The sequence below is a fragment of the Thalassophryne amazonica genome, chromosome 10 (assembly GCF_902500255.1).
Source record: "Thalassophryne amazonica chromosome 10, fThaAma1.1, whole genome shotgun sequence".
NCBI lineage: Eukaryota > Metazoa > Chordata > Actinopteri > Batrachoidiformes > Batrachoididae > Thalassophryne > Thalassophryne amazonica.
Genome location: NC_047112.1, coordinates 88233885 through 88378063, shown reverse-complemented (window position 1 = coordinate 88378063; position 144179 = coordinate 88233885).

Below are 144179 nucleotides of genomic sequence, written 5' to 3'. Positions count from 1 at the left end.
TTCCATCTTTCACCTCATGAGATATTCATACCAATGAACTCATAAACATTCATTATTTGTATACTGTTAACTCTACGAGTATACTGTGGAAAGGGCAGCTAAAAATCATGCCATCTTGCTTTTTGAATTTACATTACTCAGAATATTACAACAGCTGATTGTTGTTATGCACCACAACTGCTATTTATCTATATTAAAAAAGAAAACTTGCCATTTTTGAAATAAATCAATCTGCTCGTGATTGCACTGTTTTTTTTTTTTGGGCCGCACTAGAGTGCTGACAGCAGATGGCAGGCCTGCACCACGACAGACACAATTTGTCAATAAAGGTTCTGCCTTTTTTTTTTTTTTTTTTGGAAGAATGAATCCCTGAGAGGAGACCAACAGAGAGGAACTGATGACAGCATTCACAGGTGGAAGTGTGAACGGGTGAAGATGTTTGACGTCGTTGGCCTTGTCTGTTTGTTCCTCTGTATTACTTTGTCACAGCCCACTGTGGCCAAAGATTATCTAAACTGATAGGACCTCCTTCCTTCCCTCATCGTGTGAGTGTGTGTGTCCTCAGCTGTGTGCATGTGTGTGTTTGTTTAAAAGCTAATCTGAAACTGCTCTGTCATTAGTTGAGGCCCTGGCACAGAGGGAGCTTATTATTCATACTGTAACATTATTTACTATTGCACTCTGATCTTTCCATCTCTCCTCCTCCCTGCTCCCTTCTCAGGCCTTGGGGCATAAATCCAGCTCGCCTCCTACAGGCTCTCAAATCAGGTCCATTAAACGATTTTGGGTTGTTTTCTAAAATCCTAAATGAGCGTGCCAGGAGGCAGTCATGCACAGCTGGAGAAGGTTATGTACTAATCAGGTAAATATTTTCTCATTGAGAGCAAAATGCAGTACTGCCTCGTTTGTGTGTGTGTGTGGAAACTAGTTTTGTTCTGTAGCAAGAGTCTCAGTTGGGAGGAGACGGGGCCCTTGGAAAGAATTTAATCGATAGACTAGATCTAACAACAGGTGACACCAGAAGGAACAAAGTACAACCATTATATAGGCGAGTCCATTGCATTTGCAGTGAAAGCTATCCAGCACCAAATCATACGTTACCTCAAAGCACTACACACTGGCAAGGTCTAGGACCTACCAAACCTATGAACAAGGATATGGTAAGAAGAAACTCCCTCAGCGTTATGTGATTACACAATCCACCTGGTCTCAGTGCAGCGACCATCATGACAAAAAGCACAGTTATAGACTACATGGGAAATCTTGAGGGGTAAAATTCACTCTTCAGGGATTACATTTGGTCCCACTCCAAATAGAGTTAAATAATCTCTATTATAGTTTGAAATCAGCTCTATCGTCTTGTTAAATTAAGTTTTTCCACTGCAATAAGTCATTCACAGCATGATAGAGTTGATTTAACACTGTGATAGGTTATTTACATATTGTCCACTTTCCCACGATGCGGTTTCCCACCGCATCGTCACTTTGTGTGTAATTTGACCAAAAACTCATTGAAAATGCTGTGTTTTTTTCCCCTTGAAGTCGAGAAATTACATCATATGTCATATTTTACCCCTTTAGCGCCTGCCCTCAAATGAAACTGCGGTGCCCAATTAACAACTGTCTTCACCCGAAGCAGTTTCCTTAAACCTGAAGTTGGTCCCCAACCACCAGATTGTAGCTGCCTACATGAATGAATTGTGTCTGTAAATTGGATGTGTTAAATGCAGCAGACACATTTCAATGACAAGGTAGAAGACGTGTTGGGGGGGGGGGGGGGGGTTTGGCTGGACATTTTGGTTTTCTTTTCTTTGCTCTCCAGGTGGTATGCAAACTGATTTATTGTCTGTGGAGAAGGTGCTGGCAGAAGAGTCCTTCACCCTCATCAACGTGATATGCAGCACTTGTGGATGATGCTCACGTGCAACCTTAAAGACTTTCAGCTGAAGCAGATAATGAGATGGCGTTCTGCATTTAAGCCATGTGTGATTCAAGCAGAATTGCCGGGAACTCGACCTTGTGATCGTTTGTGAGACGCTGAGGACCGCGCCTGGGTTTGACACATCTTGCCTGTGAAGGAGGACGGGTGAGGGACACATGCTGTCAGCACACATCAGAGGTGATTTGATTGTCTGAATAATTGTTAACAGTAATTTGGTATTTTGTTACGCAGTATATGTGAATATTGATGAGAGTTGTGCAGCTTGCTTCTCATGGCCGTGGCGTGCGGACAGATGATCCTCCACCTGTTGTGAGAAGCTGCTCATTTACATAAAGCTTAAATTCAGACCTGAATGTGTTGCTGATAGTGTGTGCCTTTGAAGGATATTAGTTGTAGCTGTTGACTTACCTCACCTTTTCTACCTTTCACAGAGTCGGTTTGTCGTGTCCACCTGGGGGGTGTTTGGCGGTGAACGTGAGTCCAGACGCGCCGGGCTTCGATCCCTTTGGGCGCTGGAGAGCGCGCCATCCTTCACTCCGCCAGACAGACGCGCTTTATGTTTGTACACCGAGTATTGCACAAAAGGGGGAAAATAAATTTTGTTATTGGAACCGCTTTCTGGTTATTTTAGCGCTGGGTTCAGTCAGACGCAGGTCCGCTCCTCAACCTGCGTCGACACATAAGACGTGCTCAGAGACAGCAACACTCACACCTTACATTGTCTGACACAGATTAAAAACAAATTTGTTCTTCATGATTCACTGACACCATAACATGGTTCTGTGTGAATATGACATTTTATCAATTTTACCCAAACGTTCTTTGATTAACACAAAACCCTTCCATCATATTTTATACAAACTGTTAAACAGGGATGATTTTGAGTGTTACTTTTCAAAGTAATACAAAGTCAAAGGTTGTGTGACTAATAGAACAGTAATGTTTGACTTGTTATTGGTGTTTCCTTTCCTTCTTTTTCTTTCTTTTTTTAATGTATATTTATGATTAAAATGCTGATACCCAGAGTTGAATGCAAGGCTGTAAAACCGACCTTCCTGACCTCATTCCGTTCCAAGAATTTACGAGACGGTATGAAAGATATCTTTACATATGTCAGCTTATATCAGTAACACTGGAATGATTTTCATTGAATTATGTAAACATGTGCTTCAGCGCATCATTTTAAAACAAATCTTACACAGAAATCAACCACTTCGGATCTTTGAAATAATTTGATTTAGTGTAGCAGACCTCAGCCAGTTCCCAGAATTGTGAGTGAGAAACTATGAAAGATCACATCCATCATCAACTGCAGCAAAGCAGCTGATGAAGTCAAAAGTCAAGCCTTGGCCAGATCACAATAACGGGGCAGGATGCCACACCGCAGGATTGTGCAACAACGCAACTCTCAAAAAGCCATTTTCTAACCATATTTGTTCTGTGGCTTTCTAACATAGCATTTCACTTAATTGGGCAATGTCAACAAATTTAGAATTGTTTTGAAATTTCTCTTGTCTTTCCCACACACAGAATGTGACAGGATAAACAGCACAGACACCAAGCCATTAAATACCAGCACATGCCGCTGTAAAACTGTGGCACCATAAAGACGACCAACACGGTCTGAGATAAAACATCAGTGTGTTTACATCCAAAACAGTGAATAATCCCAGGAGGTATTTCAGTGCAAATATAAGCCACATGTGAGATCTGAGGGATTCAAAATTGCAAATACCTGTGGGAAAGGCACAGAAAACCGCATGAGGTCACACTTTGGTACTATGGTCGTTCTCTACACTGCTCACCCCATCATATAGCGTGCACATATGACAATGTGACAGCATGCACAAAATCCTCATGTCATGTCTTTGAAATCCAAACCTAAAACCACAGTGTCAGGTATGTTAGTCTTTCAGCACCTTTTCCAACACAAAGCAAATGTTGAGCCGTTTTTATGAGGCCAGAATGTACACCAACAATCCCTTTATTGTAAACCTGAATGGGACCAGATGTGACTGGTACATCATCACAGGTGCAGCATTAATAGACATGCATAACTCACATGTTATGAGTTAAAGCTACACTTACAATAGTGTTAAAACATGACCGCTTTTTATTTTTAACACTGCAAAGTACACAAATACTGTCTGGATAATTGCTGTTAATGACATTGTTTATAGGAAGAGCACAAAGGCTTCAGGATGGGTTTGAACCCACATCAACATTGGCACAACACCACCACAAACACTCAGTATGTGTCCACATCTCTTTTCTTACTTAAATAATGAACGAATGAAGTAAAATAACATTCATGGTTGTTTTCTTCTTCTGTTGTGTCCAGAAATGAAGAAATGTGTGAATCCTCCAGAGAAATGACTTCGCTTTGAAAAGAACGTCAACTTTAATTACGAGCCTTCTCTGATATTAGTACAGCCAAACTGTTTCTCCTACTCACTGTGCTGCTCATCTCCCAACAACCGTAATGCAGCAAAACCAGCCTCTCTTATACTCTCTTATACTCAGGGCGAGAACCCCGGCTGGTCTCCTACAGACACCACAGTCCTCCCCTCAAACCTTTTACTGCACCTATTTTTTTTCCCTTTACACTTGGTGCAGTATACTGGGTTTCTTATGAATTCAGTCTATCCGGAGGTTTTATTGTCCAGTTTACATGACCTCAAAGGGACACTGTCCGTGTCTCTGTGGCGTCAGGTTCCTTGTCAACCTGAAATTCATTTGTCTCCTGCAGTCCAACATCCAAATCAAAAACAAAACCAGAATCAGAAGCATCATCAGTACTTACATCACTTTCTGAGTTTACATTCTGTTTGTTTTCCAACAGTTGATTGACATGTTTCTTAGTACATGCCCCATTTACAAACACCAAATCAGTTGCTGGACCCAGAACTTGGGTAATCTCTCCATTCACCCATTTCTCTCCTCCCCTCTAGTTCCTAACAAGTATTGCTTGACCTGAATGCGTGAATGAATTTATTTATTCGGCACACACAATAACATCACAGACGATAGCAAAACTCAAACCCGTGTGGCTGAAAGGGTGAAGGCAGAACCAAAGCTTGTAAATACCCTCCCCTTATACCTACAGCGAATTCCCTGAGTCTTCTCTTACTTTTGGATTCTTTCTGTGTAATTCGATCTTGGACTGTTTCAGAGAAGTTTGACTTTACCAATGACAACCTTGTTTGAATCTGTTGTTTCAAAAACAGTTCAGCTGGGGCTTTCTCAGTTGTCACGTGTGGCATGTTTCTGTAGCCAAACAGAAGGCGTTTGCAACACAGTGTTGCAATGACTGACCACCAAGGGCTTTTCTTTTTGCCAAGGACTTCTTAAAATGTTGCACCAGCTGTTCAGCCAATCTATTCGAGGCTGGGTGGTATGTCTCAAATTCACTTGTACTGAATTGTGGCCTGTTATCAGTTACCACCTCTTTAGGTAACCCATAAGCAGCAAACAAATTTCTCAAAACTTCAGTAGTTTTGCACGAGGTAGTAGTCGACATAGGAATGATTTCTGGTCATCTTGCATATCCGTCAATCATCACCAGAAACATCTGACCCTTTGACTGCAAAATCCAGGAACACGCTTTCCCATGGACCTGAAGCCCATTTCCACGTATGCAGTGGTGCCTTAGGAACACTACGCTGATATTTGCAGATTTCACATTGATAAACTTTATCCAAATCATCATCCAGTGAAGGCCACCATAGTAAGCTTCTAGCCAGGGACTTAATCTTCACCATGCTGCAGTGGCTATCGTGTAGATCTGCCAGTAACCTATTTTTCAGAGTATCTGGAATGATTACTCTCCAGAGTAAAAACTCATTTTCCACCGTTGAAATCAAATTTGCATCTCTATGGCTGAATGTTTTCATCAGACACATGCTTTGGCCATCCTGACAAAACATACTCTTTTACCTTAGCCAGGGTAGGATCTTTTGTAGTTTTCACTGGCAATCTGCTGACCTGTTATTGGTAGATTGTCAAGACATGAAACTTGGAATACAATATTTGACCTTGGAAAATCACCATCAGTAATTGGCAAGCTGGACAATGCATCTGCATTTCTGTGCTGTTGTGATGGTTTGTACTTTATCTCATAAGAGTAAGCTGCTAATATCAATTACCATCTTTACATTCTAGCGGCTGCCAGTGGTGGTACCCCTGTCTTTGGACCTAAGATTTTCAACAACGGCTTGTGATCATCGTGAATTTACATCCAAACAAATAATCATTAAATTTCATTACTCCAAAAATTAGACCTAAATAGTTTTTCCTCTGCTTTAGTTAGCGTTCTCAAAGCAAAAGCAGTGGGCTTCTCACTTCTGTCCAACATTCGGTGAGAAATCACAGCACCCACCCCCACGGGTGATGTGTCACATGCCAGAATCAGTGACAGATCTGGATTGTAGTATACTAAGACACTATCTATTTGAAATAAGCTGTCTTTTAGCTTCCTCAAAAGCCCTGGCACACGACTCCGACCACCCCCATTTGGCATCTTTGTGTAGCAACACTGTCATTGGCGCCATCACTGCTGACAAATTCTGTATGAATTTTCCATAGTAACTTAAAGAAAGGAATGACCTTAATTCAGTTAGATTACTTGGGGTCTTGGCTTTTGAAATTGCCTCACATTTTCTTTCAAGGGGTGAATTTCCTCAGCATCAATCATGTGCCCCAAATATGATACACTGTGCTGAAAAATATTACATTTGTCAATGTTTGCTCGAAGATTGTGCACTTTCAACCTTTTTGGCACGTCTTCCAGATTTTTCATTTGTCGATCATGGTTTTTTCCTATAATCAAATGTTATCAAGATAACATATGACTCTGTCTAACCCTTGCAACACTTGATCCATTAGCTTCTGAAATATGGCTGGTGCACTGGCAACTCCATAAGGGAGTCTGTTTACCTTGTAGAGCCCCTTATGTGTATTTATGGTCAAGAACTGTTTCAAATCTTCATCCAACTCCACTTGCTGATGCGCTTGTGACAAGTGTAATTTTGTAAATCTGTCACTACTTGCCAGCTTTGTGAACAAATCCTGTGGTTTTGGGATGGGGTATTGATCTACCTCCAACCATGGATATGTAGATACTTTGTAATCCCCACAAATCCTGACAGAATTATTCACCTTGGGAATGTTAACAGTGGCTGAACCCCACTCACAGTAGCTTACTGTGGTTATAACCCCCTTTTCTTCCTTTTTGCTTAACTGAGCCTCCACAGCATCCTTCAAAGCATAGGGCACGGGTCAAGGTTTACAAAATAGCCCCAGGTGCAACCCGCAATTTGGCTTTGGTGCCTCTAATTTTTCCCCAGGTTTTGATTAAACATCTCAGAGTGCCTCCCCTCACAATTCCACAAACGGGGGAGGAAAATTGCACATCGACAAACTGTTTATTTTATACATAAATCCTGACGTATTAGAGTTGAACCTATACAGTGAACATCCCTAAACATTGAGTGACAATGTAGAAAAAGTGCTGCTGATCCTCTGACTTGCTTGTAATTATTCTGAAATTAATGCTGACCATCCACATGCGTCATGTGCTATCATCATGTTAACAACTCCTACACCTGGGCTGTTGTCAGAGCGCCGCTATGTTGGTTAGCGTTTGACAACCAGACATCGATAGAAATCATTGTGGGCATGATCCATGATTTTAAGAGAGTTTGAGGATAAATCTGCATTTTCCGTGCTGTTACATTTATTCAAACTCAGTCCCACATTTGTACAGCCACTATTTGTCAGAGGATCAGACTATTTACGTATATAACAGACGTGAATGAATTTGTTCATCCCAGTCCAGATAGAAAATAATACCATCAGTTTGTAAAACACATTATGTCTGCCACGACACAAGATACTAGCCTGATCCTTATTAATTTCATTCTGAAGTTAAAGATGGGAAATAATCAGGGGTGAAAGAGTTTCGCATGCTTGCAACATTTTAAAGATACTAATATTAAAGACTGATCTTAAACCGCCTGCAGCACCGCTTTCACAGAGTGCTTCGCTGTGAAAATTTCAAATAATATAAATAAAATGAAACAGCCACGCCAGCCAGGGAGAAAGTAAGATTATTCAATAATTTCTGGATCAAGCTGAAAGAAATCTGAAAACACGACAGGGTGCTGGAGTGTTCAGTATATCATAGAGAAATTAATCTCATTCGTGTATATTCTTATGTTAGTAGAATAATGTCAAAGCGACTATCATGTGACCCACCAAATTGAGAGAAAAAACATTTCCATTCAATGAATTTTCTCTTACAGAATATCTCAGGATGAAAAACCTGATGTGAAAAAAAAAACCTGAGGCTAATTAAAAAGGGATAAATTGAGACTTATGAAAGTGAGACTTCTAATTGAATCGCTAAGGAAATGGTGAGATATTTATCACGACAAAGCATTCAGGCAGTAAAACTGAAGTCAATACTTTACAGAATACAGCTCGACACAAAAAATAAATAATTTTCTAACCTTTTTTCAGAAATTTTTGTAATTTCCCCACATCATTATATAAAATACGAGGTCTATTAGAAAAGAAACTGACCTTTTTATTTTTTCAAAAACTATATGGATTTGAATCACGTGTGAATGCGTCAGACAAGCTTGGACCCTCGTGCGCATGCATGAGTTTTTTCACACCTGTCGGTTGCGTCATTCGCCTGTGGGCAGGCTTTGAGTGAGCACTGGTCCACCCCCCTCGTCGGAATTCCTTTGTCTGACTTCTTCCTGAGAGACTGGCGCTTTGCTTGATCAAAATTTTTTCTGAAACTCTAAGGCACATCTAAGTGGACACCATTCGAGAAATTCAGACGGTTTTCGGTGAAAATTTTAATGGCTGATGAGAGATTATGGAGTGTTACTGTCTCTTTAAGGACTGCCCACGGAGCCGGACGGTGCACCGTGCCCCGAGCCGCCGTTGTCAGCCTGTTTCAAGCTGAAAACTTCCAAATTTAAGCCTCTGTTGACCCAGGACGTCGTGAGAGAACAGAGACATTTCAGAAGAGCTCGGGATCAGCAGTTTATCCGGACATTCCACTGTTAAAGGAGATTTTGTAATGAAAGACGTGCGGACGGATTCGTGCGTCGGCACCCAGCCGCTCATCGCGCGGCGCCACAGCAAAACACCTCCGTGTTGGAAGCATTACAGGACAAGTTTGAACATGCCCAGCTGTTAATTTCTCGGATACTCACTCGACTGAAAGCCATTGAAAACCGCCTGAATCTTATGAATGGTTATCAACACGGAGGTGTTTTGCTGTGGCGCCATCAGCCGTTAAAATTTTCACCGAAAACCATCTGAATTTCTTGAATGGTGTCCACTTGGATGTGTCTCACAGTTTCTGAAAAAATTTTGATAAAGCAAAGCGCCACTCTCTCAGGAAGAAGTCAGACAAAGGAATTCCGACGAGGGGGGTGGACCAGTGCTCCGTCAAAGCCTGCCCACAGGCGAATGACACAACCGACAGGCGTGAAAAAACTCACGCATGTGCACGAGGGTTCAAGCTTGTCTGACGTAATCGCACGTGATTCAAATCCATATAGTTTTTTTTTTTAAATAAAAAGGTCGGTTTCTTTTCTAATAGACCTCGTATAATACACACTTTTATGAAAGCTCGTGCTACAATTTATTATTTATATTATTATTTATTTTTTATTTATTTAACCTTTATTTAACCGGCTGACAATCCTTTGTAAGCTTATTGCTGCACCAAAACGCTGCAAAAAACAGCATTTTCAGATCACTTTAACCCAAGATTAAATCAGTGCATCATAGATTTCTATGTAATCTAATGCCCGATGATGCGGAATAACGCTAAGCAAGATGGAGGCTGCTGGCAACATCTCACAAGCTGCATCTGCCATCTAGTGGATTAAATAGAAATCGATGGTGGGCACAGTTTGGCTAATTATCTAACAGCTAATTAGCGGGGCTAACTTTTTGTAAGCAGATTAGCTTTTGAGTTAACTTTGAATTAACAGAGCAATTGGCATCCATTAAATTGGTTGTGTCTCAGTTCAGAGGCTGCACTCTTCTTCGGCTGCAAAGCTCCTTGTAAAGTTGCCCATATATGCAACCTTCATTCCCAATTTCACAAAAAACAAACAATTTAAACAAACATTATTTAAAGCCTGATGTATGCTTGCTTCTGCAACTCTGTAACTTTGTGTCATGCAATGACATTGACGTGCGTGACAATTTTGAAGTTCTCCAAGCTTTGATTTCTACAATAATCAACCTCCAAATCAAAGGTAAGGTGTACAGTTTCATCTTTTTCCGACCCCGTGTAAAATTGGTCATATTTGCGAACTTTTCTGCCAAATGTATTTGATCCATTATCGAAATGTAATCAGCTTGTTTACTGCAAAAACTTTTAAAATATGAGATGAAAGAGTGAAACCAGAAAAGTGTCAAATCACAGCCCTTTGTGGTGTCTGATTTAGCCAGTGCATGTCAGGCTGGGGTCAGTGTCTGAGCACGGTTTGAAAAAATAAATAGTTGGGATTTTAATCATGGAAATGACTCCGGTCCCACTTTCCTCGAACTGGCGAGCGTCAACGCTGAACTTTAATTTTGTACCTCTGTTACCGGACATGTCTAAACTGCTCTGTCTGGTATATGCGAGGGGTTTTTAATGGAAATGGATTGTGGGTGGACAGGATATTTTGTCCGATGTGTGGGAAAATCCGTTGTACAAAATCCATTATGTTCGGTGTTTATTACATGGAAAACCATACAAAAACATTGGGACTTTTGCCTTTGTCCAGTGACTGCAACTATCCGGTTTATACGATGACGGTTTAGGCGAGTTTTACTTTACGTGGGACTGAACAATAAATTTACCTTCCTCGCAAAGCTTTGAAGATGAAGTCACTTGCAACCCACACAGCTGACTTTATGTTCCCAAACTTTTCTTCTGTTCAGATCTGAAGGGAATCCGTACATTTTGAACCCCTTGTGCCTATTTGTGCATCCACATGCACAGCAACTTGGCATTTTCAGGGAATAAATAAATAAATAAGCTGGATTTACATGCAGATAGCTTCACAGCGAATGCTATTTAGGCCCCAAGATGGCACCATAATTCACGTGACCGTTTTTTTTTTCGGCTTGTCATGTGGCTACTCTCTGTATAAAGGGACTCTAGGAGGAAGTATTTTGCGGCTTTGCTCACTGAAAATAAGCAAAGAAACTAGACCCGGTTTTAATGCAAATGTTCTTGAATGAAGACTGGGCAATTCAAGTCATTATAATAATAATAATGATACTACTACTACTACTACTAATAATAATAATAATATTACTAGTAAGAGTTATCAGCAACATGTACAAGATTCGTGCGCGGGAGTTGTTATGGATAATGCTACATTTGTACTGCTGTGATGCATTAGACGTCCCCATCAAAATATGCCCCGAAGTGCACCCGGCCAAATCTCACACGTGTGCATGCGTGTGCACGGAGAGTTTACATTTCCTTGCTCACATAAGTGAAATTTAGTGTTTGCTTAGGATAGGAAGGACTTTTACTTCACTTCATGATCAATGGAGGACTCAGGAAGATGACTTTGGCAGCATTCAGAGTTATTTGGCAGTCCTGAAAGCTTCACGCGATCTTGCAGCAAGACGTGACAAATATGGCAGAGGGACAAATTGAGCATGACACTGCTCCTCAGCGCTCACATGGCTGTGTGCACACGAGCCAAGAAAATACTTTATGTATGATGGGTCAATCCAGTTCACCTGCTTGCTTGTGAGTTATGGTGATTTAACCAAAGTTATCCACTCACGTGATTATTTTGTTTGGTCCAATGACTCTAAAATATGCTTGGTCAGGCAGCCATGTCAACATCTGATTGGTGTTAAAGTTACCCTAGCTGAGCAGACGAAAGCACAAATTCACACGGTTTCTACCACGCTTTTGGTTATATCAGGTTACCTGTCCAACAGGATAGAAATCAACTCAGGGTCAGTGTTAACCAGCTCCCAAATTGGAGGTTCCTCAATTTATCAAAAGCTGTGCTGGTGTTGATCCATGTTTCACCCTATGACAAACTGATTCCTATTTGTCCTGATGGACTTCTTCAGATGAAACTTTTATTCACTTTTTTTTTAGTGTTTGTTGGAGTCTGTGTTCTTCTTGGAGTTGCTAGTGTGGTGGTGTTGGCTAAATCCATTTTCTTATCTGTACGACACTAATCCAATAAGGGAAACCGACACATCACAAGTAATCTAAAGGAGATGGAAACCAGAGTAAATTCACTAATTATATTAAAATCATTTTTTTCCAGTTCAGGGGGGCTGGTGCATATGTATTTTTATTTGTTTATTAATAGTTCTAATTCATTTAATGTTTTCTGCACTATGAATAACATGTATGTTGAATGGAAACTGTTTAATTTCAGTTTTTGTTTATGTACATCTTAGGTCTTGTCTGAGCTTGGTATGCTAAACTTTTTGTGAATATCCGTGTTTACACTACAACATACAAGCTTTTTGTGTCTGTTTTCTGGGATTTAGAGCCAAAAAGCCAAACTAAATATAAATTTCTAAAGTTAGGGGTGGTACCGTGGTTTCATGGTGAGCACTGCTGCCTCACAGCAAGAAGGGTGATCTTCTGTTGTTGGTAATGTAGAATGGCAAATACATCTGGTTTTAGGTGAAACTCTCACTTTTCCCATGAGCATTATGGTCATCAAGAGCATCCAGGCATGGTAGTGTGATCTGATTCTGCAAAGACAGTTTTCCTTGTGGTCTTAACTGTATATGGAGGAGGCATTTGAATGTAAAAAAGACATGATATGATGAGGTTCACATGGCATTGGTGGGTGGTCTTGTGTTCTGCTGCCAGTGGATGCTGGCTGCCATGGCTTTCTTGGTTGTTCCATGACTGCCCTCCTTTTAACACTAGGTCCCATTAGGTGCTCCTTTAGAGCCACTTACAAATGTCTGGAGGCTAATGCTGTGAGAGTGTCTCAGAAGAAGCCTTTGTAGTGATATGGCCTGCATTAGAAGCCCCCCCCATGATGGCAGTACCAACAGTAATGACTGAAACTGTGAAGCATCCCTGGTTGGCAGCTGGGGTGTCCAGCTGCCTTGGCTCTATGTATTCACCTTTAATATGCTGTGAGATATGAATAAAATAAAAACTTTATCAATGTTCCAAAATACTGTACTTCTGTGTGTCTCCTTCGGCTTTGTGGTATAAAACCTGGCTCCATATTGTAAAAAAAAATTATGTATTCTAACTGTGCCGCATATATAAGGAACACACACACACATATACACATATATATATACACACATATATATATATACACACATATATATATATACATATATATATACATATATATACATATATATATATGTTGGGAAAGTGTAAGTACACGGACCCACAACAGGGGGCGCAAATGAACGGACAATGGAATAGGTCAAATAACAACACTTTACTGTTGCGAACGTGCACAACAAATACAACGGATTACAATAATGGACAAAATTCAATTTACAAAGGTGTCGTGTGGGCAGGCTCGAAGATAGGAGACGCTTCTCCGAAGTAGAACCGGAACCACACGGTTTCCTCCACCACAGGACCCCGGGAATACTGGAGCCGCCAAGTCCCGAACTCCCAGGTGGCCACTGCCTCCGCGTGTCGGACCTGGTACTGCTGGCGAGGAACAAAGAACAGTTAAATAAGGGCGCGTTTGCACCCAGCAGTCCACTTTGAGGGGGATGTCTCTGGTAGATAACCACACCTCCTGCCCTGGCCGATACGCAGGGGCCGGGGTCCGCCGACGGTCTGCATGGGCCTTTGACCTCATCCGGGCCCTCAGCAAGGCAGAACGGGCGGCACGCCACACCCGACGGCACTTCCGTAGGTGGGCCTGGACTGAGGGCACACCGACCTCTCCCTCAACCACTGGAAACAAAGGAGGTTGGTACCCCAGACATACCTCGAAAGGGGAGAGGCCGGTGGCTGACGACACCTGGCTGTTATGGGCATACTCGATCCAGGCCAGATGGGTACTCCAGGCCGCCGGGTGCGCGGCTGTCACGCAACGCAGGGCCTGCTCCATCTCCTGATTGGCCCGTTCTGCTTGCCCGTTGGTCTGGGGATGGTACCCGGATGAGAGACTCACCGTGGCCCCCAGTTCCCTGCAGAAGCTCCTCCAGACGTGCGAGGAGAACTGGGGACCGCGATCGGAGACGATGTCTGTTGGGATCCCATGCAGCCGGACGACGTGGTGAACCAGGAGGTTCGCTGTCTCCTGGGCCGTCGGGAGCTTCGGGAGGGCCACGAAGTGGGCCGCCTTGGAGAATCGGTCCACTATCGTGAGGATGGTGGTGTTGCCCTGGGACGGCGGGAGGCCCGTGACAAAATCCAGGCCGATGTGGGACCAGGGGCGATGGGGCACGGGCAGCGGCTGGAGCAGACCCGAAGCCCTGCGATGGTCAGCCTTGCCCCTGGCGCAGGTGGTGCAGGCCTGGATATAATCCCGGACGTCGGCCTCTAGGGACGCCCACCAGAAGCGCTGCCGGACAACTGCCACGGTTCTTCGCACCCCTGGATGACAGGAGAGCTTAGAGCCGTGACAGAAGTCCAGGACTGCAGCCCTAGCTTCTGGTGGGACGTAGAGTCTGTTCTTCGGCCCAGTTCCGGGGTCCGGGCTTCGTGCCAGGGCCTCCCGGACGGTTCTCTCTACGTCCCAGGTGAGGGTGGCCACGATAGTGGACTCCGGGATGATGGGTTCCGGTGGATCCGACAACTCCGTTTTGACTTCATCTTCATGTACCCGGGACAAGGCATCCGATCTCTGGTTCTTGGTCCCGGGACGGTAGGTGATCCGGAAGTCAAAACGGCCGAAGAACAGTGACCAGCGGGCTTGCCTGGGATTCAGCCGCTTGGCGGTCCTGATATACTCCAGGTTCCGGTGGTCAGTGAAAACCGTGAATGGCACGGACGTTCCCTCCAACAGATGTCTCCACTCTTCAAGAGCCTCTTTCACCGCAAGGAGTTCTCGATTGCCGACGTCATAATTCCGTTCGGCCGGGGTCAACCTGCGGGAAAAATAGGCACACGGGTGAAGGACCTTATCGGTCTTCCCGCTCTGGGAAAGTCCGAGGCGTCCACTTCAACCACTAACTGGCGACTAGGATTGGGCTGCACCAGAACGGGTGCAGACGAGAAGCGCAGTTTCAACTCCTTGAACGCGGCATCGCAACGATCCGACCAGGTGAAGGGGACTTTTGGTGAGGTCAGGGCTGTCAGGGGGCTAACTACCTGACTGTAGCCCTTAATGAACCTCCTGTAGAAATTAGCAAAGCCGAGGAACTGTTGCAGCTTCCTACGGCTAGTGGGTTGGTACGGCTATATATATATACACTCAACAAAAATATAAACGCAACACTTTTGGTTTTGCTCCCATTTTGTATGAGATGAACTCAAAGATCTAAAACTTTTTCCACATACACAATATCACCATTTCTCTCAAATATTGTTCACAAACCAGTCTAAATCTGTGATAGTGAGCACTTCTCCGTTGCTGAGATAATCCATCCCACCTCACAGGTGTGCCATATCAAGATGCTGATTAGACACCATGATTAGTGCACAGGTGTGCCTTAGACTGCCCACAATAAAAGGCCACTCTGAAAGGTGCAGTTTTATCACACAGCACAATGCCACAGATGTCGCAAGATTTGAGGGAACATGCAGTTGGCATGCTGACAGCAGGAATGTCAACCAGAGCTGTTGCTCGTGTATTGAATGTTCATGTCTCTACCATAAGCCGTCTCCAAAGTCGTTTCAGAGAATTTGGCAGTACATCCAACCAGCCTCACAACCGCAGACCACGTGTAACCACACCAGCCCAGGACCTCCACATCCAGCATGTTTACCTCCAAGATCGTCTGAGACCAGCCACTCGGACAGCTGCTGAAACAATCGGTTTGCATAACCAAAGAATTTCTGCACAAACTGTCAGAAACCGTCTCAGGGAAGCTCATCTGCATGCTCGTCGTCCTCATCGGGGTCTCGACCTGACTCCAGTTCGTCGTCGTAACCGACTTGAGTGGGCAAATGCTCACATTCGCTGGCGTTTGGCACGTTGGAGAGGTGTTCTCTTCACGGATGATGCGAAGGAGATGTGTTGCACTGCATGAGGCAAATGGTGGTCACACCAGATACTGACTGGTATCCCCCCCCAATAATGTGGCATTGTGCTGTGTGATAAAACTGCACCTTTCAGAGTGGCCTTTTATTGTGGGCAGTCTAAGGCACACCTGTGCACTAATCATGGTGTCTAATCAGCATCTTGATATGGCACACCTGTGAGGTGGGATGGATTATCTCAGCAACGGAGAAGTGCTCACTATCACAGATTTAGACTGGTTTGTGAACAATATTTGAGTGAAATGGTGATATTGTGTATGTGGAAAAAGTTTTAGATCTTTGAGTTCATCTCATACAAAATGGGAGCAAAACCAAAAGTGTTGCGTTTATATTTTTGTTGAGTATACATATATATATATATATATATATATATATATATATATATTTATATATATATATATATATATATATATATATATATATATATATATATATATATATATATATATATATATATATATATATATAAGTGTTCCTTATATAAGGAACACTTTTTGATCAGAGTATAGCATCAAGTTCATTCAACTTCTGGGATATTGATCTGATTGGTTAAGTAGCAGAGGGGAATTGTTAATTAGTTTCAGCTGCTTTGATGCTAAGAAATTAACAACTGGTGCACCAGAGGAGCAACGAGACGACATGCAAGAAATGAATGTTGGAGGCCACTGACATATTTTCCCTCATCTATTCTGACAGATTTTTTCACTAGTTTTGTGTAACACCTGTATTGTATAAAAGAAGTAGTCTTTACCTGAAATATTGATGCCACTGATCCTGGGGTTAGTATCATAAATATCAGTATGTGGACACAGGTTCTCTGGTTCACTTCTTTCACTTTTTGTAGATTTGTAGTAATACGCTATAAAGAGCAGTAAGGCCTCCAGCCGACTCAATACACAAGACACCTGTTTATGAGAACAAGAACAATTTCATTTATATTAGAAAACTGTTTTTTTCTTTGTGTATATTTTCTTTATCCATAAAAATGAAACACAACCAACCTTAGAATTAAAAATAAATAAAAATATAATTTTGAACATTTATCTTCCGGAATATTTTGGTTACCAGTATTCACTACTCCTTCGAAGTTGAGTTCCTTTACTTCGAAAAGCACTTTTAACTTATTCAGCTTCCTTCACAATAGCTTTTTTAAGTCAAAAAAAAAAAAAAACCCTCAGAAAAAAGTGCAAATAAAAACAAATATCCGCAGTAATTCCATGTGATTTTGCCTCCTACTGCCCTGTTAACAGCATTGACACGCACACATCAGCATTCAGGTAGTAGTCCTATGTGACAAAAAAGATTAATCCAGGTTTTAAGTATATTTCTTATTGTTACATGGGAAACAAGGTACCAGTAGATTCAGTAGATTCTCACAAATCCAACAAGACCAAGCATTCATGATATGTACACTCTTAAGGCTATGAAATTGGGCTATTAGTAAAAAAAAAAGTAGAAAAGGGGGTGTTCACAATAATAGTAGTGTGACATTCAGTCAGTGAGTTCGTCAATTTTGTCGAACAAACAGGTGTGAATCAGGTGTCCCAAGGATGAAGCCAGCACCTGTTGAACATGCTTTTCTCTTTGAAAGCCTGAGGAAAATGGGACGTTCAAGACATTGTTCAGAAGAACAGCGTAGTTTGATTAAAACGTTGAGGGGAAAACTTATACACAGGTGCAAAAAATTATAGGCTGTTCATCTACAATGATCTCCAATGCTTTAACATTGACAGAAAACCAGAGATGCATGGAAGAAAACGGAAAACAACCATCAAAATGGATAGAAGAATAACCAGAATGGCAAAGACTCACCCATTGATCAGCTCCAGGATGATCAAAGACAGTCTGGAGTTACCTGTAAGTGCTGTGACAGTTAGAAGATGCCTGTGTGAAGCTAATTTATTTGCAAGAATCCCCCTCAAAGTCCCTCTGTTAAATAAAAGACATGTGCAGAAGAGGTTACAATTTGCCAAAGAACACATCAACTGGCCTAAAGAGAAATGGAGGAATATTTTGTGGACTGATGAGAGTAAAATTGTTCTTTTTGGGTCCAAGGGCCGCAGACAGTTTGTGAGACGATCCCCAAACTCTGAATTCAAGCCACAGTTCACAGTGAAGACAGTGAAACATGGTGGTGCAAGCATCATGATATGGGCATGTTTCTCCTACTATGGTGTTGGGCCTATATATCGCATACCAGGTATCATGGATCAGTTTGGATATGTCAAAATACTTGAAGAGGTCATGTTGCCTTATGCTGAAGAGGACATGCCCTTGAAATGGGTGTTTCAACAAGACACACTAGTAAATGAGCAAAATCTTGGTTCCAAACCAACAAAATTAATGCCTCGGAGATGTGAAGAAATCATGAAAAACTGTGGTTATACAACTAAATACTAGTTTAGTGATTCACAGGATTGCTAAAAAAGCAGTTTGAACATAATAGTTTTGAGTTTGTAGCATCAACAGCAGATGCTACTATTATTGTGAACACCCCCTTTTCTACTTTTTCTACTAATAGCCCAATTTCATAGCCTTAAGAGTGTGCATATCATGAATGCATGGTCTTGTTGGATTTGTGAGAATCTACTGAATCTACTGGTACCTTGTTTCCCATGTAACAATAAGAAATATACTCAAAACCTGGATTAATCTTTTTAGTCACATAGCACTACTATTATTCTGAACGCTACTGTAGGTTCACTCGTCATATCTTGGGGCACTATCATTATGTCTGTCACTATTCTGTAATTTGCATGTGTCATCTTGGCTCTCTTGCAGCTCACTCTGAAGCATGTTCAAGAAACCTGCTTTGCTGCTACCTGCAATAAGCCTTAGGGCCCCTTCACACATAATACGAAAGATGCAGAAACCAGAAGAAAATCCGTGAACCAAATACAAAATGGGGAACCACAAAACATTCCACCTCCTGTCATGAGGGATGCATGGTTGCACAGGCATGCATGACACACTGGTGATGGTTTCGTGCACAGTGCGAGCAGCTGGAATGTGTTGCACCACATTGCACCACTAATGTGGCAAAAAAAAGAAGAAGAAAAAAACAGCTGAAACATGTTGCATCACATTGCGCCGCTGATGTGGAAAAACAAAAAAATACATGCCACCCGCAGGGATTCGAACCTGCAATTTACAAAGGCTCTGATTAACAGAAGGAAACTTTGCCACTGCGCTACCATCGCTGTCCTATAATAGTAGCGTAAAATGCCTAAAATCAACAAAGAGATAAACGTATTTTTTAAAAAAGACAAAATTAGACGATGTCGATGAAGAGGAAGTCTTTAATTTTCGCCGTAATAACTGACAAAACTGTGTTTTTATGGTGTATTTTTGTCTGTGTTGTAATGTAACACCTTGCGTGCATGGTCACGTCCAGTTGTCAATCAGTCGACGGTCAGCTGACATGCGCTAGTGTCCACTGCAAAGTGATCACACAAGAATGAGTTCATGCCCTTGTCACTCTTATTTGTTTGATTTAATTTCCACTCTTTTTGTCTGTCATGTAAACTGCAATTTACATGGTGGAAATGAAATCAGCCGGTGGGGGGCTTCACACCATGCCGTGCACTCAGACGCTGGCCAGTCCTCATGAGTGCATGAGTGCCCACACAAACATGTACACTGCATGTTCTCCAGCTGAGGTGCAGGACACAGGGGTCAGCTGGTTCAGCAGTGGACTCCGGGACCTTTAGCCACAGCTGACAATGTTGGATTCATGGTGTGTGTGTGTGTGTGTGTGTGTGTGTGTGTCTGTGTGTGTGTGTGTGTTGGTGGTGGGTGGGGGAACGACACACTCCACAAGCCATTTGCATTGGGGGGTGGACGACAATGACACATGCCGCATGCCATTTGTGTGTTTGTGGTGTTGGCATGCCTGTTGCTAGGTTACACCACTTTCGTGTGACAGACACTTTTCACAGACAGGTCGAATGTGATCTCTTGTTCTCTGCTATTGTACCAGGTACGCGAATAGCCCCACCTTTCCTAAGTGTGCAGCAAGCGGTGTTAGATGTCCGTGTGTGACACCTGGAATTTGGCCGACACCTGCTGAGAGGGAGATTGAACGAGCATATGCAGGGTATTTGCTGTCTTTAGGCCATTTGCGTGAGTGAATGTTGTACAGGTATACGAGGCGTTTGAGGCGGCTCAGATTTTTCACAAATGGTATGCAATTCCTCCTTCGTGCACTAGTAGGCTTCAATTGTCTTATGTGTGAAGGGGCCCTTAAGTTCTTCTAGGTACCTGTGAGATATGGCATTCCCTGTCTTCTCCTGACAGATATCTTTGATGATCCTCACTGTCCAAACTGGGGTAGGGTCTTTGGGATTTGGTAAGGCACCTAATGCAATAGGGTCAACTATGGAGACAGACCTATCAGATGCATCCTCTCTAAGGGCTCCACCCTCTGGCTGTCCACACTGATTGGGGATTCTGACTATCTTGGAAAGCTTACCATTTACTCTAAATACTTTAGTTATTTCTTCATTTGTGCAAGTGTCTTCAATACCTGTTGCATACGTTAAGCTCTGACCATTAACATCAAAACAATTGCAAACCTCCATGTTTAACTTGCAACTCAATGACTAAGAACGTGTGCACTGTAGGATGGACGATCATATGCCTACTAATACGAGCCTCGCGCACTCGCTCTATAGTAGACAGAGGCACAAACCGGAAATGGGACAAAAAAAATTTCCACAGTTGTGAAAAGCCACAAACTGTTGTTGTTAAAAGTCGTAAAACGCCACAAACCAACGGTAGAGGAATATACACATTATAAAGAAGAGCAGATGCCACATTGGTTGCTGTAGAGCAAGAAATGCGCCCGCCATCTTGGACCAGTCATTGTAGTGATTCTATCACAAGGCTGAAGGTAGACAAACATAGATATTATAAAGAGGAATATATGCCGCATTAGTTGCTGAGGTGCAAGAAATGCGGCCGCCATCTTGTAGCGGTCGTCCTAGTGATTCTATCACAGGGCACAGTGAAGGTTTGATTTTTTTAAATCTTATTTTCTTTTTTAATCTTTCTAACATAATATGTGTGAAATACCAAATGTTCCAATACTTTTGGAGGGCAGTGTATCCTCAGCTTATGATGAGTGCAAAATGAGTGTGATATTATTACTGTTTTGTTTAAGAAAATTTAATTTTCACTGTTGCTGCACTTTGTGTGAAATCATAGTCATATCTTATTTCATATTGATATGACAATATTGCAGTATGATAATTTGGCCATATTGGAGGCAAAAAAGAAAAATGCTTATAAACGTTTTTTTTTTTTTGGGGGGGGGGGGGGTGGCGCTCCCCCAGAAGCTGAATGGCAAAATAAAATAAAATAAAATAAAAGGTGGGGGTCTGAAATCCTTGGACCCATTGTCAGACCCTATGCCAGTGCAGTGGGTCCTGGGTTCCTCTTGGTGCACCTCAATGACCAGCTTCATGTGGCGAGAGCATGCAGGCAGTTCTTGGAGGATGAAGGAATTGATACCATTGACAGACCCATACACTCGCCTTACCTAAATCCAATAGAACACCTCTGGGACATTACGTTTCTGTCCATGCGACACTGCCAAGTTGCACCTCAGACTTTCCAGGAGCTGACTAATGCACTGGCCCTGATCTGGGAGGAGATCCCCCCAGGACAGCATCCATCTTCTCATTAGAAGCATGCCATGATGTTGTCAAGCATACATACAAGCACGTGAGGGTCATACAAACTACAGCGTACCATTTTAACCTGCTGCAATGAAATTTTGGCAATATGGACAAGCCTGCCATATAATTTTCCCCTTTGATAACATTTCCTATGATAACAGTGCCTTTGAATTCAGCCCCCTGTGGGTTGACAGTTTTCATTTACATCAATTTCAGTTTCTTTATATAGTGCCAAATCACAACAAAGCTGCCTCAAGGCACTTCACACAACCAAGGTCTATCCTTACCAACCCATCAACCGATGTGGCATCCTTTCCTTCGTAACACAGTACCCAGTCCATATTAGGAAAAGTATCCAGCATATTGAGGTCTGATGTGTTTTCAAAGTGTTTCTTTCATTTTTTTTTGACCAGTCCATGTTTTTGAGCACTCATGTTGGTGTGCTGTTGTCCTGTAGAGGGCAGCAGGCACACACCCGTGCCTCCTCTGTGACACACAGTACCACCAGCCACCTCTCAGTATATTGACTGAATATTTATGATTGAAAAAATTAGTCACACGGGGACATATGTGGACTGTCTGAGGTTGACCTAATTGTGAGTAATGAATGTATTTGGACCAAATCATGTGTAATCTGTTTGTGTGTCTCGTCACCTGGTCCAGAGAGCGAGTTGTGTTCATTTGCCCAACCTTGTAAGTGCGCAGCGACTTGTAGTCACATTTTCCATAATTACTCTGAACACAAACATGACTTCACCTGACTCAGCTGGGCTGGCTGCTCACTTCTGTGTGTCTTTAGTGGTGTTACAAAACCCTGTTTTGAAAAACAGTCACAAGTGGATTTTTGAAAATTATTTTAATATAAGTACTTTGAAATAAAATTTACAGTTATTAGAATGATGAAGATTTAGGATTTCAAACAGGAAGACAATGAAATCTTGGATGTCATCTCAGTGATGAAAGTAAGGTACAAATACACCACTCAAACCTTTTTGTAGCGAATCAAGACAAGAGGAACTGCTGCACACTGTTCATATGCAAAGGCTAAAAGCCACCAAAAGGGCATTTTGTGTGTGTGTGTGTGTGTGTGTGTGTGTGTGTGTGTGTGTGTGTGTGTGTGTGTGTGTGTGTGTGTGGAGGGAGGGGTGTTGTGTGGGCCGCCAGAAGAGGAGGTACTGCTGGCCCACCACCAGAGGGCGCCCTGCCTGAAGTGCGGGCTTCAGGCACGAGAGGGCGCTGCCGCCACGGACACAGCCGGGGGTGACAGCTGTCACTCATTATCTCTTGACAGCTGTCACCCATCTACACTACATCATCTCACTCCATAAAAACCGGACGTCATCTCCACCTCGTTGCCGAGATATCATCTACCTGTGAAGGTAATATTCTCTGCTGTATCTAAAACTGTCATAGTCTGAACTCTTTTTGCAGCCGCTTTCCTGTGGTGTGCCTTATCTGCTGGATTGGCGTTTGGTGTGAACAGCGACGGCTTTGCTTCACACCCAAACCAGATAAGTGGTTTAACAGGAGCTGCAAGAGTGTGTGATTAGAGGTGGAGGTGACTTTCCACCTTCTGACTGTTTTTGTTACTGGGTGTGCACACACCCACATCTCACTGTTTGTGCTCCTCGCCAGCAGTACCAGATCCGACAGTCGGGGACAGTGATCACCTGGGAATTCGGGACTTGGCGGCTCCAGTATTCACCAGGTTCTGTGGCGGTGGAAATCGTGTGGTCCCGGCTCTTCTCAGGACAGACGTCTTCTATCCTCGAGCCTGCTCACACGTCACCTTGGTGTATTGACTGCTATCAGATTCTGTGATTGTCTGTATAATCGTTGTGCACATTCACAACATTAAATTGTTACCTTTTGGCTCATCTATTGACTGTTCATTTGCGCCCCCTGTTGTGGGTCCGTGTCACTACACTTTCCCCAACAGGGGGACTCCCTCATGAAATTCTGAAACTACATGCTGTCAGGATTTGGTTTTTGTCTGGTTTTATTTTCATGGTTTTGTTGTATTATGTTGCTTTCTGTGCGTGTATTCTCTTGTTGAGTTCTTTCTGCTTGGGTTTTTCTGTCTCTGCCTCTCTTGTCTGTCCCCTTTGACTCTTGGTGGTGGGCATCTCTTCCTCTCTGGCCACTCCTCCATTCTAGTGCGTTCCACGCACACTTGCTTCCACTTTGCACCTCATCACCTGGGTGTATAACTAGCTCTCCAGTTTCCCTAGTCCTTCGCAAGATTGATGTGCATAGTGCCTTCTGGCTCTGTTTTTGGATTCTCAACCTGCCTGCCTCTTGTGTGTTTTGACCACATACTCGGTTCCTCAACCACGCCTTACCTGATGCTCCTAGTACTGTTGCTCATTTTGGACTGCCTACCTGTGTACCGGATCCCATTTACTATTTCAGTAAACAGTTTTTACCTACAGAGCTTCAAGTCTGAGACCTGCATTTGCGTCCTGCCACACCCGTCAACCAGACCTGATACATGCTCTGAGGTACATTCTACTGCACTCTAGCTGTCAAATTCCATCTGTTTTGGTAACAACACAGTTAGAAATTTTAACCAAAAGTGATAAATATGAAACATTATTTGATTATTATTAGCTATATTATAATAGCCAAGTGCTTTCTGTGTATGCATGAGTATGTATGTATGGCTTCGATCAAGGAGAAACTGGGGAGAGCTGATATTTGCTGTTTGGTATGCTTATATATTTTGGGTCAAGGATGAATGCTGCAAAAACAAAGCTGATAGGACTAATATTTTTGTAGAAATAAGGGATATTAGCTAACAACATTGGTGGCTGTGCAGCAATGCACCATGGGAGTTTGGGGTTTTAAATGTTGTTATTGTGGTTTATGTTCGTTTAACAGTGTTGTTAGTGTTATTGATTTATTGTTTTTGTAGTTCAGTTGGTTTAGTCAGTTTAGTTAAATGTCACGTTGCCGTGACCATAAGTGGGAAGTGTAGTGGGTTTAATGTCTTCTGCCACTGTCTCTGTTTGTGGGTGTGTAAAAATAAAAGCACCTCCTTAGGACAGAATGCAGAAAAGACAAAAAGCTCTGGCTCAGTTTTCACTCTTCCATGCAGCTTGCCACAATATATTAAAAGCGAAGTGATGTCTATGTATGTGGATGTGTGCGCGTGTATAACTTTGATCACAGACAAACTGGGGAGAGCTGACATTTGCTGTTTGGTATGCTTATGCATTTTGGGTCAAGGATGAATGCTGCGAAAACGAAAAGTTGATAGGACTAATACTTTTGTAGAAACTAATATTAGCTAACAACACTGAGCAATAGATGTTGATAATCACATTCTGCAGTCACTGCCCTCATTCCAGCAGGGGGCAGTAAATTATCTATATATTAAAAGCAAATTGGCGCCTGTGTATGTGAAGGCGTAATTTTAGTAAGCTCAATAATTGTAAATACATGGATGACACAAGAAAGTGGAAACATTTATTTCTATTGTGGTCCATTTAAAAATCAAATGACAAAATAGAAGTAATGATGATGATAATAGTGTGTATATGATAACAAGACCCTAAACAATTTATAAATACATTAAGATGATAAATTAACATTAAAAATTACGTAATTAACAGAAAATAAAAGGGTTGAGTTTTTCCTCAAAGCTGTTGAGGTCTAAGGTTCTAAAAACATTTTGGACTCACACACCATTCCAATTCATTATAGAAACTTGTCAGCTGACCTATTTTATAAAAACCCGTGGATCCCCAGCAACATGCTAGTAACATTGTAAGTCCCTTTAGTTGTTCCCTTGTTTTTTTTTTTTTTCAGGCGGGGTCTTCACAGAAGATCCGAGGTGGATCTGCACATTGTTTTAGCACAGATTCATCCACCTCCATCCTCCTGCATTTTGGCTCTGATGGACATTCTTCTGATGGACAGGCTGGCAACAGCTCAGCTATTTGCAGAAGCGGCAGTTCCTTTCCGATCATCGCCGCTATAGTGGAGTGCTAACCTGCAGCTCTTGCATGTGCCCCCCCCACCCACAGTCATGTCATGAATCTCTCATAAGGTGTCACAGTGAGTGCATTCAGAGGGTCACACCACACCAGCCATAGCTCTGGGAGCATACTGGGAGGAGCCATGTCGCCTTACTAACTTTGAAAATTCAAAATCTAGGTGCAATGTTGTCTGGGCCGCTGAAGAGGAGGTACTGCTGGCCCACCACCACCAGATGGCGCCCTGCTTGAAGTGCAGGCTTCAAGCACGAGAGGGCGTCATAGCAACCGGGAGTGACAGCTGTCACTCGTCATCAGCACCAGCTGTCACTCATCCACATCACCACCACCATAAAGGCCGGACTGCAACTCCATCTCCCCGCCGAGAAATCAGCTACCTTGGAGGTAATTCTCTGCTGTACTGAAAACTGTGTCATAGTCTGAACTCTTTTTGCAGCCGCTTTCCTGTGGTGTGCCTTATCTGCTGGATTGGCGTTTGGTGTGATCAGGGACGGCTTCGCTTCACACCCCAACCAGATAAGTGGTTAGACAGGAGCTGCACGAGTGTGTGATTGGAGGTGCTCCCTCCCAAAAGAACACAGACTGTGGGATTACTGAGTGTGCGTACTCACACTCACCTGTGCTGTTTTGTTCTCTGCCAGCAGTGCCAGGTCTGACAGCTGGAGACGGTGGCCACCTGGGGACTCAGGACTTGGCGGCTCCGGTGTTCTTCAGATCCGTTGGCGGTGAGGGCCGTGTGGGATCCGGCTCGGTTCTGGACGGGCGTCTCCTATCCTCGAGCCTGCCTACACGTCACCCAACGTGTAATTGACTGTAGTTCCAAACTTGTTATTGTCTGTATTCCGTTGTGCACTATTTACAACATTAAATTGTTACTGTTTGGCTTATCCATTGCCTGTTCATTTACGCCCCCTGTTGTGGGTCCGTGTTCCTACACTTTCCCAACAGGATTTCTCGGCCAGCATCATGGATCCTGAGGGGCGTCAACCATCGCTTGAACAGCCAATGGAAGAGCGAGGTGCACAAGCGCCAGCAGGAGGCGTGTTAGGTGAGCTGCAGCACATCTTAACCACTTTTACTGCTCGGTTGGACTTAGTTACCGAGCAGAGCATTGTTCTCAGTCAAAGGATGGAGGCTCTCACCACCCAGGTGGAAGCGCATGCCCAGAGCGCTGCTGCAGCACCTCCTCCTGCTGACTGAATGCCAGAAACAGACATTCCACTGGTCGTTCAACGAACCCCCCCACCTTCCCCTGAAGCATACATAAGCCCTCCGGAGCCGTACAGAGGCTGTGTTGATACGTGCGCGGACTTCTTGACGCAGTGCTCGCTCGTCTTTTCACAGCGTCCCGTCATGTATGCGTCAGATGCTAGCCGGGTGGCTTACATTATAAATTTGCTTCGAGGAGAGGCATGCACCTGGGCTACGGCGCTCTGGGAGCAGAATTCACAGCTCCTAACGACATACGCTGGGTTTGTGAGGGAGTTCAGACAGGTGTTCAACCACTCTCATAGAGGCGAGACCGCTTCAAGCGTGCTGCTGTCAATAAGACAGGGGTGTCGGAGCGCAGCAAAGTATGCAGTCGACTTCCGCAACGCGGGCCGGCTGGAATGCTGTTGCGCTCCGTGCTGCCTTTGTAAACGGACTGTCCCTGGTCCTTAAGGAGCACCTGGTGGTGAAGGACGAGCCGCGGGATTTAGACGGGCTTATCGACCTGGTTATACGGTTAGACAACCGATTAACAGAACACCAATGGGAGCGAGACGAAGGGCGTGGTCAGGCACAAGCCGTCCCTCTTCCTCCCGGGTCCGAAAGGGAGCCGACTTCCCCACGCTCCACAGCCAGGGCATTCCACGTGACGACAGCTCCCCCTGCTGACGTTGCTATGGAAACGAGCAGGGCCAAAAAATGATCAGATCAGAGGCTGATCCGTGGGGAGTGTTTTCTCTGCAGCTCAACCTACCACACACAGAAAAAATGCCTCAAACGGTCAATACAGCAGCACTCGTCCTTAGAGACTGGGCTAAGGGTGGGTCACAATACCCACGCGGGGAGACCCCGAAAATCTGCACGCATCCCAGTCACGATCCTGAGTGGGGATCTAACCCTTCACGCCCCAGCACTGGTGGACACGGGGTCGGAGGGGAATCTGCTGGACAGCAGATGGGCAAAGGAGGTTGGGCTCCCTCTAGTGGCCTTACAGTCACCATTGTCGGTGCGGGCACTAGATGGCACCCTTCTTCCACTAATCACACACCAGACACAGCCAGTGACATTGGTTGCGTCTGGAAATCACAGGGAGGAGACTGTTTTATGTAACACCTTCTACCTCCCAAGTGATTTTGGGTTTTCCATGGGTGTTAAAACACAATCCCTGGATTGATTGGCCGTCTGGGGTTGTGGTTCAGTGGAGCGAAACCTGCCATCGGGAGTGTTTTGGATCCTCGGTTCCACCCGGTGTGACAGCTAAGGAGGAGGTCTTAGTCCCTCCAATCTGGCGGTGGTGCCAGCCAAGTACCATGGCCTTGCTGACATCTTCAGCAAGGATCTGGGGCTCACGCTGCCCCCGCACCGTCCGTACGATTGTGCCATTGATTTGATACCGGGCGCTGAGTACCCGTCCAGCAGGCTGTACAACCTCTCACGTCCGGAACGCGAATCAATGGAGACCTACATCTGGGACTCGTTAGCTGCCGGGTTGATCCGGAACTCCACCTCCCCGATGGGTGCTGGTTTTTTTTTTTGTGGGCAAGAAGGACAGCGGACTCCGTCCATGCATTGATTACAGAGGGCTGAACGAGATCACGGTTCGCAACCGATACCCGTTACCTCTGTTGGATTCAGTGTTCACACCCTTGCATGGAACCCAAATTTTCACAAAATTGGATCTTAGGAATGCTTATCACCTGGTTCGGATCCGGGAGGGAGACGAGTGGAAGACGGCATTTAACACCCCGTTAGGTCACTTTGAGTACCTGGTCATGACGTTCGGCCTCACCAATGCGCCCGCGACGTTCCAAGCGTTAGTTAATGATGTCTTGCGGGACTTCCTACATCGGTTTGTCTTCGTATATCTGGACGATATACTCATCTTTTCTCCGGATCCTGAGACCCATGTCAAGCATGTACGTCAGGTCCTGCAGCGGTTGTTGGAGAACCGGCTGTTTGTGAAGGGCGAGAAGTGCGAGTTCCACCGCACTTCTTTGTCCTTCCTGGGGTTCATAATCTCCAACTCCGTCGCCCCTGATCCGGCCAAGGTTGCGGCGGTGAGAGATTGACCCCAACCAACAAACCGTAGGAAACTGCAACAGTTCCTCGGTTTTGCAAATTTCTACCAGAGGTTCATCAAGGGCTACAGTCAGGTAGTTAGCCCCCTGACAGCCCTGACCTCCACAAAAGTCCCCTTCACCTGGTCGGATCGGTGCGAAGCCGCGTTTAGGGAGTTGAAACGCCGGTTCTCGACTGCACCAGTTCTGGTGCAGCTTGATCCCAATTGCCAGTTTATAGTTGAAGTGGATGCCTCTGACTCAGGGATAGGAGCCGTGCTATCCCAGAGCGGGGAGTCCGACAAGGTTCTCCATCCATGTGCCTACCCCGGCTGAAAGGAACTATGACGTCGGCAATCAGGAACTTCTTGCGGTGAAGGAGGCTCTTGAGGAGTGGAGACACCTGTTGGAGGGAGCATCGGTACCATTTACGGTTTTCACGGACCATCGGAACCTGGAGTACATTCGGACCGCCAGGCGTCTGAACTCCAGGCAAGCCTGCTGGTCACTGTTCTTCGGGCGTTTTGACTTTCGGATCACCTACCGCCCCGGGACGAAGAACCAACGATCTGACGCCCTGTCCTGGGTGCACGAAGAGGAGGTCAAGACCGAGCTGTCAGACCCGACGGAAACCATCATCCCCGAGTCCACTGTCGTGGCCACCCTCACCTGGGACGTGGAGCAGACCGTCCGGGAGGCCCTGACACGGAGCCCGGACCCGGGGACAGGTCCGAAGGACAAGTTGTATGTCCCACCAGAGGCCAGGGCTGCGGTCCTAGACTTCTGTCACGGTTCCAAGCTCTCCTGTCATCCAGGGGTGCGAAGGACCGTGGCAGTGGTCCGGCAGTGCTTCTGGTGGGCGTCTATGGAAGCAGACGTCCGGGAGTATGTCCAGGCCTGCACCACCTGTGCCAGGGGCAAAGCTGACCACCACAAGGCCCAAGGCCTCCTCCAGCCTCTGCCCATGCCTCATCGCCCCTGGTCTCACATCAGCCTGGACTTTGTCACGGGCCTCCCGCCGTCCCAGGGCATGACTACCATCCTCACGATAGTGGACCGGTTCTCCAAGGCAGCCCACTTTGTGGCCCTCCCGAAGCTCCCGACGGCCCAGGAGACTGCAGACCTCCTGGTCTGCCACGTCGTGCGTCTGCATGGGATTCCATCGGATATTGTCTCAGACCGTGGTTCTCAGTCTCAGGTCTGGAGGAGTTTCTGCAGGGAACTGGGGGCCACCGTGAGTCTCTCGTTCGGGTACCATCCTCAGACGAACAGACAGGCAGAGCGGGCGAACCAGGAATTGGAGCAGGCCCTCCGCTGTGTGACCTCCGCGCACCTGACGGCCTGGAGTGACCATCTGGCCTGGATCGAGTACGCTCATAATAGCCAAGTATCGTCTGCTACCGGCCTCTCCCCGTTTGAGGTGTGTTTGGGGTACCAGCCCCCATTGTTCTCGCTAGTGGAGGGAGAGGTCGGGGTGCCCTCGGTCCAGGCCCATCTGAGGAGGTGCCGTCGGGTGTGGCGTACCGCCCGCTCTGCCCTGCTCAAAGCCCGGACGAGAGCCAAGAACCATGCAGACCGCCGGCGTGCCCCGGCCCCTGCGTATCAGCCTGGGCAGGAGGTTTGGCTTTCCACGAAAGACATTCCCCTGCAAGTGGAATCCCAGAAGTTAAAGGACAGATACATTGGACCTTTCACCATACTCAAAATCCTCAGTCCAGGAGCAGTGAAGCTGAAGCTGCCAGCTTCACTGTGGATACATCCGGTTTTCCATGTGTCACGTATCAAACCTCACCACGTTTCACCCCTCTGTACCCCTGGACCGGCGCCGCCTCCTGCCCGGATCATCGACGGGGAGCCGGCTTGGACCGTGCGCCGGCTCCTGGACATCCGTCAGAAGGGCCGGGGTTTCCAGTATTTGGTGGACTGGGAGGGGTATGGACCTGAAGAACGCTCCTGGGTGAAGAGGAGCTTCATCCTGGACCCGGCCCTCCTGGCCGACTTCTACCGGCGGCACCCGGACAAGCCTGGTCGGGCACCAGGAGGCGCCCGTTGGGGGGGGGGGGTCCTGTTGTGTGGGTCGCTGAAGAGGAGGTACTGCTGGCCCACCACCACCAGATGGCATCCTGCTTGAAGTGCGGGCTTCAAGCACGAGAGGGCGTCATAGCAACCGGGAGTGACAGCTGTCACTCGTCATCAGCACCAGCTGTCACTCATCCACATCACCACCACCATAAAGGCCGGACTGCAACTCCACCTCCCCGCCGAGAAATCAGCTACCTTGGAGGTAAATCTCTGCTGTACTGAAAACTGTGTCATAGTCTGAACTCTTTTTGCAGCCGCTTTCTTGGGGTGTGCCTTATCTGCTGGTTTGGCATTTGGTGTGATCAGCGACGGCTTTGCTTCACACCCCAACCAGATAAGTGGTTAGACAGGAGCTGCACGAGTGTGTGATTGGAGGTGGAGGTGCTCCCTCCCAAAAGACCACAGAATGTGGGATTACTGAGTGAGTACTCACACTTACCTGTGCTGTTTTGTTCTCTGCCAGCAGTGCCAGGTCTGACAGCTGGAGACGGTGGCCACCTGGGGACTCAGGACTTGGCCGCTCCGGTGTTCTTCAGATCTGTTGGCGGTGAGGGCCATGTGGGATCCGGCTCGGTTCTGGACGGGCGTCTCCTATCCTCGAGCCTGCCCAAACGTCACCCAACGTGTAATTGACTGTAGTTCCAAACTTGTTATTGTCTGTATTCTGTTGTGCACTATTTACAACATTAAATTGTTACTGTTTGGCTTATCCATTGCCCGTTCATTTACGCCCCCCGTTGTGGGTCTGTGTTCCTACACTTTCACAACATGCAATGCTAGCGATGGCCTGCAAGGAAAGAACGCTACCCAGTGAACATTGTGCGAAATCAAGCGATTTCCATTGCAATTGCCATTCTCAGGCTGTCATAGCCCATTGAGATTGTACCCTTACTGATTTGTGGGGACCAGGGGGATATGTCATCTCCTGATGCCTCTTGTTTAAATTTGCAAGCTATTTTTGATGTAACTACTTTTTCCTGCATTTGCTAGTGTTGTCTTAAATTGTAAGCATTGTGGCCTCCGTCGGTCACTGTAGTTTTGTGATAGTATGATGTAATACTGTGTATCCCTGTGCACAGACTATGTGTATGCTATGAACCTATCTATATGAGGCTATCTGAACATTGTATTTTTTCAATATTAAAAAAGTTCTGCGCTGGAACAGCTTATTGTTGGTCTATGATACAACTGTTTTTAAATTTTTTTCCCACACGACACCAACGCACCAGTATAATTTTTAGACCAACACACCCAAGGGTGCACAAATACTCTGTATTTACCTGATGTGGGTACTGGGTGTGAAATGACAACTGTGTTGGTTGTACAATGCCAGTTCCATTTGTGTTGCACTGTCCCGCTTTGTGCTGAGTGAAGATACGGCCCTTTGTGTCTTTGGGAATGAGGGAGGTTTACTTTACTGTAATGTGTCATTGCCAGAATGTGAGGTTGGAAGTCTGGTCACTGGATAGGAGCCATTACAACTGTATCGAGTGGTGGAGTGTATGCTTATGTACATGAAAGAAAGTTATTCATAGTTTTGGAAAATTAGCAAAGTCTACATTTGCAAAACAAATCTTTGGTTTGTAGATATCAAATCTAGGATCATGTGTTGGTGCCACACTGCAATGCATCCACAGCAAAGCAGGGACTGTCCTGGACCCTGGATGGCAACCGGCATCCATCCAAAAGCACCAGTAACCATCTATCCACTGCAGCCAGGTGAAACGTGTGTTGTCTTGGCCTTTTTCAGCTGCTGGGATCCTCAACACTGTATATATGCTGAAAGAAAATGATGAACACCAGGAAATATGAAGTATTTTGACACATTGCGTTGCCTTTCCAATTGGTCAACTGAAAAAACAGAAAAGTGTCGTCTGTGATGGTGATGGAGCGCTGGAAAACAGCTGTGACACCTATGTCTTGTAATTTCAATTACACAACACAATGAGAGAGAGAGATGAGAGAGAGAGAGAGATGAGAGAGATGAGAAACACACTTGTGTCCATAAATCTGACTTTTGCAAAGGGAGGGCGACTGATCATATATTAGCCTGTTACAGAGTGATGCTGACTTGATGGTGAAATCAGACAGGACTGGAAAGAACCCACGTCGTCTCTCTCTCTCTGTCACACACACACACTTTACATCTGGTGTTGGTTACTGCAGTGCACATATGAATTTCAAAAGCAGAGGGGGTCAAGCCATCAGTCATGCCCGTCTTTCTCTCTCACTCACTTTCTCCACGGCCACAAGGCAGATTATAAGGAAAACATGTTGTTTGTGTTTAATCTGACAGTGAAGGCAGTAAAGGTTGTTTTCCAGTCCAGAGACAGGGAACAGTAGTTTTACCTGCTTGTAAGCAGGACACGTTTCTAAGCGTTTCAGCGAGGCTCTGCTGTGATGGAGAGGAGAACCTTTAGGTAATCAGAGTAAACTGGATTTTTGCCTTCAGAGTAAAACGTACGATCGAGTTACGTGTGATTTGTAAGGGGCCAGTGTAAGTACAGCACTCTGTTCAACATACACATGTATTCTTCAGTTGTGCAGATCTAACATTTTTTTCAGTGAGCCACATCTAAGATCACATGAGCACATACGCGAGTGCACGTACAGATCTTGAACTGACTGTAGACTTTCAATATGAAATTCATAACTGCATATGGATGCTCATTCCAGAACTGTCCAACAGGTGGCAGAATTTTATCAATCCATTTTCTGAACATGCTTACGTCAGTTAAGGATGAGTGTGTGTGTGTGTGTGGTGGTAGGGGTGTCCCCATTTATAGTTTCCAATTCACCTAACCTGCCTGTCTCTGGAAGTGGGAGGAGGTCTTAAGTATTTTAAGTACAAGTATTATTAGATAAGTATTATAGAGAGATATGTATACATAGTAATAGTGCTACTATTAGTAATACCAAAAACAGTGCACAACACACACACGCATATATATATATATATATATATATATATATATATATATATATATACACACACACACACATACATATATATATATATATATACACACACACATACATACATATATATATGTATATATATATATATGTATATATGTTTCTTACAGTTCGGTCACAGACGTTGACTCCAGTTTCCTCCCATTCGTTCCTCATTTGTTTTGTTGTGCATTTTCAATTTTTGAGACATATTGCTTTAAGTTTTGTGTCTTGACGCTTTGATGTCTTCCTTGGTCTACCAGTATGTTTGCCTTTAACAACCTTCCCATGTTGTTTGTATTTGGTCCAGAGTTTAGACACAGCTGACTGTGAACAACCAACATCTTTTGCAACATTGCGTGATGATTTACCCTCTTTTAAGAGTTTGATAATCCTCTCCTTTGTTTCAATTGACATCTCTCGTGTTGGAGCCATGATTCATGTCAGTCCACTTGGTGCAACAGCTCTCCAAGGTGTGATCACTCCTTTTTAGATGCAGACTAACGAGCAGACCTGATTTGATGCAGGTGTTAGTTTTGGGGATGAAAATTTACAGGGTGATTCCATAATTTATTCCTCAGAATTGAGTGAGTCCATATTTTTTTCCTCTGCTTGGTCTAAAAAAGTAACCGTTACTGACTGCCACAATCTTTTTTTCTTGATTTCTTATAGTGTTTCTTAAAGCCAGAAAGTTGCCATTTGAAATGACTAGTTTTGTGTCATGTCAGTGATCTGCTTTTTTTTTCTACAAAATTAAACAACTGAATGAACATCCTCCGAGGCCGGTGATTCCATAATTATTGCCAGGGGTTGTATGTCTGTGACCGAACTGTAAGAAACCTCCTAAAGGAAATGGGATTTACATACAGAAAAGCTAAACAAAAGCCATCATTAACACCTAAACAGAAAAAAACAAGGTTACAATGGGCTAAGGAAAAGCAATCGTGGACTGTGGATGACTAGATGAAAGTCATATTCAGTGATGAATCTCGAATCTGCATTGGTTAAGGAGATCATGCTGGAACTTTTGTTTGGTGCCGTTCCAATGAGATTTATAAAAATGACTGCCTGAAGAGAACATGTAAATTTCCACAGTCATTGATGATATGGGGCTGCATGTCAGGTAAAGGCACTGGGGAGATGGCTGTCATTACATCATCAATAAATGCACAAGTTTACGTTGATATTTTGGACACTTTTCTTATCCCATCAATTGAAAGGATGTTTGGGGATGATGAAATCATTTTTCAAGATGATAATGCATCTTGCCATGGAGAAAAACTGTGAAAACATTCCTTGCAAAAAGACACATAGGGTCAATGTCATGGCCTGCAAATAGTCCGGATCTTAATCCAATTGAAAATTTTTGGTGGAAGTTGAAGAAAATGGTCCATGACAAGGCTCCAACCTGCAAAGCTGATCTGGCAACAGCAATCAGAGAAAGTTGGAGCCAGATGGATGAAGAGTACCGTTTGTCACTCATTAAGTCCATGCCTCAGAGACTGCAAGCTGTTATAAAAGCCAGAGGTGGTGCAACAAAATACTAGTGATGTGTTGGAGCGTTCTTTTGTTTTTCATGATTCCATAATTTTTTCCCTCAGAATTGAGTGAGTCCATATTTTTTTCCCCTTTGCTTGGTCTAAAAAAGTAACTGTTACTGACTGCCACAATTATTTTTCCTGATTTCTTATAGTGTTTCTTAAAGCCAGAAAGTTGCCATTTGAAATGACTTTAGTTTTGTGTCATGTCTGTAATCTGCTTTTTTTCTACAAAATTAAACCACTGAATGAACATCCTCCGAGGCCGGTGATTCTATAATTTTTGCCAGGGGTTGTTTGTGTGTGTGTGTATATATATATATATATATATATATATATATATATATATATATATATATATACACACACATACACAAACACACTCATCATGGGCATGAATGTCATTGTAATTTTGGGTTTTTAATAATGTCCTTGAACTGTTCCTTTGTGCACAAGTTTGAATTTATTTCAGATCTTCTCTAATTCACACAGGGACAAAATTATATTGACAGGCTCAAATATATTTCTATACATTGACTTAATTCTTTTAATAAGTGGTATTGAAGGTTCTGCAATGTCTTTTCAATTTCAGTTTATTTTCATGTATATACCAGCAAATCACAACAACGTAGCCTCAAGACGCTTCACACAAGTAAGAGCAAGCACACAGGTGACAGAGGTAAGGAAAAACTCCCTCTGATTTGAGGAAGAAACCTCAAGCAGACCAGACTCAAACGGGTGACCCTCTGCTTGGGCCATGCTACCAACACACTAGACGATACAAATATATAGGAAATTTTGGGAGTCCATGGTGGTGCACAGGAAAAGAGGCCTGCAGAAGAAGACACCCGCTCCCATCTCTGGGAGAGAGAGAGAGAGAGAGAGAGAGAGAAACAGAATCAGGCAGCAGAAAGACAACAAATATAGTATCATTTGTCAGCATTAAGCAACAAGAAAAACAGAAGAAATACTAAGGTGATCGCCGGCCACTAGCCCTAAGCTTCACTAAAAGACTTTAGATAAAGTTGAGGCCGCAGCCCGCTCTCTTTACGAATAAAATTAATTTAAAAGGGTATATAGTAACATAGTCATAGCCAGTATGCTAGCCATACGAAAGGGAAAATAAGTGCATCTTAAGTCTGGACTTGAAAGTCTCTACAGAATCTGACTGTTTTATTGATGCAGGGAGATCATTCTACAAAGCAGATGCACGATAAGAGAAAGATCTGTGACCCACAGACTTTTTATTCACCCTAGGGACACAAAGTAGTCCTGGACCCTGAGAATGCAGAGCCCAGGCGGGTACGTAGGGTTTAATTAGGTCAGCTCGGTGCGAGTACGTGAATAATTTTATAGGTTAGTAACAGAACCTTAAAATATGATCTCACAGGGACAGGAAGCCAGTGAAGAGATGCCAAAATGGGTGTAATGTGGTCAAACTTTCTGCTTCCTTTCAAGCCAAGCATGAAGTCAAAATAATTGCCTGTAGACCTGCAAAACAGGATTGTCTACAGGCACAAATCTGGGGAAGGGTACAAAAACATTTCTGCTGCTTTGACGGTCCCAGTGAGCAGAGTGGCCTCCATCATCCATAAAGAGAAGAAGTTTGGATTCACCAGGACTCTTCCTAGAGCTGACCGCCCGTCTAAACTAAGCAATCGGGGAGAAGGACCTTAGTCAGGAAGATGACCAAGAACCTGAAAGTCACTCTGTCAGAATATATTCCTTTGTGTAGAGAGGAGAACCTTCCAGAAGGACAACCATCTCTGCAGCATTCCACCAATCAGGCCTGCATGGTAGAGTGGCCAGACGGAAGCCACTTCTTAGTAAAAGGCACATGGCAGCCAACCTGGAGTTTGCCAAAAGGCAGCTGAAGGACTCTCAGCCCATGAGAAACAAAATTCTCAGGTCTGATGAGACAAAGATTGAACTCTTTGGTGTGAATAACAGGCGTCATAATTGGAGGACACCAGGTACCATCCTTACAGTGAAGCATGGTGGTGGCAGCATCATGCTGTGGGGATGTTTTTCAGCGGTAGGAACTGGGAGACTAGTCAGGATTGAGGGAAAGATGAATGCAGCAATGTACAGAGACATCCTGGATGAAAACCTGCTCCAGAACGCTCTTGACGTCAGACTGGGGTGACGGTTCATCTTTCAGCAGGACAATGACCCTGAGCACACATCCAAGATATCAAAAGAGTGGCTACAGGACAACTCTGTGAATGTCCTTGAGGGGCCCAGCCAGCCAGAATTTGATTGAACATCTCTGGAGAGACCTGAAAATGGCTGTACACCGACGCTCCACATCCAACCTGATGGAGCTTGAGAGGTGCTGCAAAGAGGAATGAGCAAAACTGCCCAAAGATAGGTGCACCAAGCTTATGGCATCATATTCAATAAGACCTGAGGCTGTAATTGCTGCCAAAAGTGCATCAACAAAGTATTGAGCAAAGGGTGTGAATACTTATGTCAATGTGATTTCTTACATTTTTTTTTTTTTTAAAGAAAAGTTTGAACAAATTTGCAAGAATTAAAAAGAAAAATCATGTCATTATGGGCTTTTGTGAGAAGAATTTTGAGAGGGAAAAAAATAATTTACTCCATTTGGAATAAGGCTGTAACAAAAAAGGTGTTAAAAGTGAAGCGCTGTGAATACTTTCTGGATGCACAGTATGGATTAAAAGATATAGACAAACGGATTATTTAATTGCAAAGTCACCTGTATTTAAACACATAGGAAATTCTTTAAGCTTCCATGAGAGCCAGAGTTTTCTGTTTTAATATAAAGGCTATGCAAAATGTTTCAGTGTAGTAAAGTATTGTCTGTGTGGTTAATGTTGAAAATTGACCGTACATGTCACTTTTTCTTTTCTCTTTTTGCTGCGCCAGAGATCAGCTGACAAGGAACACATTTAATAAATGACAAGAGGATAGGAAAAAAAAAAGACAGACGATTTATTGTTTGTGAGGAAATCAGACATTTTATTGAAATCAGCGGTCCGACAAACATATCTAGATGAGTTTGTGCAAATGCCCACCCCCACTTCAAGCAAAATTTCATGCAGAACGATCAGACGTGTGAATACGGTATTACAAGATTCTTCCAAAGTCAAAGTCAAAGTGTACTTTATGTTGTGTGGGCCGCTGAAGAGGAGGTACTGCTGGCCCACCACCACCTGATGGCGCCCTGCTTGAAGTGCGGGCTTCAAGCACGAGAGGGCGTCATAGCAACCGGGAGTGACAGCTGTTACTCGTCATCAGCATCAGCTGTCACTCATCCACATCATCACCACCACCTTAAAGGCCGGACTGCAACTCCACCTCCCCGCTGAGAAATCAACTACCAATCAGGTAATTTTCTCTGCTGAACAAAAACCTTGTGTAATAGTCTGAACTTCTGTTGCAGCCGTTTTCCTGTGGTGATTGCCTTATCTGTGGGATTGCCGTTTGGTGTGATCAGCGACGGCTTCGCTTCACACCCAAACCAGATAAGTGGTTAGACAGGAGCTGCACGAGTGTGTGATTGGAGGTGGAGGTGCTCCCTCCTTACTGAATACAGACTGTGGGATTACTGAGTGTGTGGCCTCACACTCATCAGGACTGTCTCTGTTCTCTGCCAGCAGTACCGGGTCTGACTGCTGAAGACAGCGGCCACCTGGGGCGCAGGGCTTGGCGGCTCCGGTGTTCTTCAGCTCTGTTGGCAGTGGAAGCTGTGTGGGATCCGGCTCTTCTCTCGCCAGGCGTCTTCTATCATCGAGCCTGCCCACACGTCACATGGTGTATGATTGACAGTCACTATATTGTTATTGTCTGTACGTCGTTGTGCGATTCACAACATTAAATTGTTACTTTTGGCTTATCCATTGTCCGTTCATTTACACCCCCTGTTGTGGGTCCGTGTCACGACACTTTCACAACACTTTATTGTCAAAAATCTATGTAACAGGGTTAGCACAGAAGACTGAAATTGCATTTGACCAGTCTCCAATGTGCAGTTAAACTAAACATATTGATAAGACATTGACAATAAACACATACACACACAATGTGCAGTAAAAACTAACATACTGATACATGAATTTACATTTCTCTCTCTGACACATTTCACTCACAACCACACATACACACACACACACACACACGTGCAGTAAAAAAGACTAACATACTGATATAGACATGTACAATAAATACACACACACACACACACACACACACACACACACACACACACACACACACACACACACACACACACACACACACACACACACACACACACACACACACACACACACACACACACACACACACACCCCAGCAGAAATACAATCAGTGGACATACAGGTTATGTGCAGTAGTGTACATGCAGTATGTAAGGTGCAAAGAGTAAAGTACAAGTGACATGGTGAAATGAAGTGTTCATGGAATGTTCTTCAGTGTCTTTGAAATGTTCATGTAGTTTTCTTCAGTGTGTTGATGAGTCTGATGGCTTGTGGAAAGAAGCTGTTTCCCAGTCTGCTTGTGCGGCACCGCATGCTGCGGTAGCGCTTCCCTGATGGTAGTAGGGAGAACAGTTTGTGTGCTGGGTGAGTGGGGTCTTTGATGATGTTCGTTGCTCTCTTGGAACAGTGCGAAGTGTACAGGTCCTGAATGGCTGGTAGGGATGATCTGATGATCTTTTCTGCAGTCCTCACCACCCTCTGTAGTGCCTTCTTGTCTGCAGCTAAACAGCTGCCGTGCCAGACAGAGAGGCTGCTGGTCGGGATGCTCTCAATGGCACCCCTGTAGAAGGTGGTGAGTGCAGATTTGGGGAGGTCAGCTATTCTCATCCTCCGCAGAAAGTGGAGTCATGTCTGTGCTTTTTTGACCAGGGAGGTGGTGTTTGTGGTCCATGTGAGGTCATCTGTGATGTGCACTCCAAGGAACTTTGTGCTTTTCACAGACTCCACAGCACTGCCATTGATGATGAGTGGGATGTGTGTTGGTTGTTCTTTCCTGAAGTCCACAGTTATTTATTTTGTTTTGTTGATGTTGAGTAGCAGGTTGTTCCTCTCACACAAGTTGATGAGTTGGTGTACCTCCTGTCTGTATGCTGAGTCGTTGTCTCTAATGAGGCCCACCACTGTTGTGTCATCGGCGAATTTGATGATGTGATTCGCTGCAAATCTGCCGCAGCAATCATGGGTCATCAGTGTGAACAGCAGAGGAGATAGCACACATCAGACATGAAGATGGGAATTGTATTTAAATTTTTACAGTTTCAGGTAAGACCTATATAGAAATGCTTTGACCCCAAAACTGTTGTTTTTACAATGTTTGGGGGGGGGGGGGAGAGTCTTAATTAGAGGGGTCCAATTCCTCTCCCTCTTGTACGAGGTCTATTAGAAAATTATCTGACCTTATTAAAAAAAAAAAACATATGGATTTGAATCACGTGTGCTTGCGTGAGCCAACCTTGAACCTTCATGCGCAATTTTTTTTCACGCTTGTCGGTTGCGTCATTCGCCTGTGAGCAGGCTTTGAGTGAGGGGTGGTCCACCCCCCTCTGACAAGCTGGGACATGCCTTTCAGTACTTACCAGTCGAGTGAGTATCAGAGAAATTGTGGAGAGGTGGACATGTCCCAGCTTGTCCTTCTGGCACTCCAAAACGGAGGTGTTCTTTGTCTCGCTTGCCGTCGTGACGCGCGAAACATCCGCTCCTTTCCATGACAAAAACTCCTCGTAACAGTAGAATGTGCCATTCATTTCCAAACTGGACGCTGTGTTTTATCTGGGACGTCGTCTGGACTAGCACAGGAATTGTGAAAAGACGTGGACATCAGCACTTTTCGGCAAATTGAGACAGACGTGCGGCACCACCGCGACACGCAAAGCAACGCCGTGATGAAGCGTCACAGAACATGTTCTGGCATGTCCAGGCACATCCACAATTTCTTGGATAATCACTCGACTGAAAAACCACCGACAGCTGTCTGAACGCCATCTCAAAGCCATCCTGTGAGACCAAAACGGAGGTGGTTTTGTGTCGGTCCAGCAGCGAATCCATCATGACGCGCGAAGCGTCCGCTCGGCTTTCCATGACAAAATCTCTTGATAAAAGTGAAATCTGCAGGAAAATCGGTGATGTCCAGCTCTTGTGATAACCAGAGAAAGTGCACATGATGGTCACGGATCCACAGAGCGATCCGTTTAGAAATGAAATGGTCGTTCAGCCTGTCGATGGCAGCTGGAGTGCGGCGCGTCCCACAGCTGCTGTGGGCCGTCCTTAAAGCGACAGTAACATCCCTTAATGTCTTTGAAGCCCATAAAATTTTCACCAAAAACCACCTGAATTTCTCGAATGGTGTCCACATTGATGTGCCTCACAGTTTCTAAAAAAAATTTGATCAAGCAAAGCAGCAGTCTCTCAGCCATTTCCCTGACAATGAAAATCCGCCGAGGGGGTGGACCACTCCTCACTCAAAGCCTGCTCACAGGTGAATGACGCAACCGACAGGCGTGAAAAAAATCACGCATGCGCATGAAGGTTCAAGGTTGGCTCACGCAAGCACACGTGATTCAAATCCATGTGTTTTTTTTTTTTTTTTAAATAAGGTCGGATACTTTTCTAATAGACCTCGTAATTTGAATGATGCTGTAGAAATTTTCTAAATGCCTGTGAAGGAAATACTGTGATTGTCCCTGTGAGCATTCTCTAATACACTCAAAAAATGGCTCTTTGGATGAACTCAATTCAATTATGTGCAGGATTTCCATCTAATAAATATATGTAGCCCCAACTCAAATAAAACACATCCATACAAGATAATGTAATTTAATTTAGTTGGAACTATATATAATTATTAGATGGAATCCAATCAGTTGTTTTTTTTTGAGTGTATCACACAAACAAATGACTCATTGGATGAACTCAATTCAATTATGGGCAGGATTTCCATCTAATAAATATATGTAGACCCAACTCAAATAAAACACATTCATGCAAGATAATGTCATTTAATTTAATTGGAACTATATATTATTATTAGATGGAATCCAATCAGTTGTGCGTGTGTGTGTGTGTGTGTGTGTGTTTTTTTTTTTTAGTGTATCACACAAACAAATGACTCATTGGATGAACTCAATTCAATTATGGGCAGGATTTCCTTATAATAAATAAAGTTTTCTGAGTATATTGTATTCAATTTTTCCTTTTTTTCCTTTTTTTTCCCCTAGGCCAAAGTTGTTTAGATGCAAAGAAAGTGACTGTGTATGAAACAAGTCCAGCAATGGCCTGGAGATTATTAAGCTATCATTAAATCTGCCTACATAGCATTTACAGAATCTCCTGTCCATGTCACAGCACCATTTATTTGAGGTTTAAACGTGGATCAGGCCACGTACAGTCATCAAAACAGGTCCATCCCTTGATACCACATTCTTGTGCATCCTATTGACGGAGAGAAAACATGGATGCATGACATCCTTATTATTCAAATATCAGCAAATAGGAGACAACATAAGGAAATGGCTATTTTAAGTCTTGTGCAAAAGACCTTTACTGTTTTTACCAATGTGTGTTTGTGTACTAAATGAGCATCTGTTTGTGTGGGATTGTTCCATAGGTGTGTCTGTGCTTCCAATAGCCCTCAGATTCCCTCCTGTGCGACGTCATGTCACTTCCCTCCTTTGTTTCCCTGCTCAAGAGGAACTTTCTAAAAATGTCTTTTTGTTTAAAGGTTGCAAAGCAGCGCTCATTCTTCCTTTGCTTGGCTGCAAAATGGTTATGAGCAGCTTATTTGTGATATATATTTGGGGACCATAACAAAAACTGCTTGAAATGCAGATGAGGATGCTGGAGGGTGTGTATTGTCCTCACTCTTTTGTACATACACACTCAAAAAATGGCTCATTGGATGAACTCAATTCAATTATGTGCAGGATTTCCATCTAATGAATATATCAGTGGCGGCTGGTGAAAAAAAATCTTGGTGGGGCTGCTGTGCCAATACATTTCCCTGCCTGGTCCAGTACAGGCATTCAAATGAACAGACGGAAAATTACTACAATTCCACAGTAATCATTTCATGTCCTCAAAATCAGCAGTTTCACAGATAAAGTTAACCATTTACAGCTAGATTAGGCCTCATTTATACTTTGGAAAGGAACAGTATCAAATCAATACAACACTCAAGTTCTTGAGCAAGGAACATTTCACCATTTGACACCAATTACACACTTGGTACACCAAACTGTACTGCACTGCCATTATCTTCAGCCAAACAGATCCTGGGTTTCACAATGACACCCCCTTAACAGAATAGAAAATATCACAAAATTTAGACTCTTTCAAAATATGGAAAAATTCCTCTATTGACAAAAGAACATTATGTACATACTACAATGTTCACACCACCTTCCAAAAAAGAGAGGGAGAGAGAGAAAATGACGGTAAAATTAAGGTAACTAGAAGCACTCAGAGAGTGCAAACCTCTGACAAGGCCATAGGGTCACTGACCCTAAAGAGATTCCCTCCTTGGCACAGTGATCTATTCAACAATTCAGTGTTACAACCAAACTAGGATACATACACTTTTCTTTCCTGTATATTTGACATCCTTGACCATGAAAACATACCACTAGAACTTGGAATTACTTTTATGTCTTTATTAGTTGAAAAGTTATTGTATAAAAACGATTTTTCGGTAATGGCGGTTTTCTTCTGGATCTAGCTCCATAACATTTGAAGCTACATCAAATCTGATGACACCTTACTGAATCAGTACAGATTCAGCTACAATTTGGTGTTAGTTGTGCATCTCTAGCTTCATTTGTCACCTCACACTGACACATTTTCTATTTTCCCTATATTTTTGCATATTCTGGATCACCAGATCCAGAATCCGGATCCGATCATCACCAAACTTTGTTGTTTGATAGAACATTTGACTATGTTACACCTTAATTTTTTTCAAGCCTTTCTGCCTTGTTTTTGTGGAGTTAGAAACTAGAATGTCAAAATTCCCCCTGTCCTGCAATGGTGAAGAATCCTTTAAAAAATTCCTAGATCCGGATCGTGATCCGGATCACCACTAAAATTTAATCAGTTATTCCTCTTGTCATTTACAACCACTCCACAAAATTTCATCAAAATCCATTCAAAACTTTGTGAGTTATCCTGCTGACAAACAGACAAACTCGACCGAAAACATAACCTCCTTGGCGGAGGTAATACTTTGCATGAACATTACTGAGTGGGATGGAGTCAAAATAAAGAAGATAGAATAAGTTAAATTAAATAACTTGGCTAACTAATAACAAAAACCTTTAAATTAAATTGGTTAAAATTAACTAAGTGTAGAGGACAAAGCAAATTAAGTATACAAAACCACTTAATTAAATGCTTTGCTAAACTTGAGTTAGTCTGACTATAAGTGTCTCGTATGTACTCAGTAGTGGCTGAGTTAGAATTTCTTTAAAAAAACATGCAAATTGCTATTTTAGGTTGTCTTTTTTTTTTTTTTTTTTAAAGCTGAGCAAATCATTCGTTTTAGAATGTGGAATACTCCAAAGAATATTTCTCTTCTGTGGGCTGATCCTCATTGCATGTAAACTGAAATCAAGGTGAAACTACTCCAATATTTTATGACCAAAATGCCACCATGGCTGCAGCTTTGAACACTTACAAACAGCCCTGGTCTCCCCTATTACCGTTATAACTAGTCCACTGTACCAATAGAGATCACAGCTTTGACCCCTAAAACAAATAAACAAACATCACTCATTCGTTTTATCTTAAATTTTCATCCTCATTTCCACACCAGGAGTAAATCTTAACAGCTCGTGAGCTCACCTGAGCTGAAGTGGGATCCAAAGGCAAACCACAGAGACATAATGACCAGGAGGAGCAGAATCGTAAAGTCCAAAAGTTCTTCAACTTACTCCAGAAAAACACACGGAGACAAAAAAAATAAATATAACCCAAATGTCGGAGGGGTTTCTGTTTCCGCCAGAAACAGCAGCACTTTGATAAATCCACGGGCAACCCAAGCCATTAAATTTGATTGAATTTGATGCTGATTGGCCTAATATTTATTATTTTCCTTAGCAACAATTGGTCATTTCACTGCACTTCAAGGGGCTGTTGAGTGAGCGCCCAAGAAGAGAAATAATACATTCTGTGCTTCTGTCGGTGGAAATGCACTGTTGAATGAGAGTCAGTTGGTGGAAATGTTGTTTTAATAATTCAGATTACATGTAGGCACATACTATTAAGTAAAACTGACACTGATAATACTTAAAAAAAAAAAAAAAAAAAATATATATATATATATATATATATATATATATATATATATATATATATATATATATATATATATATATATATATATATAATTTTCCCCTCCAAGTATGGGATGGGGGCGCCCCCTATGGGCCAGCCACCACTGAAATATATGTAGTCCCAACTAAATTAAATTACATGATCTTGCATGGATGTTTTATTTGAGTTGGGGCTACATACATTTATTAGATGGAATCCAGTCCAATGAGTCAGTTGTTTGAGTGTATCACTCAAACAACTGACTCAATGGATGAATTCAATTCAATTTCTGACTGTACACAGTTTGTTTCACAACTCATGCTGGACACGGTAGCTTTTGGAAGGCAGAGTTCTGCATAGATCCTCACACATTTAAAGCGAGAGCAAACTCAAGATCATAATGTACCTCCCATACTGGTGGACTGCTCTCTGTGCAGAGTAACCTCTGCTCCCGGCCACCACAGGGCTGGAACCTAAAACGTCTCAGGAGGCTCTTCAGGAACAGGCAGTTAGATTCTGACAGATATGATGTAATACTCTCGCTGTATTACTGAGGTGATGTGTTGCAGCAAGACCACAATATCATAATGTTGAGGGATGTCACATTATAGCGGTTCATTAGTGTGTTATGATGTTTGACCCAAATGTGACATCTTCAAACCATAATCAAAAATATCACAGATACCTTCACCATAAAATTTACTTCTGCTTTTTTTCTTCAAAGGACCTAGTAACCTTTGTTTCAAAGTCTCCTCATGCTTCAACTTTGCATCAGTACAGTCATATTGCTTAGGATGGATGACAGCCGACTTCCCAAGCAGATCTTCAACTTCCTGCTGAGTGAAGGAAAATGGTCCAGAGGGGGCTGAAGAAACACTGCAAGGACCTCCTGAAGCACAACTGCAAGAGTTGCTCCATTGACTGGAAGACCTGGGAAGAACAAGCAAGGGGCCAAGCCAGCTGGTGAGCAGTGATCCACACAAGAGTCAAAGTATTTGAAAAAATGTGGACGGACAACAGAGAGAGCAAAGAGGAAGGAGAGAGAGTAAGATCCTGACTGGCAGAAGTTTTCCTGCAGCAGCCACATGCAGTGTCTGTCAGAAGCAGTGCGCGCATCAAGACTGGGCCTCTTCAGTCATCTGTGCATCCACCATCCTGTCCAGGAATCGAGCAAGAGACAATCTTCCTCTCTACTGAGGGATTGCCACAAATAGGACGCACAAGATTACAACACACCTAATGTTATATATTTTTGGTTAGCTGTTCATAAAACCCCAATGTGGTTTGATTACAGATTTGATTTAGATAGAAAAGAGTGTTTTTGGAGAAGTAGATGGTAGACATACTAAAATTATTAATTTCTTCTGATTAGGATAAATTGACTTAATGTTTTTTTAATTTTAGGCATATTTAAACATTGTAGGACATCATGTCACTGATTCCTGTATACTCATGTTTGTTGATTTGTTCATTTGGAAGAATTACTTTTTTGGGGGGGAGGGGTGAACAGGGCAGCCATCTTTAGAGTTACACTGTAAACTTAAGATTGCAATACAATAATCCTAGCAAACTACTTGGTAATCCTTGACATGTGGGTTTAATGTTAATATGGTAATATATCTAGCTATGTGCACGTTTTCACTTTAAATCAACCCTGCAGCCTTCATAGAAGTTACACTATCAATTTCTCTACCTTTTTCTTATTTTTTCTTCACTTGTTAAATTAACACAATAAACACTATTACTGAACACAATTTAACAGTCTTGAGAATAAAACTAAAACCAAGGAATACAAATAACACCAGTACAACAAAATTACACCAGCTAGCAAAGCCAGAAGTGTATTTATTTACTGTTAGCTGAACTAGCTAACATGCAGCTGAACAGCAAAATGATGCTTATAATTGGACAACATCAAAACCTGAGATATAGATATGCAGAAAATATACAGAAATTGCAATGTGTACCTCCTCCCCAGATGAGCGGCGTTTTCACAACCCTGAGTTTATAACCGCTAGTGGGTAGTTTCTGCCAAGTGCAGATAAAATTGCTTATCATTATGCTAACTGCGTGTTCCTGTCACGGTGCCGTGATGCAGATCACAGCTGTCCCAGATCCGTGCCAGATATGGGCTGTAAACAGTTGGTCTTTTGCAGATCCGGTTCAGATCTGTCCATGCCAGATCTGGGCCAGGGTGCAAAAATTGTCTGGACTGGATCCGTTTTCAGGATTGGTACCGGATGTTGGACTACATCCGGCCCAGATCCATTTGCTTTCTGGAGAAAGTGTAAGCAGCGATAAACAGAGTTGTAGTATTTTAATGGCTGAAGGGAAGCACATGTGCTCTTCTCTTTAGTGAAGGCTTTTGTTCAGGTAAATATGTCACTTCCAGACGATGAACACTTCCAAAGATTTTGTTGCTGGTGCATTACAACAATAAGAGTCTATTCAGAGTCTGAGCAGTAGGATGTACGGGGCGAGAAAACTGATAAGCTAATTTCAGGAGATGAGCCAAACCCTGATAATGGCACGGCAACCATGCAGAGAAGAGGGGAGGGATGATCAAAACAGACGGCCTGGTTTTTGTGTGTCACTGTGTGTGTGTGTGTGTGTGTGTGTGTGTGTGTGTGTGTGTGTGTGTGTGTGTTATGAGCATCAAGTGTAATGTTATGGAATATTGTATCACAAGTTTTCATTTTGCATTCTAATCATTAGTTGCTGGAAATCTTCTGTCCTCTTTCCGCTTTTCTCTCTCCCTTTCTCGTGGCATTTCCATACACCCAACAGGAGATCCTGTCTTGGATCACATCAGGAAATTCTATCTCCACCGAGCGGCATCCCACTCAGCTTCCTAAAGGCCATCATAGACCTTTGGTCTATTTACAGGACTGTGAGAGCATGTGCGCGTTCCGGTATCACAGCTCTGAAATAGCTCTCTCCAAGAGTGCACCAGGAGCCAGGAAGGCACCACACAGTACTCTCACATGCATATCGACCACAACACCCACAGACAGAAAGGTATCACGTACAGCACAGAATGAGATTACCATATGAGCAGTTGTCAGGGATGAAAGGAAGAGAAGGAACCTGAAAGTCAAATGAGGGAGGAACTTAAAGAGGGTGTTGTTTTTAAGTTTTTCAATTAGACAAGCAGAAGTTCCAGGCTTGATCTGAAGGGAATCTTTAATGGTTTGAAAAGAGCAAAGTTGAGAGAGAACAGTTTTCCTCTTAGTGTATGCTTGTGCATGGATCTTGTTTGGATGTCATACACTGAAAAAAGAACCAACTTAATTGAATTGTCTCAGTTGGTAACACCTAAATGCATTAAGTTCTTTGACATTAAGTTAATAAATTGGGCAGTGCGGTCTCATTTGAGGGCAGGTGTGTTATTTCTACCCTGAGTTCTTGCTGTAATACTGCCCCTTACAAAGTACAAACTTGAACTATTCTGCACTTTTAAATATAACCAAAGTCACAGCAAAAATGATCAGGCCTGGGCCCTGCAAGTACTTCTCTTACAGACAAGATCTGCTCTTACAGAACCAAGAACAATGGATACAAGCAGTTTTTATAAGATTACATATGCGTGACAGAGGTGGACCTTATTTTGCAAAATCCTTCTCTTATTGGCCCCCCGTGGACATTCGAGGGAGGTCCATCCCCCTGCCCCAGGCCCGTGCAATAACGGGAGACATATGATTTATAATTGTAACCTAACTCTCTTTATCCTAAGTGGTATAAACTGGTCAAATCCGGTTGTAAATGCATGTACCAAGAAAGAACAAAGGAAAGTGAGAATAAGAAAGAAAACTAAAAGTATAATGCTAAATAAAATAACTACCTTAATGCCAAAACAAGTACTGAAAACAAATAAAGAAAACCATAATTGAACACAGAAATATATCTAACAGGCGCTAAAGGGGTAAAATATGAAGCATATGATGTAATTTCTCTACTTCCGGGGACAGAAACACTGCATTTTCAATGAGATTTTTGGCAAATTATACACAAAGAAAGTGAAAAGAAAAAGTGATAATGGAGGTACTCTGGTTAGCTGTGTAGGCTAACACTTACTGACAACGTCTCCCATTTTCCTTGTCTGTACTTTTTGCGACTGCTTTGGTGATTGCAGCCGAAAACAAAACAGTACACCATTTTCTCGTGTGAAGTTATGCTGTGTATATATTGCGCAATGGGAGCAGCTGCCTCCACAAGTGGTCAAATCATGCAATATCACGCGGGGTTCAAACAAGACTGCGCTGTTCTATGAAAGTAACACGTGATAATCTAAACAGAAGAGAACAGAAATACTGGAGACTTATGGTCTGCGCAGCAAACCATATTGTCTCAAACATTTGTTATAAAATGCTCAGATAGGACAACTAGTCAACTTAACCAGGTCAAGTCCATAGACTGTATATATACTGAACAAACCCTGCATTACGTCATTGATAGGATTTTTATAGAGACCCGAAACAGCTGATATGAAGCTCACATCTAGGCGATGCCATGTTGGCAGCAGTGGCAGCGTTGACTCTAGCTAACTCATGACGAACACATAAGTGGATTAAAGAAGAACAGCGTGGGTTACTCAGGGGTGTGATGTACTGTGCACTTTAGATCATGTGCCAAAGATCATCAAGATGGCCCAAAGTTGATGCTATAATGTTCTTGGCATTTGTAGAAAATGCTGAAGCTCTAAAAGAAAGCCCTGAGGAGTCCCAATCAAATCAAATTCATTTCATTTGTAGAAAATACTGAAGCTCTAAAAGAAAGCCCTGAGGAGTCCCAGTCAAATCAAATTCATTTCTTGATTAAGACTTTTGCTTAACTGAAGTCAGTTACTTGAGATCCCCACTTGGAAGCTTCTCACTAGGCAGGTCAGTTTTATTTCCTGGCAAACTGCTGTTTTATTATCCAGTCCAAACTAAACACATTTCAAAAGCACAAGCTTACGCGTGCGCACACACACGCACACACTCTCCTTGTTTGTTCCCTTGGCTGTGGATCACAAGAAATCACTGCTGCAATACTAAAACAAAACAGTTTTTGGGGAAAAGCATCCTGTGGGGGAATCAACCTCAGCCTATCAATCCACAACGGCATGTTAACACTGTGCCTGGACTCACATGAACAAACTCACACAAAAGAACCTACAGCATTACCACACAAAGGCACACAAAGCTCACAACTGACTACCACACCACCATACGCTCATAAATACACAAAGCCTCTGGACTTTGATCATTCTAGGCCAACAAAAGCCTTAATAACAGCAGTATGCTGTCTTTAACAACATTTTAGCAGTTATAGGGTTTGCCAGGTTCTGCTTGTGACTGTGTTGCTTAACTATTGAACACAACCATCACAGTCTTTCAGCAAGTAGCTGAAGAAGGAAGAAAAACAGAAACTACATCTTTCCATCTATTCCTGGTCAGAAAGATTGGCAGAGAAGAGAATGTTGCATGCTGAAGAACAGAATTTAAAATGTGCTTACAAAAAATGCAAATTTGTTTTTTTTTGTATGATCAGAATATTTACTGTAGTTTTCCAGTTAATAAATCACAGTTTATTTACTAGTTTGAGAGGTCCTGTGACTTATATTCTGAAGCCACTTATATATGAAAAAATACTGCATTATTATCTATGGCCACAACATGGTACCATCTACATGTGTGATGCAGCGAAGACACGCACATCCAAGACACGCAAAAGGTGTACTGGATCAAGAAAAGTTGAAAAACTGCCCTTTGTCCCGAAACGTTACGTTTTGTTAAATAAAGCTTTTTTGTATGGGAGTGCTGTGGTTGTGCAGATCATTCGGTTTCTATTTTTGGTACCATCTACATGTGTGACAAGATGCTCCTGTATACCAAATGAGGTACTGTGATTCACACTTCAGAGCAGAAGGTGGCAGTAATGAACTATTGAGCTGGATGCCACGACTGTAAAACAAGAAGATCTGAATGAGATCGTTCTGTATCTGAGGGCCCAGTCACACCAGGAAAAAACAGGGGTTGGAGAGTAACCAAATTAGCATGACAGTGTGCATTCACTTTGCTATCATGTCCAAAACCAGGAATCCCAGGAAACCAGGAAGACTCTAATCAGGTCAGCAGCCACCCTGCAGTTAGCTGCAGAGTCATATGGTGATAAAACAGCCATAAGACAGAGTCTGACAGCAAGTCACCTGCTATGGGTGTGTGAGTGAACAGGCTAAGTTGACAATTACATGCAGTCTGTATGAAATAATGCAGAGACTCACCCATCTTCAACCGCTTACCTGGGATTGGGTCGTGGGTTCAACAGCTCCAGCAGGGGACCCCAAACTTCCCTTTCCTGGGCCACATTAAACACCTCTGACTGGGGGATCCCAAGACGTTCCCAAGCCAGTGTGGAGATATAATCTCTCCACTTAGTTCTGGGTCTTCCCCAGGGTCTCCTCCCAGCTGGATGTGCCTGGAACACTTCCCTAGAAAGGTATCCAGGGGGCATCCTTACCAGATACCCGAACCACCTAAGCTGGCTCCTTTCAATGTGAAGGAGTAGTGGCTGTACTCAGAGCTCCTCACGAATGGCCGAGCTTCTCACCTTATCTCTAAGGGAGACACCAGCCACCCTCCTGAGGAAACCCATTTTGCCCACTTGTACATGTGATGTAGTTCTTTCGGTCATGACCCAACCCACCCCACAGAGTAGGAATGAAGACTGACCACCTTTTGACTCCGCTTCCTTTTTGTCACAACTGTACGGTAGGGCGAATGCAATACCACCCCTGCTGTGCTGATTCTCCGGCCAATCTCACGCGCCATTGTCCCCTCACTAATGACCAAGGTCCCGAGGTACTTGAACTCATTCACTTGGGGAAAGACCCCATTCTGTTGTGAAAGTGACGTGACACGGACCCACAACAGGGGGCGTTAATGAACGGACAATGGATAAGCCAAAAAGTAACAATTTAATGTTGTGAATCGCACAACAACGTACAGACAATAACAATATGGTGGACTGTCAATCATACACCAGGTGACGTGTGGGCAGGCTCGATGATAGAAGACGCCTGGCGAGAGAAGAGCTGGATCCCCACACAGCTTCCACCACCAATGGAGCTGAAGAACACCGGAGCCGCCAAGCCCTGCGCCCCAGGTGGCCGCTGTCTTCAGCAGTCAGACCCGGTACTGCTGGCAGAGAACAGAGACAGTCCAGATGAGTGTGAGTTCGCACACTCAGTAATCCCACAGTCTGTATTAAGTAAAGGAGGGAAAACCTCCACCTCCAATCACACACACTCGTGCAGCTCCTGGTCAACCACTTATCTGAGTTGGGGTGTGAGGCGAAGCCGTCGCTGTCACACCAAACGCCAATCCTCCAGATAAGGCAACACTCCAGGAAAACAGCTGCAATAGAAGTTCAAGTTATTACACACACAGTGTTAGTCAGCAGAGAAATTACCTGAATGGTAGTTGATTTCTCGGTGAGGAGGTGGAGTTGCAGTCCGGTCTTTGTAGTGGTGGTGATGGGTGACAGCTTGTGTTGATTGATGACAGCTGTCACCTCCAGCAAAGCCGAAGCCCTCTCGTGCTTGAAGCCCGCACTTCAAGCAGGGCGCCATCTTGTGGTGGTGGGCCAGCAGTACCTCCTCTTCAGCGGCCCACACAACAGGACCCCCCCCCTCAACCAGGCTTGTCCGGGTGCCGCCGGTAGAAGTCGGCCAGGAGGGCCGGGTCCAGGATGAAGCTCCTCTTAACCCAGGAGCGTTCTTTGGGTCCATACCCCTCCCAGTCCACCAAATACTGGAACCCCCGGCCCTTCCGACGGACGTCCAGGAGCCGGCGCACGGTCCAAGCTGGCTCCCCGTCGATGATCCGGGCAGGAGGCGGCGCCGGTCCGGGGGTACAGAGCGGTGACACGTGGTGATGTTTGATGTGGGACACATGGAAAACCGGGTGGATCCGCAGTGAAGCTGGCAGCTTCAGCTTCACTGCGGCTGGACTGAGGACCTTGAGGATAGGGAAAGGTCCAATGTATCTGTCCTTCAACTTTTGGGATTCCACTTGCAGGGGAATGTCCTTTGTAGAAAGCCAAACCTCCTGCCCAGGCTGGTACGCAGGGGCCGGGGCAGGCCGGCGGTCTGCATGGTTCTTGGCCCTTGTCCGGGCTTTGAGCAGGGCAGAGCGGGCGGTACGCCACACCCGACGGCACCTTCTCAGATGGGCCTGGACCGAGGGCACCCCGACCTCTCCCTCCACTAGCGGGAACAATGGGGGCTGGTACCCCAAACACACTTCAAATGGGGAGAGGCCGGTGGCAGACGAGACTTGGCTGTTATGAGCGTACTCGATCCAGGCCAGATGGTCACTCCAGGCCGTCGGGTGCGCGGAGGTCACGCAACGGAGGGCCTGCTCCAGTTCCTGGTTTGTCCGCTCTGCCTGCCCGTTCGTCTGGGGGTGGTACCCAGACGAGAGACTGACGGTGGCCCCCAGTTCCCTACAGAAACTCAACCAGACCTGGGAGGAGAACTGAGGACCACGATCCGAGACAATGTCTGATGGAATCCCATGCAGACGCATGACGTGGTGGACCAGGAGGTCTGCAGTCTCCTGGGCCGTTGGGAGCTTCGGGAGGGCCACGAAGTGGGCCGCCTTGGAAAACCGGTCCACTATCGTTAGGATGGTGGTGTTTCCCTGGGACGGCAGGAGGCCCGTGACAAAGTCCAGGCCGATATGAGACCAGGGGCGACGAGGCACTGGCAGAGGCTGGAGGAGGCCTTGGGCCTTGTGATGGTCAGCTTTGCCCCTGGCGCAGGTGGTGCAGGCCTGGACATACTCCCGGACGTCGGCTTCCATAGACGCCCACCAGAAGCGCTGCCGGACCACTGCCACGGTTCTTCGCACCCCTGGGTGACAGGAGAGCTTGGAACCGTGACAGAAGTCAAGGACCGCAGCCCTGGCCTCTGGTGGGACGTACAGTTTGTTCTTCGGACCGGTCCCCGGGTCCGGGCTCCCGGTCAGGGCCTCCCGGACGGTCTTCTCCACGTCCCAGGTAAGGGCGGCCACGACAGTGGACTCGGGGATGATGGTGTCAGGGGGGTCTGACAGCTCGGTCTTGACCTCCTCTTCGTGCACCCGGGACAGGGCATCAGATCGTTGGTTCTTTGTCCCGGGGCGGTAGGTGATCCGGAAGTCAAAACGCCCGAAGAACAGCGACCAGCGGGCTTGCCTGGGGTTCAGACGCTTCGCGGTCCGGATGTACTCCAGGTTCCGATGGTCCGTGAAAACTGTAAATGGTACCGATGCTCCCTCCAACAGGTGTCTCCACTCTTCAAGAGCCTCCTTCACCGCAAGAAGTTCCCGATTGCCGACATCATAGTTCCGTTCAGCTGGGGTCAACCTGCGGGAAAAGTAGGCACATGGATGGAGAACCTTGTCGGACTCCCCGCTCTGGGATAGCATGGCTCCTATCCCTAAGTCAGAGGCATCCACTTCAACAACAAACTGGCGCTTGGGATCGGGCTGCACCAGAACTGGTGCAGTTGAGAACCGGCGTTTCAACTCCCTAAACGCGGCATCGCACCGATCCGACCAGGTGAAGGGGACTTTTGTGGAGGTCAGGGCTGTCAGGGGGCTAACTACCTGACTGTAGCCCTTGATGAACCTCCGGTAGAAATGTGCAAAACCGAGGAACTGTTGTAGTTTCCTACGGTTCGTTGGTTGGGGCCAATCTCTCACCGCCGCAACCTTGGCCGGATCAGGGGCGACGGAGTTGGAGGAGATTATGAACCCCAAGAAGGACAAAGAAGTGCGGTGGAACTCACACTTCTCGCCCTTCACAAACAGCCGGTTCTCCAACAACCGCTGTAGGACCTGACGTACATGCTTAACATGGGTCTCAGGATCCGGAGAAAAAATGAGTATATCGTCTAGATATACGAAGACAAACCGATGCAGGAAGTCCCGCAAGATGTCATTAACCAATGCTTGGAACGTCGCGGGCGGATTGGTGAGGCCGAACGACATGACCAGGTACTCAAAGTGACCTAACGGGGTGTTAAATGCCGTCTTCCACTCGTCTCCCTCCCGGATCCGAACCAGGTGATAAGCATTCCTAAGATCCAATTTCGTGAAAATTTGGGCTCCATGCAGGGGCGTGAACACTGAATCCAACAGAGGTAACGGGTATCGGTTTCGAACCGTGATCTCGTTCAGCCCTCTGTAATCAATGCATGGACGGAGTCCGCCGTCCTTCTTGCCCACAAAAAAGAAACCAGCACCCATCGGGGAGGTGGAGTTCTGGATCAACCCGGCAGCTAACAAGTCCCGGATGTAGGTCTCCATTGATTCGCGTTCCGGACGTGAGAGGTTGTACAGCCTGCTGGATGGGTACTCAGCACCCGGTATCAAATCAATGGCACAATTGTACGGACGGTGCGGGGGCAGCGTGAGTGCCAGATCCTTGCTGAAGACGTCAGCAAGGTCGTGGTACTCGGCTGGCACCGCCGCCAGATTGGGGGGGACTAAAACCTCCTCCTTAGCTGTCACACCGGGTGGAACCGAGGATCCTAAACACTCCCGGTGGCAGGTTTTGCTCCACTGAACCACAACCCCAGACGGCCAATCAATCCGGGGATTATGTTTTAACACCCATGGAAAACCCAAAATCACTCGGGAGGTAGAAGGTGTTACATAAAACACAATCTCCTCCCTGTGATTCCCAGACACCACCAATGTCACTGGCTGAGTCTGGTGTGTGATTAGTGGAAGAAGGGTGCCATCTAGTGCCCGCACCGACAATGGTGACGGTAAGGCCACTAGAGGGAGCCCAACCTCCTTTGCCCATCTGCTATCCAGCAGATTTCCCTCCGACCCCGTGTCCACCAGTGCTGGGGCGTGAAGGGTTAAATCCTCACTCAGGATCGTGACTGGGATTCGTGCAGATTTACGGGGTCTCCCCGCGTGGGTATTGTGACCCACCCTTAGCCCAGTCTCTAAGGACGAGTGCTGCTGTTTTGATCGTTTGGGGCATTCTCTCTGTGTGTGCTCAGTAGAGCTGCAGAGAAAACACTCTCCACGGATCAGCCTCCTTTGTCTCTGATCTGATCGTTTTTTGGCCCTGCTCGTTTCCATAGCAACGTCAGCAGGGGCAGCTGTTGTCACGTGGAGAGCCCTGGCAGTGGAGCGTGGGGAAGTCGGCTCCCTTTCAGACCTGGGAGGAAGAGGGACGGCTTGTGCCTGACCACGCCCTTCGTCTCGCTCCCGTCGGTGTTCTGTTAATCGGTTGTCTAACCGTATAACCAGGTCGATAAGCCCATCTAAATCCCGCGGCTCGTCCTTCGCCACCAGGTGCTCCTTGAGGACCAGAGACAGTCCGTTTACAAAGGCGGTGCGGAGCGCAACAGCATTCCAGCCGGCTCGCGCTGCCGCGATGCGGAAGTCGACTGCATACTTTGCTGCGCTCCGACGCCCCTGTCTTATCGACAGCAGCACACTTGAAGCGGTCTCGCCTCTATGAGGGTGGTCGAACACCTGTCGGAACTCCCTCACAAACTCAGTATAAACCGTTAGGAGCCGTGAATTCTGCTCCCAAAGCGCCGTAGCCCAGGCGCGTGCCTCTCCTCGAAGCAAGTTTATAACATAAGCCACCCGGCTGGCGTCTGACGCGTACATGACGGGACGCTGTGAAAAGACGAGCGAGCACTGCATCATGAAGTCCGCGCACGTCTCCACACAGCCTCCGTACGGCTCCGGAGGGCTTATGTATGCTTCAGGGGAAGGTGGGTGGGGGGGGGGGGGGGTTGTTGAACGACCAGCGGAATGTCTGTTTCTGGCACACGGTCAGCAGGAGTAGGTGCTGCAGCAGCGCCCTGAGCATGCGCTTCCACCTGGGCGGTGAGAGCCTCTATCCTGCGATTGAGAACACTGCTCTGCTCGGTAACTAAGTCCAACCGAGCGGAAAAGGCGGTTAAGATGTGCTGCAGCTCACCCAACACGCCTCCTGCCTGTGCACCTCGCTCTCCCATTGGCTGTTCAAGCGATGGTTGATGCCCCTCGGGATCCATGACGCTGGCCGAGAAATCCTGTTGTGAAAGTGACGTGACACGGACCCACAACAGGGGGCGTTAATAAACGGACAATGGATAAGCCAAAAAGTAACAATTTAATGTTGTGAATCGCACAACAACGTACAGACAATAACAATATGGTGGACTGTCAATCATACACCAGGTGATGATTTCTCGGCGAGGAGGTGGAGTTGCAGTCCGGTCTTTGTAGTGGTGGTGATGGGTGACAGCTTGTGTTGATTGATGACAGCTGTCACCTCCAGCAAAGCCGACGCCCTCTCATGCTTGAAGCCTGCACTTCAAGCAGGGCGCCATCTTGTGGTGGTGGGCCAGCAGTACCTCCTCTTCAGCGGCCCACACAACACATTCCCTACCTGGAGTAAGCAATCCATTGGTTTCCATGGCCTCAGATTTAGAGGTGATGATCCTCATCCCAGCCGTTTCACACTCAGCTGTGAACCGATCCAGTGAGTGTTGGAAATCACATGCCGATGAAGTCAACAGGAACACTTCATCTGCAAAAAGCAGTGATGAGACCCTGAGCCCACCAAACTGGAAACCCTTCTCCCCCTGACCAAGCCTCAATATCCTGTCCATGAATATTACAAACAGGATTGGTGACAAGGTGCAGCCCTAGCGGAGGCCAACACCCACCGGAAACAAGTTGTGTATGTGAGAACTTACTTGGCAATAAATTCTGATTCTGAGGGGAGGTGATGGTCTAGTGGTTAAGCGCTGAGATTGGGGCCAGAAGATCCTCGGTTCAAATCCCAGCCTCACCAGAAAGTCACTAAGGGCCCTTGGGCAAGGTCCTTAATCCCCTAGTTGCTCCCGGTGTGTAGTGGGTACCTTGTATGGCAGCACCCTCACATTGGGGTGAATGTGAGGCATTATTGTACAGTACTGTACTTTGTCTGTACTTTGAGCTTCTGATGTGCTATATAAATGCAGTTCATTTACCATTCTGATTCTTAGATATGCGTTATGCCCTAACATTGTGCCATCTGGCCGGTTGGTTTGGAGTTCTTACTAACTTATAAAGCACTGCTCCTCAGGATATGCATGTCATGGAAGCATCCAGGCCACTTTACAACACAGTTTATGATGATGAGGTCAGTCACCTACAAATTGTATGTTTATGCTTTGCCTTCCCTTTCTGTTGATGTGCTCCCACTGTCTCCCGTGGTGTGTGCATACAGTATCTCAGCAAGTATTTATTGGTTACGCTGTCCAAGCATTAACTGATAAAGAAACTCTCTCTGTTTTTCAAGGAGGGCGGCTGGAGCTGGAAACATGCCTATCAGGATTTATCCCCAGTCACTTTCCTTGTGACTAAACTGTTGGCTACAGAGTTTTCCAGCTGTATGGTCTGTAGTTTCCCAATATACATTCACAGTGTATCTGCAAGTCCTTTCTTACATGAGTGTACACACACACACACACACACACACACACACACACACACACACACACACACACACACACACACACACACACACACACACACACACACACACACACACACACACACACACACACACAGAGAGAGAGAGAGTAGCTGCCAATATTATGCACCATTCAAGACTTTACATTAAGGAGAACAGTTTTAGGCTACTATCTCACTGAACTACGGTAGCTTGCAAATGCCATCCGTGACGACATTCGCACAGTTCGCCATGAGTTTCATAGCTGTTCACTGTCCCCTCACCTTTTTGGTTTTGAACAAACCAAAAATTTCACACGATAAACCCCCTCTCCAAATCGTCAGGCGGGCACTTCGTACCCCTCACCACATTCTCTGCGACTCAGATCGTGTGCAACATGTGAGACAACTAGTGAGGGGTTAACACACACTTTCCCTTTTATATGATCGGAGAGGAACTGCGCATCTGGAAGCGACTGAACACTCCAGCAGTCTCCAGTCACCCTGCTCTGTAGGCAGCCGACACCCACCCAACATGTGTGAGTGAGCTGGACGCGTCCTGTCAGGACATGGATGACCTGCACAAAGCAGATTTATTGTTAGTTAATTAATTTATTATTCTGAGGACAGAAGTAGGTTTAAGTTTAATGCTCGTGGTCACCGGACATCTCTCGTACATGGCATGCTGGACTGACAATGTCACCATTCTGGCTTCATTTATTTTATTTTTATTGGAGGGCTTCCAAAAGATCATGATGCCCATGCATCCAGTCCTGCTTTTTTTGGGGGGGAAACAAATGGAAATTAAGCTTAATGCTCCTGGTCGCATACACGCACCATACACACACACTGGGCTGCATGCAAGAGCTGCACAAATGGATTCATTGTGTTTATTTATTTATTTTTCTGAGGAAAGATGTACAACTTAAGTTTAACCCTCTGGGGCCAACACCGTCGTATATGACGGCTAAGACCAAGCTTTACTAAATTCTAAATAACTTTTTAATGATATGAGATAGAAACTTACTTTTTTGCTGAAAAGTTAACTCCGGGGACTTTTGAGCCAGCCATTGCCCATCTTTGTACTCCTCATAGAAGCTGTGTGATGACGTGCGCAATGTGAGTGTCAAGTCGGAATTGGTTCACCGTCACATGGTTTTCCAAATTCCAATTGTAGGGTAGATTTGCCTCACGTGAGTGAACTGTCCAAAAAACGCCCTCAGACCCCAGAGGGTTAATGCTCCTGATTGGGGCACACTCACCGTGGACAGCCTGCTGGACATCACCTATGTGTTGAATGGGGACTACGGCAGCACTCCACCTTTGTTTTTTTTTATTATTTATTTATTTTTTTATTAGAGGGCTTTCAGAGGATCACATAGCTTGTGCATGCATGGAGCAGCACCTCGATCAGATCGTGGAGGACAATCACCAGCTGGGACAATAATATTGACATGTAGCACCTCCTGGACATTATTCTGCAAGTCTGTGCATGCCTTTCTACACATTTGTGTTTTTAAATTATTTATTTTATTATTATTTTCAGTGCTTTTTCCTGCCTAAACTCAGGGGAATTTTCACAGCCTCTTTCACATAACAATGTAATAGTCCACATCCATCATGAGCACTGTGTGTGCAAACGTGTCGTTATTTCAGTCACGCCAGTGACGCTGAACATCTGTTAGAGTGCCGTGCAGCATTTGTGTGAAAATCGTTGCACCTGTGAAAGACGCGCCAGTGCTGCTCAACTTTTGCGTGTGCGCTGTGTTCATGTCAGTGGCTTTAGCACGGTATGTATGCAGATTGTTCGAGATTTGTGGTTGTAATTTTTGCCGCCACTCCAGAGAGCATTCAGCGGCCAGTCAGCCGCTATGTGTGCACGTCGGGAGGACCAATTTAGTGACATTGCAAATGAGAAAGTTATCACTGTTTCGCCTGTTTTTGTATTATATTGCATCTCCGCCTCTTCGCCACCAGCCGTGTGTCAGTGAGATACTACCCTTATTTCCCAGTTCCCTGCTATAAATTTTTTATCTGTTGTATTTTTTAGAGATGACATAACTTGCAGGTTTGTGATAATAGATGTCTGATTTAAGAGTCTTTAGGGCTTCCAAAAAGTGAATGTTATGTCAGTAAATATACCACCATTATGAATACAAGAGCCTAACACATTATTCTGAATCATTTGTAGCGCAATGCAACCACCACATGTTGGTCATGTGGCCTCAAGAATGGATCCATAGATTCTACAAGATGAGAATTAATCAGTTTTTGATATTTAACGACAGCTGCATTCCTCAATCCTGACACTCAAAGACCCTCAGTATTGCACATGCATGCTCCTTGTTTCATCCACAACCAATGAATTTACACGGGTCTTTAGCTTCAGTTTAAATGTTTCAACAGAGTCCACAGAGCGTAGGTCCAAAGGCAATGCATTCCACATTTTAGGTGCCACCACCTCGAAAGCACAGTCTCCCCTGGTCTTCAGTCTTGTCCTAGGCACAACCAATAGGCCCAGGTCCGAAGACCTCAGAGACCTACTTGTCACATATGGATGTAATAGCTTGGTGATATAAGATGGCATTTGACCATGCAGAGCTCTAAAAGTCAGTACTAGAATTTTAAATTGGAGTCTGAAATGGATGGGGAGCCAGTGCAAGGAGGAGAGGATCGGGGTTATATGTGACCTCTTTGATGACCTCGTCAGCAGCCTCACAGCCGCATTCTGAACAGTTTGTAAGCGGTCCAAAGAGGACTTGCTAAGGCTAAAAAATAGAGAGTTACAGTAATCCAAACGTGATGACACAAATGCATGAATGATCATCTCCATCTCCGCCCGAGACACAATGCTGCGCAGACGGGCAATATTGCGCAAATGGAAAAAACAAGACTGTGCCAGGCGGGTAACATACGCGTCAAAATTGAGGGAGTGATCGAACGTAACACCCAAGTTCCTCACTGCTGAGCGAACAAAAGGGGCCAGAGAAACAAGATTCCCAACCACAGTGGGAAGAAACTTGTCAGGGGCACAAACAAGGACCTCAGTCTTTGCTATATTTAAGGACAAATAGTTGGCCGCCATCCAGTCACCAATAACCTCAACACAGTTCTGAAGAGCAGCTTAGCATGGCAGAGGAGGACATAAATTTACCAGCAGCAACAGCGAAAGTCCTGTGTGAAAGATAAGACAAAAACCAGTCCAGTGATTAAACCAGTTTAATCACTAGAAACCCTCTTACTCCCTTAACCCTCGCGAGTCGGTCACCTAAATATCAATGCACCAATTTCAGGCCCACATGAAGGGAAGGACAGATAATCTGACTGGCTTTATTCACATTACAACCAAACCGCATCCATAAGTAGTTTGCACAGTGGGACAAAGTCACCATCAAGTCACCCATGAAACAGCAAGTCCCAAGTCAAGTCTCAAGTCATAATGACCACCAATTGTTTGCAAACTGACTTGAGACAGGAGGACTTGGGACTTGCAGATTGATGACTTGATAATGACTTGACAGTGACTTTGTCCCACCTCTGGTAATTTGTTTTATTCTTTGCACTGAACTCAATATTATACATATGTATTAATGCAAATAACTTATTACAAGAGTGAAGTAGGTTGAGTGGCAGTGGTGAAGAAGTCAAAGTTAATGCTGTCTGTCCAAATGGTCTTGCCATACTCAGTGTACACGAGCTAGCTACAAACTATTCATTCCCAAGAACTTTATTAATTTCATTACATTTTTGAATCAACTTTATGATATAGTATCTAAAAATTATGACTTTATACCTAAAGATTATGACTTTATATCTAAAAATTATGATATTATTCAGCCTCTTTATTTTTTCAAGTGGTAGAAAGGAGCATCATACATAACCCTTTAAACAGCAGGAGAAGAAAAGAAAAGACTATTTAATTAATTTGCCTGATTAAAACCAGTTGCCTCTGTGTCTTTTCTCCTCATTAAAGATAATAGAACATCCATGTTTTGTGTTGCGGTGGCAGGCAGTAAAAGTTGAAAATATTTCACTTGTGACAACAAGTCTTGTCATGTGCTGCTGATATAAATGGCATGCCACCAATACCTGGTTTTAATCCATACAAATTCAATGAAAATTTTAGGATTCTATAGTCCAGGAGCGACATTAACAATCAAGCAACTGAGCGGAGTCATTTATGAGCCCGGGCATATATTTTTGTACACCATTTCTAATTATAAACAGAAAAAAGTTTCCTACTATGAATTTGTCAATCTATTTGTCCTGCATTTGTTCATAGAATTTTGCAAGGATTAGCCAATCTGTGTGGCAAGTATAACCCAAACTTGAAACCCTGGAATGATTTGAGATTTTAGACACTATAGCTTCAGGTAGTATTGTAATTTGCCAACTCTAATCATCATATTTTACTGTTTGGCAAGAACCATAGCCAATAGACCTAGAAAAGCCAGATTTACAGCTGATGCTCTGGGCATCAAGAGTGATTCTTGATGCCCAGAGTGAGGATGTAAAGGATGATGGACAAATATATTACAGAGTGAAATAAATATGAACAACCCTAAAACAATCATTTATGTAGAAGTATTCCAATATAAAGTGAATGGGGTCATAAATAACCCCACTCGATCATATTAGTCGCTAAAATAGCATGGTCGCTTGAGGGTTAACCGGTGAGTTCATTGACTGGACTCAACCTATATGGATGGTCATAGAAGACCAATACAAATGGTCATTTATCTAAATGATCTAGAGAATCCATTCATTAATATTTTTCCATTTAAGCAGAACATTTTTTGTGTGTTCAAATGAACCTATACACCAAACTGACAACAAATCAAAATTAGAGACATACTCGTCTACAACCCAACAAGGGTCAAGTATGGGTAGACACCACATACACAGACAATGACGTCTGGACTTAAGTACGTCACAAAAAATTCTTATGTCTGACCGCAACATTGCAGTGTGAAACCAAACTAACCAGTACAAACATATACAAACATGAATCATGGTTCAGACCTTGTTCTGGACTTTAATCTGTCAAAACGCCCTAAGAGACTAAATATAAACTCTTTGCACCCTGCCTCTTACTTTGGGATTAATCTCCACTTAATGATGGTTTCTCTGGAAAGACTAAAGTCACCCATAAAACAACTGTATTGTATTTAGCAGATGGTAAAGCATGAAGCAGGAGTGTTGAGTAAAGACAGTTTTGTTTATTAGAGCTCTTAGTGTTTGTTCGTTTGTTTGTATGTGGTTGTTTTTATGGGAATGTGTATTTTTAAGATCAGTTCTGCCTGTGGTTTGCATATTTCACATTTTATTGTAATTGGTTCCTGCAGTGTGTGACTTGAGCTGATCTGGTCCTGGTCTTGACTTGGTCTCATCCTGTTGTGGTCTTGGGCTTGACTCAACTTTTCAAAATCTTGGTCTTGTCTCTGTCTCAATACACTATGGTCTTGGTCATGATTTGGTCTCAATTTTGGTGGTCTTGACTATACTGGTGTTTTGGAAATCCAAAAATATAATGAATAATTATAAATATGAAGTAAACATGTGAATGTAGCTGTTAAAGCAGCTGACATCTGTAACACATATGGAGCAAATCACACAACCACATGTTACTTCACGCTTTACCATTTAAAACACTGAAAAATGCAGGATGAACTGTTCAGTAGAGACAGTATGAAATTATTAAGAGTACCAACAAGGTGTACTTGTTTTTATGATTATACTGTTACTTCTGTCTTGTCAATGTAATAATCTCAAACCATAATAATCTCAAAACATCCATCCATCCATTTTCTATATTCGCTTACTCCAGTCCTATACCAGCAGCCATAGGGTGTGAGGCGGGGTACACCCTGGACAGGACGCCAGTCTGTCGCAGCCCCACATACAGACAAACAAACACATTCACTCCCACTGACAATTTACTTTCCAATCCACCCTACCTGCATGCAGTGATGATGGTAACGTGTTACTTGTAACGTTACTCTAATCTGACCACTTTTTTTCAGTAACAAGTAATCTAACGTGTTGTAAGACCCTTTGGCTGCTCCCTTGTTTTGCACTTGGGGTCGCCACAGCAAATCCAAAGTGGATCTGCATGTTGAACTGGCACAAGTTTTACGCTGGATGCCCTTCCTGACGCAACTTCACATTACACGGAGACTATACTACTTATAATAATAATAACAATAATGATAATAATTAATTTCAACAACTAAAATGTTTAGAAAGAATTCAAACGTTAGAAAAAAGTTAGAAAGAATTTAAGTTACATTTATAAACAATGTTGGTTAGAAATGGTACGTTTTACCATTACAGTTTTGTCAACAGGTAAATATGAAGTCAAAAAAGATGTCTTTATTTCATTTTATGTTTTATAAAAGAAGTATTTATGTACACTGAAGTCAAGAAAGGGTGAGTATTGGCAAAACGGGCTATTTTCATGTTGAACAGGTGGGGCTGTTGTTCTCAGCTGCTGAAAGTAACTAATAAAGTAACTAGTAATCTAACTTAGTTACTTTTAAAATTGAGTAATCAGTAAAGTAACTAAGTTACTTTTTGAAGGAGTAGTCAGTAATCGGTTGACTTTTTCAAGGTAACTGTGGCAACACTGCCTGCCTGTCTTTGGATGTGGGAGGAAGCTGGAGCACCCGGAGGGAACCCACGCAAACACGGAGAGAACATGCAAACTCCACAGGTGGGAACTGATCCCATTACCTTTTTGCTGTGAGGCAACAGTGCTAACCGCTAAACCTCCGTACCGCCCAAATGAAAGATTCTTATGATATACAATTATCTGCTACACAAACTGTTCATGGGTGAATTCCATATGACCAGAGCTCACTCATGGATCTGGTAACCACAGTGGCAATGCAAAGAAAAAAAATCAGGAACTATGAATTGTTGGATCCTGGACTAGTAGCAGTTAATCTTATCAGGGATAGTTTTGCATTGCAAAAACATACACATCGTGATGTCCAATTCAGCAACTAGGCACAAGGAAAACAGTTGCATTGATGCTGAAAATCTGTGTATGCATACATATTTTTGCACACAGAAAGTGACTCAGGAACCAAGAAAAGGCATTGATTTTTGAAACTCTTCCCTAATACTGTACAGGGAAAGTGAAAAACTGAAAACAGGCTTCAAAAAAAGGGATAGAAATAGAAACTTAATAGGTTGTGTTTATGTGTCCAAACTGAGCAGAAATGCAGGTGTGCTGGCTCATTGAAGTACAACAACCTGGAAATCAAATAATAAAATATTAAATATAAATTACCTCAAGCTTGAAATATGTCTTCCTTAACTGAAGATCTACAGTTGTGTTCCGACGCTTATATACACTCATCATGGGCATGAATATCATGGCAATTTTGTGGTTTTACTGATGCCGTTGAACTGTTCTTTCACCACAAACAAACAACAAACAAACAAAATTGCCCTGATTGTGAAGCGGTGTTCATGTGTGATTAACACATCTTTGGCTAACAGAACACCCTCACAGCTGTCACAGTGCTAAACCCTGAGAATGCTGCCTCCAAGGGGAATACTGAGCCCAGGATGTGTGTACTAACCAGGACAGGAAGACCAAAGAACAACATGTGAACATCTTGATTCCATCTGCAATAAATATTTTATCACCCTGAGGCCTTGAACCACCTGGCCAACTATGACCTATCAGACTGCAAAGCAGGTAACAGTAGTGGTAAGGGATTTGTAAGGTTAGACCCAGTGGTGGGCACAGCGAACCAAAAAGATTCGATAGCCGCTAAGCCGCTAACTTGAAAAGTTAACTTTTATAACACTAAACCAATAAACCATTGAAAAATTTAGCAGAAGTTACAGCTAACCTGTCTTTTAACTGAGTCTCATCTCAATCACTGGTAGGTTGGCTTATTTATTTGTAAAAACCAACACACAATTACTGTAATGTGTGAGTTGGTTTTTACAAATAAATGTGTATTTGTTAGTCATTTTTTTCCTTTGTAAAACTGAAAATTCTGTTTGTGAAGTGTGATTCAACACAACGAATAGCAGCCAACGATCGCACGTTGGTCACTAATCACACTCCCATCCAGTAGATGGCAGTGTTCTATGCATTTTTATGAGGGGGGGAGTGATTGAGAGTAGACTCATTTCCCATAATGCATTTTGGCACGTGTGTCTGTTAATGCTCAAATCTTCGGAATTAGGGCATTAATTTAAAAGACATTTTCACTTTATAAAAATGTCAGAGTTGCTGTTAATGTCGAAAAACTGTCCGGAATTAGTTTTGTTTAATATGTATATATGTCACAGACATAAACAAGCAAAGCTCTTCAGTATCTCACCATGTCACTGAGGTCCTTCAGACTGTTTTTTTGAGCAAATGCTTCAGGGGAGCATTGGCATGGCTAAAACCTTCCAGAACCCCACCTTTTTAAGCATTTTTCTTTTTTCACCTTTCAGCTTCTGGGGAGCTCCACCCCACAGACCCCCCTAATTACAGCCCTCTTAACCCCCTGCCACTTTAAGCATTTTTTTAAATGTAGATGTAAATTAATATTCAAAGTTTTCAGCTAGTTGACAGTAGGGCTGTACAATATGGCCAAATTATTGTATCTCAATATTGTCATATCAGTAAGATATACGATATGACTATGATTTCACACAAAGTGCAGCAACAGTGAAAATTAAGCATCCTTGAACAAAACAGCAATAATACCACACTCATTTTGCACTCATCATAAGGTTAGGGTATACCCTCCAAAACTATTGGAACACTTGGTATTTCACACGTTTTAATTTGTTTATGCCATTTCAAATACAATACAAGGTCTGTGAGAAAAGTATCTGACCTTTTTATTTTATGCAAAAAATATATGGATTTGATTCATATGTTTTTACGTCAGCCAAGCTTGAACCTTCGTGCGCATGCGTGAGTTTTTTCACGCCTGTCGGTTGCATCATTCGCCTGTGGGCAGGCTTTGAGTGAGCACTGGTCCACCCCTCTCGTCGTTTTTTTCATTGCGAGGAAATGGCGAATGATTTGGGCTTTGTTCCATCAGAATTTTTTCAGAAACTGTTAGAGACAGGCAGCTGGAAACCATTCGGGAAAATTCATTTGGCTTTCGGTGAAAATTTTATGGGCTTGACAGAGATTAAGGAGTGTTACTACCGCTTTAAGGACGGCCCACAATGGCGCACGGAGCGCCGCGCTCTGAGCCGTGATTGACAGGCAGAAACGACCATTTCATTTCTAAACAAATGGCTGTATGGATCCGGGACCATCGTGTGCAATTTCTCTGGTTATCACAAGAGCTGGACATCAGCCATTTTCCGGCAGATTTCACTTTTAACAAGAGATTTTGTCATGTAAAGCCGCGCGGAGGCTTTGCGCGTCACGACGGATTCGCTGATGGAGCGAGACAAAGAACGCCTCCGTTTTGGAGTGTCAAAGGACAAGTTGGGACATGACTATCTCGGCTTTCAGTGGCTTACCAGTCGAGTGAGTATAAGAGAAATTGTGGAGAGCTGGGCACCCTCCGATATGATATGAATATTAAAATCACCACAGACCAAAAATTTGTCATATTTTGGGATAAAATCTGCCACAAACTCAGAAAACTCCTGAATAAAATCCTTATTAAATTTTGGTGGACGGTAAACAACAGCACAGAGCACAGGACAGTCAAACTCCATCACAAACAACTGAAGTTCAAAAGTGGAGTAGGCATTAGAAGATAAAAATCGGCATTTAAAACTGTCTTTAAAAACCGTGGCCACACCCCCGCCATGACCTGATGCTCGCGGGGAGCTGAAAAACGAGCAGCCGGGGGGGAGGAGCTCAGAAAAGGCGCTATTTTCACCTGGTTTCAGCCAGGTCTCTGTTAACAGGAGAAAGTCCAGAGCACGACTGGAGAAAAAGTCATTCAAAATGAAAGTCTTACTTGTGAGTGACCTTGTGTTGACGAGCGCCACACGGACTGAGCGCACGTCAGTCTGCTGAGAGACATGACTGAGCGGGCGCAGGTTCTCCTGCACGCAGCCACGACTGCAGCTCTTCACAGGATGGCGACGCGGAAGTGGAGACCCGGCACCCCGGACAACCGGCCGGAGCCACCGATAGCAAAAAGTCAGGGAATGCCGCACGTCGTAGCCTTCATATGGTGTGAAGAATCCGGCCATGAATTGTCGTGGAGCATGTTTGCAGGAAGCAGCCAGGCACACTCTGAGCCGAACATGGACTCCGCCTCTCTTCCCGCGTCCTCTGCGGCACAGATGCCGAGGCAACATGCCAAGCGGCCGGCGTAGAAAGTCTGGTACGGATGCTAAGACAGGCGGCGGGGGCAGCCACATCCCTGGCCGTCTGCCCGAGCCAGAAACAGCGAGATTCTCCAGCGAAGCCCGAACGCTGATAAGAGTCTGGCGCTCATACACCAAGAGCGGTGACACATTCCATGCAACAAAATGCAAAAACAATAAAAACGACAACAAAAGAAGCAAGTGCCGACAGCAGGCCACATACAACGGCGCCATCTTGCAAACCATGGATCTTAAAGATGTTAGTAAGCATTACCTCTGCGGTTTCCTTGGCTGAAGGTAACTTGGGCAGGGGAATGAAATGAGCCATTTTGGATAATCTATCAACTACAGACAGAATCAGTGTTTCCTCGAGAGGGCAGAAGACCAGTTACAAAATCCATTGAAATGTGTGACCATGGATGTGTAGGAACAGGCAGTGGCATTAACAGTCCAGCAGGAGGGCGATTGGGCGTCTTATGCATAGCACAGGTTTGACAAGCATTAACATATTCAGTTACATCTTTCACCAATCCCGGCCACCAAAGTATATGTTTAAGTACAGACTGAGTCTTTTTAATACCCGGATGACAAGCAAAGCAGCTGTCGTGTCCCCACTTGATTACCTCCCCCCTGAGTGCGGCAGGAACAAAAAGCCTATTAGCGGACAGCCGGAAGGCACCGGAACACCATCAGCTGCGGACTCTTGATTCGATTTCCCATGTGAGAGCGGAAACAAAACAGGATGCAGGCAGGATTGGTTCAGGATCGGCTGAGGCGCTGATGGGTTCCCCCTGATGAGACAAGGCATCTGGTTTCCCGTTCTTAGTCCCTGGCCGGTATGACAACATGAAGTTGCATCTGCTGAAGAAAATTGCCCACCTAGCTTCTTGAGCGTTAAAGCGTTTGGCAGATCGCAAATACTTTAAATTTTTGTGGTCGGTATAAACCAGAAAAGGTGTTTGTGCCCCCTCCAGCCAGTGGAGCCACTCCTCCAAGGCTACTTTTACCGCCAACAGCTCACAGTCCCTGATGCTGTAATTTCGCTCTGCGGGTGTCAACTTTTTGGACAAATAGGCACACGGATGCAGCCTATTGTCTTTGGCACTTCGTTGTGACAGTACCACACCGACACCAATGTCGTAAGCATCTACCTCAACCACGACCTGTCGGGCGGGGTCAGGGAAGAGCAGCACGGGGGCCGCAGTAAAGTGATTCTTTAAGACCCTGAAAGCTTCTTCACACTCTGGCGTCCAGGAAAACGACTGGAGGGATGATGTGGCATCATGAAGTGGAGCTGCAATGGAACTGAAATTATGAATGAACTTGCGGTAAAAATTGGCAAAACCCAGGAATTTCTGGACCTCCTTAAGGAAAGATGGAACAGGCCAATTACGTATCGCAGCCACCTTGGCAGGATCCATTTTAATTTCACCTTCTGAAATCACAAACCCCAAGAAAGAAACAGTAGATTGGTGAAATTCACACTTTTCAGCTTTAACAAACAGGCTGTGGCTTAACAGAGTCTGAAGTACGGTGCGAACATGTTTAATATGAGAATCTAGATCAGGTGAGAAAAACAAATTATCATCAAAATAGACAAAAACAAACTTATTCAAGTAGTTCCACTGTTGGGTATTTTCTCCTCCAAACATTCTTAAAACCTTTGATAAGACAAACAGAGTCAAGAAACACCAGTGAGACAGAAAGTCAAATTAATCACGCGCGGAGTGCAGCCAGGCTGTACACCAAGGCTACACTAAAGTCTGGCCTGTTCTCCCGCTCTTTTTATTAGAGAGGCCCTCATTACATCATAAAACTTGTCCTAAGGGGGGGGGGACAACGCGAGACATAAACACATACGTCAATAAGTGCAGCTGTAAGGAAAAACAGTTCCTTTCTTTTACTCTTATCGTCGGAGGTCAGCACATCTCGTTCGTCTGTTGCAGTTATCATCTGTTGTGCATCTGCCTGGAGTGTCCTGGTCTTCACGCTAAGCATCACATCACAACAGTCAAAACAACCTTCAGGTCTATTACTCCCAGTTCATGACTGACCCCGTCATGCTTCACTCCCAGTCGTTAGCGGCTACAAAAACAAGTTGTATAATAATAATAAGTACATCCAGCTCTTCATTCCCAGTTCAGATTGACCCCAGCATGCTAAAACAAGGTTGAATAACACGTACATTCTCAGGGTTAGTGCAAACAGCACAACACCGTTCTCATGAGAAAGAAGACAAAGGTCCAAATGTTTAACAGTGATAACATATATATATATGTATAAAATCCTTAACATTTCCCACCTGTTTATCACCTGTTAAACATATAGTAGTAGTTATCACCTAACTTAGCACTTCTTTCTTGAGATTTTCACTAAGAGGTTCATCATGGTACGTAAAGCATCTATTTCAGTGTTTTGAGCTGCTACTATTTTTTCAGTTACATTCATGAACAGACCCAATCGATAATTCAGTGTTTGAATCATAAATGAAAAAAATTTTTTTTCCCACTCCTATCCAGGGGAACAATGAATGTGCTATTTTATCTCCTACAGACCACAATTTTTGGTCCTTTGGTACATCCGAGCCCCACATGTGATCATGTGGTAACACATCTGGGTATATCGATCTCCTCCGTCTCGTGCTGCCGTTCTTCTCTGTGGAGGTCCTTGGCACTACCACATATGTATGGTCAGTCACCTGGGTAGGTGCACACACACCACCCCAATTTGGTGGGAGACTCATGTACAGTCTGGAACCACAAAGCCAATAGATGTCATCATACACCGGAGTACCATTTACAGGTGGTAGCAAAAACTTACTAACATAAGCACATGATTCATCCGTTCCCCATGGACAGGAGCCTGTATAATTACATCCCCGTCCAATGTGATGAAGATAAGTACCATCCACATATTATGTTTTGGTTAGGCTTAAATTATTTGATAAAACATACGTTTGGGTACACAGACGTTTCTTAATTTTACCTACAGTTTTATTCCCTGTCCCGTAAAAGCAAATTGGGAATGGCCGTTGTGATGACAATTTAACATGATGATATTTTTGCGTTTCCCTTCAGTCTAGTCAATGGAGCAGCACTTGGGCACGCTTGTACGTCCTCTGTTGAAATCCCTATCATATAAGTGGTTGCACTGAGGCAAGTGGTGTTACATCTTATCAGATTTGCTGAGAACTGCTGCCCCCGAAATACAGTTTGATTATGCATCCGTATGATAAGACATTCTGTCACCCTAGCAGGGTACGGTTTAGCCGTCAGAGCTGGGTGTGTTGAGGATATAGGCATTTGCGAATAAACATAACAATTAGTAACGTAATTCCATAGCCAATAAATGAACATATCTGTACCACATATTAGTATGGTATATATGAGGGTGTCCATCTGTCTCATTCACATTATGAATAAACCTCTTCTGACGTTGCTTGCGTTGTTCTCTGGCTCGGTCCACAGTGAGCTGCAATTCTTGGGTCAACCACCAGGCTAGGAATCCGAGGAGCACGAAACACACTAAGATCACAACGCAACCGGCTGCCCTACCAACAGTCCGGCAGCGGCGGCGCTGAGCACGCCGCTCCGGGGTCTGCTGTAGTTCAGTCATGATTGCTAGGATACAGTGTTGTTAACCACCTCACCTAATAGTGCAAGGATCTCCCTGCTTCACTGGCATTGAGACAATCTATTGCTAATTAAATAGACTCCCTTTGTAGCCAGACTTCCCCTTACACTGTGGAGGCAGCCAACACACGCTGTATCTTACAGTGATGTATCCACGTTGATCTCTCCGCTATCTTTACTGCAGTTGGTGTTGTTAACAGCACTTGGTATGGACCTTCCCAACGAGGACTGGACCAGTTCTTCCTCTTAATCACTCTGATGAACACCCAGTCTCCTGGCTAGACTACTGGAAGGCCGTCCTGTGGAAGATCAAAATTATTCGGCAGTAAATGTGTTTAAGTTATCTCTTTCTGTGTTAATGTCTTTTTCATAAAATTTGCTAATGTTTGTTCCTCATCTGCTGTTTTAGTATCCATGTCAAAATTGGTAGACGATATGGTCGTCCATAAAGTATCTCAAATGGTGTTAACCCTGATGGTGTTGGTGTTATTCTCATATACAATTTTACTAGGTCCAAACATTCAATCCAGGTTCGTTTTGTCTCTTCTATACATTTCCTTAATCTTATTTTTATTGTGCCCTTTGTCCTTTCCACTAATCCTGCACTGTGTGGATGATAAGCACAATGATTTTTGAGATTGACCTGTAGCGCTTCTCCTACGTATTGCATTATTGTATTAACAAAATGCGCTCCATTATCTGAATAAACTGTTTCTGGTATTCCAAATCGTGGAATGATGTCTTTGCACAATGCCTTAGCCACTGTAAGTGCATCTGCATGTTTTGTAGGGAACAATTCTACCCATTTTGAGAAGGCATCAATTATGACTAAACAAAATTCCTTCCCTTCATGTTTACTCAGCTGTATATAATCCATATGAATCACTTGAAAGGGATATTGTGGTGTTGGAAATTTGCCTCTTTGGGGTCTCAAATTGCCTTGTGAGTTGTGTTTTGCACATATCATGCATGCTCTACAATGCTGTTTTGCATATGCATCGAACCCATAAAGACAAAAAATAGATTGCAATTGCGATATCATACCCCCTGATGAGACATGCGTCACGCCATGGCTCATAATAGCTGCCCATTTAAACATATTTTTTGGCAATATGGGTTTCTTTTGTGGTCATACGTACAAATCATTTGCATACGTAGCCCCTTTAGTTATCCACATCTGTTTTTCTCTTTCAGTTGCCTGCTGTTGCTTGTCAGCAAGCAGTGTATGACCTAAATGCAAATCCGGAGGGGTGTCATATAGGAGAAAAACAGAAAGAGCTGTTGCTGCCTTTGCGGTTTTGTCAGCAAAGTCATTTCCTTGTGAAACACTGTCAGAGCCTTTGGTGTGAGCCGCACATTTGCATATAGCAATTTGTTGAGGCAATTTCACAGCCTTCAGTAGTGCAGTTAGGAGAGTGGCATGAGTCACTGGCTTTCCAGATGATGTCACCATTCCACGCTCTTCCCACAGTTTTGCAAACACATGCACTGTGCTGAAAGCGTACTGGCTGTCTGTATAAATTGTTACAGCCGTACCTTTAAACAGATAGCAAGCTGCAGTTAAAGCAACTAATTCAGCTGCTTGTGCTGAAAATGACGATGGCAATGAAGCAGAATCCAATACTTCTGAATTTGTGACAACAGCATATCCAGATTGTGTTTGTCCATAAGCGTTTTTAGTGGAAGAACCATCCACATACACAATTGTACTGTTTGGGATGGGTGTGTCCTGGAGGTCTGGGCGTGCTTTCGTACAGACCATAGCTACATCAAGACAATTGTGCGGCTCACCATCCTCAGGTAAAGGTATCAATGTGGATGGATTCAATGTTGTACAGCGCTCTACCGTAAGATGTGGTTGTGATAATAGCAAGGACATACACGAAAGATGTCTTGCTGGGGACAAAAGACTCATGTTTGTCTGCAACAGAAGTGCAGAGACTGCATGTGGAACTTTCAATGTCAGCTGATGGAATAGAACAACATTACTGCTACTTTGAACAGCCATAGAGGCTGCAACAACAGCCTGTACACATGGTGGTAGAGCACTTGCTACTGCATCCAATTTAGATGAGTAGTAGGCAACTGACCTCAATTTTGAGCCATACACTTGAACCAAACCACTAGTCATGAACTTATTCTTACAATCAACTGTTTGAATGAATGGTTTACTATAATCTGGTAGTGCCAAAACTGTGGATGACACTAATGTTTGTTTTACTTTTACAAAGGCTTCCTCAGCATCTTTGTTCCATTCCAACACAGTTGACATTGAAATATCATCCTTGTACATCAAATCAGAAAGTGGACTAGTCAACTCTGCATAGCAGGGAATCCATGCCCTGCAGTAATTTGTCAATCCAAGAAATGACATCATCTGCTTTTGGTCTGTGGTTTTGGAGCGTGCAAAATTGCTTCCGTCCTGTCAGACAGGATCGTGCGCCCAGTGGCTGATAATTCATGTCCTAAATATTTTACTTTACCCCTACACAACTGAACTTTGTTTTTACTCACTTTGTGGCCATTATCAAATAAGAAACATAATAATGCTACTGTGTCAGTTATGCAGTTTTCTCGTGTGTCAGAGGCAATCAAGATGTCATCAACATACACTAATAGTTGGCTATCTGCCGGCGGAACGAAATTGGCTAAACATGCTGACATGACTTGAGAATAAATAGTTGGACTCTCTGCGTAACCCTGCGGTAATCTGGTGAATGTATATCGTTGTCCTTTAAAGGTAAAAGCAAACCAGAATTGACTATCTGGGTGTACTGGCACAGAGAAAAATGCATTACTTATGTCAATTACTGAGAAACTATTAGAATTTTGTCTCAGCGAATTTAACAAGGTGTGTGGATCTGGAACACATGGTGCTCTTTTAATCACATCAGCATTTACTGCCTGCAGATCTTGAATCATTCTCCACCCCACTGAGGGCGGAGCCTTTTTCACAGGAAATATGGGTGTGTTACATGGTGAATCTGGACATGGCACTATTACTCCTGCTGTTAATAAATTCTCTATTACTGGCCTGATTCCTTCAATTGCATCAGGTTTCAATGGATACTGTCTTACACATGGTCTGTATTCTGTTTTTGGTCTTATAACTACAGGTTGTGCATTTTTTATCAGTCCTACGTCTGAAGGACCTGTTGTCCACAATTCTGATGGTACAGAAGAGAGAAGATCATCCTCTTCAGGACTCAACTGAAACACTCAGGATTGTGAAGTGGACACATCAATGTGTGTTCCAGCTGTCAGCACCAATGGGACATTAACTGGCACTTTATACAATTTAGTTGATGGACTGAACTCCGTTCGTGGTCCAACTCTGCTCCAATCAGTGGCTGACAAAGCTGTTATGACTGTCAGTCCCAATTCTTGCCATTCTGTCAAATATGGCTTACAAAGTGACACATGCAAAGGCATACCTGTGAATCTCAATTTTAAAATGTCTTCAGTGGCACCTGTCACTGTTATGACAGCTGTTGAGTTGCCATCATGAATCAAATCGGTCATTGTCAGCTTCACAGGTGAAACGTTTTTCAATTTGTTTTCATAGTCACCATCCGGACCTGGAGGATCTTTATGCCACATTGTGACATGCAGGTCAGGTGGTGACATCTTTTGTTCAGGATTTTTTAGTAGGGCTGTCGCTTGCATCCTGCAGCATCTTCTTCTGAAATGTCAAATGTATAGTAATAGTGGAATGTGGGGTCATCGCTTTCTTCTCTTACCATGTTAACGCCTCCTGTGCGTTCAACAACTAATTTCCCTTGTTCCACAATTATGGACAAGCCCAATGCAGTCAATCCGTCTCGTCCTAAAAGGTTAACTGGACATTGTGGCATGTTCAACACTGACATAGTACATGTCAGGCCAAATGGATCTGTCAACGTTATGGGTTTAGTGATAGGGACGTCTGATGTTTGTCCATTTGCAGAGCGAACCCTAAAGATTTCGTTGCTTAATTGATGGACAGGTATGTTGTCATTACATGTGGTTCTACATGCTCCTGTATCACAAAGGAATGTCACTGGTCGTCCATTTACCAACAAAGTCACTTCTGGTTTTGGTACCGGATTTCCCAGTAAGGCACACAGATCCATATCACAATCAGACTGCCTATCTGATGTGGAATCATGGATTATGGATTCTAGTCATTGTGGATACTGTGGCTGCGGAGGATTATTCCGTTGTGGAATTCCTCCTGCTGCTCCCTCAGTAGGTGGATTCGGACAATTTCTATACATATGTCCCTCTCTTCCACAGTTCCAACAAATCAGGGGACCACGTGGTGGCCCTCCCTGTCTGTGCTGCTGTTGTGGTTGCCATGGTCCTTGACGTTGTGGCTGTCCACCTTCTCTATTTTGCCATGGCTTTTGGGGGCGTTTGCACTTCTTCTGCTGTCTTAAGTTACCCTGTTGGTAACATATTTCATCATCTCCGTGTGCTACATACACTCCTTTGTTGCTGTTCCCTGTCTTTTTCTGCTTTAAGACTCCTTCTGCATGACAGCAGTGTGTATGTGTTTCTTCCAATGTGCCTGTAGGCAATCCAATCCAATGTTTCTGTATCCAAGCTTTTATATCCTTATTGGAATGTTGGATCAGAGCGTTTTTCAATTGTTGTTCATACACTGGTGTTCCTGGCAATATGCCACTATGGACCCTAAATACACTCTCAAATCTGCATCTAAACTCTGTCCATGGTTCTCCTTCTTTCTGTGTTGTCCTGGTAATTTCAGTGTAATTTATTTTTGGTCCTAACACACCTTTTGCTCGTGTAATCATAGCTTCCACTCTTGTTTTCAAGACTGGATCATCATGTGGCAACGGTACGCCATCCTGGTCTGCAGGATTCCAGTCTCCGCATATCTGACTCCATTTAGGGCCACATGCTTTCATCCACACCTGTTGGACTTCAGGTCCATTAAGGTGGTAAGAATTTCTAATGTTTTCTATATCCTGCATAAATCCCTCAATATCGACATGTGGCGATGGTATCATGTCGACTGCTGCTTTGATATCATCAGCATTCCATGTTCGATATACGAGCATGGTTGATCGATGTCCTGCTGTTCCTGCACGAGGATTTGGTACTTCTATCATAGGATAGGCACCTCCCTGGTCACTGTGTTCCACCATGGGAGGGGCTGTGGGCACTTTCGCTTGACTGCGTGTTTGTGGTTTTTCTGGTTTTTCTGGTTTTTCACTTTTTACCTTAGGTTTTACTGCCAAATCATACTGTGGTGGCGGTACATCGTCATCCTCTGGTAGAGGAGGATATAAAGGTGTTGTTGTCACCGACGATCCAGCCGGCGGTGGTTGTTGAGGCTGTTCTGGTTCTCTGTGCTGAATTATCACATCTTCTTCTGCCTTACCTACAGCTTTCTTTTTCCTTGCTTTCTCTAATCGTCGCTTCTCTGCTCCCTTCCGTCTGTTCTCTGCTTCCTCCTCCCAAAATGCCACTAAATCTGCCCCTACTTTCTGCATCTTTTTCTCATCACCTTTATGTTGCTGTTCTAACTCCTTCTTTAGCTTCTGTATACTGATCAGGTTTAGTCGTCCGTCAAAGTCATGTTTATTTATCCAGGTCTCCAATTTCTTTGTTGCTTTTGGATTTTTTGCTTCCATAAATTTCCAGTCGTCAGTTGATAAATTTTCCTTCTTTTTAGACGTCTTACCCCCCATTTTTATTATCCCTTGTTATAATTTGGACTTCAGACGGGGGCACACCTAGGGTGTTCTAAATCTGAAGTTTTCACACTTTCTTTGGACGTGACAATTAATTTGCCGTCGTGTGGTTGATTCCTTTCACCTCCCCGTAGGAAGCGGAATCACTTGCCTTCGCATCCACACACGGTTGTCACTAACGTTGTCCAAAGTATTACACTTTCACACAGTTATTTACACTTACACAAAACACTATTTACACATAGAAACACTTTTAATAATCGTACGCGTATTCTTATGCCAGGGGAGCTCGCCCTCCCGTGAAATTTAACTAATGTCCTGCATTAGGGGACTCCGCCGTCCCTGCCAGATTTAACTGCTTTTTTACAGTGCACGTATTTCTACCCGGGATTTCCTTTACGTATTAAAACAGAGGAGTCCGTACCCTCCTCGCGGATTTTAACTGCTTTGCATTAACAGACGATTCCACGCCATCGCTTACGGTGTTTAACTGTTTATGTGATCACACTTTTATCCCCTACCGGTACGCGTATATAAACAGAGGAGTCCGCACCCTCCTTACAGAGTTTAACTGTGTTTCATTAACAGACGATTCTGTATCATCGCTTGCGGAATTTAACTGTTTATGTGATCTGATCACCACTCACTCAGTACTGTTTACAAAGAAATTTTACTCACTGACTCGACTTCCTGTCTGTCTTCTTCGGGAAAATCTCGTCAACCAGACGATGCCAACGGTGGTCGACAATTGCAGACACGATCAATCGATCGGACCTTGGCCAAGGATTTACGTCTGGACTTGGCGACCCCCGCCGGACACCTCCGGTATTGTTGAGATCCCGGACGAGCCCCCAGTCCAATGTTGGGTATTTCTCCTCCAAACATTCTTAAAACCTTTGATAAGACAAAACAGAGTCAAGAAACACCAGTGAGACAGAAAGTCAAATTAATCACGCGCGGAGTGCAGCCAGGCTGTACACCAAGGCTACACTAAAGTCTGGCCTGTTCTCCCGCTCTTTTTATTAGAGAGGCCCTCATTACATCATAAAACTTGTCCTAAAGGGGGGGGGGACAACGCGAGACAAGTTTCTTCCCGTAACATAAACACATACGTCAATAAGTGCAGCTGTAAGGAAAAACAGTTCCTTTCTTTTACTCTTATCGTCGGAGGTCAGCACATCTCGTTCGTCTGTTGCAGTTATCTGTTGTGCATCTGCCTGGAGTGTCCTGGTCTTCACGCTAAGCATCACATCACAACAGTCAAAACAACCTTCAGGTCTATTACTCCCAGTTCATGACTGACCCCGTCATGCTTCACTCCCAGTCGTTAGCGGCTACAAAAACAAGTTGTATAATAATAATAAGTACATCCAGCTCTTCATTCCCAGTTCAGATTGACCCCAGCATGCTAAAACAAGGTTGAATAACACGTACATTCTCAGGGTTAGTGCAAACAGCACAACACCGTTCTCATGAGAAAGAAGACAAAGGTCCAAATGTTTAACAGTGATAACATATATATATATATATAAAATCCTTAACATCCACAACACATCGTTAACCAAGTTTTGGAACACAGCTGGAGCATTTGTGAGACCAAACGGCATCACTAAATATTCATAATGTCCCGAGGGTGTATTGAATGCCGTTTTCCACTCGTCTCCTTCTCTGATCTGAACAAGATGATAAGCATTACGGAGATCTAATTTTGTAAACACCTTGGCTCCTTCCAATAAATCAAAAGCCGAAGAGACGAACGGCAGTAGATAACGGTTTTTAATGGTAACTTCATTAAGCCCCTGGTAATCAATGCATGGGCGGAGCGATTTATCTTTCTTCTCGACAAAGAAAAACCCCACCCCTGCGGGTGATGAGGAGTGACAGATTAGCCCGGCTGCTAAGGACTCCTGAATGTACTCGTTCATCGCGTGGCGTTCAGGTGACGACAGAGAAAATAGTTTTCACCGGGGTGGGCTTGCCCCAGGAAGGAGCTCGATGACGCAATCATACTCATGATGAGGAGGTAGTGATTTGGCCCTGCTTTTGCTAAAAACTGTAGCCAAATCATTATAGCAAGCAGGAACCCCAGTGAGACCTGGGTTAGTAACAGGCGGGAAGAGAACTGATTTTGAAAGGCAGGAGTTATCACAAGCTGGACCCCATGATTCAATTTCCCCCTTTGCCCAATTAAAATGAGGACAGTGCTGCTGTAACCAGGGGTGCCCCAGAATAAGTGGATGTGTCATCTTGTCAAATACATGAAAACTGATCATTTTGGAGTGATTCTTTGTCACAATCAAAGACACAGACTGAGTGCGGTGAGTGACACTTCCCAATTCATGGCCATCCACAGCAAGTACCACCAGAGGGCGCGACAGCTCAACTAATTTCAGGTGCAGGGACCTGGCGAGAGAGGACTGAATTAAATTTGTGTCAGAACCAGAATCAATGAAAGCTGACAAGGAAACAGAGGAATGCTCAGAGGAGAGTCTCACAGGAATAACATTTTGTGCTGTGGATGGAGAAATAGAATTTAGACTCACCCGTATGTCCGACTTTGGCCGCCAGGTGGCACCCTGGCTAGGCAGTGACTAATCATGTGTCCTGAATGACCACAGTAAAAAAGTCTGTTGTCACCACGACGCTGCTTTTCGGCGGAGGAGAAGTGAATGCGATCCAGCTGCACGGGCTCCTCCATGCTGCAACACAGAGAATCAGCGTTGACATTACTGGAGGAGGTGCGGAGAGGAGGAGAAGCAGAGCAGCTGGCTGGGAGCCGGACGGCATGCCGCGGAAGGTCTTGCAGATGCCGGTCGGTCCGGATGGCAAGAGCGATGAGCTGATCCAGGTTGTCGGGCAGATTCACAGACACCAGCCGATCCTGAATCTATTCAGCCAGGTCCTGGAGAAAGACGTCTTGAAGAGCTGCGAGATTCCAGTCACTCTTAGCAGCCAGAATGCCGAAGTCTATTGCGTAATCAGAGACACGATGTCCACCCTGCCTCAGCCTCATGAGGGATCGAGCTGCTTCACGGCCCGGAGGCGTGTGCTGGAAAACCAGTTGCAGAGCAGCGGTGAAAGCCGGAAGAGAGAAGCAAATGGCAGATTTACGACCCCACTCAGCTGTTGACCACGCCAATGCACGACCAGTCAGGTGAGTGATTATGTAAGCTATCTTCATCCTATCGGACGGGAACTTACAGGCCATTAACTCAAAGTTCAACTCACACTGTGTTAAGAATGGTCTGACGTCACCTGATTCACCTGAAAAGCGTTCTGGTGGAGACAGCAGGTTGCAGTACTCAGGTGCAGATGCAGAAGCTGGGGCGGGTGCAGATGGCCCCATCGGATTGGCGGATTGGTACTGCCGGTGGTTGTCATAAGAGAAGCCTGATGATCAAGTCTGGTTAACAACTGACTCATCTGAGAGCTCACCAACTCCATAAACGAGTCTTGACGTTTAGCAAGATCGCTAAACCTGGATGTCAGGGCAGTGAGGCGGTCTTGCTGCTGTGCGAGCTGCTTACTGTGACAGCGTACCGCTGACTGAAACGAGTCGCAGCCGGCTGTGTCCATCGTTGGCCAGTTTGGACTGACAGGCGGGATGCTCAGGAATGGTAGGACACAAATGCACGGCTCTAGCAGACAGCTCTGATTCTTAGTAATCTTTACTGAAGGAGAAAGCAGTGGTCGTACACGAGCAGGCAGTCCAACAAAAGCAGCAGTACAGAAATCATCAGGCAAAGTGGCGTGGTCAAAGCAACAGGCAGGAGGTCAGGTACACACTATGAGGCAGGCAGGAACAAGAATGCAGGTACAGAGCTGTAATGCAGGCACAAGGCACGACAAACTGGCGGAGAACAATACCACCCAGTGAGCTTATAAAACCCAAGGTGGCAATCAGCAAATGGGGAACAGGTGCACATGGAAAGCACCAAAAGCAGGGTGTGGCCAGAGAGAGAAAGAGAAACACCCATCACCAAGAACCAAGAGAGAGACAAGAGAAACAGAGACAGACAGACCAAGCAGAAAAATCCCAACAAGAGAATAAACAAACCAAAACCCTGATAACATAAAAGCAACAAAACTCAAGCCCTGACAGTGACTCACTGATTTCAAAATGCAGCTCTTTTCAACCAGAATTTGTGACCACTCAGATTTCAGGGGAGTCCAGTGCATCCCTGGATGCCGCTCGAGCGCCACCCATGCCAGGAAGTGTTCAACATTTGACATTTCCTGTTTCACTGTGGACTCAAAATTTGGCACTTCCTGTTTCAGTGTGAACTTGCCACTGAGTTCCAGTGAGATTCCATGAGATCTCATCTGTCAATGCAGGAAGTGTCGATCCAGGAAGTGTTTGACATTTAACATTTCCTGCTTCACTGTGGACTTAAAATTTGGCACTTCCTGTTGGGACTCCTTGTACCATGAGCGAGCTTCTCGCCGCTGCGTGTCAATTCACTCGTATAAATGAAACCATGAGTGAAAAGTGCTTTGCTTTTCATGTCTCCTGCCACACATCTGTGTCTTTGCATGTGAAAAGCAAATTACACTTTTTTGGCAGCAGCAGCAGCCGACCTGCCCCCTGCCTTTGGGGGAGGACTGAGCTTCTCACAGCGTTCTGTTGCAAAACACATGACAGGAACTAATATTTGATTTTAGGGTTTTTTTGACCGTTAAGCTTTACTCACTATGTGAGCAAAAAATGTTAGCGGACTGAAAGTTAGTGGAACTAAATTTAGCGGAACCTAATTAGGCCACTGATGGTTTTTAAAGTTAGCTTAAAAGCTAATCCACTCATCAAAAAGTATTAGCTTTGCTAATTAGCGGTTAGTTGATTAGTGGAACTGTGCCCACCACTGGTTAGACCTTACTCATGTGAAGCACCTTGGGGCGACTTATGTCGTGATTTGGCACTATATAAATAGATTGAATTGAAATAGTGTAACATAAGAATGCCGCCATTATTAAATGCATCAGCACGTGCGGTGGAGTAAGATATGTGTATGTGTATATATATATGTGTGTGTAAATGCGTGGGTGTTTGCACATTCAGTTGCCTGCGATTGTTTCTTCATGTGCATGTGCGTGATTGTAAGCATTCCTTAATATTGCACAGTGTTTGTTAACGTGTTTGTGTTGTTAAAATTTCACGACATCATTATAAAAGGCAGATCTGGTGATGTTTGTGATGTGCACAACATGCCAACCTCATGATAACAGCACCACCATCTGAAGCACTAAAAGTGCAGGTATTTAGGAGCATGCCAGAGAATTTTGAGTGCCAAGTACCTGCCGTCATATCGACTCATAAAACATACAGCAGTGGTCTACAACTGTGTGGCAATAATAATAATAAAAATGAAATAAGGTGAAATCCAGATGGAAAAGATGTACTATGTTACAATAATAGCATAATTCATATAGCTCTTTCAGATAGAAAATTTAAAAGTACTCCACATATTAAAACAACATCAAAATACAACAAACAAACAACCAACAACAAAAAAACAAAATCAAATATCCATAAAACACCATAAAAATTAAAACACCAACTCCACACACAGCACACAAGCCAACAAATGTTCCAAGATGGTCGTTTTCATTGCCACCACAAACTTTATGGTTTCATTGATGAAACTGCCCCCTTCTATGCAAAGCAGTACACTCATTCCTTATGGTTTCCCCCAGGGTCACCACAGAGGCTCCATTATTGATCTGTATGTAGATTTGGCACAGGTTTTACGCCACATGCTCTTCCAGACATAACTCCAGATGTGCACGGAGTGTGGCACAGGTGGCTTCAAAGCCTGGGGATTCTCAATGGGAGGCATTTCTACTAACTGCTTGTTGTGGAAAGAACAAAACACGCATTTACGAAGGTTTGACCAAATGACAAAACAGTCAAACAGTCTTAATAGGTTTTACTGTATTTTACTGTAGTAAAACCTATTAAGAAAATAAAACATAACACAAATGTAGTAATTTAATTTGACCAGGTTAGTCCCATTGAGACCTCATTTGCAAGGGAGACCTGGACAATTATAAAGTTTCCAATTCACCTAACCTGCATGTCTAAATGTGGGAGGAAACCGGAGAAAATCCACGCAAACTACACACAGAAAGGCCACAGGTGGGAATCGATCCCATGACCTTGTTGCTGTGAGGCAACAGTGCTAACCACTAAGCCACCGTGTTGCCAAATGTATTTGAAATCAGCTGGTTGAGTTCTGGATTGCAGTAAAAATCTGAAACTTCTGCAACCCTATGGCACATGGACAGAGTTGGTTGCCTTATTGAAAACATCATAGTGACTCATGTGATATTCTTATTTATTTACATGACAACAATTTTCCCAAAAATGGTGGAAAAAAAGGTCCTGCTCAAACATATACATCTATTTCTGCATATATTTCCTTAACCTTCCTAGTTGCAGGGTGTTGGAGTCTTTCCCGGTTTATATTTGGCAAGAGGTGGGATACGGCCTGGACAATCCACATCAAATATATGTTCTTCAAAAACATCATCTTCACATGAAAATTCATTATCGCAAGATCAAGCAACAAAAATATTAGTGAATTTTTGATTACCAACATATGTAGACACAACCCTGAGGTACACCTCTGCGGTACAGCCGGAATTAAATCTTCCTGTGACTCACAGAAAGGAAAAAAAAAACGTGATCTCAGAAATCCTTGATTTAGTTGTGAGAAATGCCTTTAAGTTAGGAAGCAGTCCTTAAGTAAACGGGATGTGCTGATGATGAGGGACACAGCTAATGTGAGGAACCATGTAGTTAATGTTTCCAAAGGAGGATGAAAGGAAAAGAGAGGGGGCACCAGAGTCCTTCCAGTGAAGTCTGCATCCTGTCACAGCTTTTATTTTAGCAACAGGAAAGCGACAGGAGAGTGGGAGAGAGCTTGTCCTGCAGAGAGCGTTCAGCATCAGAATCTCTACTGTGCTTTCCAGCGTGGACTCCAAACATGCTACATCGCCACCAGAGCCGCCCTGATCAACCTTGCATCGCCGCTAATTAACTACTAATTACTGTGTTCATGCAATTACACATAAATGGCATAGCTTGTGTCTTTGATTTTATAACCAAAAACAGAAAAGTACATCCAGACAGCACTGTTCTGGTGTTTGCCACTGCACAGTACTTTGTTTCTCTAATTACTCAATCTGCACATTTGTGTAAGTGTCTGACTCCATTTGAGCTACTTAAAGATGGACATCAGTGGAAAAGTATCCCATTTTCAGAACCGATTAAAAGACCAGGTATGTTTGGCCGCTGTACTGCAGCGTATCTCCTAGCAGGATTTGCTCTATGCATTGCCAAGAAAAACAATGCAGGGCGTAAATGTGGAGAAGCCATGTCCTGTGGCCCCATTGGCTCATACATGTATGTTTGTGCTACAACACTACAGAACCACCATGGGTGTTGGATGGCAACTACCCAGGCAGACAACCATTCCATCTGCACCCCTTAAAAGTAGCCATAAACCTGCTGCAGACAGGTGAAATATGGGTGTCCCCTTCTACTTCTCAAGCCATGGGGTCCTCAACATTGATGCACATAAGTGTTAGATCAAAAAGCAACACATTCAGAATGTCATAAGTGATGCTTCCAAAGTTGTTGTCCTTTCGGCTGCTCCCTTCGGGGTCGCCACACCGGATACAGCCAGATCTGCACTGGTCCTTGACACAAGTTTTATGCACTTCGTGACACAACTTCAGTTTTACCTGGAGAAACTCACACAGCCGCTCGTGTTACACAGTCTTACACAGAGCAGACCGACTGCAACCGATGCTTCCAACGTAACCATTGTTTATTCTAGTCTTACCCAAAGATCCTTTGAAGGAATGTAGTATGATAGATATCTGTTTTCTGTGTTGTCACTGGTTAGGATCCAAGCCTCATAACCATCCAGTCACAGGAAGCACCAGTTGCAGCAGTTCATGGGAGGATGTCAGATGCTGCAGGTGGTGAGTCAGCCATACATGCACACACCTTTCCCTACCGACAGTGAGGAGAGACCCACAACACGTAAGTTAACAAAAGCTCATTCCCACATCAATCGCCGCAAGTAAGGAAAGACTATGTCATGGGCAGGCTAGGTCTGGCGATGGGTTAACAAACTATTACAGACTAGCTTACTGCTGTAACAATGTGTAAATGCACGTGGAAATATTGGGCAGCAACACAACAGAAACACAGCTGAAATGCTTCTCTCTGTAAATACATACACGTGGATGAGCAGTTGTTTCAAAGATAATGATATCGGACACATACCAAGCCTGCAGATATCAATCAGGATGAAATCCCCATACAGAGAACCTCCTCATCAATCCTCAAACCACTGTTCAAAGAGGTCAAAGAATACCTACAGGAACTGTTGATGAAAGGTTGGACACTCCAAGTGCCCCTATGAGGATTTCTCCTTCTGTGGAGGATTCAGCAACATGAAGTCACATCTCCTTGACTCAACATTGTTCCCTGATTTTCAGGACATATATAGTTGCTTATTGGTGCTAAAACCTGATACATGTGCCATATAAACTATGTGTGGTTCTGAAAAGTACAGTTTAAACCAATCTTCAGGCCACATCAACACTTTAAAAGGTGCTACATCTGATTTATTTCCACTAGATGTCGTATTAGTACCATCAGCTTCTCACCAACCCTCTAACCTCCCCCATCCACATCAAGGAGAAGGAAGCTTGAGATGGCAAGCTTGGCTCATTTCACGGATTCAAGTCATTCTTAGTTGCTAACAATCCAGGTTTTATGCGTATCAGTCACTATAATGAAAAATCCTACTAGTGAAACACAAGCCCACTGTCAACAATTACAAGTAAATATGTGACTACGAATGACTGAAACATGAAGCATTAGGCTGTAATATTGCTTCCAAATATTTATAGCATTTAGCGAGCTACACAACAAAGGGCTAGATCCACAACGTTGGTTTTTTGTCTAATTTAGTGTATGCTGGAGTATTTATTTACACTCAACTGGATGACATCATCAAATCTTCAGTTTTATCCATCTGATACTGATTCTCTCAGAATCTTGAGTCTACTTGTAGTCTGTTTCATGCCACTCAGGAAGTTATGAGGGGCGACTGAGAAGTTTTGAGCCTGACCCAGAAAAAGCAGCGTGTGGTTCTTCATCCTTTACATTTTGAGAAACCAACATTTCTCAACATTGCACCCAGTGAGTCAAAACTTCACACATTCCTGAGGAATGTTGGTTTCTCAGAATGCAAAAAATGAAGAGCCACAAACTATTTTTATTTTGGTCAGGCTTAAAACATTTCACTCGCCCCTCATATTCTTATCACTTATGCCATACAGCTCGAAGGGCTATTCATCTGGGAAAAGCCAGGGCCCGGTTTCATAAAACAGTCTAATCTTGTTTAGTCAAAAAAACTCACTTAGTTGACTCATTTTTTGAGGTTAGTTCCTGCACATAGTGCTTAGTCGGCTAAAGTTTTGTGTTAGCACTTAAGTTTTTAGCCGGGTACAGAGGAGGCTAATCTTATTTTACTTAACAAAACGTCAGTGTCTTACCTAAAAACAAACAAAAAAAAAAGGCAGCTATCATGTACCACCACTTGATGGCAGCGGAGCAGGTATTCCAGGACCAGAATAATCCATTGGAGATGTTTACGGATGCCAAGGCCAGGAGCGCTTCTCCTCTGCCACAGCGGATGGCCATGTTTGCAGACGGACCAACACAGAAGTAAACAAAACTGTCGTGCATTGGAGCCGTTTCTTGGCAATAGTACTTGCGAGGCTGCTATGACTGCTAAAATCGTCGACTAACGTAAGATGGCTAATAACAGCAAGAACATAGTGCCAACAGCTGTAGCATATGTAACCACATCGTGCAGCTGCTGTGAAAGAAAAAATACATGCCACCCACGGGATTCGAACCTGCAGTTTACAAAAGCTCTGATTACCAAACAGAAACTTTAAAACTGCGCTACAATCACCGTCTTATAACAGGAGCGTGAAATGGCTAAAATCAACAAAGAGATTTTTTTTTTTTAAAGAAAAAAGCGCCATGATAACTGACCAAATGGCATTTGTTACAGTGTATTTCTGCAGATACATGACTGAAAGTGGCAAATTCATCACACTGTTGGCTTGTCCTGCGGCGCGCCACTCACAGGACACGTGTCCTGTCAAAAAGACGTGACATTCAGATTGCCTGCTGCGTGTCCACATGAACTGATGGTCCGTTTCAGCTGGGACAGCCTGTCAATGTGCGCGCTTTCCAGCCTGCCGCAAAAGTGATATATGTTTTTATGTATTTCCACGTGAGGACAGCAAGCACACACACGCATGTGTCCATGAAAACATGATACATGTTTTGCAGGTATGACGTTCAGGACCAGAGATGTCAACAAGTGCCGCAGTTGGCAGCCAGCCATGCCCCCTGTCCGGTCAGCACACAGACCAAGGTGTCACTGTGTGATCAGATGAGAGCCGCCTCGTCTGTAGGAGGGGGAGGTGGGGTGGGGGCGCGAACCACATGCACGCCATGTGTTGGGGGGGCAATACTCTGGCACGCCACATGTGCACTTGGCAACTCCACAGTCATGGAGCACTTAGAAAATGTGTGGCCATTCGCACTATTAGCACGAAAACAATCAGCAGACAATCACTTTCGAGCTGGCGGTGAAATTTGTCTAAGTGCCAAGCAAGTGGTGTCAAGCCCCTGTCACAGTGGCGTATTCGTAGAGCTGCTCATTACAGCGTATCGTCTATGCTGTAATGAGCAGCTCTCCACCCACTTCACGAGGAGTTTTTCTCAATACGCAGCAGTATGTTGAGGGCTACGCGTGTTGGACGGAAGAAATTAAACATGTTTAATTTTCTTCGGTGTACAGCACAGCATGGAGCCTTCATGCGAGTACATGCAGTGCCGTGCTACTGTCCACTACTGTGAGCCCGCCCATGCTTCAACACGTTACTGTGCGCCACTTCACATCTCCCTGTTGTTCTTCTGGAGCTATAAATACTGCAAGATCGTTGCTTCACTTTATCATACTGGACTCATTATATGAGGACTGTTCACTGTGTTGCATCGTTTCATAAAAGCGCTCTTGCGCTCTCTCTCTCTCTGTGTGACAGAGAGAGAGAGAGAGAGAGAGAGAGAGAGAGACCACATGCTCTATCAATAAAAGCGCTCTCTCCCAGTTTAACGAGTCACAGCATTTCGTTCAGGGCAGCCTTTACCACAGCCAGACTCAGCAGGATCTGGACACAAAGAAAGTGATCCACCAAGACAAAAAAAAATAAAATAAATAATGTTAAATGACAGAGCGCACTTCCACAGAGGCAGAAAATAGCACTGAACTGGTGCGACATGGCACACGCGACTGTGTGCACACACATTAAAATGCGAACACACGCAGCTGCAAGTATGAACGAATACTGAAAAAGGCTGGGTACACGCGTATTTCGGGTGTATTTAAATGAAACAACGCTGCAATGAGCAGCTCTACGAATACGCCACTGTGACAGGGGCTTTAGATGTTTGTGTGTCACCTGAAATTTGGCCGACACCTGCCACGAGAGGGATTGAATGGGCTCTTACAGCCACACTCTGTCTTTCAGCCGCTGATGTGCGCAAATAATTGTAGCAACAGCTGTGCGAGGCATTGGAGGCAGTTACGATTTTACACGTATTGCATATGATTCCTGGTTCATGAACAATTCGGCCACATTTGTACTATGGGTGAAGGGGTCCCAGGTTAAAAGGTTCTGAGGTTCCCCTTTCATGGCAGTATGTGTGTTTGAATGACTGAAATTCAGCAAGGAGTTGCTAAATTTTCCAAGCTGGTATGTAAAAGGTGCGACTTTTACAGTGCAGTTAAATTGTTTTACTCTTCACGAGTCTGCTCTGTTTGCATATATTCAGATATTATACAGGCCAAGATGTGTATGGTGACACATGCACTAATGACCCTTGAGCTCCATCTTGGAAAAAAAGACATTTAAAAAAAAAGGACACACATACACATGTATGGGCCAGTGGGGCCACAGGATATGGCTTTTCCACATCTAAGCCCTTCACTGTTTTTCTTGGCAAAAGCACACAGCAAAGCCTGCTGGGAGATATGCAGCAGCACGGCGGTCAAACATACCTGGTCTTTTCCTCAGTTCTGAAAACAGGACAGTTTCAGCCTCCTGTATGTTCATCTCTGAGCAACTGATCAGATTATTGTATGAGTTAAACGTATGATTTTAGGGTGTGCATGCATTATTGGCTACAAAGTGGACCTATTACTCTGATTTGATCAACAAAAACAAGCATAACTCAAAGTTCTTGTTCGACATGGTGGCAACACCTATTCATGGACAACCACCTGTCGTTTGTTCTCCTTTTACAGCACAAGATTTCTTGGATTACTTTGAGAAGAAAATAGATGACATTAGGTTGAACATATCCCAGCATGCCTTAACCCAGCTACACCCTGCTATTGAGGTGGGTGCCACTACTGAGGTATTACCTAGATTAACAGAATTTGATAGTATCTCACAAGGCATGCTGATGAAACTCGTAATGTCAACAAAAAGCACAACCTGTTTATTTGATCCTATACCAACAAAACTGTTTAAGGACCTGTGGCCCACTCTTGGGCCGACTGTGCTGGAAATTCTTAATCTTTCTTTAACTTCTGGATCTGTTCCTAAATGTTTCAAATCTGCAGGGATTAAACCATTACTTAAGAAACCTAATCTTGACCCTAGTGTACTGAAAAACTATCGGCCGATATCAAATCTATCATTTTGCTCTAAAACTCTGGAAAAAGTGGTGTCACAGCAGCTTGTAGACTATCTTACTGAGAATAATCTCTTTGAGCCACTGCAGTCTGCTTTTAGAAAATATCATTCCACAGAGACGGCTCTCACTAAAGTGATGAATGATCTTCTGCTTACAATGGATTCGGACACCACTACGGTTCTGTTGCTGTTAGATCTCAGTGCTGCATTTGATACTGTGGATCATCATATTCTACTTGATAGGCTGGAAAATCATTTTGGGATTACTGGGAGTGCCCTTGCATGGCTGACATCATACTTGACCAGTCGTTCTGTGTTTTGTACAGTAACACTACCTCTAACCTTAGTGACATGAAATTTGGGGTTCCACAGGGGTCTGTCTTAGGCCCCTGCTTTTCTCCCTTTATATTGCACCCCTTGGGCACATATTGCAGCATTTTGGGATTACCTTTCACTGCTATGCTGATGATACTCAGTTATACATGCCGATAACTGCTGGTAATCTCCTTCACATAAAATCCTTAGAAAATTGCCTTGCAGCAGTGAGAAGTTGGATCTCTAGAAACGTCCTACTTTTAAACTCTGATAAGACTGAAATGATGGTTCTTAGTCCAGTGAGACATCGGCATCAATTTGACCAGTTAACGCTTAGCCTAGGCTCATGTGTCATACATCACACTGACAAAGTGAGGAACCTTGGGGTAATTTTTGATCCTACATTGTCCTTTGGCCTCCACATTAGAAATATTATGAGGACTGCTTTCTTCCACCTGCGAAATATAGCAAAGATTCGTCCCATCCTGTCTATGGCTGATGCTGAGACCCTGATCCATGCGTTTATCTCTTCTAGATTGGACTGCTGCAATGTTCTATTTTCTGGTTTACTGCAGTCCAGCATTAGGGCTCTCCAGTTGGTTCAAAATGCTGCAGCCAGACCTCTGACATGAAGCAGAAAGTTTGACCACATTACACCCATTTTGGCATCCCTTCACTGGCTTCCTGTCCCAGTGAGATCAGATTTTAAGGTTCTGCTACTAGTCTATAAAATTGTTCACGGACTGGCACCTCCCTACCTAGCTGACCTAATTAAACCTTACGTACCGGCCCGGGCTTTGCGTTCTCAGGATGCAGGACTACTTTGTGTCCCTAGGGTGAATAAGAAGTCTGTGGGTCACAGAGCTTTCTCTTATCATGCCCCTGTTCTGTGGAATGATCTCCCTGCTTCAATAAAACAGTCAGATTCTGTGGAGACTTTCAAGTCCAGACTTAAGACGCACTTCTTTTCCCTTTCGTATGGCTAGCATACTGGTATAGTTTTGTTTTACACTTTTTACTCTTTGATTCATTTTTATTAGGAAACGGAGCGTGCCGTGGCCTCAACTTTAAATTCTGGGTCTTTCAGTGAAGCTTAGGGCTCATAGCCGGTGATCACCTTAGTATTTCTTCTGTTTTTCTTGTTGATTAATGCTGGCAAATTATACTGTATTTCTTGTCTCTCTGATGCCTGATTCTGTTTTTTCTCTGCTTAAGGTGCAGCTCCATCCAGAGATGGGAGTTGTATTTGTGTTGGCGATCCTCCTGTCCTGTGCACCAACAGCATTTCTTGTATATTCGTCCGTGAATTGTTCTGTGAATTGTTCTGTAATTTATGTTTGTAGCATGGCCCAAGCAGAGGGTCACCCATTTGAGTCTGGTCTGCTTGAGGTTTCTTCCTCAGAGGGAGTTTTTCCTTACCATTGTTGCTCCGGGGGCTAGTAAGGTTAGACCTTACTTGTGTGAAGCGCCTTGAGGCAACTCTGTTGTGATTTGGTGCTATATAAATGAAAATAAATTGAAAGTGAGTTAACACTGGCCCCTCACAGAAAAGAGGTCATGGGCTCACATCCCACCCGATCCTTTCTGTGTGGAGTTTGCATGTTGTTTATGTGGGTTCTGTTAAGGATTTTATATATATATATATATATATGTTATCACTGTTAAACATTTGTACCTTTTGTCTTCTTTCTGATGAGAACGGTGTTGTGCTGTTTGCACTTAAACCCGAGAATGTACGTGTTGTTCAACCTTGTTTTAGCATGCTGGGGTCAATCTGAACTGGGAATGAGGAGCTGGATGTACTTATTATTATTATTACACAACTTGTTTTCGTAGCCGCTAACGACTGGGAGTAAAAGAACTGAAGGTTGAATTTTGACTGATTGTGATGTGATGCTTAGTGTTCCAGGCAGATGCAGAACAGCTGATAACTGCGAACGAGATGTGCTGACCTTCGACGATAAGAGAAAAAGAAAGAAACTGTTTTGCTTACAGCTGCACTTATTGACGTGTGTGTTTATGTTACGGGAAGAAACTTGTCTTGCGTCATTCCCCCACCCTTAGGACAAGTTTTTGTTTATGTGATGAGGGATTCACTAATAAAAAGAGCGAAGCGCAGGCCAGACTTTAGTGTAGCCTTGGTGTACAGCCTAACTGCACTCCGCGCGTAAAATTTGACTTTCTGTCTCACTGGTGTTTCTTGACTCTGTTTGTCTTGTTAAAGGTTTTAAAAATGTTTGGAGGAGAAAATACCCAACAGGTTCCCTGCGGGTGCTCCGGCTTCCTCCCACTTCCAAAGATATGCAGGTTAGTGAATTGGAAACTTTAAATTGACCTTAGGTGTGAATGTGTTTGTCTGTCTATATGTAGCCCTGTGTTAAGGCACCTTGACACTTGCACTAATTTGATTCCCGCACTGCTAAATTGTTGTGCCAATGCATCCAGCTTTATTCCGCTTGATGCCACGCTATATAAAATAAAGCCTGTGCCGTATCATTTCGTTGATAATGTATCTGTAAAGTTATGTTTATTATAGATGTAACATCTCTTCATAATCTAATTTCAGGTTTAGATGCCCTGCATGCATTGACGCACAGTGTTTTCAAATAGGTTGCGCAATGTTCAATCAATCAATCAATTTGAAAGGAACCATGTGCAATTAAAACATAAATGAAACAATTTCATGCATTGCACCAGAGTTAGCCTTAGGCTAATTTGCATTTGCAGTCCCCAAATACAATGAACCCCTTAACGCCTATCGTTGCATATATGCTACAATATTTGACTCAAATATGCAACATACAAAATTGACCAGTATGCCTGTTGTCGCAAATTTGCAACATACCATTATTATTATAACATTATAACATAAAGTCATTACCAAAATACCAAAATTACTATTTAGTTTTTGTGCAAAAGTGAAATTAATAATCTCAACATTATTTACCATCTATTTAAAGGCAAAAACACACACAAAACATTTTTGTTATATACAGCTATATAAATTCAGGCGTTAAGGGGTTAAATGGAACACACATAAAAACATCAATCACAATTAAATACAGCAGACACAAAACATCAAATATAACTCAGCAGGTAGACACATATAGCAATACTGTATATCCTAAAAAGTACCCCACAAAAGCCACACACACACACACACACACAAAACTGCATAATCAAAGGATGCAACAGCAATTAATTACCAGTGGTGGGCACTGATCAGCTAATCCGATAATTATGGAAGCTAATGTTTTGTTAGCGGATTAGCTTTTCAGATAAGTTTTAAAACCATCTTTGGACCAATAATCTTCCTTCCGATAAATTTAATTCTGATAACTAACAAGTAAGAATTTATATTTACTACGTGTCTTTTACTCTGTCAATCAATGCATTAATAGACGTATTTTAGTTGTTTAAGCCGCCGGGTTGAAAGCATGTGAAATAAGTAGCAGCTTTTAGTTCACAAATGATGGTGTATATAATACTGAGATAAACTGTGACTTCTAATACTGTGTTTTACTGCTTTTGAAAGATGATGACAGTGTTTGGGGTTTTATTTTTTATTCATTCATTTTTCATGCATTCTTTTTGTGTTTGTGATCCTTGAATTTACCCAGAAGCCCCTCTGGCACTTAAAGTGAAACTGGTTTATTAGAAGCTGACTGTGTAATCTGATGTGGCCACATCCGAATAAAAGTTATCAGTTATCTGTAATAAAGATTAATTTTTTAGCAGTTTATCGGTTTAGCGTCATGAAAGATAACTTTTCAGTTATCAGATTAATAGTTATCGAAGCTAACTGGTTAGCTGTGCCCACCAATGTTAATTACCAATTAATAATGGCCACTAACATATTGGTGGGTTCATTGTTGTGCTAGTTTTAAGTGTGTTTTGATATTAGTGTTCCATTGTGTGACAGTTTTAACAGAAAAGCCTGCCTGTCCAAATTCTGTATAGCGAAAAGGGAAAATGCAATTATGTATGGAAGCTATTCTAGCGGACCTTACAAAGCCACGGTAACTGGCAAACTCACACAAACAGGTGGGAGCCAAGCCTTTGAGAACATTGTAAACTGTACATGGATTTGAAAATATTCAGAAATTTTCAAAAGTTCGTAAATTGTGTTTATGTAGTATGTTACAGTGATGATACCTCAATGGCATTTTGTCAAAGATTTTCAAAGCCTGTTTGTACAGGGATTCTATGGGCCTAATTGTTTGGCGAGCCTGCCCCCAGCAGGTGTACAGTATGAAGTATGAGAGAGAATGAAAGCACACAGAAATATCTTAGCAGCCTCTATAGATAGAGAGGACCGAATATCCGTAAAAAGAGCCAGGTTGTATTTAATAGTTTACGACTAGTTCACACAAATGGCACAAAATTTATGTGTGCCAGAAATGTTAAACATTTCAAAATTTTCTTTGCGCACTGGCACAGTTCACAACAGTTTACAATGAGTTTACTCATTGGCACACCAGTTGCCTGTCAATGCGGGGATCATAATTTGTGCAAGTGTCAAGGTGCCTTTAGATTGGCATCCTGTCCAGGGTAGACCCCGCCTCTTGCCTAATGACTGCTGGGACAGGCTCCAGCCCCACTGTGACCCTTAAATGGAATAATGGGGTGTGACCGCAGGAACTTTGTGGCCGGGATGGCGGTGGGATTGAACCCGGACGGCTCACACTAAAGACCATTCCTCTACCAGGTCAGCCAAAGGGGAATTCCCCGTTAGCCAAGCTAGCAGGAACGTCTTTTGAATCAGGACCCGGGACCTTCATCCCGCTATATATCTCCCCACCATTTTTGACTTTGTCCCGAAGTCACAGGTGCATTTAAGCATGTTTTGTGACTACCCACATCCTGTTCGTGACACCAGATTGTGACCGCAGGACCTTTGTGGCCGGGACAGCGGTGGGATCGAACCCGGACGGCTCGCACTAAAGAATCAAATCAAAATCAAATCAATTTTATTTATATTGCGCCAAATCACAACAACAGTTGCCCCAAGGAACTCTATATTGCAAGGCAAAAGCCATACAATAATTACAGAAAAACCCCAACGGTCAAAACGACCCCCTATGAGCAAGCACTTGGCAACAGTGGGAAGGAAAAACTCCCTTTTAACAGGAAGAAACTTCCAGCAGAACCAGGCTCAGGGAGGGGCAGTCTTCTGCTGGGACTGGTTGGGGCTGAGGGGAGAGAATCAGGAAAAAGACATGCTGTGGAAGATAGCAGAGATCAATCACTAATGATTAAATGCAGAGTGGTGCATACAGAGCAAAAAGAGAAAAACACTCAGTGCATCATGGGAACCCCCCAGCAGTCTAAGTCTATAGCAGCATAACTAAGGGATGGTTCAGGGTCACTTGATCCAGCCCTAACTGTAAGCTTTAGCAAAAAGGAAAGTTTTAAGCTTAATCTTAAAAGTAGAGAGGGAGTCTGTCTCCCTGATCCGAATTGGGAGCTGGTTCCACAGGAGAGGAGCCTGAAAGCTGAAGGCTCTGCCTCCCATTCTACTCTTAAAAATCCTAGGAACTACAAGTAAGCCTGCAGTCTGAGAGCTAAGCACTCTATTGGGGTGATATGGTACTAAGAGGTCCCTAAGATAAGATGGGACCTGATTATTCAAAACCTTATAAGTAAGAAGAATTTTAAATTCTATTCTAGAATTAACAGGAAGCCAATGAAGAGAGGCCAATATGGGTGAAATATGCTCTCTCCTTCTAGTCCCCGTCAGTACTCTAGCTGCAGCATTTTGAATTAACTGAAGGCTTTTCAGGGAACTTTTAGGACAACCTAATAATAATGAATTACAATAGTCCAGCCTAGAGGAAATAAATGCATGAATGAGTTTTTCAGCATCACTCTGAGACAAGACCTTTCTAATTTTAGAGATACTGCGCAAATGTAAAAAAGCAGTCCTACATATTTGCTTAATATGCGCATCCTGATCAAAAATGACTCCAAGATTTCTCACAGTATTACTAGAGGTCAGGGTAATGCCATCCAGAGTAAGGATCTGGTTAGACACCATGTTTCTAAGATTTGTGGGGCCAAGTACAATAACTTCAGTTTTATCTGAATTTAAAAGCAGGAAATTAGAGGTCATCCATGTCTTTATGTCTGTAAGACATTCCTGCAGTTTAACTAGTTGGTGTGTGTCCTCTGGCTTCATGGATAGATAAAGCTGGGTATCATCTGCGTAACAATGAAAATTTAAGCAATGCTTTCTAATAATACTGCCTAAGGGAAGCATATAAAGTGAATAAAATTGGTCCTAGCACAGAACCTTGTGGAACTCCATAATTAACCTTAGTCTGTGAAGAAGACTCCCCATTTACATGAACAAATTGTAATCTATTAGATAAATATGATTCAAACCACCGCAGCGCAGTGCCTTTAATACCTATGGCATGCTCTAATCTCTGTAATAAAATTTTATGGTCAACAGTATCAAAAGCAGCACTGAGGTCTAACAGGACAAGCACAGAGATGAGTCCACTGTCTGAGGCCATAAGAAGATCATTTGTAACCTTCACTAATGCTGTTTCTGTACTATGATGAATTCTGAAACCTGACTGAAACTCTTCAGTTACCAGATGATCAGTTACCTGTTTTACAGCTACCCTTTCAAGAATTTTTGAGAGAAAAGGAAGGTTGGAGATTGGCCTATAATTAGCTAAGATAGCTGGGTCAAGTGATGGCTTTTTAAGTAATGGTTTAATTACAGCCACCTTAAAAGCCTGTGGTACATAGCCAACTAATAAAGATAGATTGATCATATTTAAGATCGAAGCATTAATTAATGGTAGGGCTTCCTTGAGCAGCCTGGTAGGAATGGGGTCTAATAGACATGTTGATGGTTTGGAGGATGTTGTGTGGGCCGCTGAAGAGGAGGTACTGCTGGCCCACCACCACCAGAGGGCGCCCCGCCTGGAGTGCGGGCTCCAGGCACCAGAGGGCGCTGCCGCCTCACAGGAGCAGCCCAGGTGACAGCCGTCACTTATCAACTGAAACAGCTGACATCCATCAGCTGAGGGGTATATCAGCTGGACGGCATCTCCATCTCATTGCCGAGATATCGTTCTTCTAGGAAGGTAACGTACTCAGCCAATTGTGTTGTCTTCTTGACAGTAATCCTTTGTTGCGTGTGTACAGATAGTGAATACTACAGCTGGAGACTGTGTTGGACTTGTTTTGGATAAGTACTCACATTCCTGCACTTATCAGTATTTTCCTGACGAGAGGTGGAGGTGGTGTTTCCACCCTACGTGTTGCTGGGTGCAGCCGCACCCACATCTGACTGTTTCTGTTCCTCGCCAGCAGTACCGGATCCGACGAGCGGAGGCAGTGGCCACCTGGGAGTTCGGGACTTGGCGGCTCCAGTATTCCTGGGGTTCGGTGGCAGAGGAAATCGGGTGGTTCCGGTTCGACTCAGACGGACGTCTCCTATCGTCGAGCCTGCCCACACGACACCGTTGGAATTGGTTTATTTCACAATTGTGATCTGTTGTGTTTGTTGTGCGTGTTCACAACAGTAAAACCTTGTTATTTGACTTTCTTCATTGTCCGTTCATTTGCGCCCCCTGTTGTGGGTCCGTGTTCCTCACTTTCCCCAACAGGATATCTCGGCCAGCGTCATGGATCCCGAGGGGCGTCAACCGGCTGTTGAACGGCCAATGGAAGAACAGGGCGCACAGGCGTCCGCAGGAGGGGTGATCGGTGAGTTGCAGCGGATCCTCACCGCTTTCACGACTCGGTTGGATTTGATGACCGAGCAGAACGTCCTCCTGAACAGCAGGGTGGAGGCTCTCGCCGCGCAGGTGGAAGCGTGCCCTCTGGGCGCCGCTGCGGCTCTCCCTCCCGTCGACCCTGTGCGTAACAGCGACGTTCCACTGGTCGTTCAACGACCCCTCCCACCTTCCCCTGAAGCATACATAAGCCCCCCAGAGCCGTACGGAGGCTGTGTGGAGACGTGCGCGGATTTTCTTATGCAGTGTTCGCTCGTCTTCGCACAGCGTCCCGTCATGTACGCGACCGACGCTAGCAAAATAGCTTATGTGATAAATCTGCTTCGTGGTGAGGCACGCGCTTGGGCTACAGCGCTCTGGGAGCAAAATTCACGGCTCCTTCAGACATATGATGGGTTTGTGAGGGAGTTCAGAACAGTGTTCGATCACCCAAATAGAGGAGAGACCGCTTCAGCCGTGCTGCTGTCAATGAGACAGGGGCGCCGGAGCGCAGCTGCCTATGCAGTCGACTTCCGCATCGCGGCTGCGAGGTCCGGCTGGAATAGCACTGCCCTCCGCGCCGCCTTTGTAAACGGACTGTCGTTGGTTCTCAAGGAGCACCTGGTGGCTAAGGACGAACCGCGGGATTTAGATGGGCTCATCGATCTTGTCATACGATTAGACAATCGGTTAGAAGAGCGCTGTCGGGAACGAGACGAAGGGCGTGGCCGGGCACGCGTCGTCCCTCTCCCTTCCGGTTCCGACCGCGTTCCGCCCTCCCCACGCTCCACGGCCCCTGCGCTCCGTGCAGTTACAGCCCCCCCTGCTGACGAAGCTATGGACACGAGTAGGGCAACATTTAGGGCACCGGTTACACAAAGGAGGCTGGCCCACGGGGCGTGTTTTGTTTGTGGCTCGATTGAGCATCAATTAAGAGACTGCCCCGAGCGGTTAAACACCAACGCCCGCCCCTAGAAACTGGGCTAAGGGTGGGCCGAGACATTCACGTGGGACACACACACATCGCCACACGACTCCCAGTTACCATCCTGTATGAGGATTTAACCCTGAAGGCCCCAGCACTGGTGGACACGGGCTCTGAAGGGAATTTGCTAGACAGCAAATGGGCCAGGGAGATAGGGTTCCCTCTGGTGGCGCTTACCTCGCCTGTGCAGGTACGAGCGCTAGATGGCTCCCTACTCCCTCCAATCACTCACAAGACACCACCAGTAACTCTGGTGGTGTCGGGGAATCACCGGGAGGAGATCGAGTTTTTTGTGACTCCGGCCACCTCCCGTGTGATTTTAGGATTCCCTTGGATGTTGAAACACAATCCCCGGATCGATTGGCCGTCCGGGGTAGTGGTTCAGTGGAGCGAGACCTGCCATCGGGTATGTTTAGGTTCCTCGGTTCCTCCCGGTTCCCAGGCCAGGGAGGAGGTCAGAGCCCCGCCCAATCTAGGGTCGGTTCCAGTGCAGTACCATGACCTTGCGGAGGTGTTTAGCAAGGATCTGGCGCTCACCCTTCCCCCACACCGCCCGTATGATTGTGCCATTGATTTGGTTCTAGGTGTTGGGTTCCCGTCCAGCAGGCTGTACAACCTCTCACGACCTGAACGCGAATCAATGGAGACCTACATCCGGGACTCTTTGGCCGCCGGGTTGATCCGGAATTCCACCTCCCCGATGGGTGCGGGTTTCTTTTTTGTGGGGAAAAAGGATGGCGGATTACGTCCATGCATCGATTACAGGGGGCTGAACGAAATCACGGTTCGTAACCGATACCCCTTACCCTTGTTGGATTCGGTGTTCACGCCCCTGCATGGAGCTAAGATATTCACCAAGCTTGATCTTAGGAATGCGTATCACCTGGTTCGGATCCGGAAGGGAGACGAGTGGAAGACGGCATTTAACACCCCGTTAGGTCATTTTGAGTACCTGGTCATGCCGTTCGGTCTTACAAATGCTCCCGCGACGTTCCAAGCATTGGTTAATGATGTCTTGCGGGACTTCCTGCACCGATTCGTCTTCGTATATCTTGACGACATACTCATCTTTTCTCCGGATCCTGAGACCCATGTCCGACATGTACGTCAGGTCCTACAGCGGTTGTTGGAGAACCGGCTGTTTGTGAAGGGCGAGAAGTGTGAGTTCCACCGCACGTCTCTGTCCTTCCTGGGGTTCATCATCTCCTCCAACTCCATCGCTCCCGATCCGGCCAAGGTTGCGGCGGTGAGAGACTGGCCCCAACCCACAAGCCGCAGGAAGCTGCAACAGTTCCTCGGCTTCGCTAATTTCTATAGGAGGTTCATTAAGGGCTACAGTCAGGTAGTTAGCCCCCTGACAGCCCTGACCTCGCCAAAAGTTCCCTTCACCTGGTCGGATCGTTGCGATGCCGCGTTCAAGGAGTTGAAACGCCAGTTCTCGTCTGCACCCATTCTGGTGCAGCCCGATCCTAGTCGCCAGTTAGTGGTTGAAGTGGACGCCTCGGACTCAGGGATAGGAGCCGTGCTGTCCCAGAGCGGGAAGACCGATAAGGTCCTTCACCCGTGTGCCTATTTTTCCCGCAGGTTGACCCCGGCCGAACGGAACTATGACGTCGGCAATCGAGAACTCCTTGCGGTGAAAGAGGCTCTTGAAGAGTGGAGACATCTGTTGGAGGGAACGTCCGTGCCATTCACGGTTTTCACTGACCACTGGAACCTGGAGTATATCAGGACTGCCAAGCGGCTGAATCCCAGGCAAGCCCGCTGGTCACTGTTCTTCGGACGTTTTGCCTTCCGGATCACCTACCGTCCCGCGACCAAAAACCAGAGATCGGATGCCTTGTCCCGGGTACATGAAGACGAAGTCAAAACGGAGCCGTCGGATCCCCCGGATCCCATCATCCCGGAGTCCACTATCGTGGCCACCCTCACCTGGGACGTGGAGAAGACCGTCCGGGAGGCCCTGGCACGAAGCCCGGACCCCGGAACCGGGCCGAAGAACCGTGGCAGTCGTCCGGCAGCGCTTCTGGTGGGCATCCCTGGAGACCGACGTCCGGGACTATATCCAGGCCTGTACCACCTGCGCCAGGGGCAAAGCCGACCACCGCAAGTCCTTGGGATTGCTACAGCCGCTGCCCATACCTCATCGCCCCTGGTCTCACATCGGCCTGGATTTTGTCACGGGCCTCCCGCCGTCCCAGGGAAACACCGTCATCCTCACGATAGTGGACCGATTCTCCAAGGCGGCCCACTTCGTGGCCCTCCCGAAGCTCCCAACGGCCCAGGAGACAGCGGACCTCCTGGTCCACCACGTCGTCCGGCTGCATGGGATACCATCAGACATCGTCTCCGATCGCGGCCCCCAGTTCTCCTCGCATGTCTGGAGGAGTTTTTGCCGGGAACTGGGGGCCACGGTCAGTCTCTCGTCCGGGTATCACCCCCAAACCAACGGGCAAGCAGAACGGGCCAATCAAGAGATGGAGCAGACACTACGTTGTGTGACAGCCGCGCACCCGGCGGCCTGGAGTACTCATCTGGCCTGGATCGAGTACGCCCACAACAGTCAAGTGTCGTCAGCCACTGGCCTCTCCCCTTTTGAGGTATGTTTGGGGTATCAGCCCCCATTGTTTCCGGTGGTTGAGGGAGAGGTCGGTGTGCCCTCGGTCCAGGCCCACCTGCGGAAGTGCCGTCGGGTGTGGCGTGCTGCCCGTTCTGCTTTGTTGAGGGCCCGGACGAGGGCTAAGACCCATGCAGACCGGCGGCGGACCCCGGCCCCTACGTATCGCCCCGGGCAGGAAGTGTGGCTGTCCACCAAGGACATTCCACTACAAGTGGCCTCCCCGAAACTGAAGGACCGATACATAGGACCGTACAAGATCCTCCAAATCGTCAATCCCGCCGCAGTGAGGCTTCGGCTTCCAGCCTCACTGCGGATCCATCCTGTGTTCCATGTGTCAAGACTCAAACCGTATCACACTTTGCCCCTCTGTGCTCCCGGTCTGGCGCCACCTCCTGCCCGGATCATCGATGGCGAGCCGGCTTGGACTGTGCGCCGGCTTCTGGATGTCCGACGGATGGGCCGGGGTTTTCAATACCTGGTGGACTGGGAGGGGTACGGCCCCGAAGAACGCTCCTGGGTGAAGAGGAGCTTCATCCTGGACCCGGCCCTCCTGGCCGACTTCTACCGCCGCCACCCGGACAAGCCTGGTCGGGCGCCAGGAGGCGCCCGTTGAGGGGGGGGTCCTGTTGTGTGGGCCGCTGAAGAGGAGGTACTGCTGGCCCAACACCACCAGAGGGTGCCCCGCCTGGAGTGCGGGCTCCAGGCACCAGAGGGCGCTGCCGCCTCACAGGAGCAGCCCAGGTGACAGCCGTCACTTATCAACTGAAACAGCTGACATCCATCAGCTGAGGGGTATATCAGCTGGACGGCATCTCCATCTCATTGCCGAGATATCGTTGTTCTAGGAAGGTAACGTACTCAGCCAATTGTGTTGTCTTCTTGACAGTAATCCTTTGTTGCTTGTGTACAGATAGTGAATACTACAGCTGGAGACTGTGTTGGACTTGTTTTGGATAAGTACTCACATTCCTGCACTTATCAGTATTTTCCTGACGAGAGGTGGAGGTGGTGTTTCCACCCTACGTGTTGCTGGGTGCAGCCGCACCCACATCTGACTGTTTCTGTTCCTCGCCAGCAGTACCGGATCCGACGAGCGGAGGCAGTGGCCACCTGGGAGTTCGGGACTTGGCGGCTCCAGTATTCCTGGGGTTCGGTGGCAGAGGAAATCGGGTGGTTCCGGTTCGACTCAGACGGACGTCTCCTATCGTCGAGCCTGCCCACACGACACCGTTGGAATTGGTTTATTTCACAATTGTGATCTGTTGTGTTTGTTGTGCGTGTTCACAACAGTAAAACCTTGTTATTTGACTTTCTTCATTGTCCGTTCATTTGCGCCCCCTGTTGTGGGTCCGTGTTCCTCACTTTCCCCAACAGAGGAAGTGACTAATGAAAGTAACTCAGACAGAACAATCGGAGAGAAAGAGTCTAACCAAATACCAGCATTACTGAAAGCAGCCAAAGATAACGATATGTCTTTGGGATGGTTATGAGTAATTTTTTCTGTAATAGTTAAAATTTTATTAGCAAAGAAAGTCATGAAGTCATTACTAGTTAAAGTTAAAGGAATACTTGGTTCAATAGATCTCTGACTCTGTCAGCCTGGCTACAGTGCTGAAAAGAAACCTGGGGTTGTTCTTATTTTCTTCAATTGGTGATGAGCAGTAAGATGTCCTAGCTTTACGGAGGGCTTTTTTATAGAGCAACAGACTCTTTTTCCAGGCTAAGTGAATATCTTCTAAATTAGTGAGACGCCATTTCCTCTCCAACTTACGGGTTATCTGCTTTAAGCTGTGAGTTTGTGAGTTATACCACGGAGTCAGGCACTTCTGATTTAAGGCTCTCTTTTTCAGAAGAGCTATAGCATCCAAAGTTGTGCTCAATGAGGATGTAAAACTATTGACGAGATAATCTATCTCACTTACAGAGTTTAGGTAGCTACTCTGCACTGTGTTGGTATATGGCATTGGAGAATATAAAGAAGGAATCATATCCTTAAACCTAGTTACAGTGCTTTCTGAAAGACTTCTACTCTAATGAAACTTATTCCCCACTGCTGGGTAGTCCATTAAAGTAAATGTAAATGTTATTAAGAAATTATCAGACAGAAGGGGGTTTTCAGGGAATACTGTTAAGTCTTCAATTTCCATACCATAAGTCAAAACAAGATCTAAAGTATGATTAAAGTGGTGGGTGGACTCATTTACATTTTGAGCAAAGCCAATTGAATCTAATAATAGATTAAATGCAGTGTTGAGGCTGTCATTCTCAGCATCTATGTGGATGTTAAAATTGCCCACTATAATTATCTTATCTGAGCTAAGCACTAAGTCAGACGAAAGGTCTGAAAATTTACAGAGAAACTCACAGTAATGACCAGGTGGACGATAGATAACAACAAATAAACTGTTTTTTGGGACTTCCAATTTGGATGGACAAGACTAAGAGTCAAGCTTTCAAATGAATTAAAGCTCTGTCTGGGTTTTTGATTAATTAATAAGCTGGAGTGGAAGATTGCTGCTAATCCTCCACCTCGGCCTGTGGTACGAGCGTTCTGGCAGTTAGTGTGACTCGGGGGTGTTGACTCATTTAAACTAACATATTCATCCTGCTGTAACCAGGTTTCTGTTTGGCAGAATAAATCAATATGTTGATCAATTATTATATCATTTACTAACAGGGACTTAGAGAGAGACCTAATGTTTAATAGACCACATTTAACTGTTATAGTCTGTGGTGCAGTTGAAGGTGCTATATTATTTTTTCTTTTTGAATTTTATGCTTAAATAGATTTTTGCTGGTTATTGGTGGTCTGGGAGCAGACACCGTCTCTACGGGAATGGAGTATTTGGGGGGATGGCAGGGGGAGAGAAGCTGCAGAGAGGTGTGTAAGACTACAACTCTGCTTCCTGGTCCCAACCCTGGGTAGTCATGGTTTGGAGGGTTTATTAAAATTGGCCAGATTTCTAGAAATGAGAGCTGCTCCATCCAAAGTGGGATGGATGCCGTCTCTCCTAACAAGACCAGGTTTTCCCCAGAAGCTTTGCCAATTATCTATGAAGCCCACCTCATTTTTTGGACACCACTCAGACAGCCAGCAATTCAAGGAGAACGTGCGGCTAAACATGTCACTCCCGGTCCGATTGGGGAGGGGCCCAGAGAAAACTACAGAGTCCGACATTGTTTTTGCAAAGTTACACACCGATTCAATGTTAATTTTAGTGACCTCCGATTTGCGTAACCGGGTGTCATTACTGCCGACGTGAATTACAATCTTTCCGAATTTACGCTTAGCCTTAGCCAGCAGTTTCAAATTTCCTTCAATGTCGCCTGCTCTGGCCCCAGGAAGACAATTGAGTATGGTTGCTGGTGTCGCTAACTTCACATTTCTCAAAACAGAGTCGTCAATAACCAGAGTTTGTTCCTCGTCGGGTGTGTCGCAGAGTGGGGAAAATGGTTAGAAATGTGAACGGGTTGGTGGTGTACAGGGGGCTTGTGTTTAGGACTACGCTTCCTCCTCACAGTCACCCAGCCGGCCTGCTTTCCCGGCTGCTCGGGATCTGCTGGAGGACAGCTAATGGCGGCTAAGCTACCTTGTTCCGCACCGACTACAGGGGCCTGGCTAACTGTAGGATTTTCCAAGGTGCGGAGCCGAGTCTCCAATTCGCCCAGCCTGGCCTCCAAAGCTACGAATAAGCTACACTTATTACAAGTACCATTACTGCTAAAGGAGGCCGAGGAATAACTAAACATTTGACACCCAGAGCAGAGAAGTGCGGGAGAGACAGGAGAAGCCGCCATGCTAAACCGGCTAAGAGCTAGTAGCTGCGCTAAGCTAGCAGATTCCTAAAAACACACAAAGTGAATAATGTGTAAATAATTTAGAGGTGATTCAGCAGAGGGAGTGCTTTAGTTAAGGCACATGAAAATTACACTGTGAAACAAATCGTTATCTAGATCAATCTAACTACGCAGATTAAACAGCTAACAGATACAGCAAAATACCGCTGTGCTCCGGAACAGGAAGTGATACAATACCGCAGTGAGAGCCAACCACCAGTAGAGGTCACCAATCAGGCCATAAATAAGATGATAATAATAAAGACCATTCCTCTACCAGGGCAGCCAAAGGGGAATTCCCCGTTAGCCAAGCTAGCGGGAAGGTCTTTTGAATCAGGACCCGGGACCTTCATCCCGCTACAGCGGTATAGAAAATAAATGAGTAATTGGCCCAACAATGGTTTTCAAAGTTAACTGCAATTCAAATCCACTAATAAAAAGTTTCCTCTGCTAATTTCCTGATAGCTGATTTTTTGAATTGTACCAGATATTTCTGGGCCAACGTGAAGTACAATAAAGCGACAGTGTGCAGGGTCCACTCTAGAGCAGCATGCTTCTATTATGATCAAACTGTGTCTGTTAAAATGTGTGAAGCATTAAAACTATGAGAACGAGCAGCTCCTGCACAGTTTGCTTCCTGTTTTAATGTCCGTGTGGAGATCCTGCAGATCAGAAGCTCAGAAGGCACGTCATTATAACGAGCGCTCTTCAGACCGTAATTAGGCTTTGAATCATTGTCTTTTCAAACCCTGGCAGCAGGTTCCTTGGCATCTGCACACACGCTCTGAGCACAAACACATCCAGGCCCAAGGAAGGCTTTGATCACTGTGGTTTACACATTGACCCAAACTTTAATGGCACCAATGAAGTCAGCAAAGAGCAAAACAAATGTGTGATTCATGTTCCAGGACCCTGGAGTAATCGTTTCTGAATGTGTTGACCCTGAGCCAGCGTGTGCAGCTATCAAATGGCGGGGTCTTTGTCAAACAACGTGCGCGGCGAGCGTGTGTTCTGGTTAGATACAGAAGTTCATCAGTGAGGAATATGAACATGTATTTTTACGTGTGCATGCCTGTGAGGCCGCAGGGTGTGAGAACGTTCTTACAACCACGAACCTGCCCGTGCAGCTCGTGGCCATCAGGAAAATGTTTATTTTGATGGATCAGCCAAGATCGGCCAGCTGGTTTGAGTTGGGAACAATACTGGAGCTTCGGTTTGCATGTGGTTTTGATTTACTCGTCCCTCCTCAGAGTCACAAACCTCTTCCTCCACCATCCTCCTTTCTCTCTCTCTCTCTGCACAGATTGCTTGCTTCTTCACATCCTGGGAGTCTTGCGTTGTTTCCACCCAGTCAGTCTCCACTGCAAGCCCCTGATGATTGAAGCTGATAAAGTAATAAATGACTAACAGACATTCTTCATGTTTTATTATTAAATATTAACAGAGCAAATCATGTTTGGTAATCCCTTGATTATTGGCATAGTTTGCTGTATGCAGGGAGAGCAGAGGTGCTTCTTTGGGGTCGACCATATCTGGAAGCAGGAAGGGCATACTCCATAAATGTCAGATCTCAACCACATTGGGTCCACAAGCCAGTGCATTTAGAGTGCTGGCCCAAAGCCTGGATAAATGAGCAGTGTTGCATGAGGAAGGGCATCCAACATAAAGTTTTTCAAACCAAACGGACACATCAAAAATCAAATTTCCATACTGAATTGGTCGAGGCCCGTCATAACAATGTTCACCACCAGTGCTGTTATTCAACAGGGTGCTGGAAAAAATGGCCAATGAAGAAGAGGTGAAGAGACAGCGGGAGAGGAGGAAAGTTACCATAGTTTTTTTTTTTTTTCATACTAGTTTGGGTTGTCTTGGGACTTCATACTCAGGTGAGACATACATGCTGAAAGATCACACATTTGTTATAATAATAAAGAGCAAGTAAGTTCTTTTGGCTTCTTCCTTTTTCACTTGAGGTTGCCACAGCAGATCCAATCTACATACTGATTTGGCACGATCTTTATGTTGGATGCTCTTCCTATCGCAAAATGTACATAATAATACACAAAAATACCAAAATTAAAGAGCTGATTTAAAAAAAAAAATGTCCAATGGACTCACATTTTTATTGTAATGTTTCTAATTAATGCCAGAAATCTGTGTTCATCTGTATCAAATACCATCCAATATGTTGTCCATTGCACATTTATGTGTCCATCTTGCTAAATTTTTGTCATTTAAAAGTCCTTATGTTAAGTAACTGTACATGCTCTGGTGCACATATGTGCTACACTAAGTTCCTGTCCACTGTTAAACTCTCCCCCAGGAAAACACTGTTAAAAAGCGAGTTCCACATTCCGATAAAAAGTACGACTTATTCTGTGTTAACCTTCTTTACTAAATTATAAATAACTTTTGAATGATATGAGATAGAAACTTACTTTTTTTTGCTGAGAAGTTAACTCTGCGGAATTTCGAGCCAGCCATCGGCCATCTTTGTACTCCTCATAGAAGCTGTGTGATGACGTGCACAATGTGAGTGTCCAATTGGAATTGGTTCACTGTCACATGGTTTTCCAAAATCCAATCATAGGGCAGATTTACCTCACGTGAAAAGCCAAAGATCGTTTTCAGGAGTGGTATGTTACTAGTTGGCCCGTTTGAATAGCCCCCTGGGTGCTCCAATGAGTACATACCATTAGTACTTACTCACTGTGCCCTGCACCATTATGCACAGCGATTAGTGAAAGCAGGAGCAGACGGAGAGCCTCCGATGACAATCTCACGTGCTCAAACAAAGAGTGTGTAACTATCAGGACTGCTCCTCTTGTTTGCATGTGAATGTTACTGGATAACTCCGTTGCTTTCTCTGCGTAAAGCACCGTTTACCATATCAATGGACAACAAAACGCATAGACCATTTTGTATATATTGTTCAAAATGTGCATTTGTGTTTGTTTGAACCTTATTGTTGTACAGTCTTTCACACAAGACCTCAAATTACCTTTATAAAGTGTCAAAACAGTTGTTTATTATGGGTTGCTGTGTGTTTTGAATAAATGTGTGTGGAAAATCATTTTTCGCTTTATTTTTTCCTTGCCTATTTTTGATTGTAAACCTTTATTACACTTATAAAACACAACAAAAACATATATATTCTGAAAGCACAGGTTGTCCTGAAAAAAAGATGCATAAAACCTGATTGTGGGATGCAGGGAGAGCTGTTAACAGCAATAATAAAACATTTATGCCAGGCGAGTGAACTGTCCAAAAAATGCCCTCGGACCCCAGAGGGTTAAATACGGTAGACGTGTGAAAGTGGGGGTCAGGACAGTCAATGATGGCAGTACCTCTGGTAGAGTGTTAGCAAATATGATGGAGAGGAAGCCAAGGCCAAATAACATTTCTCTCCCCTTAGCTCTACTCCTTCTTTTGAAGTGCCCTTCAGCAATGTACTGGATCTACATGAACAGGATATTTAATTAAATCTTAAATTTCATTAAATACCTCATAAGGGGTCACCACCCTCAGTAATGTGAGAAAATATGAAAATTGATCAGTCTTAAAACCTGAAAGTCACAAGTTCTGAATAGGACTGATTAAGCATCTCTCTTCAACTGGACACATGGCAAACAACTGGTGTCATTTTAAAAATGCATTTAAATATTTACAGGGAACAAACACAGGTGGACTGACATTTTGTGAATATGGATAATGATTCATCATTTTATTACCAAGGTGAGATGAGACATGAGGTACAAAAACCAAAGGGAAAGGCAGAAAGAAATGAGGGACAAAATATGGTTTGAAATTAATTAGCGTAAACCTGGTTGGAATTTAGCAGTGAATTTTGGGTTAAAAAAGGATTATTATTATTTTTTTTTTTTTTTTAAACTCAGCCACATGGGGTGTGCAGCCAGTAGATTCTGAGTGCCGGTCCCAAGCCGGGATAAATGAGGAGGGTTGCGTCAGGAAGGGCATCCAGCGTAAAACAAGCCAACCCAACTATGCAGACTAAGAATCGAATTTCCATACTGGATCGGTCGCGGCCCGGGTTAACAACGTCCGCCACCGGTGCTGTTGCCCAACAGGGTGCCGGTGGAAATTGGGCTACTGTTGGGCGAAGATGACGAAGAAGAGGAGGAGAACGTTTCCACAAACAGCGGGAGAAGAAGAAAACTAGAAGGGTGGAAATGAGAGTGGGGGCTTTGAATGTTGGTAGTATGACTGGTAAAGGGAGAGAGCTGGCTGATATGATGGAGAGGAGAAAGGTAGACATATTGTGTGTGCAAGAGACCAAGTGGAAGGGAAGTAAGAGCAGGAGCATCAGCGGTGGGACCAAGTTGTTGTACCATGGTGAGGACAGGAAGAGAAATGGTGTTGGGGTCATTTTAAAGGAAGAGTATGTTAAAAGTGTGTTGGAGATTGAGTGTCTGACAGAGTGATGAGTGTGAAGTTGAAATTGAAGGGGTGATGATGAATATCATCAGTGCATATGCCCCACAGGTAGGTTGTGAGATGAAGCAGAAAGAAGATTTCTGGAGTGTGTTAGATGAGGTGGTGGAGAGTGTGCCCAAGCATGAAAGAATGGTGATAGGAGCGGACTTCAATGGCCATGTTGGTGAAGGGAACAGAGGTGATGGGGAAGTAATGGGTAGATATGGTATCAAGGATAGGAATGGGGAAGGACAGATGGTAGTTGATTTTGCAAAAAGGATGGAAATGGCTGTGGTGAATACCTACTTTAAGAAAAGGGAGGAGCACAGGGTAACATAAGAGTGGAGGAAGGTGCACACAGGTGGACTACATTCTTTATAGGAGGTGCAAGCTAAAAGAAATCAGACTGTAAGGTGGTGGCAGGAGAGAGTGTCGTTAGACAGCATAGGATGTTTTTTTGTAGGATGAATTTAGAGGTAAAGAAGAAGAAGAAGAGAGTGAGAGCTCAACAAATGGTCAAATGGTGGAAGATGAAGGAGGAAGACTGTTGTGTGAAATTTAGCAAGCGGGTGAGAGAAGCACTGGTTGGAGGGGAAGCAATTTTGGACAACTGGAAAAGTACTGCAGATGTGGTGAGGGAGACAGCTAGGACAATATTGGGTATGACATCTGAACAGTGGAAGGAAGACAAGGAGACTTAGTGGTGGAATTAAGAGGTCCAGGAAAGCATAAGGAGAAAGAGGTTGGCGAAAAAGTTTTGGGATAGTCGTAGAGATGAAGAAAGTAGACAGAGTAGTAGAGTACAAGGAGGTGCAGTGTAAGGCGAAAAGAGAAGTGGCAAAAGCGAAGGAAAAGGCATATTGCGAGCTGTACAAGAAATTGAATAGTAAGGAAGGAGAAAAGGCATGGAAATGTCTAGGAGAGATGGCAGTAGAGTTTCTAACCAGATTGTTTAATAAAATCTTGGAAAGTGAGAGGATGCCTGAGGAGTGGAGACGAAGTGTGCTGGTTCCTGTTGTGCTGCCTTTGTTTTCTGCACCTTGCTGCTGGATCTGTTTCACTCTCCTCCCTTCCTGTGTCTGCTGGAGCCACCTGTGGAACTGATTGCATTCACCTGTTCACACTCATCAACCTCCTGTACAAATACTGCTTCTCTTCACTCTCTCAGACGCTGGAAATTACAGTTACCTCCAGGTTTCTTCGGCCTCGTCTCTGCAGCATTCCTTCGTTCCATGTTTTGACATTGTAAACTAATGCTGTGTCTCTTGCATCCTCAGTGCTCTGTCAGCTTAACTGAGCCACCTGTTCCAGTTCTGAACAATCTGTATTGGGTGTGATGTTCCTGCCTCCTGTGTGCTCCAGCGGTCTCTCCTTCCTCCAGTGCCTGGCTTCCTGGTTTAAACTCTTTCCATTCATATCATTAAATTATATTTTTGTACTTTGGCCTGTTTCCTGCATTTTGGGGTCCAACTACTGATCTGTGGGTTTGTCCCCTAACAGGAGTTTCTGGCCACCAAATGGACTCAGCGGCAGCAGAGCAACTTCGCCTGGCCCTCATTTCGCAGGAACAATTACTTGGGCAACAACAGCAACTTCTGTCCGCCTTATCCAATCAACAGCAATCCCTCAAATCACAGCATTTCTGCACTCTCTCAGCGTTTATCTGATAGCTCAGCTTTAGCCGCCCCAGCAACAGCACAGTCAGCTGGGCCAGCTGCCGCTAGCGTCCCCACAGTAGCATCTACACCTCAGCATCAAGAACCTTTCCTTTGTCACCCCGACCCTTACAGCAGTTCAGTAGATAAATGTGTTTCATTCCTGCTTCAATGTTGGCTTGTTTTTTCTCAAAGACCATCCATGTACACCACAGATAAAGATAAGATAGCTTACCTGGTTAGCTTGCTTCGGGTGGAGGCCCTGGAGTGGGCAACTGCGTTATGGGAGCAGCAGTCACCAGTGTTAGTTTCTTTTAGCCGGTTTAAGCAGGAGTCCCAGACGGTCTTCGATCATCCGATGCGGGGGCTAGCAACCTCCCAGTGATTGTTGGCCCTCAAGCAGGACAAATGTAGTGTGGTGGCATACTCCATTGAGTTCTGCATCTTGGCGGCTAAATCGGGCTGGAACGCCGCCGCGCTGCGGAACATCTTTGTCAATGGATTATCCGAGACGCTTAAAGACAAGCTGGCGGTCCATGATCTTCCCTTGTCCCTCGACGACCTCATCTCTTTAACCATTAAAATTGATAATCGGTTAAGAGAAAGACGGTGGGAGAAAAGCCGAAGGGCGGCACGCTTATCTTCCCCTCAGCTCCCTCCGCAGGCGGATCCTGTTCCTTCTTCCTTGCGTTCCACCGGGAATGCACTCCCCACGCTCACAGCGCCCCCTGCTGAGGAACCTATGCAGCTTGGTAGGGCTCGATTGACACCAGAAGAGTGTAGCCGGCGCTTGTCAGCTGGGGAGTGCCTGTATTGCAGTGCCCGGGGACATATTTGTGAATGCCCGGTTCGGCCCAAAAGAGAATGCTCACCAATAGACCCCGGGCTATTGGTGAGCCGCACTCGTTTTTTAGTGAGTAATGCGTCACAAACCCAAATCCCAGTCACACTGTTCTTTTCCAATCAGTCATTTAAACTTCTGGCCCTTTTAGATTCTGGTGCTGATGCCAATTTCTTGGATCCCAGCGTGATCGACCAGGCCCACATTCCTGTGATTGAATTACCCTCCCCTATCCAGTTCTTGGCACTTAATGGCACTCCTCTGCCCGCTATAACTCTTCAGACCGTTCCTGTCTCATTGTTAGTTTCTGGTAATCATCGTGAGTCAATTCAATTTTTCGTTTACTCATCCACTCCACCTATTGTTTTAGGGCACCCATGGTTACTCTTACATAATCCTGATGTTGATTGGCCAACTGGGTCCATCTCCCGGTGGAGTGAAGCCTGTCACCTCCGTTGTCTCCAGTCGTCTCTTCCGTCTACTCAGAGTTCCAGGGAGTCTATTATTTCCCCAGTAGACCTCTTTATTATTCCTACAGAGTACCATGACCTTCAAGAAGTCTTCAGCAAGAGCCGTGCGCTATCGTTGCCTCCACACCAACCGTATGACTGCTCCATCGATTTGCTTCCGGGCGTGGAGCTTCCTTCCAGCCGCCTGCACAATCTGTCGCGCCTGGAGAGGGAATCAATGGAGCAGTATATTCAAGACTCCCTGGCAGCAGGTCTTATTTGTCCCTCCTCCTCACCCTTAGGGGCAGGCTTCTTTTTTGTGAGGAAGAAGGACGGGACCCTCTGTCCCTGTATTGATTTCCGTGGGTTAAATGCCATAACAGTTCGTAACCGGTATCCTTTGCCTCTATTAGACTCCGCATTTGTCTCTCTACAGGGTGCAGCCATCTTTTCAAAACTTGATCTCAGAAATACTTACCACCTAGTTCGTATCAAAGAGGGAGATGAGTGGAAGACTGCGTTTAACACGCCCTTAGGGCATTTTGAATATCTCGTCATGCCCTTCGGTCTCACTAATGCTCCTGCCGTCTTTCAAGCTTTAGTTAACGATGTCCTCCGTGATTTTCTCAATCGTTTTGTTTTTGTCTACTTAGATGACATTCTTATCTTTTTTAAGAACCTGCCAGAACACATCCAACATGTCCGTCTTGTGTTAAAATGCCTCCTTGAAAATAGCCTCTTCGTCAAAGCCGAGAAATGTGCCTTCCATCAGACCTATTTGAACTCAATCAGATTAGACCAGATCCAGCCAAAGTCTCTGCCGTAGTGAAATGGCCAACTCCCTCCAATCGCAAACTACAACAACAGTTCCTAGGATTTGCAAATTTTTACCGTTGTTTCATACATAACTTTAAGTCAAGTAGCTGCCCCTCTCCATAAACTCACGCCCTCTAAGTCCAGTTTTCATTGGTCCACTGAATCTGAACAAGTTTCAGTCCCTTAAACATAGGTTTACCACTGCTCCTGTCCTCATTCAACCCATTCCGGACCGCCAGTTTGTCATGGAGGTCGACGCCTCCGACATCGGGATCGGGGCCGTTCTCTCCCAGCGGGCTGAGGGCCACAATCTATTGCACCCTTGTGTTTTTTTTCCCGACGGCTCTCTCCCGCTGAGTGCAACTACGTTGTTGGTGACCGGGAACTCTTGGCCGTGAAGGAGGCACTGGAGGAGTGGAGACACTGGCTGGAAGGTATGTCAATTCCATTTGTTGTTGGACAGGTCATAAAAACCTGGCTTACATTCAAAATGCCAAGAGACTCATTTCCAGACAGGCCAGGTGGTCTTTATTCTTTGGTCGATTTAACTTCACCCTTACCTACAGACCTTGTTCCAAAAATGTCAAACCCAATGCCTTGTCTCACCAGTTTGCTCCTGAGGACTACTCCCCTATACCAGAGTGTATCCTTCCCAGCCACATGGTGGTAGGCACCTTCTCCTGGGACATCGAGCGAGTCATCCGGGAGGCCCAGAGAACGCATCCTGACCCTGGAGGGGGACCTCCCGGCCGCCTGTTTGTGCCTCCCTCAGCCAGATCTGATGTCCTACAATTTGTTCATTCCTCCAAATTCTCCTGTCATCCCGGTATCCATAGAACTATACACCTTGTTCAGCAGCATTTCTGGTGGCCTTCTCTCCAAGTTTAAGTTTAACTTTAATTAGCTTATAATGCGCCAAATCACAGCAAAAGCCGTCTCAAGGCGCCTTACATAAAACAAGTCAACATAAAATTGAATAAATAATTAAAAATTAATTAAAAAAAATTCAAATACATAAATAAAAACAGAAGTAAAAGAATAAAACTAATAAAAATAAAAACTATTCATAAGAAAGAGAATAAAAATAGGTTTTGAGTGTTGACTTAATGTCCATGGACTCAGACTGCCTCACGGTCGCAGGAAGACTGTTCCACAGGGTGGGTGCACGATACGAAAAGGCTCTTTGACCTGCTGACTTCTTCTTCACCCTGGGAACACAGAGAAGTCCCGCATCCTGCGACCGCAAAGCCCGGGCCGGCACGTAGAGTTCCACCAGATCAGCCACATAAGATGGTACCAAGCTGACACCCGTGAGTTTGTCAATGCCTGCACCATCTGCGTCCAAAATAAATCTTCTCACCAACAGCCTTCTGGTCTTCTGCATCCGCTTCCCACACCTGGTCGACCATGGTCCCACATCTGCCTGGATTTTGTCACTGGATTGCCTCCCTCAAGTGGAAATACAGTCATCCTCACCATCCTGGACCGGTTTTCAAAGGCAGCACACTTCCTGGCCCTGCCCAAGTTACCCTTGGCGCTGGAGACTGCAAGCCTCCTGGTCCACCATGTGTTCCGGCTGCATGGCATTCCCCTGGACATCGTGTTGGCTTGAGGCCCCCAGTTTACATCTCAGGTCTGGAAGGCTTTCTGCACAGCCTTGGGGGCTTCGGTCAGTCTCTCGTCTGGATTTCATCCCCAGACCAATGGGCAGGTGGAGCGGGCTAATCAGGAATTGGAAGCCGCCCTTCGCTGTGTCACATCCTCCCATCCATCTTCCTGGAATACTCACCTACCATGGGTGAAATACGCACACAATTCCTAGGTGAGCTCGGCCACCGGTCTGACGCCTTTTGAGTGCTCTGTGGGTTATCAACCACCTCTGTTCCCTGCTCAGGAATTAAATCTCTCAGTGCTCTCAGTCCAAGTCCATCTGTGGTGTTGTCAACGAGTCTGGCGGACCGCCCGCTCCGCCCTTCTTTGGACGAGGGAGAGGACAATTCGCCATGCAGACCAGCATCGTGCCCCGGCCCCCCACTACTGTCCTGGCCAGAGGGTTTGGTTATCCACCAAGGATGTGCCTCTTAAGGCAGCTGCCAAGAAGCTGGCTCCTCGATTCCTGGGTCTGTTTGTTGTTGATAAGATTGGTAACCCTGCAGCTGTTAGGCTCACATTGCCTTGGACCCTCAGGATCCATCCTGTCTTCCACGTGTCTTGTTTTAAACCAGTCTGTTCCAGCACCTTGTGCCCACCTGCCGTTCCCCCTCCTACCGCCCGGACTGTGGACGGCCATCCGGCCTGGACGGTGAGCCGCATCCTCGACGTTTGTCGCCGAGGCTTCCAGTATCTGGTGGACTGGGAGGGGTATGGCCCTGAGGAGCATTCCTGGGTCTCATGGGGCCTTATTTTGGACCCCTCCCTCATCTCTGACTTCTATCGGGCTCATCCGGGTCGGCCTGGTAGGTCGCCTGGAGGCTCCCATTGAAGGGGGGGGGGGGGTCCTGTTGTGCTAGCTTTGTTTTCTGCACCTTGCTGCTGGATCTGTTTACCCCCCATCCCTTCCTGTGTCTACTGGAGCCACCTGTGGAACTGATTGCATTCACCTGTTCACACTCATCAACCTCATGTACAAATACTGCTTCTCTTCATGCTCTCAGATGCCAGAAACTACAGTTACCTCCAGGTTTCTTTGGCCTTGTCTCTGCAGCATTCCTTCGTTCCATGTTTTGACATTGTAAACTAATTCTGTGTCTCCTGCGTCCTCAGTGCTCTGTCAGCTTAACTGAGCCACCTGGTCCAGTTCTGAACTGGTTGTGGACAATCTGTGTTGGGTGTGACATTCCTGCCTCCTGTGTGCTCCAGCGGTCTCTCCTTCCTCCAGTGCCTGGCTTCCTGGTTTAAACTCTTACCATTCATATCATTAAATTATATTTTTGTACTTTGGCCTGTTTCCTGCATTTTGGGGTCCAACTACTGATCTGTGGATTTGTCCCCTAACAGGTTCATATTTTCAAGAACAAGGGTGATGTGCAGAGCTGCAGTAACTACAGAGGCATAAAGTTGATCAGCCACAGCATGAAGTTATGGGAAAGAGTAGTAGAAGCTAGGCTTAGAAAACAGGTGAAGATCTGTGAGCAGCAATATGGTTTCATGGCAAGAAAGAGCACTACAGATGCAGTGTTTGCTCTGAGAATACTGTTGGAGGAGTACAGAGAAGGCCAGGAAGAGTTACATTGTGTGTTTGTGGACTTAGAAAAAGCTTATGACAGGGTGCCAAGAGAAGAGCTGTGGTATTGTACGAGGAAATCTGGAGTGACAGAAGTATGTTAGGGTAGTGCAGGACATGTACAAGAATAGTGTGACAGCGGTGAGATGCGCAGTCGGAATGACAGACTCATTCAGGGTGGAGGTGGGATTACACCAAGGATCAGCTCTGAGTCCTTTCTTGTTTGCAGTGGTTATGGACAGGTTGACGGATGAGATCGGACAGGAGTCTCCATGCACTATGATGTTTGCAGATGACATTGTGATCTGTAGTGAGAGTACAGAGCAAGTTGAGTCTAGTCTGGAGAGGTGGAGATATGCTTTAGAGAGAAGGGGAATGAAAGTCAGTAGAAGCAAGACTGAGTACATGTGTGTGAATGGGAGGGAGCCCAGTGGAATAGTGCAGTTACAAGGAGAAGAAGTGGTGAAAGTAGATGAGTTTAAATATTTGGGGTCAACTGTTCAAAGTAATGGAGAGTGTGGTAAAGAGGTGAAGAAGAGAGTGCAGGCAGGGTGGAGTGGGTGGAGAAAGGTGGCAGGAGTGATTTGCAACCGAGGACTATCAGCAAGAGTGAAGGGAAAAGTTTACAAGACAGTTGTGAGACCAGCTATGTTGTACGGCTTAGAGACGGTGGCACTAACAAAAAGACAGGAGGCAGAGCTGGAGGTGGCAGAGCTGAAGATGTTGAGATTCTCTTAACAAGAATGGACAAGATTAGGAATGAACATATCAGAGGGACAGCTCAGGTGGGACGGTTCGGAGACAAAGTCAGAGAGGCGCGATTGAGATGGTTTGGACATGTGCAGACGAGGGACCCAGGGTATATAGGGAAAAGGATGCTGAGGATGGAGCCACCAGTCAGGAGGAGAAGAGGGAGGCCAAAGAGGAGGTTTATGGATGTGTTGAAGGAGGACATGCAGCTGGTTGGTGTGACAGAGGAAGATACAGAGGACAGGGTGAGATGGAAACGATTGATCTGCTTTGGCGACCCCTAACGGGAACAGTCGAAAGACAAAGAAGATTATTATTATTTTTAAGAAAATTAAACTAAGCCATTTGGCATCAGTGACAGCATGACAGCAAAGACCATCAGAACACTCGATTTGACTTATCTGGGCCTCTGGATCGAATAAAGTGAAGAGATCCAGTCCAGTTTCCTGGTCAACCATTTACTGGCCTCCTTTAATGACCCTTGTTGGGTTAAACCAGTGGCTCTTCTAGATGACTACAAGTGTGAATGCAGCTTGTTTTCCCAGCAAGACCAAACGTGGGAGGTCGGCCCTACTTTTAACTCAGCCACATGGGGTGTGCAGCCAGTACATTTTACACACAATACCACATAATGACAATGTGAAAACAGTTATTTTTTTCATTTAGATTAAAAAACTAAGAAATCACATGTACATAAGTATTCACACTCAATACTTTTTTGATGCACCTTTGGCAGCAATTACAGCCTCAAGTCTTCTTGAATATGATGCCACAAGCTTGGTGCACCTATCTTTGGGCAGTTGTCCATTCCTCTTTGCAGCACCTCTCAAGCTCTATCAGGTTGGGATGGGGAGTGTCTGTGCACAGCCCACATAATTCGTCTTGTTGGGTGAAGCTGTGTTGGTGGCTGTTGGGAGCCCGGGCAGCTCAGACCTCTCCTATTTCATGATGCAGGCTGCGGCTGAGCTCCTCTCACTCTGTGGTCTGCCTGTGGTCACTGCCTGTTCTCACACAATCTAATAAAATGTGGTTCTCTCAGTGTTTTCTTTCATACCTTCTGTAAATACAGTAAATACACACAAACATCTAAACACGAACCCACGTGCGGACAAGAATGTTCGCATGTCATGTATACAAAAGATACTTTGTTCTGCGGTAACGTCATTAGTTTTATGTCATGCCCCATTTCAGATAGAGATGGATGATCCACGTTTTTTCAGTTACGATCTGATTCCAATACACAACTGCCAATACAAGAGCTCTTTTAGAACTTGTTAAAACCTATACTCCTTCTTGAGCTTGCAATCACAGGAAGTGTGCAGGCCCTGCATTCCCAGTGTTAAGAAGAAGTGAGCAGGTTTTACAGCCTCTACCTATGGAACAGTTTGCCTGTTAATATTACAAAAACCACTTCAGTTGAAACTTTTAATACAAATATTAAAATGTACTTATCTTTATTTACTTTTGTTTATCATTCATTATATTGTTTTATCGTAGCTGCATGCAGAATTAGTTGCTGCACTGCACAACTCATTTGACTGAAGTCACTGTCCTCAGAACATTTACAGTCCATACAATAAAATCTAGAGCACCGCACTTACAGAGCGCAAACCTCCGCCAACACTAGTTTCCAATTCTACAAAATTTTACCTTGGAAAAAAATTATCAAGGTCAAAGTTCTGTTAGAAGTGACTCTTCATAAGCTAAAATAGATGTGATCAAATGTCAGGAGTATGTTTTTAGTTCATGCACTTGAATCGTAGTTTTTTTGTGGTGTTGTCAGATTTTTTTTTTTCAATTTTTTTGGTTTCTGAATTCTTTTTCAGATAATTTTCAGAGAACATTGGTTATCTCTGCTATGAACAATTTGTCATTGCTTTTTGGCACTTGGTTTCTGACTGATAACTGGAAGATAATCAAATGTGCCTCAATCACTGTCATTTTTCTGTTGTGGATTTACCTACACCACCAAAATTGGATGGAGGTTCCAATTTTATGCCGGTTTGTCTGAGGTATAATGCAAAATGTACGTACAACAAATGGGCTTTTCAATATTAAATTCAACTGTTACACTGGATCAAATATGGACTGAACTTTGTCAGATGATAGTGAGTGCCAGTCTGCACCTCACTTTCAAATATGAGAATGATTGGGGCATGTTTAATTAAGATATAATGTAAAAAAATACATTAAATGGGGTTTTCAATGTTAAATTTAAATGGACACAAAATCTGTAATCTGGATCAGATCCAGATCAAATTGTCAGTTGATAATGGGTACCATCCTACATAATGCTGTCAAATATGAAACAAATTTGATTTATTTTGAGTTATGAGTTTGAATTACGATTTTTTTGAAAATCTGTTAAATGGGATTTTTTTTTCCAATTTTCCAAGATTTTTTCTGACTTTGGCCTTTGACCTATGACCTTGAGAATTGAATCACCTCTTGCCTATCAGGATATGAATCATCTGTGAAAAATTGTGGGCTCTAGGCTGTTCACAGACAAACAAACAGGCAAAAACATAACCTCCTCCAACTTTTTCAATGGAGGTAAAAATACATTAAAAAAAATGACTTTTAATATTTTCTATAGTAAAAGATAGGGTGGGGTTAGCCCTGTTAGCCCATTATTATTAGTCATCCCTGTTTATAGTGACTGATTTTTAAAAATTATTATTATTTTTCTTCCTGTCAGGCAGCAGCATCTATAGTTTGGCATCTCTGAAGCTGCAGTGCATGGTGCGTAACACTTTTGAAAATGGAACCTTACTGCTCACCAAAAAAAGGACAGGAATCACCCTGGTGACTCAGAAGCAGAGTAAGCTCACCACATCATGTGCTCATTTGACACAATGGCGAGGGCTTAGATTGGTAAGTGGATTGATCGCGCCCCTCTGATATTCAGTAAGTGAATGATGTCAATGTCAGACCCGATAATAATATTGTATTGTAATGGGCTCAGATGTGATCTGTCCCGTCTGCATCTTTTGTCCTTGTGTTAGTTGTCTTTATGGTCAGTCCCCTGTCTGTGTTTTATCTGTTAGTCAAATCAAATCAGTTTTATTTATATAGCGCCAAATCACAACAACAGTTGCCCCAAGGTGCTTTATATTGTAAGGCAAAAGCCATACAATAATTATAGAAAAGCACCAACGGTCAAAACGACCCCCTATGAGCAAGCACTTGGTGACAGTGGGAAGGAAAAACTCCCTTTTAACAGGAAGAAACCTCCAGCAGAACCAGGCTCAGGGAGGGGCAGTCTTCTGCTGGGACTGGTTGGGGCTGAGGGGAGAGAATCAGGAAAAAGACATGCTGTGGAAGACAGCAGAGATCAATCACTAATGATTAAATGCAGAGTGGTGCATACAGAGCAAAAAGAGAAAGAAACACTCACTGCATCATGGGAACCCCCCAGCAGTCTAAGTCTATAGCAGCATAACTTAGGGATGGTTCAGGGTCACCTGATCCAGCCCTAACTATAAGCTTTAGCAAAAAGGAATGTTTTAAGCCTAATCTTAAAAGTAGAGAGGGTGTCTGTCTCCCTGATCTGAATTGGGAGCTGGTTCCACAGGAGAGGAGCCTGAAAGCTGAAGGCTCTGCCTCCCATTCTACTCTTAAAAACCCTAGGAACTACAAGTAAGCCTGCAGTCTGAGAGCTAAGTGCTCTATTGGGGTGATATGGTACTAAGAGGTCTCTAAAATAAGATGGGACCTGATTATTCAAAACCTTATAAGTAAGAAGAAGAATTTTAAATTCTATTCTAGAATTAACAGGAAGCCAATGAAGAGAGGCCAATATGGGTGAGATATGCTCTCTCCTTCTAGTCCCCGTTAGTACTCTAGCTGCAGCATTTTGAATTAACTGAAGGCTTTTCAGGGAACTTTTAGGACAACCTGATAATAATGAATTACAATAGTCCAGCCTAGAGGAAATAAATGCATGAATTAGTTTTTCAGCATCACTCTGAGACAAGACCTTTCTAATTTTAGAGATATTGTGCAAATGTAAAAAAAGCAGTCCTACATATTTGCTTAATATGCGCATTGAATGACATATCCTGATCAAAAATGACTCCAAGATTTCTCACAGTATTACTAGAGGTCGGGGTAATGCCATCCAGAGTAAGGATCTGGTTAGACACCATGTTTCTAAGATTTGTGGGGCCAAGTACAATAACTTCAGTTTTATCTGAATTTAAAAGCAGGAAATTAGAGGTCATCCATGTCTTTATGTCTGTAAGACATTCCTGCAGTTTAACTAATTGGTGTGTGTTCTCTGGCTTCATGGATAGATAAAGCTGGGTATCATCTGCGTAACAATGAAAATTTAAGCAATGCTTTCTAATAATACTGCCTAAGGGAGGCATGTATAAAGTGAATAAAATTAGTCATAGCACAGAACCTTGTGGAACTCCATAATTAACCTTAATCTGTGAAGAAGATTCCCCATTTACATAAACAAATTGTAATCTATTAGATAAATATGATTCAAACCACCACAGCGCAGTGCCTTTAATACCTATGGCATGCTCTAATCTCTGTAATAAAATTTTATGGTCAACAGTATCAAAAGCAGCACTGAGGTCCAACAGAACAAGCACAGAGATGAGTCCACTGTCTGAGGCCATAAGAAGATCATTTGTAACCTTCACTAATGCTGTTTCTGTACTATGATGAATTCTAAAACCTGACTGAAACTCTTCAAATAGACCATTCCACTGCAGATGATCAGTTAGCTGTTTTACAACTACCCTTTCAAGAATTTTTGAGAGAAAAGGAAGGTTGGAGATTGGCCTATAATTAGCTAAGATTGTTGGGGAAAGTGAGGAACATGGACCCACAACAGGGGGCGCAAATGAACGGACAATGGAGGAGTCGAATAACACTGCTTTTACTGTTGTGAAACAGGCACAACAAATACAACCGATTACAATATTGAAATGGAGTCCAATTACAACGGTGTCGTGTGGGCAGGCTCGACGATAGGAGACGTCTGTCCAAGTCGAACCGGAACCAACCCGATTTCCTCTGCCACCGAACCCCGGGAATACTGGAGCCGCCAAGTCCCGAATTCCCAGGTGGCCACTGCCTCCGCTCGTCGGATCCGGTACTGCTGGCAAGAAACAGAAACAGTCAGGTGTGGATGCGGCTGCACCCAGCAACACGGAGGGTGGAGAGTCCACCTCCACCTCTCGTCAACAACAATGTAGGAAGGTGAGTACTTATCCGAATGTTGTCTAGTAGTCAGCTGTCCTACAGATAATCAAACGAGAATACAATTAAAGTCACACGTGTGTGCAGGCTGAGATGGTTACCTCTTTGGTAAGGCGATATCTCGGCAAATGAGGTGGAGATGCCGTCCTGTTGATATACCTCCTTGTTAATTGGGATCAGCTGTCTCCAGTGATGGGTGGCAGCTGTCATCCTGGCTGCTCCTGTAAGGCGGCAGCGCCCTCCGGTGCCTGGAGCCCGCACTCCAGGCAGGGCGCCCTCTAGTGGCGGTGGGCCAGCAGTACCTCCTCTTCAGCGGCCCACACAACAGGACCCCCCCCTCAACGGGCGCCTCCTGGCGCACGACCGGGCTTGTCAGGGTGGCGACGGTAGAAGTCGGCCAGGAGGGCCGGGTCCAGGATGAAGCCCTTCTTCACCCAGGAGCGTTCTTCGGGGCCGTACCCCTCCCAGTCCACCAGATACTGAAAACCCCGGCCCATCCGTCGGACGTCGAGGAGCCGGCGCACGGTCCAAGCCGGCTCTCCGTCGATGATCCGGGCAGGAGGTGGCGCCGGACCCGGAGTGCAGAGGGGTGAGGTGTGATGAGGCTTAATCCTAGAGACATGGAACACTGGGTGAATCCGCAGTGAGGCCGGAAGCTGGAGCCTCACTGCGGCGGGATTGATGACCTTAAGTATCTTATACGGACCGATGTATCGTTCTTGCAGTTTTGGGGAGTCCACTTGTAGGGGAATGTCCTTGGTGGACAACCACACTTCCTGCCCGGGACGATACGTGGGGGCCGGGGCCCGCCGCCGGTCTGCATGGTTCTTCGCCCTCGTCCGGGCCCTTAACAAAGCAGAACGGGCGGCACGCCACACCCGACGGCACTTCCGTAGGTGGGCCTGGACCGAGGGCACACCGACCTCCCCCTCAACCACCGGAAACAACGGGGGTTGATACCCCAAGCACACCTCGAAAGGGGAGAGGCCGGTGGCTGACGACACTTGACTGTTGTGGGCGTGCTCGATCCAGGCCAGGTGGGTACTCCAGGCCGTCGGGTGCGTGGCTGTCACGCAGCGTAGGGTCTGCTCCATCTCCTGGTTGGCCCGTTCTGCTTGTCCGTTGGTCTGGGGGTGATACCCGGACGAGAGACTGACCGTGGCCCCCAGTTCCCGGCAAAAGCTCCTCCAAACATGCGAGGAGAATTGGGGACCGCGATCGGAGACGATGTCTGATGGTATCCCATGTAGACGGACGACGTGGTGGACTAGGAGGTCTGCTGTCTCCTGGGCCGTTGGTAGCTTCGGGAGGGCCACGAAGTGGGCCGCCTTGGAGAATCGGTCCACTATCGTGAGGATTACGGTGTTTCCCTGGGACGGCGGGAGGCCCGTGACAAAATCCAGGCCGATGTGAGACCAGGGGCGATGAGGCACGGGCAGCGGCTGTAGCAAACCCGATGTCTTGCGGTGGTCGGCCTTGCCCCTGGCGCAGGTGGTACAGGCCTGGATGTAACCCCGGACGTCGGCCTCCAGGGACGCCCACCAGAAGCGCTGCCGGACGACTGCCACGGTTCTTCGCACCCCAGGATGACAGGAGAGCTTAGAACCGTGACAGAAGTCCAGGACCGCAGCCCTAGCCTCTGGTGGGATGTAGAGTCTGTTCTTCGGTCCGGTTCCGGGGTCCGGGTCTCGTGTCAGGGCCTCCCGGACGGTCTTCTCCACGTCCCAGGTAAGGGCGGCCACGATAGCGGACTCCGGGATGATGGGATCCGGGGGATCCGACGACTCCGTTTTGACCTCATCTTCATGTACCCGGGACAAGGCATCCGATCTTTGATTTTTGGTCCCGGGACGGTAGGTGATGCGGAAGTCAAAACGGCCGAAGAACAGTGACCAGCGGGCTTGCCTGGGATTCAGCCGCTTGGCGGTCCTGATATACTCCAGGTTCCGGTGGTCAGTGAAAACCGTGAACGGCACTGACGTTCCCTCCAACAGATGTCTCCACTCCTCAAGAGCCTCTTTCACCGCAAGGAGCTCTCGATTGCCGACGTCATAGTTCCGTTCGGCTGGGGTCAACCTGCGGGAAAAATAGGCACACGGGTGAAGGACCTTATCGGTCTTCCCGCTCTGGGATAGCACGGCTCCTATCCCTGAGTCCGAGGCGTCCACTTCAACCACTAACTGGCGACTAGGATCGGGCTGCACCAGAACAGGTGCAGACGAGAAGCGCCGTTTCAACTCCTTGAACGCGGCATCGCAACGATCCGACCAGGTGAAGGGGACTTTTGGAGAGGTCAGGGCTGTCAGGGGGCTAATTACCTGACTGTAGCCCTTAATGAACCTCCTGTAGAAATTGGCAAAGCCTAGGAACTGTTGCAACTTCCTACGGCTTGTGGGTTGGGGCCAGTCTCTCACCGCCGCGACCTTGGCCGGATCAGAAGCGACGGAGTTGGAGGAGATAATGAACCCCAAGAAGGACAAAGACGTGCGGTGGAACTCACACTTCTCGCCCTTCACAAACAGCCGGTTCTCCAACAACCGCTGCAGGACCTGACGTACATGCAGGACATGGGTCTCAGGATCCGGAGAAAAGATGAGAATATCGTCCAGATATACGAAGACGAACCGGTGCAGGAAATCCCGCAAGACATCGTTAACCAACGCTTGGAAAGTCGCGGGGAGCGTTTGTGAGACCGAACGGCATGACCAGGTACTCAAAGTGCCCCAAGGGGGTGTTAAATGCCGTCTTCCACTCGTCTCCCTTCCGGATCCGAACCAGGTGATACGCATTTCTAAGATCGAGCTTAGTGAATATTTGGGCTCCATGCAGGGGCGTGAACACTGAATCCAACAGGGGCAACGGGTATTGATTGCGACCCGTGATCTCGTTCAGCCCCCTATAATCAATGCATGGACGAAGACCGCCGTCTTTTTTACCCACAAAAAAGAAACCTGCACCCATCGGGGAGGTGGAATTCCGGATCAACCCGGCAGCTAACGAGTCCCGGATGTAGGTCTCCATTGATTCGCGCTCAGGCCGTGAGAGGTTGTACAGCCTGCTGGACGGGAACTCACTGCCCGGAACCAAATCAATGGCACAATCATAAGGACGGTGGGGAGGAAGAGTGAGCGCCAGATCCTTGCTGAACACGTCGACAAGGTCATGGTACTCCACCGGCACCGCCCCCAGATTGGGCGGGACTCTGACCTCCTCCTTAGCTCGGGAGCCGGGAGGAACCGAGGAACCTAGACACACCCGATGGCAGGTCTCGCTCCACTGAACTACTACCCCGGACGGCCAATCAATCCGGGGATTGTGCTTCAACATCCAGGGAAATCCTAAAACCACACGGGAGGTGGCCTGAGTCACAAAAAACTCGATCACCTCCCGGTGATTCCCTGACACCACCAGAGTTACAGGTGGTGTCTTATGCGTGATCGGAGGGAGAAGGGAGCCATCTAGTGCCCGAACCTGTACAGGCAAGGTAAGCGCCACCAGAGGGAGCCCTATCTCCCTAGCCCATCTGCTATCCAACAGATTCCCCTCAGAGCCCGTGTCCACCAGTGCTGGGGCCTTCAGGGTTGAGTCCTCATACAGGATCGTGACTGGGAGTCGTGTAGCAATGTGGGTGTGTCCCACGTGAATGTCTCGACCCACCCCTAGCCCAGTCTCTAGGAGCGGGCGTTTGGAGTTTGACCGCTCGGGGCAGTCTCTTACGTGGTGCTCTGTCGAGCCACAAACAAAACAAGCTCCGTGGGCCTGCCTCCTCTGTGCATCTGGTGCCCTAAATGTTGCCCTACTCGTGTCTTTAGCTTCCTCAGCAGGGGGAGCCGTGGCCCCACGGAGCGCAGGGGCCGTGGAGCGTGGGGAAGGCGGAGCGCGGTCGGATCCGGAAGGGAGAGGGACGGCGCGTGCCCGGCCACGCCCTTCGTCTCGTTCCCGCCGACGTTCTTCTAACCGGTTGTCCAACCGTATGACAAGATCGATGAGCCCGTCTAAATCCCGCGGTTCGTCCTTAGCCACCAGGTGCTCCTTGAGAACCAACGACAGTCCGTTTACAAAGGCGGCGCGGAGGGCAGTGCTATTCCAGCCGGACCTCGCAGCCACGATGCGGAAGTCGACTGCATAGGCAGCTGCGCGCCGATGCCCCTGTCTCATCGACAGTAGCACGGTTGAAGCGGTTTCTCCTCTATTGGGGTGATCGAACACGGTTCTGAACTCCCTCACAAACCCATCATATGTCTGAAGGAGCCGTGACTTTTGCTCCCAGAGCGCTGTAGCCCAAGCGCGTGCCTCGCCGCGAAGCAGGTTTATTACATAAGCTACCTTGCTAGCATCGGTCGCGTACATGACTGGACGCTGTGCGAAGACGAGCGAACACTGCATAAGAAAATCCGCGCACGTCTCCACACAGCCTCCATACGGCTCTGGGGGGCTTATGTATGCTTCCGGGGAAGGTGGGAGGGGTCGTTGAACGACCAGTGGAACGTCAATGTTACGCACAGGGTCTACGGGAGGGAGACCCTGCGCGGCGAGAGCCTCCACCCTGCGGTTCAGGAGGACGTTCTGCTCGGTCATCAAATCTAACCGAGTCGTGAAAGCGGAGAGGATCCGCTGCAACTCACCGATTACCCCTCCTGCGGACGCCTGCGCGTCCTGTTCTTCCATTGGCCGTTCAACAGCCGGTTGACGCCCCTCGGGATCCATGACGCTGGCCGAGATATCCTGTTGGGGAAAGTGAGGAACATGGACCCACAACAGGGGGCGCAAATGAATGGACAATGGAGGAGTCGAATAACACTGCTTTTACTGTTGTGAAACAGGCACAACAAATACAACCGATTACAATATTGAAATGGAGTCCAATTACAACGGTGTCGTGTGGGCAGGCTCGACGATAGGAGACGTCTGTCCAAGTCGAACCGGAACCAACCCGATTTCCTCTGCCACCGAACCCCGGGAATACTGGAGCTGCCAAGTCCCGAATTCCCAGGTGGCCACTGCCTCCGCTCGTCGGATCCGGTACTGCTGGCAAGAAACAGAAACAGTCAGGTGTGGATGCGGCTGCATCCAGTAACACGGAGGGTGGAGAGTCCACCTCCACCTCTCGTCAACAACAATGTAGGAAGGTGAGTACTTATCCGAATGTTGTCTAGTAGTCAGCTGTCCTACAGATAATCAAACGAGAATACAATTAAAGTCACACGTGTGTGCAGGCTGAGATGGTTACCTCTTTGGTAAGGCGATATCTCGGCAAATGAGGTGGAGATGCCGTTCTGTTGATATACCTCCTTGTTAATTGGGATCAGCTGTCTCCAGTGATGGGTGGCAGCTGTCATCCTGGCTGCTCCTGTAAGGCGGCAGCGCCCTCCGGTGCGTGGAGCCCGCACTCCAGGCAGGGCGCCCTCTAGTGGCGGTGGGCCAGCAGTACCTCCTCTTCAGCGGCCCACACAACAAAGATAGCTGGATCAAGTGATGGCTTTTTAAGTAATGGTTTAATTACTGCCACCTTAAAAGCCTGTGGTACATAGCCAACTAATAAAAATAGATTGATCATATCTAAGATCGAAGCATTAAATAATGGTAGGGCTTCCTTGAGCAGCCTGGTAGGAATGGGGTCTAATAGACATGTTGATGGTTTGGAGGAAGTAACTAATGAAAATAACTCAGAACAATCGGAGAGAAAGAGTCTAACCAAACACCAGCATTACTGAAAACAGCCAAAGATAACAATACGTCTTTGGGATGGTTATGAGTAATTTTTTTCTCTAATAGTTAAAATTTTATTAGCAAAGAAAGTCATGAAGTCATTACTAGTTGATTTGTGGGGTTTTTTTAACCTTGTGTTTTTATATTTGGCTTTAGTATGTGTTTGTTTTCTACTCACCCCCAGGGTTCATTGAGGTTTGTGACACTTTGTCCTTTCCTTTGTCAGTTTCTGTGTGTTTGTAGGTGTGTCTTTGTCACCTGGTCTCCCTAACAGCTGCTGCACATTCCCAATCACACCACCTGTCACTCGTCTGATTGTTTGCATCACCAATTAGTATAGCACACTTCCCCTTTGAGTTTGTCAGGTTATTCTTTGACACCTCCAGTGAGTTTTCTATTCATGATGTCTTTGTATTACTTGCGTTTTGTCGAACCCCGGTTGTTTGTTGTCTTCCACTTATCTGTGTTTTTGTTTGAGTTCTACATTTACTCCAGTCATGCTCATTTTGACTCCTTCTGTTTGTGGGACTGGACTTGTAAACCAGTAAATAAATATCCTTGTTTTCCCTTAAGATCCTGTGGTGGTTACTGTCTGTATTATGTGTTCATTCTATAACTGATTATATAACAGAATAATCTGGCCAAGAAACATGAACCCAGCAGGCAGTAACCCAGACATTGTAGCCCAAAAATTCATTTTTTCAAAACTGAACATTTTGTTTAACTGCTATCATAGCTGTTACACCCTTGGCAAAAATTGGGCTTTTGGATGATGCATGGGATTTGGTAGAGGCCAGCTCTTGGGTGTTTGAGTGGTTACCTGACTTGTATGACCTGGATGCTGTGTTTAATAAGGGTAGACCTGACTGAATTAGGCAACTGGAGGATGTTTTTCTGTCAAAGTCCCCTCTTCCAGAGATTGACTATTACTGTTTGGATTCTGAGGACGGTTTCAAGTCAGATGCTGAGGGAGACCGTGATTTAGTCTCGGCAGATTACAGACACACTTGACCTTTGCAACACTGCTGAAGTTTTGTTTTAAGATCTGAGGTCTGTATCTAGATTTCACCGACAGTTCAGACAGTACAGGAAGGGATAAGCAATTGGACACCATAGACAACATCATCCGATACAAACCTGACCTTAGCCGCATCAAATCACTTTTTATTCAGACCCAAGTGACCATTATTTTTCCCTTGACTCCTGGTACCACCTCCGTTCAGCCTTCTGCTCTGCCCACAAGCACGACCACACCTACAGACACCACCTCCCTTCAGGCTTTCCTCGCAACCATTCAGTTGACACTTACAGGTATTCAGTCGGCTCTCCCTCAGCTGTCTGGCAACAACAGTCCTCCGATCTTTGTTTTGGACCCTGCGTTCCACACGCCTCAGCAGCTATGTGTGTTCCCTGTGCCTCCGCAGCTGCCGGCGTTCAATGCAGCACAACAGTCGATGGTAACCTCCCTTCCTCTTCATCCACTGTCCTCACCAAACACCACAACTGGCACAGGTGGTGCAAAGAAGAGGAGGAACTGATGTCTGTCTAAACCTGGCAGGAGGGGGCGTGTGGCATCTTTTGAGGAGGCTGCAGCCATGTGCCTCATCAGTCTTCCCATTTCCTCCCATTACATTTACTCCTGTTGTGCTGTTTTGGGCTCCTGTTTCTGGGACTGGACTTGTAAACCAGAAAATAAATCACTTTGTTTTCCCTTTACATCCAGTGTGGTTGCTGTCTGTATTTACATGAAAGTGAAAGATCAGCAAAAGAGTGGGGCTGGATACGAAAGCTGGTATACATATGGGGAAAACTGACTAAATGCTGAGCAGTTCATGAGGTGATTTACTGGCAGGTGTGTGGGTTGGCTGATGGGGAACAGCAGAGAAAGCAGGCCATGTTCTTCAGGTTTACCCATTGGAGGTTGACCCGAATGGATGATGATTCTCCCCCACTATCCCACCCCCACATAACTGAAATCTTGTGAGCTGTGGTTTGAACTCTTAGTTCCATGAATGCCACAAGGGTTCACAAGATGAATCTAAGGGTGAGCAAGTTCACCTCTCTGTTCCTCTCCTACTTTGCTGTGAGTGCACAAGGTTCAGTACACATTACAGTCTGCATTTTCCAGCACAGTTTAGGGAACACTAGTAACACTTTTACACACTAGGTAAATAATTTGTATGGTTATTTCAAGTGGAAAAGACAAATGTTTTTGCTACAAAGCGATACAGCGCTGGCTCCATAGGTCTTTATCTTTTGTAGTAACTGAACAGTTATAAATTCCAACACCTTTCTGTATTTTCCAGACTATATGTTACACCAGAGTAATAGTCACATCTCTCCAGAAACATGCCACAAAGAGGAAAAAAACCCCCAAAACATATTTACGTAAATCTATGTTATTTATGAAACATGGTACTATTGCTTCTTGCAACAAGAAACAAAATTAATTTAATTGGCACATTATTTATATATAATGCAAACACACTGATGGAAAACAGAAGGTAATGAGTTAATTAATGTATGAGACAAAGGACTCAAGACTAAACTAGTTTGTGTTACCACTGAACAGATGTAAATGTCAGGAAGGTGCTAAAAGAGTGCACATTTACTTTACTAAATATAACAAAATTAAAACTTCTGGATGTCACACAATGTACAAATGAGTAATATCAAAGTTATTCCCTCTATTTTTTCAGTTTGAGAGCACAATTTATTCATTTCGCTCATTGTCTAAGACCAAGCATGTCCTTCTCATTCAGATCTTTTTGTTCTTTGCCGGTTTGTATTCTGGTTAAGGGTGCATTACCACCACCTTTTGCTCTGAAGTGTGAATCATACTGACTCATTTAGATGACTATAGAGGAGCAGCCTGTCACATCTTGTGTCCACAGGTGATAATGCAGTGTTATAACTTTGAAAATATAATTTGTAGGACCAGCCAAACAAGTAAAAAAAAAAAGAAAAGAAAAGTTGACTTTCTGTTCAGAAAATACGGTACATTACATCAATGCCATCAATTTGTTTGATCCCCGTGCACAACATTTACAGGGAAATGAATGGTGCAGTGGTTTTCCTGTTTACTGTGGCACATGTGTGCTCTCCTTCTAGTTTTTTTTATTGCGGCCAGAACAATCACAGCATTTCTTCACTTTCAGTGTTCACCATTGTGAAATTACAATCTGTGTTGGATTCTGAGCCCAAAAAGAAGAAGAAGTCAAAACCAGGAATTTGGGGTGGGTGGGTGTGGATCCTGGAGCTGAAGCTGAGTGTCGGTAAAACAGTTTTGCACTCACACACAAAACCATGCTGACACACACATTTTTTTGGGAACCAATCGTCCATCCATCCATTTTTTGTATCCGCTTACTCCAATTCAGGGTCACAGGGGTGTGACCCTGAATTGGAGTGACCCTGAATTGGAGTAAGCGGGGAACACCCTGGTCAGGACACTAGTCTATCGCAGGGCCACAGACAAACACATTCACACCTGCACACACACCTACGGTCAATTTAAAGTTTCCAATTCACCTAATATGAATGTCTTTTGGATGAGGGAGGAAGCCAGAGCATGCAGAGGGAACCCGCATGAACACTGGGAGAACATGCAAACTCCACTCAGAAAAGACCCAGGAAACCAATCAGTTACATCTATTAATAATCACTGTGATTGACAATTGATTCATTGTCTTTCACTGTGCAAATAAACACGACTGTGAGCCTGATTGAATCCAGACTGAATCTGGATCTCATTTCTCTGACAAATATCCTTCAATAATGTTTTGCACCCTGTTGTTTTTATTACAATTCTGAGAAAGATACCAAAGTGCAGTTGCGTAAAACAGAACATCTGTAAATTATTTACAGCACTCTCAGCAACTTACACGATATTTCAAACTGCTTCCTATCGCTGCAGTTTTAATGTCATTCAATTTATCGTTCTGCTTTCTTGCACAGCGAACACCAGCAGCCCTGCTGCCTGTGTGCTTGTTAGCAGCCATTATGTGTTTATGTGTTAGTTGAGGCACAAGCGTTCAATTAGTGGTTTTTCTATGAAATGATTATGGTTGGTCGAGTCTCGGCTGCGACAGTATATGAGAGATCACACACGATGCAGACAGCAGTAAAATTACAGCTAATTTCATTCCGCTGGAAAAGTTCTCTTTAGTGATTGTTTATATTTACACTACACTGGTTAGCTAATACAGTATTAGCATGTTGCTGTATTAGCTAATATATTAGCTAATACAGTATTAGCATGTTGCTGTATTAGCTAATATATTAGCTCATGCAGTACAGCATGCAGATATGTGGTGACTGTTCATACACTTCCCTCTCTGCTTTGTCTGTTTTAACAGACTTATGTACAAACTCTAACCTACAGTGCATCTGGAAAGTATTCACACTGTTGCACTTTTTCTGTTGTGAAAGTGTAGTGACAAGGACCCACAACAGGGGGCGCAAATGAACGGTCAATAGATGAGCCAAAATATAACAATTTAATGTTGTGAAGGTGCACAACGATTATACAGACAATCTCAGAATCTGATTACAGTCAATCCACAAAGGTGACGTGTGGGCAGGCTCGAGGATAGAAGACGTCTGTCCTGAGAAGAGCCGGAACCACACGATTTCCGCCGCCACCGAACCTGGTGAATACTGGAGCCGCCAAGTCCCGAATTCCCAGGTGATCACCGTCCCCGACTGTCGGATCTGGTACTGCTGGCGAAGAACAAAGACAGTCAAGTGTGGGTGTGTGTACACGCAGTAACAATAACGGTGGGAATGCCACCTCCACCTCTCACTCAATATGCTGATGAATTTACAGTGATCCCTCAGAGGAAAAGAGTGCCGTCCTGCACTCACTCAGCCTCCACAGGAAGAGGGACCGGTACTCCTGCAAACACTCACAATATACAGCTTATAAGTAAACACAAATGGCTGAGGATATTACCTCCATTGAAGTACGATATCTCGGCGATGAGGTGGAGATGGCGTCTGGGTTTTATGGAGTGGGATGATGAAGAATGAGTGACAGCTGTCAGGACATAATGAGTAACAGCTGTCACTCCCGGCTGTGTCCGTGGCGGCAGCGCCCTCTCGTGCCTGAAGCCCGCACTTCAGGCAGGGCGCCCTCTGGTGGTGGGCCAGCAGTACCTCCTCTTCTGGCGGCCCACACAACATTTTCCACATTTTATGCTACAGCCTTATTTCAAAATGAATTAAATTATTTTTTCCCACAAAATACCCCATAATGACAACATGCAAAAGGTTTTTTTTTTTTTTTAGATTTTTGCAAATTCATTAAAAAAAAAAATCTGAGAAATCACATGCTCATAAGCGTTTACAACCTTTGCCATGTAACTAAAAATTCAATTCAATTTAATTTATATAGCACCAAATCACAACAAAGTTGCCTCAAGGCGCTTCACACAAGTAAGGTCTAACCATACCAACCCCCAGAGCAAGAACACAGGCAAAAGTGGTAAGGAAAAAACTCCTTCTGATGATTTTGAGGAAGAAACCTCAAGCAGACCAGACTCAAAGGGGTGACCCTCTGTTTAGGCCATTCTACCGACACAATAGGCAATACAGCAAATTATACAGGAAATTTTGGGAGATTTTGGGGGTCCATGCCAGTGCACAGGACAGGAGGCCTGCAGAGGAAAACACGCACTCCCATCTGATGAAGTTGCACCTTAAACAGAGAGAAAAAATAGAATCAGGTGGCAGAAAGACAACCAACACAGTATAATTTATCAGTATTTAGCAACAAGAAAAACAGAAGAAATACTAAGGTGATGCCGGCCACTAGCCCTAAGCTTCACTAAAAGACTTGACTTTAGATAAAGTTGAGGCTGGGACACGCTGTCTTTACTAATGAAATAAATTTAAAAGGGTAAAAAGCATAGTAACATACTATGCCAGTATGCTAGCCATACGAAAGGGAAAATAATTGTGTCTGAAGTCTGGACTTAAGTCTCCACAGAATCTGACTGTTTTATTGATACAGGGAGATCATTCCACAAAACAGGTGCACGATAAGAGAAAGCTCTGTGACCCGCAGACTTTTTATTCACCCTAGGGACACAAAGTAGCCCTGCACCCTGAGAACGCAGAACCAGGGCCGGTATGTAAAAATTGAGCTCAGGTGCATCCTGTTTCCACTGATCATCCTTAAGATGTTTCTACGGCTTAATCTGAGTCCACCTGGGGTAAATTCAGTTGACTGGACATAATTTGGAAAGACACACACCTGTCTACATATAAGGTCCCAAAGTTGACAGTGCATGTGAGAGCACAAACCCATCTGTAGACCTATGAGACAGGATTGTCTTAAGGTATAAATCTGGGGAGGGATACAGAAACATTTCTGCTGCTTTGAGCACAATAGCCTCCAAATGGAAGAAGTTGGGATCCACCAGGACTCTTCCTAGAGCTGGCTGCCCATCTAAACTGAGCGATCGAAGAAGAAGGACCTTAGTCAGGGAGGTGACCAAATACCCAATGGTCACTCTGACAGAGCTCCAACATTCCTCTGTGGAGAGAGGAGAACCTTCCAGAAGGACAACAATCTATGCAGCAATCCACCAATCAGGCTTGTATGGTAGAGTGGCCAGACGTAAGCTACTCCTTCGTAAAAGGCACATGGCAGCCAACGTGGAGTTTGCCAAAAAGGCACCTAAAGGACTCTCAGACCATGAGAAACAAATTCTCTGGTCTGATGAGACAAAGATTGAACTCTTTGGCGTGAATGCCAGGCATCATGGTTGGAGGAAACCAGGCACCATCCCTACAGTGACGCTTGGTGGTGGCAACATCATGCTGTGGGGATGTTTTTCAGCAGCAGGAACTGGGAGACTAGTCAGGATTGAGGGAAAGAAGAATGCAGCAATGTACAGAGACATCCTGATGAAAACCTGCTCCAGAGCACTCTTGACCTCAGACTGGGGCGGTGGCTCATCTTTCAGCAGGACAGTGACCCTAAGCACACAGTCAAGATATCAAAGGAGTGGCTTCAGGACAACTCTGTGAATGTCCTTGAGTGGCACAGCCAGAGCCCAGACCTGAATACAATTGAACATCTCTGGAGAGACCAGAAAATGGCTGTGCACCGACGCTCCCCATCCAACCTGATGGAGCTTGAGAGGTACTGCAAAGAGGAATGAGCAAAACTGCCCAAAGATAGGTGCACCAAGCTTGTGGCATCATATTCAAGAAGACATGAGGGTGTAATTGCTGCTAAAAATGCATAAACAAAGTATTGAGCAAAGGGTGTGAATACTTATGTACATGTCAATCAATCAACCAATCAATCAACTTTTTTCTTATATAGCGCCAAATCACAACAAACAGTTGCCCCAAGGTCCTCCATATTGTAAGGCAAGGCCATACAATAATTATAAAAAACCCCAACGGTCAAAACGACCCCCTATGAGCAAGCACTTGGCAACAGTGGGAAGGAAAAACTCCCTTTTAACAGGAAGAAACCTCCAGCAGAACCAGGCTCAGGGAGGGGCAGTCTTCTGCTGAGACTGGTTGGGGCTGAGGGAAAAAACCAGGAAAAAGACATGCCGTGAAGGGGGGCAGAGATCAATCACTAATGATTAAATGCAGAGTGATGCATATGGAGCAAAAAGAGAAAGAAACAGTGCATCATGGGAACCCCCCCACAATCTACGTCTAAAGCAGCATAACCAAGGGATGGTCCAGGGTCACCCGATCCAGCCCTAACTATAAGCCTTAGCGAAAAGGAAAGTTTTAAGCCTAATCTTAAAAGTAGAGAGGGTATCTGTCTCCCTGATCTGAATTGGGAGCTGGTTCCACAGGAGAGGAGCCTGAAAGCTGAAGGCTCTGCCTCCCATTCTACTCTTACAAACCCTAGGAACTACAAGTAAGCCCGCAGTCTGAGAGCGAAGCGCTCTAATGGGGTAATATGGTACTACGAGGTCCCTAAGATAAGATGGGACCTGATTATTCAAAACCTTATAAGTAAGAAGAAGAATTTTAAATTCTATTCTAGAATTAACAGGAAGCCAATGAAGAGAGGCCAACACGGGTGAGATATGCTCTCTCCTGCTAGTCCCCGTCAGTACTCTAGCTGCAGCATTCTGAACCAACTGAAGGCTTTTTAGGGAACTTTTAGGACAACCTGATAATAATGAATTACAATAGTCCAGCCTAGAGGAAATAAATGCATGAATTAGTTTTTCAGCATCACTCTGAGACAAGACCTTTCTGATTTTAGAGATATTGCGTAAATGCAAAAAGGCAGTCCTACATATTTGTTTAATATGCGCTTTGAATGACATATCCTGATCAAAAATGACTCCAAGATTTCTCACAGTATTACTAGAGATCAGGGAAATGCCATCCAGAGTAACGATCTGGTTAGACACCATGCTTCTAAGATTTGTGGGGCCAAGTACAATAACTTCAGTTTTATCTGAGTTTAAAAGCAGGAAATTAGAGGTCATCCATGTCTTTATGTCTGTAAGACAATCCTGCAGTTTAGCTAATTGGTGTGTATCCTCTGGCTTCATGGATAGATAAAGCTGGGTATCATCTGCGTAACAATGAAAATTTAAGCAATACCGTCTAATAATACTGCCTAAGGGAAGCATGTATAAAGTGAATAAAATTGGTCCTAGCACAGAACCTTGTGGAACTCCATAATTAACTTTAGTCTGTGAAGAAGATTCCCCTTTTACATGAACAAACTGTAATCTATTAGACAAATATGATTCAAACCACCGCAGCGCAGAGCCTTTAATACCTATGACATGTGATTTCTTTTGATTTTTTAAAATTTATTTAAAAAAATTTGCAAAAATTTCATAATACCTTTTTCATGTTGTGAGTAGAATTTTGAGGGACAAAATGAATTTACTCAATTTTGGAGTAAGGCTGTAACATAAAATGTGGAAAAAGTGAAATGCTGTGAATACTTTCCGGATGCACCGTATGTACTTTGGACACCTTGAATCCTCTAAGTGCCACTTTATAACTGTGTGTCCGTGCAACAATTTTGTACTGTCATGCACACAGCTTCACATCCCACCAACAATGTTTCAGGAATGGAACACTTAAAAGCAGACCATTTATTTATTTAGTCATCCATCCATGCATTTCATGAACCCACTAACTCCAGTTAAGGGAGGTGGGGTGGGGGTTTGCTGGAAACTATCCCAGCAGTCATTGGACAAGAAGCAGGGTACACCCTGGAGAAGTTGCCACTCTATCACAGGAGTGTCTTTATTTGTTAATTTTTTTCCCCTTAATTTTTTGTGCTTCTTCCATTTCTATTCTATTGTGTCTAAAAGTCCAGCTATAAACAACATAGATCAAAGACTGGTGGCTGTGTTTAAGTTATTTAAAATAAGGCACAATGATGAGGAAAATGGCAGGAATCTTGTTGAAAGCACTACCTGATTGAACAGAGATATGTGTAATTGAACTAGCCATTGTCAAAATTAAACATGACAGGCATTTTCCATGAAGTGGAGCGGTCAGGATGCACCCGTAACCCTGCAAATCACAAACAGTGTGTTGCGTTTTAGTCTGAGGTCGGGTTATTTGAGTTGTCCCCTGTGTCTTTCATGTGAGTCCTTGTCAACTGTCCTGTTCTTTCTCCCGGTTACATCTGTGTGTCTTCTGTGGTGTATGTGGGTGTGTTTCTGGACATGTTTGTGTTCCCGTCTGTTGTCTTGTCTGTCTCCCATAGTGTGCATGTATGTGTATAGTGCATGTGGGCCTTTGTGTGTGTTCCTTCAGTTGTCTGCGTGTATACCGGTCGTCCTGTTGTCTGTGTGGGTCTGTGGTATGTATGTGTGTATGTGCGCATGTGCGTCTGTTCTCTTGTTGTCTGCATATGTGTGTTCTTCCCTGTCTCGTCTTCCTACCCCTCTTGTTGTGTGGGCCGCCAGAAGAGGAGGTACTGCTGGCCCACCACCAGAGGGCACCCTGCCTGAAGTGCGGGCTTCAGGCGCGAGAGGGCGCTGCCGCCTTACAGGAACAGCCGAGGTGACAGCTGTCACTCATCAACTATGACAGCTGTCACCGATCATCTGCATCTCACCCTGGATAAAAGCAGGATGACACCTCCACCACGTCGCCGAGATATCGACTTCTTTGAGAGGTAACTTTCTCTGCCTGCATTGATTAATTCCAAGAGCTATTGTGTTGCAGCTGTCTAACCAGAGGACCGGCGTGGGTCGCGACTGTTTCGTCCTACTTCCCGTCAGATAAGTGGTTAAACAGACGCTGCACGAGTGTGTGTTAGAGGTGGAGGTGGAATTCCCACCGTTATTGTTACGGGGTGTATACACACCCACACTTGACTGTCTTTTGTTCTCCGCCAGCAGTACCAGATCCGACACGCTGAGACGGTGGCCACCTGGGGACTTCGGGACTTGGCGGCTCCAGTATCCTTCGGGTTCGGTGGCGGTGGAAATGGTGTGGTTCCGGTTCATCTCCAGACGGGCGTCTCCTATCGTCGAGCCTGCCCACACGACACCTTCATTCATTGACTTGTATCTATTCTATAATCTGCTGTGTGTGGTTGTGACATTCACAACAGTAAAGTGTTCTAATTTAGCTCCCTCTATTGTCCGTTCATTTACGCCCCCTGTTGTGGGTCCGTGTCACTACACTTTCCCAACACCTCTGCCATGTGCAGTTGTCATGGCCATGCCTGTCAGCTGTGTACAGCATCTGTCAGCTCCTCCATATCCGAGGGTCCTGCCTCTTGCGATCATATTAATTTTTCTCTGTTGTGTTCTCTGTTATTTATTTCCATCTTATGATTATTGTATTTCTGTTCCAGTACCTGTTATCATGATTGTAACATTTTCTGTTTTCTGGTTTGTACACTGGTTCCTTTCCACATTTGTTTCTGCACTCAGATCTTATGTTGGTTTTGTTACTTCCTCTTTCATATTTTGTGATCATGGCATTTTCTATTTTCCCTTAAATCTCAGTTTAGTCACTTTGTGTTCATTCAGTTCTCAAGTGTTGTATTCGTCTCTCCCCGATGTGTTACATCTGTTACTCATTAGTTCGTTTGGTATTTAAGTCACACCTGTTTCTTTCCTCACTTCTGATCAATTACTTTCAGTTCCGTGTTCCTGTTTCGCATCCTGTCTGTCCTCATTTGTAAGTGAATGTCTTGCTGTGATTTTGTGACAGTTGGTTTTTGTTATCACATCTTTTGTTTGTCTTTTGTGGTATTTTTGGATTCTGTCACATTGATTCTCCAGTCACAATTGTTATCACTGTCACATTGGAAAATTAAAACACCTTGGTTTTTTTGCACTTAACCCTTTGTTTTGTGGCTGCCTTGCATCTTGTGGTCCAATCCCAGCTCAGAGTGGCAAAACCACAACACAATGTCTAGAATGCCAGTGATTTTCCCTGGAAGCCAAAATGCCTCATGCCTGGTCGAATGTGTGTTCATTCTATTAATTTGGTTAATTTTAAATATGTGTGTGCTTGTTTGTAAATGGTGGTGGTGGTGGTGGGTGGGGTGGGGGTGTAAGGCAGAGGTGTCAAATCCAGCTTCAGAAAGTAAAACTCCAGCCACATATTTGTTCGATCTTCCCAAATAAACCAGCTGATTGTAATTAGTTCAGCTCTTCAGGCAGGTGGATGAGCTAATTATTAAGATCACCTCTTTTAGGAGCACAGGTAGAAGCAACACATGGGGGGGTTTACTTTCTGAAGCCAGATTTGACACCTCTGTTGTAAGGACACACAAGCCCGGTTTCTGGTCTGACAAGTATACTGTGATTTGAAAATGGCATGGTCACTAAACTGCCAATGATGAGCTCTCATCAGCGATCGACTTGCAATGCCTCAATGGAGCACAGCTCTAACGAATGGACTGGCGGCTAAGTGTGGTGCACCCAAATATGTGCAACCACGTTTGATGTTGTATTGAATTCTCAACTAAAAACTGTCTCATAAGCACTTAGCCTGTGCAAATATGAACTGATCATTGAGACCAGTATTAATTTACATTCATGAGTATGTGAACATATATAATGTGAGTCTTGGTGAATATGAATGAAATAGGAGAGAAATAGTAATCGGAACCTTTGGCGTGGTAGTTTTGCTTCCCATTTGCATATAAGAGACGGACCGTCCCTTTTCGTCTCAGACACGATCTGGAAAAAGTACGATTGCACCTGTGTTCCCTGCTCTGAAACTCTCCATTTGTTCTACAGGTTAGTAACTGGCTAAAACTGCCCTGAATGTAAGCCTTGAGCTTTGTGTTGCTGCTGGAAGTCGCTAACAGTAACTCTGATTACTTGTGTAACTTTTGAGTGAGTTTATTGAGCTGCAGCAAGTGAGGGAGAAAGACGCCAAAGCCAGCTGCATCGCACCAATAATCTCAACCGGCTCCGCCCTAAAATGAGTCTGTTGGCTCACGCTGATTCTGTTCACCTGCAGACTTGTGTGTTAGGATTTGAATGTTTGAAGCTGTCCCATTTTACCCCACAAAGGCTCCTGATATTATTGTATGTGTTTAGATGATTTCTTAATGCAGTTTTTGAAGGAATGAATGCACTTTTTTGTTATTATATTCATGCATCTAGTCCAGCACATGGATCCAGCTGCATCTCGGACAGAGAGAAAAAGAAAACAGAATCAGTCATCCAGAAAATCTACACTTAAGGTATTATTTGTCAGCATTAAGCACCAGGAAAGCAGAAAAACTACTAAGGTGATCACTGTCCACTATCCCTAAGCGTCACTAAAAAACCCAGACTTTAGGTAAAGTTGGGGCTCAGACCTGCTCTGTTTACTAATAAAACAAATTTAAAAGGGTAGGAAGCATAGTACCATACTATGCCAGTATGCTATCCATACAAAATGGAAAATACGTGTGTCTTAAGTCTGGACTTGAAAGGCAGAATCTGACTGTTTTATTGATGCAGGGAGATCATTCCACGAAACAGGTGCACGATAAGAGAAAGCTCTGTCACCCGCAGACTTTTTATTCACCCTACAGACCTGCACCCTGAGAACACAGAGTCCAGGCCGGTACGTAGGGCTTGACTAGGTCAGCTAAATAGGGAGGTGCCAGTCCGTGAATAATTTTATAGGTTAACAGCAGAACCTTAAAATCTGATCCCACAGAGACAGGAAGCCAGTGAAGAGATGCCAAATGGGTGTAATGTGGTCAAACTTTCTGTTTCCTGTCAAGATTTATTATTTGTTATTGCTACTTTGTGAGAAGGAGCAACTTGTCCAACTAGACTAAATTAAATTTGTAAAAGACTGTGGTATGTCACACAGAAGGACTGCTGTTATGAACATTATGTAAAGTGAGCACACGAACAGGTGAAATGAGTAACAAATCACTGCACTAATTCAATAACATGAAAAGGGTTTATAAGGATTGTCGGTCTTTTCCAGTCTGATGCAGTTTAGGAATGAGACACTCCACAGGGATTAAAGGGGGCAGGACCATATTTTGCCCATGAGGCTGGACAGGAAACTTGAGCTCCAAATCTGTGATTTTGGCAAGTGTTCACATTTAAATCACATTTCGTGCCTTTGCTGGGGGCCACCACACTGTGAGCTTCACACAGCTAAACAGCTGTTGAAATAAAGAAGATTACCACATTTTGAGAATTTATCAACTTTCTCACAACAGAAAAATAAGAACCCTGGTTTCCTTTTACTCCAAACTGTTGTTTATTTTGAG